Here is a 107,546-nt window from a genome sequence, read left to right as displayed (position 1 = left end):
TGTACATCTGGCTGGCACAAGATTTCCGAAAACCCTGACCACAACTCCCCATCTCTGTGTCTCTTCTACAAAGGACTCAAATGTTGGCCAGGGTCACAGAAGGGCTTCAGTGACTATTGCCTGGATGGGTGAATGGTGCCAGGAGCTGGGCACTGGGCAAGATGGGGGGGGGGGACCCAGAAGGAGCACAGGACATAAACCCTGAGTGAAGAAAGGTGAAGGCAAGCTGTGCGGTGGTGGCGCACGCCTTTAATCCCAGCACTCGGGAGGCAGAGGCAGGCGGATCTCTGTGAGTTCAAGGCCAGCCTAGGCTACCAAGTGAGTTCCAGGAAAGGTGCAAAGCTACACAGAGAAACCCTGTCTTGAAAAACCAAAAAAAAAAAAAAAAAAAAAAAAAGAAAGAAAAAGAAAGGTGAAGGCAGGAGGTTTGGGAGTTCAAGATCACCCTCAGCCCTAAGCTATACAGAGAACTTAAGCTCAAACTGAGCAAATATGGGAGTCTACCTAAAATATAAATAAAAATAAACAAAAATCCTGAAAGTGGAGAGACTATAACTATAAAATGTATGTGTGATAGCATTATGATTTACAGAGTACTTTTATGTACATTATCAAATGACCATGTCTTGGGTTGGTTTTTGTTTGGTTGGTTGTTTTGAGACAGTGTCTGTAGCCCTGGCTATCCTGAAACTGTCTCTGTAGATCAGGCTGGCCTTGAACTAAGAGATCTGCCTGCCTCTGCCTCTAGAGTGCTAGAATTAAAGGAATGGACCACTATGCCCAAGGATCATTTTTTAATAGAAACATTTTGTTTTTTATTTTATATGTAGATCTATCTTCATTTAAAGGGAAAACAAAAATCTTGAGCCCAGAGCTGCTGATCTCTGTGATCCCTCTACTTAGGAGAGTGGACCAATGACGTTGGGTTTCTTCTCTCCCTAAGGTTCCCGTATACTATTAACCACAGGCAGAGGACCAGCTCACAAACAGGAACCTTGCAGCTATTTATGCAGATCTGTCTCCCACCATACAAATGACAAGTCACTTGGCCTTCTTTGTTTGAGACAGAGTCTCACCAGATAGCCATGGCTAGCCTGGAATTCTCTGTGTAGAGCAGGCTGGACTTGAACTCAGAGATTCACTCTGCTTCCCAAGTGCTGGGATTAAAAGCATACACAACCAGGCCCCGCCCTTCTTATGATCCCTTTTGGCACAAGTCCTGTTCATAGTAGGTCCATAAATCAATATAAGGGGAAATGATGGCTGGGTTGCAGGGGTCTCTAATGTAGTACATAATAAAACCCCAGAGTGTCTGGTATGTCCTGTGAAGCAGCCATGTGGAGCGCTCTCCTGGGTGTGGCTGTGACTCACTCCCCCAATGTAGGTTCCAGGTCTGCATACAGAGCCCAGCTTTGGGCAGCCACGAGTTCTGGGTGGAACCCTGGAGCCAAAGAGCCGGGAAGGGGGAGCCAGCAGCCCTTTGCTGGAATCGAGCGGCTCCCTCTACTGGCCAACTAGGGGAGCCACCGTACTTCCGTGTGTAGCTGCATGACGAGGGATGTCACAGGTGTGCCAGTGAGTGTCCACGTCGGCTTTGGCCGGTAAAAGTGCGGCATGGATATAATCGCATGAAGGTGCCTGCTTCTGATGCCATGTCGCTGTGCCAACGCTGCCCAAGGCTGTTTCTGGAAACTCTACCCACAAGCGCATCTTGCAATAAAATTGACTTGTGGATGGTGGGAAGAGGGAGCCCAGGACTGCTTGTGATCCGAGATTAGCCTTCTTCCCGTTTCTGCAGTGATCAGAATGCACAGATAATGCTGGCACTCCTCTCCAGCGTACACTAGCCCGAGCAGGTAGGCGCCGTTCAGGGGAAATTCTGTGGAAGGGACTCTATACTCTGAAGCAACTAAGGACCCAAGAAAGGGTTAACCTCAAGCCCCACAGTGACTTCAATCATTGGCTCGGGGCACTGCCCGTCAGAGTTCTGAGGGTGGGGTTTTTGAGGCTGCAGCCAGTTTGCCCAGCGCCCCTCACTAGCCTCTGGACCCCCCCATCATTTGACCGCTAGGCTGTGCCTACACGGTGCCTATTTTGGTGGAGACACCTTTCTGGCCCCTGGAGGAGGCGCGGATCCGGGCATCCTGGCTTCCCCACTCTCTCCAGCCGCCTGGCTTCCTGATAGATGGTGATTATTATATAATAGACTTTCTGGACAGAGCCGTGCCAGCGCTGGGAACACTGCCCCTCCTCGAAGCCTGCCTTAGGGCCTGGCATCTGCCGCACCAACCTTACCGCCCAGCTGTGCCGACGTCCCCAGCACCGCCTCCTTCCGGGAGCGGGAGACCCCGAGAGCCACCTTCCCAGGTGGCCAAGAGACCGAGTCCCGGGATGGGGCGGGCCGGGGCTGGGAGTCAGGCCGGCGCCCCGCAGGTCTCAGGGTCGGCCGGCAGAGCGAGGCTTTACCAGCGCCTCCCTAAGACCGTGGAGTCCACCTGGCCCCCTCCAACCTGAACTTGGAACTTGGGAACCAGGAGAGGTGGGGCTGGGGGCGCTGGGGCCAGGGTCGGAAAGGGAAAGGAGTTTGGAAAAGCTGCGGGGGTAGGAAACTCCGGGCTGGGCGAGGGGGCCGGCAGGGGCAGGGGGGAGGGACTTTTATCCTGACAGGACTCCCGCCTTCTCCGACTGGAGGGTTTGGAAAAACTGAGCAGGCAGCCAAGGCTTGGCTGGAAATCTTGCAGCCCACCCTCCTGGGGACACAAAGCTGGAGGGCGGGGGGGTGCGGGGCAGGCAGGGCGGGGGGAGAGAGCGCGACCCCGGGGAGGGCAGGGCCCCTTTTGGGGCTGGGGGCCCAGGGGCCAGGTCCCTAGGGAGGGGGTTCCTGGCGCTGTCTCCCTGCAGTCTGCTTCCCCCACCTCCTTGCTCCCCCCCTTCCCCCCTCCTCCCCATCTCTGGCTCCAGTCTTGCAGATTGCGGGCAGACTTAACTCCTAGCGTGCCAGCCTGGTGGACTTGGAGGTGGTGACACTTGATTCGCGAAGGAGGGAGGGAGGGACTCCGAACCCCACTCCCACAGTTTTAACACGTTAAGGCCCGGAACGCAATCCCGGAACTTCGGCCGATCTGAGCCCTGAAAGGCTGCCAGTAACTGGAGGAACAACGCGCAAAGCCGGCACCTGAGAGCTGCCAAATCCGGTCCGCTCTCGAACCTGGTCTTAACTGCCTACTTCCGGCTCCCACCGTCTGTTACCTTCCCTTCACTCGTGGGCTCCCTCCCTCCCTCCCTCTAGCTGAAGTCCCTTGACAGATTGATGGCTGCAGAGAGACGGAAGTCTGGATGTTGAAGCTGCTTGAGCAGGCTCCACTAAAGCTTGTCCCCGGAGTTCCAGCGCAGGTGACCACTTCCTTTGCCTCCCTTGCGACCCGCAGGACTTTCACTGTTCTGAGAGGTCACCTACCCATCTGAGGCAGAGAACTGTAGCCTCCCCAGGCCCTAGCTAGGAGAAGACAAGGATCTGAGCTGCTGGAAACCCTGACTTTACCTCCACCCTGACCTCCCCACCCCGGGCGGGACACTTTGTCTCTGGGTCAAAATTGGCCTCCAGTTCCGCTAAGAATGACTGCTGGGGGAGGTACTTCAGACTAGGCAGGAAGGGGTTAACGGAACTCTAGGTGAGAGCCAGGTGAGGCACCGCCCATCTTGGCCTCAGGTGAGAGTAGGTGGGAGCTGGATAGATACTGACCTTAAGGGTTGCTTTTTCTGCCCCCTTGTGGTTAAATCTGGCTTAACACCCACTAGCAAAAACCGTATCCTCAATGGGGATGTCGTAGATTGGCTAGAGAGCTCCTCTGAGGTGTGGAGGGACCCACCGGCAATCTTTGCCCTGCCATCCCCACTCAGCCGGCGGTTTTAGCCGCTTCCAGATGTGCAGATGTGCATGGTAGGATCCGCCTAGTAGTACTCAAGTGCGGCGCTACGGAACTGAAGCCGGAGGCCTCTCCTCCCAAGTTCTCCATGTAACAGAAGGGGGTCAGTAGGAAGACTCCTCTTCGCTGCTTCCTCCCAGGATGCGGGCCTCCCAGGCTCAGCATCAAATGCAAACCCAGTGCCAGATTCAAAGCTCCCTGGCTTCCCTCCTTCCCCTTCGCTCCCTTCTAGCCGAGCTGTCTCTCTCCTGGATCTCTCCACTTTGAAGGCTTCTGGCAGCTCCCCGGTCACTTCTTCCTACCCTCGCAAGGCTGAGACTCTATGCAGAAGCCTCCAGGGTCAAGAAAGTCAGTGGCTGAGAGGGGCTAGCATCGCTGCCTTTTGGTTTCCTGCTTTCCCTCCCCTCTGTAGTTCCATTACCTTCCAGCTAAAATCCCTTTGTTGGAAAGGACCTCTGGGGGTGGGTTGTTTGTATTGCCTGGTACTGAACCTGGGGTCTCTCGGTGCTCAGCCACACTTTACCCCTGAACTAAGTCCCTAACCCTCTGACTCCTTTTAAAAACTTGAAAATAAGGTCTCACTAAGTTGCCCGAGCTAGCCTTGAACTCACTCTGTAGCCCAGGCAGGCCCTGAACTTGCAATTCCCTTGCTTTAGCCTACAAAGTAGGTGGGTTCGGGCCTCTAACCGGACCCAGCTCTCCTTGGGAGTTTGGATAACCGACTCAGCCTTCTCTTTCAGCACTCCTCTGACCAACTCTGCCTGCTTAGTCACTCAGGAAATACTTACTGAAGACCGACTGTGTTCCAGGCACTGGACTGGACACTAGATTCATGTGGGTGACAAGACAGATATGCCCTTGCCTTCACACAGCCAACAGTCTTGCTAGGGACAGACAATACACTGAGGATTATGACTCAGTGTGAGGAGGAGCTTAGGCTGTTCTCAGGAAAGAGCCTATTCCTGAGTTCGGCGTCACAGGGAGGTAACATCTAGACTTCTGGAATCCTGGGGAGACCGTCCACATCTTGCTAGAAGCCTAAGGAGAGTGCAGCAGGAGATTTCTTCCAGCTAACTGAAGAGATTTCTGAGCTCTCCTTCTCCATGTTCTCCGAGGAAATAATCGTCCCAAGGAAGACGACTGACAGACTATGGGACCCTGCCCTGGTCACTTTCGAGGCCTGTTTCTTCCAATGTTAAAAACCAAGAGGGCTGGTGAGACGCTCAGTGGGTACAGTAGGTGTCTGTTGGCACGCCTACCGCTGACTTCAGGCCCAGGGACCCACACTGTGAATGGAGAGAATCAAATCTCACAATCTTCTCTGACTTGCATGTGGAGACAGGTACTCCCCATGAAGAAATAATGTTGTAGTGCTCACTTTAGCACACATATACAAACAAATCAAAAGAAAAAAGGAATGATATAGAGATTAGCAAGCCCACACACACACACACACACACAAGGATGACACACAAGTTCTTAAAGCATTCCCTTTTTTCTATTCTTTTTTTTTTCCCCTTGGTTTTCCAAGACAGGGTTTCTCCGTGTAGCCCTGGCTGTCCCGGAACTCATGTTATAGACCAGGCTAGCCTCAAACTCACAAAGATCCGCCTGCCTCTGCCTCCCTCCTGAGTGTTGGGATTAAAGTTGTGTGCCAGCACATCTGGCACATTACATTAAAAAAAATCTTGTAGTAAAAGAAAAAGAACAGGGTGAAATTATTTGCAAGTGCATTTCTATTTTTTTACTTTGAAATTGTATTTGTTCTTATACATATTGGTGTTTTGCCCACATAAACCACTTTGTGTGTGGTGCCCATAGACACCCTGATCTCCTGGAACTGGAGTTCAGACAGCATGAGCTGCCATGTGGATGCTGGGAATTGAACCCAAAAGAGCAGCCACTCATTTTAACCACTGAGCCATCTCTACAGGCCCATAAGTACTTCATCACCCTGAAGAAAGCAATTCGGTTGACATGGCTATTTGTTGGTTTCATCTGTTGTTTTGGGTAAAGAGGCCTTGTTAGGTAGGCCTGACTGACCCAGTATTCACTGTGTAGCCCAGGCTGGCCTCAAGCTTTTTGCAGTCCTTCTTCATCAGCCTCCAAAGTGCTGCACATGGTGGCTCACAACCATCTGTAATGAGATCTGGCTCCCTCTTCTGTGTACATAATAAATAAATAAATCTTTTAAAAAAAAGATTCTTTTTTGAGATAAGGTCCCACTGTGTGTGTGGTTCAGGCTAATATCAAACACCTAGAGTCAAACAATTCTCCCAATTCCCAAGAGCTCAGACTACAAGGCATCCCCCCCCCCCAAGACAGAGTTTCTCTGTGCAGCCCTGGCTGTCCTTGGAACCAGGATAGCCTCAAATTTGGAGATCTACCTGCCTCTGCTTCGTGAATGCTGGGATTAAAGGGTGTGCACCATCACCACCTGGCTTCACTAGGACATTGTTTGTTTATTTGTTGAGACAGAGTTTCTCTGTGTAGTTTTGGTGCCTGTCCTGGATCTCACTCTATAGACCAGGCTGGCTTCGAACTCACAGAGTTCCGCCTGGCTCTGACTCCCCAGTGCTGGGATTAAAGGCGTTCACCACCGCCACCCGGCTACCAAGACATTCTTAAGCCAAGGAAAGGGGCTGATGGTGTGACTCAAGGGTAGAGTGCCAATCTAGCATGTTCAGGGTTCTGAGTTCAATACACAGCACAGCTAAACAAATAACTAGAGATAAATCTAAGAGATGCTGTCAGAGGCAGGGACCCAGAAAAAGCTGTAGCCACTTTCCTCCTCTCTTGGCCTGCTTCCCAACTATTCTGCCAGCACTGCGTCTTGGAGACATAATTCCTGCCATGTAATCCTTGTGTTAAGGGCTGGAGCCTTGCTGAGGTTGTACTGAGAACAGGGAGCACTCACAGAATATGCTTACATGCTGCTTAATGTGCTGTTCTATGCAGCACTATGGAACTGTCCTTTTGAAGAGAGGGTTCAGAGGGTGCTGACAGACGTACGCAAAATCACATGGCTGGCAAGTGACAGCTGGGAGGTGACCAGGCCTTCTAGATCCCCATCCAGACTCTTTCCACGACACCAAGGCGATGCTTGCTTCCAACTTTCCATTGGATTCTTTCCTGTGCCTGGCTCCCTTCCCTGTAAGGCCTTCAGAGCTGGAATGGCAGTCTTGGCCTCCTTATCTGGATCTTTCCCAGAGTGTGGGGTGCTCAGGGCTCCCAGCCCCGCCCCCATCCCTCTTGTCATGCCTCTATTTATATGTGTGTAGCTCTAGTTCATTCCATAATCACTAGATTATAAAGAAAGCCTGGGCCAGGCAGAGTCCAAATCCCAGCCAGACCCAAAGAGCTCTGGGACTTCAAACACATCTCCCCAGGCCTCCTGAAGATCTGTCAAGACCAGTAACCGGTTCTAACTCCTAGAGCATTTGTAACTAACAGTCCCAGGTTAGGAAGTGGTTCTAAAAGGCCAGGCATGGTGACACATGCCAGTAACTCCAGCATTCAGGAATAGGAGTTCAGCCAGGCGGTGGTGGCGCACGCCTTTAATCCCAGCACTTGGGAGGCAGAGCCAGGTGGATCTCTGTGAGTTTGAGGCCAGCCTGGGCTACCAAGTGAGTTCCAGGAAAGGCGCAAAGCTACACAGAGAAACCCTGCCTCGAAAAATCAAAAAAAAAAAAAAAAAAAAAGGAATAGGAGTTCAAGGCCAGCTTCAGTCAAAGCCAGCCTGGCTTATGTGACACCGTATCTTTGTTTTGTTTCTTCCTTCGTGTGTGTGTGTGTGTGTGTGTGTGTGTGTGTGTGTGTGTGTGTTGAGACAGAGTTTCTCCGTGTAGCCCTGGCTGACCTGGAAATGACACCATTTCTTTAACAACAACATCAACAAAAATATGCAGCATGATGCAAAGGAATGGGCTGTCATTCCTGTCTTTGCACAGGGTCCCAGAGCCTCAGAGTCATATGTGCCGTATCTGCAGAAACAAGGGTGCTATTTACTGGGGCACCCACACTCTGGCCTCATGCTTGGTCCTGGGAAAATTATGGGATATGTGAACTGAATTTATGTGGGGCCTCCATAATTCAAATATTAACAACAATGCAAAAAAGAATTGCAGTTTCGAAGGCTGGAGGGCTGACTGGTTATGAGCCCTGACTGCTCCAGAGGACCCTTGATGGATTCTCAGCAATCAGATGGCAGCTCACATTCACCAGTAACTGCAGTCCCAGGGTTTCTGACGCCCTCTTCTGGTGTCTAAGGGCACTACATGCAAAGTGGTGCCCAATCGTATGTGCATATGCATAAAATACACCCCCCCCCCCAAAAAAAAAAAGAATTCCAGTTGCTCTGACTGACTGGATGGTCATCTCTTCACAGCCCACAGCCACACTTGTATTGGTCCCTCTAACACTCCATTCCACGGTGCGGCCAACACCAGCGCATTCCAAAACCTAAGTCTCCCTACAACTCTTTACTAAGTAGATTGGAGAATGCCCCTCAGATTTTCTTTTTTCTTTCTTTCTTGTTTTTTGCTTTTTGAGACAGGTTTGTCTGTGTAGCCCTGACTGTCCTGGAACTCTCTTTGTAGACCAGGCTGGCCTTGAACTCAGAGATCCTCCTGCCTCTGCCTCCTGAGTGATGGGATTAAAGGGGTGTGCCACCAGAACCAGGCTAGGTTTTCTTATTTTCCTTTTTTCTTCCCCCACATTCCAGGACAAAGTTACTTTCCCCTGCCTGCCTTGTCCAAACTCTGACCTCCTTCTTCCTGCTTCTGTATTACAAAAGCCCTGAAGAGCAAGCCAAGCCAAGAGTTCCTACAACAGATGAGGGAGAAAAGCACCTTGGTAGGGAGAGAAGCATGCGGCCTGGGAGCATCAGAGACAGGTTTTGTTGTTCTGTTACAGACAGGGTCTCTCTGTGTAACCCTCATTGTCCTGGATCTCTCTACAAAGCCCAGACTGGCCTCAAATTCAGAGACCCATCCGCCTCTGCTTCTCGAGTCCTGGGATTCACGTGCCACCACACCTGGCCGTTGGTGGTTACTTTTTGAGGGTCTTGCTCTGTAGCCTTGGCCAGCCTCAGATTTGCTCCAAAGCCCAGGCTGGCCTTGAACCTGAGATCATTCTGCCTCCATTTCCAGAGTGCTAGAATTACAAGTATGCACCACTACACCTGGCCGATTTGTACCCAGTGACGGGCAACTCAGGTACCTGTCCTCAAAGTAAGATGGGACCATGACAGGACAACAGAGGACACTAGATAATGGGGAGACATGTATGCAGTAGGTGGTGCGGGATGTGTGTGTGTGTGTGTGTGTGTGTGTGTGTGTGTGTGTGTGTGGTGGGGGGGGGAGGGGGTGCGCGCGCGCGCGCGAGCGCTGTTCTCAGACCTGATGGAGAATGAGGAAACAGATCTGGGTCTGGAATGTAGCCAGGTAGGTTTAGGGAAGCACAGAGCACTGGGTGAGAGGCAGGAAGGACTAGACAGCAAAGACAGGAGCTATCACAGGTCCCCATAGGGTTGGACCTCAAAGACCAGCTACCTAGTTCAAATATTTCCTGATGCTACACTTCCTGGCAAGCAGTGTTCCAGGACCACCTTGAACAGCTCCAGCAACAGGGAGCTTATGGCCTCTAAAGCACCCTCTCCACTTGGTGTAGCTGCTTCTCCCTCCTCTGAGCTGAACTCCCAGCTCCCAGTGATCCCCCGGGACCGAGCTTCACACTTGGAGCTCTCTACCCCGTGAGTCATACAGTGCAAGTCTTTTATAGCCTTCCACATATTTGAACTTTAGCAATAACCATCCCCTCTCCCCCAACCCCCTTTGAAACAAAATCTCATGTACCCCAGGCTAGCAGCAAACTCAGTATGCAGCTAAAGATAACAAGATGAGCTTCAAGTGTGTGAGTGAGTGTGAGTGTGTGTGTGTGTGTGAGTGTGTGTGTGTGTGTGTGTGTGTGTGTGTGTATGGGAGTCTACCTTTTTAAAATGTTCATTTATTCTTGTGGTTTTTCAAGACAGGGTTTCTTTATGTAGCCCTGGCTGTCCTGGAACTCGAGATCCAGCTGCTTCTGCCTCCTGAGTGCTGGGAGTAAAGGTGTGCGCCACCATCGCCTGGCCTTAAAAATACACTTTTAAGTGTATATGAGTGTTTGCCTGTGTGCCCCATATGTGCCTGGTGCCCTCAGAGGCCAGAAGAGGGCATCAAACCCCTGGAACTGGAGTTACAGACAGCTCTAAGTCACCACGCGGGTGCTGAAAACCAAACCCAGGTCCTCTGCAGAAGCAACAACAAGTGCTCTTACCCACTGAACTCTCTCCCCAGCCCCTTGCCTTGTGTCTGGGGAGACAACCTCTCACTGGCTGGGCTGGCTGGCCAGTGAGCCCAAGGACTGCCTGTCTCAGCCCTGACACCAAAAGCATGTACCAACTGGGTGGTGACAACACACGCCTTTAAATCAAAACATTCAGGAGGCAGAGGCAGGTGGAGCTCTGAGTTCAAGCCCAGCCTGGTCTACAGAGCAGGTTCCAGGATAGCCAGGGCTACACAGAGAAACCCTGTGTGTGTGTGTGGGGGGGGGTGAAGTATGTAACACAACCGGGCTTTTTTTTTTTCCCCCCCAAGACAGGGTCTCTTTATGTAGCCCTGTCCGGCCTGGAAGTCCCTATGTCGAGCCTTTTTTTAGATTTATTTATTTTTATTTGGTATATTATATGAGTGTTTGCCTGCACGTATGTATGAGCATCACCTGTATGCAAAATTCCCACAGGGGTCAGAAGAGGACATTGGATCCTCTTGACCTTGAGTTACAGATGGTTTGGGGTCACTATGTGGGTGCTGGGAACCAAACCTGGGTCTTCTGGAAGAGCAACAAGTGCTCTTAACCACAGAATCATCTCTCCAGCCCCTGGAACTCACTCTGTAGACCAGGCTAGCTTTGAACTCACAGAGATCCACCTGCCTCTGCCTCTCAAGTGCCAAGATTAAAGGCGTGTGCCACCACAGCTAGCCAAAGGCTACTTTTTTGTTTTATTTTATTTTATTGAGATAGTTTTTCTTTGTAGCCCGAGCTGTCCTGGAACTCACTCTGTAGAGCAGGCTGGCCTCAAACTCAGAAATCTGCCTGCCTCTGCCTCTCGAGGGCTGGAATTAAAGGCATGCGCCACCAGCAGCCTGCATGTTTTTAATTTTTTAAAAAAATCTGCTTTGTGCCAGACATAGTGGCACACACCTTTTATTTCAGCACTTGGGAGGCAGAGACAGGTGGATCTCTGTGAGTTCTAGGCCATCCTGGGCTACAGAGGGAGTTCCAGGACACTCAAGACTGCACAGAGAAACCCTGTCTTGAAAAACAAAGGAACAGCCGGGTGGTGGTGGTGGTGGTGATGATGGTGGCGCACGCCTTTAATCCCAGCACTTGGGAGGCAGAGCCAGGAGGATCTCTGTGAGTTCGAGGCCAGCCTGGGCTACCAAGTGAGTCCCAGGAAAGGCACAAAGTTACACAGAGAAACCCTGACTCGAAAAACCAAAAAAAAAAAAAAAAAAAAAACCACAAAGGAACAAAATACTGGAGAACAAATGTCATGGAGTATGTGTGGAGGTCATCGGGCAGCTCTGTGGAGCTGGCTTTCTCCTCCCTTTTCTACTTAGCATGGGAGATGCCCAGCAAGGCATAAAACTGAGCAGGGTAGGCCAGCATGGGTGTTGCACACCTTTAATCTCAGTACAGGAGGCAGAGGCAGACAGATGTCTGTGTGAGTTCAAGGCTAGCCTCATCTACAGGCCAAACAAGACTACAAAGAGAGACCATTAAAAAACAAAAATCACGCCGGGCGGTGGTGGCGCACGCCTTTAATCCCAGCACTCGGGAGGCAGAGCCAGGTGGATCTCTGTGAGTTCGAGGCCAGCCTGGGCTACCAAGTGAGCTCCAGGAAAGGCGCAAAGCTACGCAGAGAAACCCTGTCTCGAAAAACCAAAAAAAAAAAAAAAAATCACAACTGAATTTGGTGGTGTTCTCAATCATCCTGGCACTAGTTGAGGCAGGAAGATCAGAGGTGCCTAGTTGGGTCACAGTAGTAGCCCTATCAGTAAAGCACTCCCTCTCAAATCTAATGACCTGAATTCAATTTCTGGAACCCAAGTAGAGGTAGGAGAGAACTAACTCTACCAAATAGTCCTTTGAGCCTCACATTCCCACAACACACACATACACACAGAATAATAACAAATACTTTGTTTTTGAGACAGGGTTTCTCTGTGTGGTTTTTGGTGCCTGTCCTGGATCTCGCTCTGTAGCCCAGGCTGGCCTCGAACTCACAGAGATCCGCCTGCCTCTGCCTCCCAGTGCTGAGATTAAAGGCATGGGCCACCACCGCCTGGCTTAAATACTTTTTTTTTTAAGTTCAAGGTCTTGGGTACACATTGAGTTTTAAGCCAGCCTGGGCTACATCAGACCCCGTCTAAATAAATAAATGGAATTTGACTTCAGCTTCCATATTATGCTGATGACGCATTCAGAACCCTGGTTCTGTTTCCCCGGACTGTGTCTATGTTGTGCCTGCCCCGCCGTGTGCCGCTCTGGGCTCTGGGGGATCTTGGGAGACTTCATCTTGTCAGGTTTCTGCCCCAGTCCACACCTGGAGGTGATGGTGGGGTCCCCACCCTGTCTCTCGGTGCTCACTGCCCCTCTAACCTTGTGTCCGAGAAACAGGAGTGTATACCATTATACTCTTGTATACCTGTTACAAGAGTATATACAACAGTGTATACCTGTTAATACTCTTGGCTAGGCTTGGCGGTGCACACATGTCGTTATGGTGCACACGTGTCGTCATGGTGCACACATGTCCTCATGGTGCACACGTGTCACGGTGCACACATGTCATGGTGTACACGTGTCATGGTGCATACGTGTCACAGTGCACACGTGTCATGGTGCACACGTGTCACGCCAGCGCTTTGGGAGGTGGACATAGGAGGATCAGGAGTTCAAGGTCATTCTCCACATGTGAGAAGTTTGAGGCCAGCCTGGGCTACGTGAGGCCCTTGACTGGGGAGGGAACAAAAAGAATCTTAGTTGATAGAGATGAAGACAGACAGGCAGCACACAAATGTTCACGTCCATAGCAGTTCATGTCACTTTGGGAAATAGCAGGATACATGGGGGTGGGGGAGACACTGTAGGTGGGCGGGACTAGGATCAGAGAAGCCTCAGCGTCTACCCAGAGAGGAAGTGTAACGCAATCTTAACAGGTCTTATTAATAACAACAAACCCAGAACCAGATATTGGGGTGAACGCTGAAAGATCAGAGAAGCAGAACAAGCCACAGCTTCCTCACCTCGACAACTCCTCAGATGACCCTGTTTCCTCAGACTGGAAGCCTCTGTGTCCTCATCCGAATGGATCTCAGCTGAACTGCTGCTAAAAGCCTAAAAGCTTAACAGGGCTCTCTAGTTCCTGGTCCTCACGCCTTATATACCTTTCTGCTTCCTGTCATCATTTCCTGGGATTAAAGACGTGTGTCACCATGCCTGGCAGTTTCCAGGATGGCTTTGAACTCACAGAGATCCTGATGGATCTCTGCCTCCCAAGTGATAGGATTAAAGGTGTGTGTGCCACCATTTTCTGGCCTCTATGTCTGTCTAGTGGCTGTTCTGTTCTCTGACCCAAGATAAGTTTATTAGAGTGCACAATATCACCACAAAGAATCAGAGAGGCTCCTTTTGAGTTGGAAGAGCCATGTGAGGACAGTGCAGTGTAGCAAAAAATTAAAAAATAAAAAATAACACACTAATTTTGGAGAGCTCCAAATGTGGATTTGAGTCCCAGCTTTTGGCTCACTAGCTTGAGTGAATTAACCACTTTGAGCTCCAGCGTCTTCTTGGAAAATGGAATAATAACTATCTGATCAAATATTCTGATGGTAAAGAGAGGTACCGTGTGTGAGGTGTCTAGAATACAGTGGCCACTGGATCAATAGTAAAGAAAACAGAGAGCTAAGGAGGAAGGGATAGAAGGTGTGTCTGAGACAGGTCTGGCTTCTCAAGTGTGTCTATAGCGTAGGCGGCCCGGGGCTCCACTGGGACCTACAGTGAGCATGCAGAATGACTGTAGGATGCTTGATCTAGGGTTACGTAGGGGGAGTTGTCACAACAAGGGTAGACATGAGAGCCCTCCCAAGGAAAATAGATAGGGAGAATAACAGGATCACAGGCAGCATCCCTCAGCCGGGCGGTGGTGGCACACACCTTTAATCTCAGCACTTGGGAGGCAGAGCCAGGCGGATCTCTGTAAATTCGAGGCCAGCCTGGGCTACAAAGTGAGTTCCAGGAAAGGCACAAAGCTACACAGAGAAACCCTGTCTCGAAAAACCAAAACAAACAAACAAACAAAAGAAACAGGTAGCATCTCTCTAACTTTATATCTGAGAAACAGGATGCTATACCCCTCCCCAGTCAGGGCTTCACATAGCCCAGGCTGGCCTCCAACTTCCCACATGTGGAGAATGACCTTGAACTCCTGATCCTCCTCCCTCCACATCCCAAGGCACTCATGTGACAAGTGTGCACCGCCATGCCTGTCCACAAACCTTTAATAACAGGTTATAGGATGATAGAGTATCCCATTTTTCATATACAAGGTTAGAGGGACAGTGGGGTTTTTACACTGGATAGTGACAGAAATCCAGAGGGATGGGCTTGGGAGGGCAGCTCATGTTTAGGGTCACCGCATTAGGACATGATAATTGGACCCACCCCCTCCTGTGGACATGACCAGGGAAGGGATGAAGAAGCTTAACTCAACTTTGAAGAGAGAGAAGTCAGAACCAGTTAAGCTTGGAGGCTGTATCCCAGGCCGGTGTTGGCTGAAAGGCATTGGCTGAGTGTCTCCAAGGGGGAACCAGGGAGGATATCCTGCTGGGTGCCCTCAAAAGAAGATTGATTTTGACCCAGTGCGGGAGCAGAAACTGTCCGGGGCTGTTGTGCTGATCCCCGTTCCCTTCCTTCTGGTCTGAGAATGCAGATCAGGGCTTAAAGTAACCCCTCTCCACCCACACGTCACTGCAGCAGACCTCCCAGAACCCACTGGGATCCCTTCTCTGCCCGGATCCCCAAAGGGACACCAGATCTTGTCTAACCAACAGCCCCCAGCTGGTGGCTACAGTTTTAGACACGGAGGGAGAGATGGGAATGAGGCCTGAGAAAGAGATCTGCACAGAGGGGCCTGTGGAAGCTGAGACGGGAAGGTGAGCAGACCCACAGAGGATGAGAAAAGAGAGACTGAATTGGGGGGGAAGAGAAAAAGATTTGCTGAGAAGCTGATGAAGTGCAACTGAGAAAACTGTTGCCATGGTGACAGGTCCAGAGGAGGGAATAGGAATATAAATCGGATTATGAATTTTAGGGGATCTTGTATGTGCTGGGGTGGGGGTCTCAGAGGCAGGCCTCCCACTACCAGGCCCTCACTACTAGACTTCATCAGCCCGTGAGGAACGGGTTTCCCAGGAGACAGACCAGGAGCAGCAGTGAGAGGACCCTGAGCTCCAGCATGGAGGGAGACAGAATACAGCTGCATTCTTACCTCCAGGGGTCCCTGGCCTCTTCCAGCACCCCTCTCCCCTCAGAGCCCCAAAGAGCAGAAAGGAGAAGAACTTGGTTTAAGCACCTACTTACTGTTTGCCAAGCGCTGTGTGGATTCCCTGAGCCTCCTGCTGGTTCACCGCTCCTGCCTGGTCTGTCAAGCAGAGATGACAGCCACCTGTCAAAGGCTGTCCCCTGAGTTCAGGTTCAGAGCTGGAAAGCAGCATCCAGAGGGCTGGACGCTCTGCTCCAGGCTCAGCCGTCCTCTTCCCAGCCCTGCTTACCTCAGGAGTCTGCTTCTCACTCTTCTGCTTGCCCTTAAGGCAGGCCGCACACTCTGGAAGGGGATCAGAGGGCACACTAGTTTGGAGGCCCTGCCTCTGTTCTTGTATGCCAGCCAGAGGCAGTGAGGCTCAGGGGTGTCTGTGCTCAGCGGGAGGCCCAGGCGTGCTTTTGAGAGCAGCCTTGGAGAAGTGGAGAGGAAGGGCTTGGGTTGAGACACTCCCGGAGCAGGATGAGGATAGTAGGAAGCTCAGAGGCCAGGCTATTTCTAGCAGTCCTGAGAACTCAGAGCCGGAACTGGGGCACGTGGAGAACTGGGAAGCAGCAGCCTCCAGTGCGTCCGTCCGTCCGTCCGTCCACATAGCAGCAGGAGTGGCTGGGGTGGGTATGTGCCTGCAGGTCCCTGCCAGTACAAATGCCAGCAGGGACGGAGGATGACAAGGGAAGGTCCTCCCTCTCCCCCCATCCCTTGGGCTTCTGTACAAACAACAGCTTTGCAAAGGGCACCAGTATCTGATGTGCATATCAAGCAAGGCCTGGGAGTGGGAGGCCAGCTTTGACGCTGTGACCTGGGCAGCGGTGCCAACACCACCCACCCCCTTCAGGAGGATAGGAAAGGATTCAAGGCATCACTGACCCTCCCCGTCAGTCTCGGTTTTTCTTTCTGGTGTCAGCCTTTGACGATCAGAGCTGTGGTCTGGCGTGGGCCATGCTTTAACTGGAAAGTCCCTCCCAGGGGTGTCAGCAGCTCAGAAATGGATAGACTTCAAGAGGGGTTAAAAGTAGCAGTTAGTTCTTGGGTCTCTTGGCCACTTGGCTGGAGATCCGGAGTCCTACACCTCCCTCCCTAGCTGTGATCTATCTCCAGGATCTGCTCCCTTCTGCTGTGTGGCATTTAAGCCTTCTCCACACTCCACCCACATCCCAGGAAGGCTCCTCAGTCTCTTTCCCTGCGTCCATCAGAGGTGCCTATCGACAACTTGATGGACTTTCTTAATCACTGTTCTATTGCTGTGAAGAGACACCATGACCACGGCAACTTATGAAAGAAAGCATTTAATTGGGGGCTTGCTTACAGTTTCACAGAGTGAGTCCAGGACCATCATGGTGGAGGTAGGGCAGCAGGCAGGCATGGTGCTGGAGCAGTAGCTAAGAGCTTACATCTGATCCACAGGCAGGAGGCAGAGAGAGAGAGAGACTGAGCCTGGCATGGGTTTTTGAAATCTCAAAGCTCACTCCCAAAGACACACCTCCTTCAATAAAGCCACGCCTTCTCCAACGAGGTCACACCTCCTAATCCTTCCCAAACAGTTCCACCAATTGAGGACCAAGCATTCAAATATATGAGCCTATGGGGATCATTATTCGGACCACCACAGAGGCCCAGAAGGAGCCCAGAAGGCCTTAGGGACTCTATGACAAGGCTTAGGAGAGAGGATCCTTCTCTGATCTTCCTCTGATCCCGTCCTCTCCTAGGCTGTCTGGCCTCTTGGTCTTTCAGGGAGCCCTAGACCCATCTCCACACAGCCATGCTGTCTTCAGCATCCTCCTGCCCATCTTCCCATTCACATGTCTCCCAGCGCCCGCTGTTGTTGTCTTGCGCTACCAGGGATCGAACACAGGGCAGTGTGCGTGCTAGGCAAACGCCCTATGGCTGCGCCACATCCTCAGCCCTAGCACCTACAGTCTGAAGAGTTCCCCAATGGTGGCTCCCTGCCAAAGCCAGGAGCAGATTTCCAATCTCTCTGCTTCCCCTGCTATTGTTGCGGCTGCTCATCTGCTCCGCAGGCTTTCTTCTTTGAGCACTGGGGAGAACAATCCCTCCTCCTCTTTTTTCTCTTAAGGAAGCGGCTCAGCCTCCTTTGCAAGCCTCACTCTTCCTTTGTTCACAGATGTCAAGGTTCCTCCGGCTCTGGCTCATCTCACCTGCACACACTCCCCCTCAAGGCTTCTGCTGGCCACCCCTGTACTGCCCGCCTGCCCCGCCTGCACCATAGACCACACATCCCCCCACCTGCCACAGTGTCTTCAGGCACCTCAACTAGCAAGTTTAAAACAGAAAGAACATTCGCCTCGGCTTCTCTGGACCAGTGAGAGCTCTGCCCTTGGTGCAGTTACCCGAGCCAGGACCGGAAGACATCCCTACCCCTGGTCCCCACTCTTCCACAGCTGCCCTAGCCTCACTGACTCCAGGCCCTTTTCTGTCATCCTCTGTCTAGAATGTGCTCTCGACAGCCTCCAAAATGTCTCCCAGATGCTCAACTGACTCAGCTGCTACACTAGAGTTATCTGTGTAAAACACAGACCTGAAGCCGGGCGGTGGTGGCGCATCCTTTAATCCCAGCACTCGGGAGGCAGAGGCAGGTGGATCTCTGTGAGTTTGAGGCCAGCCTGGGCTACAGAGTGACTTCCAGGACAGCCAGGGCTGTTACATAGAGGAAACCCTGTCTCAAAAAACACACAAACCTGATCATCACACTCTCTATTTTAAAATCCTCACCGAGGATTTTATCCTTAAGGTAGAAACTAAAACTCCTGAGCCTGGGGATGTTGCTCAGCAGCAGAGTGCTTGCCCAGCACCTGTGAAGCCCCGAGGTTCAATTCCCAGAGCTGAAGAAAAGTGGGGGGAGGAGGAGGAAGGAGGAGGGAGAGGAGGAGGAGTGGGGGAGGAGCAGAAAGAGGAGGAGGAGAAAAGGAGCAGAAGGAGAAGTAGGAGGAAAAGGAGGAAGAGGAGGAGGAGGAGGGGGAAGAGAAAGGAGGAGGAGGAAGAGAAGGACAAGAAAGAGGAGAAAAAGACAGAAAGGAGGAGGAAAGGAGAAGGAGACAACTCTTAGAGTCTTTAAACTCAGGCCTCAGCTACTTCTTCAGTGATTTTTTCCAGATTCCAGTCTCTGACTTTGAATCTGCAGATTCTCAGCCTCCAGCGATGTCTCCTCCCTCCACTCCTCTCTCCAGCTTCACTCTGCCAATCCCTACACTTTGAGCTCTCTACTTCCTTCCTGTTTCCTCCAGGAAGTCCTTCAGATTCCCCAACTCCAGTCCATTTAAATTTCCTCTTTGGCAAATTCTATTTGGCAAAATTCCTACAGAGAAGTACAGCCTTAGTCTCCTTGACAATAAAACAAGAACAAGGCTCCCTAGCTACGTGTGGTGCACATCCATGGGCCCAGCTCCCCTGGAAGCTGAGGCCACAGGGACCCCCTTTTAAAAATATATTTATATTAATTGAGATTGTCTACCCTATTGGTTCAGTTTCAGAGAGCCTAGTGTAATCAGTGCCCCTGAAGACAGCGGACTCTGGGAAAGGTGGAGTGGTCCCCACCAATCCAGCCTTCCTCGGGAGCCCCAACTCCACCAACGTCCATTTCAAATTTCTTTGGCCCCAAGCTCTTCTCTCCACTGACTTTTTCATTTCACTAAAAAAAAAACAGAGGCCTGGGGTTGGGATTTAGCTCAGTGGTAGAGCGCTTGCCTAGCAAGCACAAGGCCCTGGGTTCGGTCCTTAGCTAAAAAAAAAAAAGAAGAGGCCTTCAGGAAGGAGCCCCTCCCCCAACATCATCTTTCAGCAGGCCTGCCTCATCTTCCCTCTGCGGGGAGATGTCACTCAAAGACTAGCACTTTCACATCTCTGATCAGAGTTACACACTATCTTCCAGAAGACTTTCATCAATTTTAGTCACATCTTCCCTTTATCTTTTTTTGGCTATATTTTAATATTTCCCCTTGTTATTTACTGCTACTTATTTCTTAGTAACTTTTGTTTTGTTTTGCTTTTTTGGTTTTCCAAAACAGGGTTTCCCTGTGTAGCCCTGGCTGTCCTGGAAGTCACTTTGTAGCCCAGGCTGGCCTCGAACTCACAGAGATTCGCCTGCCTCTGCCTCCCAAGTGCTGGGATTAAAGGCGTGCACCACCAGGCTGGACTCTTCCCTATGTTTATAGAGGAGGTATAGGGGGTGGGGTAGAATGAGACGGCTCAGGAGGAGACAGCATCTACCACCAAGTCTGATGACCAGAGTTCAATCCCTGGAACTCACATAGTAGGAGGACAGAACTGACTCTCAAGTTGTCCTCCGATTGCCACACACACAACTGTGGCATGCCTATACCTACACACACACACACACACACACACACACACACACACACACACTCACACACACACACACACACACACACACACACACACACACACACACTACCCGTGTGTGTGGTATGTGCCCGGTGCCCTCAGAAGTCAGAAGAGGGCATCGGATTCCCTGGAACTGGAGTTACAGACATTTGTGAGCCACCACATGGATGCTGGGAACCAAACCTGGGTCCTCTGTAGATGTAACCATCTTTTTAAATAAGAAACACATAGCCAATTGCAGAGTTAAAAAGCCCAAGAGGTCAGAGCAATAGCTAAGAGCTAAAAAACCTTACCCTTCACTGCCGCTGTTGTCCTCCTCAGCAAGAGCCCTACTTCCTGTGTTTGTCCTTTTAATAGACTTTCTATTCTGTATTCTCATTGGTTGTAAACCCAACCACATGACCTTCTCGGCACTGCCCATTTATACAGACCTCCAGATCGTCTATGGTATTGAGATTAAAGGTGTGTGTCTCCATGCTGGTGGTATCCTTGAACACACAGAGATCTGCCTGTCATGTGATCAGGATTAAGGGCGTGTGCTACCACTGCCAGACTTCTGCTATGGCTTGCTATTAGCTCTGACCCCCAGGCAACTTTATTAACATACAAGTAAAATCACATTTCAGTACAAATAAAATACCACCATAGTCCTCTACAGAAGCAGCATACACACTTCACAGAGCTGTCTGCCCTGTTCTGACAACAGAACCTCACCTCCCAGTCACTTCACTTCTGGGTCCTGGCTATTTGGTTTCTGGCTTCCCCCACCTGTAGAAAAGCCATTTTCCCCAATGTGAGGGAGAACCTCCATAGTACCAGGCCCAGGGGATGCTTTCACTCTTTTTCTCCAATCCTGATTTTTATACCAACTTGACCTCTGCCCCGCCCACCACCACCACCACCACCACCACAGGGTTTCTCAGTGTAGCCCTGCCTATCCTGGAACTCACTCTGTAGACCAGGCTGGCCTTGAACTCAGAGATCCACCTGCCTCTGCCTCCCAAGTGCTGGGATTAAGGTGTGCACCACCACTGCCTGGCTCTGACGTCTCATTTTTAAAGAGTTTAAATCATTTTTTCAATTTATGTGTATGTGTGAGTGTGTGCCTTGAATGTGTATGATTGTCCTCAAAGGACCAAAGGAACAGTCAGAGTCCCTGAGCTGGAGCGACACATAATTGTGAGCTTCCCAGGGCTGGGACCTGGGCTCCGGAAGAGCAGCAAACACTCTCGACTGCAGAGCCGTCTCTCCAGCCCTGACACACCAGTTTGGAAACTTCCTCTACTCCCTCCTTCTGTCCTAATATTCATTTCTTCTTCAGAGTTCTCTGCTCTCTCCCCTGGCACCCCAGAAGCCTTCTTACGACTGCCTCCTTCCCTTTTACAATCTTTGCAAGGGCCTCCTTCCACAGTCAAGAGGCGAGTGCTGTCGCATGCCCGTCCTCTGCGCTGACGACTCATGTGCCCCATTATAATGCCCTCCTGGATGCTTCCCAAGGCGATTGTGTTCGTTAGCTGTTACTGGGGGGAAGCCACCACAAACATAGTAACTTGTAAATGCAAACATTTGTTCTGAGAGTCAGGCATCTGGGCGAGCCCCAGGGGCGTGCTTTCGCTTCGAGAAGGCATGGCGAGGACGTCAGGTGAGGTGCAATCATCTGGTGACTTTCTAGACTTATCTTCAAGCCTTCCCAGTCACATACTGTTGCCTGAGGCTTTAGTCCTTGCCTGGAGACCTCACCTCACCACGAAAATGCTCTGTCTCCTCCAGAGTGAACAAGGAGGAAAGTCTAATATCGTCTTCAAGTGAGTTATCGCTTCTGTCACCCTGGGGGAGGGGGTCTTTTAAGAGTGTCACATATCCTATAAGCTGGCCCTGGAACTGCTATAGTTCAGGCTGTCTTTGGCCTATAGATCCTCCTGCCACAGCCTCTTGAATGCTGGGATTATAGATGTGCCATATCATGCCTGGCTATTCTGAGCTGATTCTTTCCCTGCCTCTCTCCTACCTGTGGTGGTATTGTGTTCCCCAAAATATTGTGTACCCTAATAAATTTATCTGAGGTCAGAGAACAGAAAAGCCATTAGATACTTAGGATAGGCAGTGGTAGCACACGCCTTTAATCCTAGCATTCCAGAGGCAGAAATCCATGTGTTCAAGGATACAGCCAAGCATGGTGACTCATCACACCATTAATCCCAGAAAGCGAGCCTTTAATCCCAGGGAGTGATGGTAGAAAGCAGAAAGGTATATAAGGCGTGAGGACCAGAAACTAGAAGCATTTGGCTAGTTAAGCATTTGGCTGGTTAAGCTTTTAGGTTTTGAGCAGCACAGTTCAGCTGAGAGTCATTCGGATATGAGGACACAGAGGCTTCCAGTCTGAGGAAACAAGACCAGATGAAAAGTTGGCCAGGTGAGGTAGCTGTAGCTTGTTCTGTCTCTGTGATCTTCCAGCATTCACCCCAATACCTGGCTCAGGTTTGATTTTATTAATAAGAACTTTTTAAGATTCCTGTTACACCTACCTGCACCCCTCTCTCCTTTGTTTTTGAGACAAGGTCTCGTGTAGACCAGGGTAACTTCAAACTTCCGCTCATCCTGCCTTTAACCTCCCAATACAGCTTTGGCTGGCCTCAAACTCGTGGGTCAAGCAATCCCCCTGCCTCAGCCTCTCTAGTAGCTAGAACTACCAGTACACACCAGCATGCCTGGCTGCTTCCACTGTTATCCTATCGTCCACACAGACTAACTCTGACACAGTGGGGGGGTGGGTTCACAGGGTCACAAATGTGAGGAAACAGGAAGCAAGGGTCATTATGGGTCATCATGGAGGAAGCCTGTAGCAGGAATCTTAAAAGTTCTTATTAATAAAATCAAACCTGAGAGCCAGGTGTTGGGGTGAAGCTGGAAGATCAGAGAGACAGAACAAGCCACAGCTAATCTCACCTGCCCACCTTCTCAGCTGGTCTTCTTTCCTCAGACTGGAAGCTTCTGTATCCTCATCCCAATAGCTCTCAGCTGAACTGTGCTGCTAAAAAACCTGAAAGCTTAACCAGCCAAATGCTTCTAGTTTCTGGTCCTCACGCCTTATATACCTTTCTGCTTTCTACCACCACTCCTTGGGATTAAAGGCTCACTTTCTGGGATTAAAGGCATGAGTCACCATGCTTGGCTGTATCCTTGAACACATGGATTTCTGCCTCTGGAGTGCTAGGATTAAAGGCGTGTGCTACCACTGCCTATCCTAAGTATCTAGTGGCTTTTCTGTTCTCTGACCCCAGATAAGTTTATTAGGGTACACAATATTTTGGGGAACACAATACCACCACAGAAGCCTGCAGTCATGATACCTCAGACTTAAGGGCTCCTCCATAGGGAGCATTTTCTCCCACCCCGCCATTCAGATCTGTACTCAACCATAAACCTGGAAATTATTTGCTCTTCTCCCTTGACATATTCTGCAGTCATCAGCCATTCCAGCAATCTCCATGACAGGAATGCAGCCTGCTCCTTTCTATTCTGGTGCCCACGGCCTGGCCACACTATTTTTCTTTTTTCTCTTGGATCGTTTTGCTCCACAATCTCCTCACTTCATGTCTGACCTGCTGCCATTGTTGCCAGAGCAGTTCTTCCAGAACTGAGGTGAAGAATCTTCAAGGCAAAAATGAAAACTCTTGGCAAACACGAAGTCACTGGTGGTCCAGCTGGCAGCTGGAGCCCCCATCAGGCCCTCCTTCTGAGTCCTCCTTTTGGCCCAGATGTTTAGTTTGCAGTTTCTAGGTGAGAGAATAATTCATGTCCCTCAGCCTTTCAGCATGGAGACTATTTTTGAGACAGGCTTCTCTGTGTAGCCCTGGCTGTCCTAAAACTCACTCTGTAGCCCAGGCTGGCCTCAAACTCTGAGGTCTGCCTGCCTCTGTCTCCAGAGTGCTGAGATTAAAGGTGTGCACCACCACCGCCTAGTGATTCAGCTCTCTCTCTCTCTCTCTCTCTCTCTCTCTCTAAGTTATCTTCTTCTACTTATTCTGGGCGGACCAGCTTGGGTTCATGTTTCAAAATTCTGCAGTTGAGAGCAGGAGTTGTATCTCATTGCCTCAAACCTCAAGGCCTAGCGTGGTGCCCACCACAGAGGGATTTTTCTAGCAATGTAGAGAATGAATCAGACAAGCTGTTCTGGATGCCTGGCACCCTGTGGCCACTAACCCTTGGACAAGCTTTTCCAACCTTAACGTGTCTCTCTGTACCAATGACACTTCTGGAAGAGCAAATGCCGAGTTATTTAGACCACTTCACCCCCGTTTGCTCTGTGAACTTGGGGACGTCATCTATCACCTCAGCATCCTCATTCCTCATCTGAAATGAGGGCTAATAAAAAGGAGAGAATAGGGCTGGAGAGATGGCTCAGAGGTTAAGAGCACTGACTGCTCTTCCAGAGGTCCTGAGTTCAATTCCCAGCAACCACATGGTGGCTCACAACCATCTGTAATGAGATCTGGTGCCTTCTTCTGGCCTGCAGACTTACATGCTGTATACATAATAAATAAATAAATCTTTAAAAAAAAAGATTATTTAAAGAAAAAAAAAGGAGAGAATAAGATGGATTACTACATCAGTATTTGTTGAACCAGACACTGTCCTAGACACTCTTAAATAAGTCAGTTGGAGTGATAGTCACCATATTCCCAGGAGACAGGTTTTACTGTTTCTATAGAAGTGGAAACTATGGCAGCTGGAGAGACCGCTTAGCAGTTTAGAGCACTTGTTGCTCATACAGAGGCCCTGGGTTCAGTTCCTAGCTCCTACATGGCAGCTCACAATCATCCATAATTCCAGTTCCCAGGGATCCAATGCCCTCTTCTGGTCTCAAAACACTCATAATATAGGAAAGAAAGTAAATAAATCCACTTGAAATGGAAACCAGAACTTGAAGCAACAACTTAGCCATGGTCACAAAGCTTGAAGGTTTGGGGTAATTGGTTAGGTTGACCTTAAAAAAAAAAAAAAGTATCCAGGCCTCTTCTGAACCTGGATGATAGAGTTTTCCTTATGGCTACAGCATTTTCCTGCCTTAGATCTGCAAAAAATGGTCCTCAAACTTTCCAACAAGCTAGCATTTGGTGAGCACCACTTCTGACCTGCAGGCTCAAGCCTCAGGGTCTCCACTGTCACCTAGATTATAACTGCTCTCAATGCTCTTTCTGAATCTTTGCCCTAAATCTTTTTTTCCCCCTCTGAGACAGGGTTTCTCTATGTAGTCTTGGCTGTCCTGGAACTCACTGTGTAGACCAGGCTGGCCTTGAACTCAGAGATCTGGCTGCCTCTGCCTCCTGAGTGCCGGGATTAAAGGCGTGCGCCACCATCACCTGGCACCTTAAATCATTTTTACACTTGTCATATCTTGCTAGACCTGAGTTCAGAAGAAATGAGCCTTCCCATTTTTGTTTGTTTTATTTTGTTGGTTTGTTTGGTTTTGGTTTTTCAAGACAGGGTTTCTCTGTATAACAGCTCTGGCTAGCCTAGAACTCGCTTTGTAGAGCAGGCCAGCCTCGCACTCATGAAATCTGCCTACTTCTGCCTCCGGAGTGCTGGGATTAGAGACATGCACCTGGCTGGAGCCTTCCCATTTTCAAGTTGAAAAAAAAAAAATGAAGTTCAAAGTGGCTCACCTAGTTATAAGGCATCTCTCGTAGCCAGGAGGATGGCAGTCACCGTCATCAGTGTCTAGCATGCCCCTGGGGACAGGCGGGCATGTCTTTCTAATTGACTGGGAGGTAGAGAAGCGGCCTAGCTGAAGCAGGCCTGTGGACATGTCAGGCAGACCTGGTTTCTAACCGTGATTCTTCAGGCTGCAGAGCTACTGTAGCTCAAGAAGGGGGAGAGGGACTGTAGTCCAGGAAGAGGAGACCTGTTTTAAGAGCTGATTGAGCAGAAGAGGGGGTGGAGGAGCTATTCAAGGGCAAGAATCCATCTCACTTTTATGTCTTTACTGTCTAGTTCACCCCAGGGGCGTGCCTGGTACTCAACAACTGCCTGTTGGCTCTAGGAGGGCATTTGGGAGGAGGAAGGACTGGGAACTTGAGGGGGTTTAGATTCAAGAATCAAGGAATGGACCTCAGAGAAGAGGGCTCAGGAGAGAGACTCCAGATGTGTGACCCTGGGTCCCTTACTTGGCCATTAGGAACTCCTCCAGGGGAGCGGGGTGCTGTGGCTTTAAATGATTTCCGCTCTGTCAGTGAGACTGCTGCTGCAGAAAGAGTTACCCTCCTGCTCCTGCGCTGGGCCTCCCCCTCCTCTCCGCTCCCCAAACCCTTCTCAGCCACTGTGATGGGATAATTAGATGCGAGAGCTCAGCACAGATGATGCTCCAGTTGCTTAGCAACTAATGGTTTCCATGGAGACCGCAAAGCACAGCCTCCAGAGCAGCCAGTGAGCAGCCCGGCAGGGCAGGGAGAAGACGCAACTCTGCTCCTCCAGAAACCTGGGGCGGGTTAGGGTGGGAAATGTGGAGGGGGAGATGGGAGGGAGATGGGAGGGCTTAAAGGCACAGGACCCTCGTATCCCTTTAAAATGCGGCCAGAGATATACCCTTTCCTATCTCACTTTGTCTCACTCCTAATTTCAAATGGGGATTAAGAATGGACCAATACAATGTGCTCTGCGGTAAACCCACCCTCTTCCTGATTCCTCCTTAGCCCAAATGGGAGGAGATAGCTCCCAAGCCCATATGTAAACACCCTGCTATGTTGAGATTTTGAGGACGATCCCCCGACCCTGACATCCCACCATTTAGCCCTCTTCCCCACCTCAAGTTCTCCTTTGTGTGTGGATCTTCTTTCAGTGTGTGGAGTGAGGGTAAGATCTCATCTAAAGGGGACAAAAGCCAGGGAGCAGGAAACAGAGAAATCAGTTCTCCACCCAAAGGTAGCCTGTCCTGGCAGCGTGAGAAGAACCTCTGTCCTGCTTTCTATTAGAGGGTGTGTGTGTGTGTGTGTGTGTGTGTGTGTGTGTGTGTGTGTGAGAGAGAGAGAGAGAGAGAGAGAGAGAGAGAGAGAGAGAGAGAGAGAGAGAGAGAGAGAGAGCTGTAAGCGCCTTGGAAATGCAGTTTCAGGAAACAGACGACTCAACAGGTGAAGGCTGTCGCCACCAAGCCCGATGATCAGAATTTTGAGACCAAGAAACCACATTGTGAAGGGAGAGAACCAAGTCACACAGCTGTCCTCTGCTCTCCATATGATGTACTCTGTGGCTCACGTGGGCACCCACGTACACGAGATAATAAATGTCATTTTAAAATTTGAAAGACATGTAGTTTCAAGCTTTACCCCAAACCCACTGAATCAGAAGCTGCCTTTGAACCGATTCCCCGATAGTCCATTGCACAGTAAATTTGGAGACACTCTGGTGCGAGTCCCTGCTCTCTGCCTGGGCCCCCAGGTTCTGTCTTCTATGCCCCTCGCATCCCAGGCTTTAAGCCCACCCACCATGGGGGAAAGACAACCCTATCAGCCCTTAACTGGTCTCCACTCCTCGGCTAGGACCCTGACCCTTTCTCTGGGACTGGGGAAAATGGGTGGTTCCTGGACCAGACACTGAGGGTTCTGAGCTCAGGCTCTGTAGAGTTCTCCAGTCTGAAAAAGCCCGCCCCCCTGTGACAGGTGACAACCTGTCTTAGTCTCAGGCTCCATATCTATGAAAGGCAGTGCCACTTACCATGGCTGTTGGTCAAGAGAGTGAGGGCATGCTGAGTCCTGCCCAGCGTTCAGAGCAGGGGCGTCTAAATCCACGTCACTCTCCTCTGCCTCTGGTTGGAAAACTTCCTTTACTTCTCTTATTTAGCCTGAGGTGGGGGACACCAGGAAATAGTGTCGGTCTTGTGGTACCAGAGATTGAAACCCAGGGCCTCATGCACATGACCTGACCATTGGGCTACATCCCCAGCTCTTTCTCATCTTTTTGTTGTCGCTGGCTTATCTTGTCCTGAGGGGTTTTGCTGTTATTCTGGTTGATTTTTTGTTATGTTTTGGTTTGGGTTTTTTTTTTTTTTTTTTGAGACAGGGTTTCTCTGAGTAGCCATGGCTGTCCTGGAAATCACTCTGTAGACCAGGCTGGCCTCAAACTCACAGAGATCCTCCTGCCTCTGCCTTCCGAGTACTGGAAGGCCCCACTACACCCTGCTTGGTTTGTTTTGAGACAGGGTCTCACTGTATAGCCCAGGCTGGCCTGGGACTCAGGATGTTCCTGTCTCTTGTTTCCTAAGGTTTTTCTTCTTTATTCTCCACCAGCTGAGCAATGTTTGCGGTCCCAGTCTGTGTCTGCTCTACAGCCCGACATCCTTGCTGGGCCGAACCAGCATCTACCTCTCCGGAAGCCTTCTCTGGCCTTCCTTGTCCCCACCCTCTAGAGAAATCTGAAGGTTCACAATGACACTGGCAGCTTCTCACAGAGCTGCAGTGTCTTGGGCCTCAGTCAACACAGGAATAGAAACTCCGACTCTAGTATCCCCACCCCAAGCAGCCAATCTCCCTCTCCCCCATTCTTACTAACGGGAGTCCTTTCAACCCCTGGATTTTCCCTCCAGAGCAGGCCAACTCCAGAACTCGCAGCCCTCCCAGGAAGACTCCTACCTCCTTGGGGAGAAGCAGCCTCTATGCAAGGCTGCAGACACACGTAGAGGAACCCTGTGCTTCAGACATGGGAGTTCTCAGAGAAGGAGTCATCCTCCCCAGCAGCTAAGTAAGCTGCCAGGACCCAGCCAGGGCATCCCCCTTTGGGCCTGGGGCCTGCTCCTGGTCCTGAAAAACCTGTTTGGGGGCCCTCCCTGAGGCTACAGTGTTCAAGGGGCAAGTTGGACTGGATTCCCAGCAGCCCCTCCCACCCACCCCAAGACAAAATCAGCCACCCTGGGGCAGGGCCTCATTGGCCTCAGGAAGCCGCAGCCTGTTCTAGGATCCAGTTCCCAGAGCAGTATGACATCCACGCCGCCTGTCCAGACCTTGCCCTTGTTCCTGATTCTGCTGGCCGTCCTGGCTCCGGGGGCTGCAGGTCTCTATTTCTGGTGGGAGTGAGGAGGGTTTTAGAACTCTAGAGAGCGAGCATTGCCTCTTCCAGGCCTCTCGAAGAGGGTGTTGGTCTAGCTGGCTGGGGTTGAGGGCTAGCGATGGTAGTGGCCCGGGTGACAAATTCCTAGGCTTCTTCCTGACCCAGGAGAAGTGTGGGAAGGATTCCAGGTTTGCCGGGGTGGGGTGAGGTCGGGACTGACTGGCTTGTTAGAGTCTAGACTGTCTCCCAGGCAGCTCGGCGTATCCGCCATCTGCAGCTCAAGCCTGCCCTCTGGTGGTCAGATTCGCACGGGCCTGTCCTGACTCTGCGCCCCTTGCAATGACCCCCGGCCAGATCGGAGTTGAGAGTGAGGCTAACTCCAGCCGCGTTCCCTCCTGACTTTATTGCAGACTTCAACATCTCGAGCCTCTCTGGTCTGCTGTCTCCGGCGCTAACAGAAAGCCTGCTGATTGCCTTGCCCCCATGTCACCTCACGGGAGGGAACGCCACACTGATGGTCCGGAGAGCCAACGACAGCAAAGGTCGGCTTCCCTGTACCTGTTTATGCTTCCTTGTTAACCTCTCTTACGATACCCAAGGGCTGTCCGTCCTCCGTGGGACTGCTAGAAGTCTGACTCTGCCTCTCACTCCTATTTCCCATCAGTGGTTAGATCAGTCTTTGTGGTGCCTCCATGCCGCGGGCGCAGGGAGCTAGTGAGCGTGGTGGACAGTGGGGCTGGCTTCACCGTCACCCGGCTCAGCGCCTATCAGGTGACAGACCTAACACCAGGCACTAAATACTAGTAGGTACCGGATGGACACACGTGGGATGCGGAGGGATGCGGAGAGATGCAGAGAGAAGCTGGGGGTGGGTGGGTGCTGGTGAGCATGAGGAAGAGGGGACACCGCTGAAGGATATGGACTGTGGGCCTTCACCCCAGGAGGGCACAGCTGGGGGACAGAGCTATGAAGGTGGGGCCTGGGACCTCGCCTCCCAAGTGCCAGATACGCACTGGGGATCTCTGCTTTCTCCCAACTCCCACCTCTAAAGCATTTCCTACCGAGTGCAGAAGGGGACGTCCACCGAGTCCAGTCCAGAAACCCCGATGTCCACGCTTCCTCGTAAGTAAAATACCTACCTCTTCCCACATCTCAAGTGTCCATCCACCTCCTTGAGCTCCGGACTTTATCCCTAGAGCAAGTTAACTAAATTGCTTTCAGAGCTCTCTCCTGATGAATGTTTGCTATAACCCCCTCCTGTTCGCTATCTGCGGAACTCAAGGCTCCCGGTGTGGAGGAATGGTGTTCTGGTAAATCTCCTTGGTGACTCCCAAGTGTTGCTACGAGAAGTCCATCGTTGTTGCTGAACTGCTGGCTGGCTAGATGGCCAGGCTAAGCTGTGAGCCCTGGCTAGGGGCCCCTCCAACCCACAAAGGTTTTCTTCTTCTGCCAGGAAGGAACATGGAGTCTATCGGCTTAGGAATGGCCCGGACGGGAGGCATGGTGGTCATCACAGTGTTGCTGTCCGTTGCCATGTTCCTGTTGGTCGTGGGCCTCATCATTGCCCTGGCACTGGGTGCCCGAAAATGAGAAGGGGCCCTCCTGCATCACGGCTCCTCCAAGAAGCCCAGCCTGCTTTCTCCCAGGATCCAGTCACTGGTTTTTCTCCGTGTCTTCTCTTCCCTTCTCGCTGCGGTCCCGTGAGAACTGATTTTCCTCATCCGTGTGCTCAGTCCTCACAATAAAGTCTGGCCCGTCCGCGTGAGCGCCTCTGTAGCGGTTCCCCTCATGCACATCTTACCGCATCCATGTCAGTGACAGACGCGTGTCACTCTCTCCAGCCCCAAGCCCTGGGGTGACTTGCCCAGGAGAGAGGCCAGCAGGGACAAAGGCAGTGGCAGCCTAGGAGATGGCTCTAAGTCCCAGACCTGGGTTTCAGCAGGTCACCCAAGCAGGACTCTGGGTTGGGCTGGGAGGGGGGTGGGGGAAGCTGGGTCACCACATGAAGTCGTGGCGTAGAAGCTGACAGAGCTGGGGGAAGCAGTGGGGAGAACAGAACGACAGGGCAGGCACTGAAGCATGGGTGAAGAGCATGCCGAAGGGAGGAGATAGGACTGAGCAGGGACGGAAGGATCCGGGAGGGAGGGAGACAAGAGAAGTACAGCATGGTAAACAGGCAGGAGGATCACCCTCGCCTCGCCTCGTTCTTCTTCTTTTTTTGGGGGGAGGGGCAGTCTTGAGACAGGGTTTTTGTTTGTTTGTTTGTTTTGAGACAGGTTTTCTCTGTGTAGTTTTGGAGCCTGTCCCGGATCTCCCTCTGTAGCCCAGGCTGGCCTCGAACTCACAGAGATCCGCCTGGCTCTGCCTCCTGAGTGCTGCGATTAAAGGTGTGTGCCACCGCCTGGCTCACTGTCCCTTTTCCAAGGAAGTTTCTGACCTTCATCGACCCCTTCCTCCACCCTCTAATCTCTATCCTGTCCCACGGTGGCTCCCAACTCTGTGTGGGATTCCAGCTTTGACGTTAGGGACCTACTATACTGTGTTCCACGGTGCCTGTGACACAGTATCTACTCAGTAATCACGTGTTGATTTCAACCCTTGGGAGGTTGCTGAGGATTGCCCTAGTTCAAGGACAGTCTAGACTACATGGTGAATTCCAGAAGAGCCTGGGCTACAGAGAAAGACCCTGTCTCAAAAAACAGAACCAAAACCAAAGGGGAGTAAGATAGTTCAGCAGGTAAAGCTCTTGCCAGGCAAAGCCAAGGACCTGAGTTCAATCCCCAGAATCCACATAAAGGTGCAAAGAGAAAACCTGAACCCACAAAGATGCCCTCAAACCTCCAGCACACACTGTGGCAAGAGCCTCACCCCATCATACATGGACACACACACACATATAATAAGAAACCTTTTTTTGGTTTTTCGAGACAGGGTTTCTCTGTGTAGCTTTGCACCTTTCCTGGAACTCGCTTTGGAGACTAGGCTGGCCTCAAACTCACAAAGATCCGCCTGCCTCTGCCTCCAGAGTGCTGGGATTAAAGGCGTGAGCCACCACTGCCCGGCATAAGAAACCTTTTTAAAAAGGTTTAAAAACAGGCTGGAGAGATGGCTCAGTGGTGAAGAGTACTGACTGCTCTTTTAGAGGACCTGGTTCAATTCCTAGCACCCCACATGGCAGCTCATAACTGTCCATTACTCCAGTTCCAGAGGCTATGACGCCCTCTGCTGGCCTCTGCAGGTACTGCATGCACACACGTGCACAGGGAGCATGCACCTTTAGTGCCAGCACTTGGGAAGCAGAGGCAGGTCAGCCGGAGTTACAAAGTTCCAGGCCAGCCAGGGCTTCATAGAGAGATCCTGATTTAAAAAAGAAAAAAAAAAGCAAAATTAATAATAATAATAATAATAATAATAATGGAAGATGGAAAGATGACTCAGTGATTAAGAGCACTTGCTGCTGCTCTTACAGAAGACCCAGGTTTGGTTGTCAGGACCAACACAACTGTAACTCCAGTTATAGATCCATTGACTTCTTCTGGCCACCAGAGACACCTGAGCTTATGTGGTATGTAAACAAACAATCACACACTCACACGTATACATAAAATAAATAATACAACAAAACTTTAGCCACGCGGTGGCGGCGCACACCTTTGATCCCAGCACTCGGGAGGCAGAGTCAGGCAGAGCTCTGTGAGTTTGAGGCCAGCCTGGTCTACAAAGAGAGTTCCAGGAAAGGCTCCAAGGCTACACAAAGAAACCCTGTCTCAAAAAAAAAAAAAAAAAAAAAAAAAAAAAAAAAAAGAAAGAAAGAAAAAAAAGAAAATAATTTCATGGTTGGTGGTCACCACAACATGCAGAACTGATTTAAAGGGTCGCAGTGTTAGGAGGGTTGGGACCCTCTGAGCTAGAGTGGTCGGAGAAAAACGAACGTCAATTGAGAAAATGCCTCCATAAAATCGGACTGTAGGCAAGCCTGTAGGGCATTTTCTTAATTAATGATTGATGGGGGAGGGCCCAGCCCATGGTGGGTGGTGCCGTCCCTAAACTAGTAACCCCGGTTCTATAAGAAAGTAGGCTGAGAAAGCCCTGAGGAGCAAGCCAGTCAGCAGTATGGCCTCTTCCTCAGCTCCTGCCTGGGTTTACCTGGTTTGAGTTCCTGCTGTGGCTTCCTTCAGTGAACCATGACTCTGGATGTGTAAGCCAAACAAACCAAGTTGGTTTTGGTCATTTTTTTTTTCAAGACAGGGTTTCTCTGTGTAGCTTTGCGCCTTTGCGCCTTTCCTGGATCTCACTCTGTAGACCAGGCTGGCCTTGAACTCACAGAGATCCGCCTGGCTCTGCCTCCCGAGTGCTGGAATTAAAGGCGTGTGCCACCACCGCCTGGCCTGTCATGGTTTTTCATCACAGCAATAGTAACACTGTGACAGTTATCTCAGCTACGCAGTACAGTCCAGCCTGGGCTACATGAGACTTCATTGTAAAAAGAGGAAAAAACAGGGCTGGAGAGATGGCTCAGAGGTTAAGAGTACTGCTTGCTCTTCCAAAGGTCCTGAGTTCAATTCCCAGCAACTACATGGTGGCTCACAACCATCTGTAACGAGACCTGGTGCCCTCTTCTGGCCTGCAGGGATATATGCAGATAGAACACTATACATAATAAATAAATAAATCTTAAAAAAAAAAAAAAAAAAAAAAAAAACAGCCTGGGGATATGGGTTGGTAGGGGAGAATATTTGTCCTGCAGACATAAAGATCTGAGTTTGACAAACAAAACAAAACATGATCTCAGCACTTATGAGGCAGAGCAGGCAGATCTCTATAGGTTTAAGGCCAGACTGATCTACATAGTGAGTTCCAGGCCAGCCAGGGCTACACAGTGAGCCCCTATCTCAAAAAAAAAAAAAAAAAAAAAAAAAAAAAAAAAAAAAAAAAAGAAAAAGAAAAGAAGAAAAATGTCTGTTATGACTACATATGCCTATGGCTTCAGTGTTGGGACAGAGACAGAGAGATCCTGGGAATTGTCCTGAAGAGGTGACGTTTTTGGAGCTAGGCTTCTTGTATGGTAGGAGCACCACGTAGGGGCTCTGACTCATATACCAGGCTCAGAATGCAGAGAGCCGGCCCCAAGAGATTCCCCTGTGCACCCAACTCTGGTGACGACCAAGATTCGTGCCGTAGGATTGACTGCCGTGAGGGCTGCTGCCGTGGTTTGTTTTTCCCTCTGTGGGCTGTGTGGTGGTGGTGGCAGTGGTGGTGGTACTGGGGGTGAACTCGGAGTGTCCGAGCCCCACCCTCAGTCCTAGCTGTGTGGACCTTTGCATTGTTCCGTGACCTGGCCTGGAACCAGCCTGACAGAGATAAGGGTGTCCTCAGAGAAACTTGGGTTCCTTCTTTGTTTCTCAGACTGAGAGGCTGAAGCCCTGGGAGTAGCCAGAAGAGGAACTGGTCTTCCAGAGAAAAATCTACAATTTGTCAGACCCCCTGCAGGACACTGGAGTCCAGACAATGATGTGTCGGTGTGCACAGGACCACACCTGACCGGGGCTTCTCAGCCGGCCTTTGTGTTAGGACTCTATAGATGGACTTAAACCTCCCCTTCACAGTAGAATACTGAAGACGCACTTGGGGGAGCTCCACCAGACAGGTCTCCTTTCCCAATGTGCCTAGATTGAATAAACCTCTTTTTCTGCTTTTCACTTTTTTTTTTGAGACAGGGTTTCTCTGTGTAGCCCTGGCTGTCCTGGAACTCACTCTGTAGACCAGGCTGGCCTTGAACTCAGAGATCCACCAGCTTCCATCTCCGAGTGCTGGGATTAAAGGCGTGCGCCGACACAGCTTGGCCTCCTTTTCACTATTAATTTAGTTTTTTTAATTGGCCCATTGAAGATGGCTGACCGAGCCTGGTTTGTCTGGGCCCCCAGAGATCTGACGCCCAACTCTGATCTCACCGCTATTCATTTACAGAATTTCCCTCACCTCGTATGGATCGTGAAACGCAGAAAAAGGAGGTATGGTTGAGTTACCGTGGAACCGAGGAAGTCAAGGCCAGCCTGGGCAACAAAGAGCCTTTCTCAGGGGGGAAAAGAAATATTTTTTGTTTTTGTTTGTTTTGAGACAGGGCCTCGATTTTGTAGCTCTGGATGTCCCGAAGCTCACTATGTAGTTCAGACTGAGTGTTAAAAGTGGCGAGGAGGAGTCAAACCATACAACAGGGCCCACTCGGGAAGTTATTGAGGGGAGCGGGGTGAAGGGGTCTGAGACAGTCCGGGCAAAGAGAAAGAGGTGGGAGGTGGGCAAGGCCTGTCTTTTATGTAGTGAATGCACACAGCGGGTGCTCTTAGTGGCTGCAGCTGAGGATATCTCCTGTCAGGACCCTAAGGGCAGGCCAGTACAGATGCCTAATGCTAACACCAAGCCTAGTGTAGTGATGGGTTAGAATTCATCTTAAAAAGTAAGACTCTGAGCCGGGCAGTGGTGGTGCACACCTTTAGTCCCAGCACTCATGAGGCAGAGGCAGGCGGATCTCTGTGAGTTCGAGGCCAGCCTGGACTACAGAGTTGAGTTCCAGGAAAGGCGCAAAGCTACACAGAGAAACCCTGTCTCAAAAAACCAGAAAAAAAAAAATAAAATAAAAAAGTAAGACTCTGGCCAGGCCATGGTGGCCCACGCCTTTAATCCCAGCACTGGGGAGGCAGAGCCAGGTGGATCTCTGTGAGTTCAAGGCCAGCCTGGTCTACAGAGCCAGGACAGCTAGGGCTGTTACACAGAGAAACTCTGTCTCGAAAGACCAAAGCAAAACAAACAAAAACCACCCAGGAGGTCATAATGACTCAAGTGTTGTTGTTATTGCTTGCTTTTCTTTCTTTCTTTCTTTCTTTCTTTCTTTCTTTCTTTCTTTCTTTCTTTCTCTCTCTCTCTCTCTCTCTCTCTCTCTCTCTCTCTCTCTCTCTCTCTCTCTCTCTCTCTCTCTCTTTCTTTCTTTGTCGTTTTGAGATGGGATTTCTCTGTCCAGGAACTCGACAGCTGAGGCTACACAGTAAGACCCTGTCTCAAAAACAAAACAAAAACAAGAACATTGTTGGGGTAACTGGAGAAATTTGAGTATGATCTATAAATGAAATACCGTATTGAGTCAATGTTAAATTTTCTGATTTTTAGGGCTCACACGTAAAGAGCCCATGCTGATCAATCATGAGGACACGAGTTCAGATTTCAGTACCTGCATCCCCACAATCAGCCTGTAACTCCAGCTCCTAGGAAGAGGATGCCCTCTTCTAGCCTTCAAGGGTACCCACACACATGCATATACACTCATACAGACACATGGAAATATACATTCATAAATAAATAAAACAAATCTTTAAAAAATTCAAATCCAGCGCTTGGGAGGTGAGTTTGAGGCCAGCCTGGTCTATATACTGAGTTACAGGACAGCCAGAGCTACATAGCAAGACCCTGTCTCAAAATAAGTAAATAAATATAAAAAATTCAACTCCTGAATTTTGTCTACATAAACTAATATCTCCGTTTTTAGGAGATACTGACTGAAGTGTTGCAGGGTGAAGTGAATGCTGTCAACAAGCTATTCCTACATGATTCATTAAAAACCATATACCTTTAAGGGCTGGAGATGTAACCAGTGGCAGAGCAGCGGCCTGGCATACCTGAGGCCCTGGGTTCTATATCCAGCATCAATCAGTTCATGAGTAATAAAAAAAAATACATTATGAGGAGCTGGACCTAGTAATTGCACACCTTTAATCCCAGCACTTGGGAAGCAGAGGCAGGTGAATCTCTTCTTTGAGTTTGAGGCCAGCCTGGTCTACACTGAATTCCTCAACAGCCAGAGCTACATAGTGAGATTCTGTCTCAAATAAACAAAAATAAAAAGAAAGAAGAATACATAATGAGGACTAGTAAGACGACCCAGTGTATAGGCCCTTGGCACCAAACTTGACAATCCGAGTTCCACCCCGAGACCCAAAGGGTGGACGGAGAGAACCAACTCCCCCAGGTGTTCCCTGACCTCGATACTAGCGCCATGGATGCTCGCCTGCATATACACACACGTAAAATAAATAAAACGTAATAAAAATGTAAAAATATATATGATGAGCTGAACATGGTGATGATGCCTGTAATCCTGACACTTGACAGGCAGATGGAAGTGGGTCTGGATTTTCCAGCTAGTCAGTACCAAGTTCAAGGCCAGCCTGGTCTACAGAGTAAGTTCCAGGATAGGCTCCAAAACTATACGAGAGACCCTGTCCCAAACAAACAAACAAAACCAAGAGTGGGATCAGATTTTCAAAAAAAAAAAAAAAGAAAAAACTGTGTGTATAGAGGTATATACACACATGGGCGGAGGGTATTGCATGGTAGAGACTTGTCTAGCATGTGCAAGACCCGTCAATTCCCAGTACTGAGAGAAATAAACGATTAAATGAATACAAAGTTAATGAGGATGTAAAGAAATTTCTACAGCTTACGGAAGTTTTTTTTTGTAAATTTGAAATTAAAAATAAAATTTAAAAAAAAAATCAAATTGCTATTTAATTTAATCTCAGCTCTACCACCCGCTAAGGTTGTAATCTTAGATAAACGGTATAATGCTTTTATGAAACGTAAATATTGTTTTGGCTTTTTCGAGACAAGGTTTCTCTGTGTAGTCCTGGCTGTCCTGGAACTCCCTCTGTAGATCAGGCTGGCCTCGAACTCAGAGAGATCTGCCTGCCTCTGCCTCCTGGGATTAAAAGCCCGCTTTAAAGCCACGACGCCCTGCTTCCTTTTTTTTTCTTTTTCCTTTGGTTACAGACCTGCCCATGTAGCACCTTTCGGCCGGCACCGCCACGCCCCCGCATTTTAACTCTTCCCACCCCCTCCACTCCCTAACCCACCCACCCCGGCCCCGCCCCCTCCAGCCAGGGTCTCTGGAAACCCAGCCTAGCCCGGGTCGCCTAAAGTAACTTTTGAATGTGTGCTTTCACCGGAGAGGGAGTGTGTAGCTGTGGAGGAGCACGAACTGGTTTTAGGCGGTGCCGGGGCTTCGAACTCGCTAAATAGCTGAGCCGGTGATCGCGAGCGGGGGGCGGTCGGGGGGGGGGGGGCGCTGCACACCTGACCGCTCCCACCACCCGCTCAGTGGCCCCAGGGTGTGTGAGGAGGAGGAATCTTCCACCCAGGCGAGTCTCCGCCTCTCTCGCCCCTCGCCTGGACTCCTCTCTCCTCTACGGTGGACCTCCAACTCCAGGACCCGGGCTTCTGGGCCAGCCTCCATGGCCAGGTCCCGGGCTTGCTGGACTGGGACATGGGCAACGAGTGCTTCCTGTCCTTCACCACGTCCCACCTGCCCCTGTACACGCAGAACCGTGAGTGGGGCCGTGGGGGAGGGGCTCGCGGGGGGGGGCGGCGTCGAGTGGGCGAGCCGCCCGTGGCTTCCCAGGCTCGTCTCCTGGCTGGGCTCGCCCCACGCAGGAGAGGGAGTGGTGGCCCTTCCTGCGACTGGGTCCCCAGAGCCCGCGGGTCCCGTCCAACACCTCCCCCCGGAACATTTCTAGGCCTGTGCGGAGCTTTGGTGCTTGCGCATCAGAACCAGGCTGTATTTTTCGGTGTCGGACAGTCACAGTTTGTCCTTAGGGAAGTCTCCTTGGCTCTTTTTGCTTGGTGCGGTTGCTGTTTTTGTTTTGATGCCCTGGCTTGTCAAGTCTTAACCGTTGGTGCACCTCCTGGAGCTCTAGGCGTGGGCCACCACCCCGGGCTATCAGCCCACCTGGACTTGTGTGCTCTGTAGTACCTAATGGATTTAATAGTGCCCAGGGGATGGTGGGCCAGTATGTGCTCTGTGAATTTTAACTCCTCCTCGGACCTTAAGTTCAATTGTTTGAGGTGGTTACTCTTGCATTCGAAGTGATTTTTTTGCCACGTCCGGCACGATCGTTGGGTTAACGCTACTTTTCCCCTGTAGTCGGATCCATTTTCATATGTAATTTCATATACCTCAGAAGGTGACGCAGGAGTGATGGAACCCAGGGGTTCTAGGCCAGTCTAAAGGTGTCTTGTGCAAGGCCCTTGTTTTTGTTTCTGGGAAGATTCTGCTTTTTGTTTTGTTTTGAGACATGGCCTCCCCATGTAGCCCTGGCTGGGTCCACAACGCTAGATCAGGCAGGGGTCCCTGACTTGGAGTTATTTATCCAGGTAGGAACAGTAAGTAGACCATTAGATGTCAGGTTCTGGGGTGAGGGGTGGATTGGCAACACAAATTTTGAGGGTTTTGGTATATGGTTGGAATTTAAGGACTAAGAATAGGTGGACGAGGGCTGAACCCTTGAGACATTCCAGTGTGGAGACTGAGGAAGAGGAGATAACCACCCTCAGACACAACCAAGAATAAAAAGTGATGCTGTGGTATTCGGGAACCCTGGTGATAAGATGTTTCAGGAGTTGAGATTGGGAGATAGACGTGGGAGGGTTCGGGGCTCAAGGTCATCCTTGGCTTCTCCAGGAGTTCTTCAGGAGTTACACACACACACACACACACACACACACACACACACACACAGCCGAAAAAAAGTAGAGAGAGGAATCGAGGTGGTCAACACAGAGAGATGGGGTACCTCTGATCAAATACGCTGTGTGTGAAAATGTCATAAACTGTGGTTGGTTGGTTTTGAGACAGGGACCTGCTATATATAGCCTAGGCTGGCCTCCAACTTGAGACTCTCCCACTCAGCCTCCCTAGTGCTGGGATTACAGGTGCAAGCCACTATTCACAGCTTTCCACTGTCTTTTACAATTAGTACACACAAATCAGAAGTTTAAAGAGCTAGGCATGGTAGTGCATGCCTTTAATCTCAGCACTTGGGAGGCAGAGGTAGGCACTCAGAGAGTTCAAGGCCAGCCTGGTCTATATAGTAAGTTCCAGGCCAGCCAGGGCTAAAAAAAAAAAAAAAAAAAAAAAAAAAAGTTAGCTATGGTGGCACACACCTGTAGATGATGAGGCAAGAAAATCTCAAGTTCCAGACCAGCCTAGGCTACATAGCAGAACCCTGTCTCAAAAGAACAGGGTGGGAGTTTAACTGGAATTTAATTCCTGGAACTCAGGTGAGAAAGTGATCTTGACCTACTCACACACGGTACATAAAAGAAATAAGTAAATAAAGAAATGTGTTTTGTTTTTTTTTTTAATCACTCAATTATATTTTCCACTTAGAAAGCTTCTTGAAACGGATCTTTCAATCTAGTCCAGGCTAACTTGAACTCAGTGTGTTGCTGAATCTGGCCTGGATCCTCTGGCCCTCACCACACATAGGCCTGTGCCACATCCTTGCTTTAATATGCTCTTTTATTTTATTTTTCTATTGTTTTTTGAGACAGGGTTTCTCTGTGTAGCTTTGCACCTTTCCTGGAACTCACTTTGTAGACCAGGCTGGCCTCGAACTCACCCGAGTGCTGGGATCAAAGGCATGCGCCGCCGCCACCACCATCCGGCGCTTTACTTTTTTTTTTTGTTGTTGTTGTTTTGTTTTGTTTTGTTTTTCGAGACAGGGTTTCTCTGCGTAGCTTTGCGCCTTTCCTGGAACTCACTTGGTAGCCCAGGCTGGCCTCGAACTCACAGAGATCCGCCTGGCTCTGCCTCCCGAGTGCTGGGATTGAAGGCGTGCGCCACCACCGCCCGGCTACATTTTTTTAACATTACATTTTAAACCTGTATTTCTATCTGTGTGTGCATGTATGTGAGTGAGTGCACATGTGAGTCAGTACTTCTTGTAGCAGTCAGGTCTTTCACTCTGTTATGTGGGCCCCAGAGTTTAAACCCACAGTAGCAGGCCGCCAGCTCTTTGACACACTGAACCATCACATAGGTTCTAATATGCTTTTATACCTCACAGAGTTGCTGTATAGTTTTGCATACCCGATGTAATCCTTCACCTCAGACTCCCAAGGGCTGGGAGTATAGCCCTGTGCCTAGCCCCTGGGCTTTACCATGTTTTTATGTCTTTCAAAGTTGTCATATAGTTTTGGTGCCCCAACTTCACAATCTTCCTGCTTCAGACTCCCAAGTCCTGGGATTCCAAGTGTGCAGCATCACGGTCGTGACCCAAAGTTGTTATATTTTCCTTTTTCTAATGTGGTGTTGAACATGAGCAGTGAGAGGAAATGAGTTCCCTTCCTAACTCCTGAGCTGTCCAATAAGCACACTGTTTTCAAACAATAACCTAATGGTGTGGTGACACTCAGGAGACTGAGGCAGGAGGATCTCTGTGAGTTTGAGGCCAGCCTGGTTTACAGAGTTCCAAGACAGCCAGAGCTGTTATACAGAGAAATCCTGTATCAAAAAAGACAAAAAACCCAGAAAAAAATTTATTTTATGTGTATGAGTGCCTACATTTATATATGTGCACCACTCAAATGCCTGGTAGTGTCCAGGGAAGCCTGAAGAGGGCGCCCCAACATTTGGAGTTCTCTTAACTGCTGAGCCATCTTTCCAGCTCCTGAAACTTTTTAAACTTGTCGTTCCTTTTGACCCAAGACTTTCTGTTTGTTTTTTGTTTGTTTGTTTGTTTGTTTTTGAGACAGGATTTCTCTGTGTAACTCTGGCTGTTCTGGAACTCTCTGTAGACCAGGCTGACCTCAAACTCATGTAGATCTGTCTGCCTCTGCCTCCCAAGTGCTGGGACTAAAGGCTAACCCAAGACATTTTTATAGGATCTTAAGTATATAGGTATGTAAGCACAGAGACAGACAGATCTCTGTGAGTTCAAGGCCAGCCTGGTCTAGAGAATGAGTTCTAGAACATGCTCCAAAGCTACACAGAGAAACCCTGTCAAAGACTTTAAAAAAAAAAAAAGATGCAAACAGATTTACATACAAATTAGATGAATATGCTTATTTTTACATAGAGAATTAAATGTTGGCTGAATCTTTGATACTACAGAATTTATGTATAGTGTCTTTAACAATTTTCAGAGTTGATTGGTATTTTGATCTTCTAGTCATTAATACTGAGAATGCTGCTTTTCATAAATGTGTAGAACAAAGTGGCAGAAATTTATATTTTTGTGCCACTTAAGAAGTTGTTGGAAATTCTATGCTAATCTCAAGCCAAAACTCATTGCTTTTTTTTTTTTTTTTTTTTTTGGTTTTTCGAGACAGGGTTTCTCTGTGTAGCTTTGCGCCTTTTCCTGGAACTCACTTGGTAGCCCAGGCTGGCCTCGAACTCACAGAGATCCGCCTGCCTCTGCCTCCCGAGTGCTGGGATTAAAGGCGTGCGCCACCAACGCCCGGCTCATTGCTTTTTTTTAATGAAATGATTTTTTTTAAAAATCAAATACTCTTTGTTTTGTTTTGATTTCTTTTTTTCTAGTCAAGATTTCACTATGTATCTCTGTCTGTCCTGGAATTCACTCTGTAGACCAGGTTGCCCTTGAACTCACAGAGATCCACCTGCGTCTGTCTCCCAAATGCTGGAATCAAAGGCATGCACCACTACACTGGCTAAATCAATTTTTTTTTTTTTTGTAACAATCCTGACTGTCCTGGAACTTGATTTGTAGACCAGGTTGGCATCGAACTCATTGAGATTTGCCTGGCTCTGCCTCCCAAGTGTTGGGATCAAAGGTGTGCACCACCACTGCCCAGCTAAAGCAAATATTTTAACACAAAACAATCCAAACTTATATCAGTTGGATACTTACTGAGGAATAATGGTAGGAAAACCTTAAACCTTTAAAACTGAATGTGGTATTACACTTGGAAGTCACAGGCAGTCAGGTCTATGAGTTCAAGGCCAACCTGATGTATATAACAAGTTATAGGCCAGCCAGGACTACTTAATGAGACCCCCATCTCAAAACAATCTTTAAAAAAATATATTTTGTCTCATTTTGTAATGTTAGAGATTGAACTCAGGCTTGTGCATCTCAGGCAAGGACCTCAGTGATGAACCACAATCTCAGCCCTAAGTCTTTTGTTTTCCATAACAGAAACATGTGGTCCAGGGAGATGGCCCAGTGGCTAAGAGCGCTTAACTCTGTATGTGAGGTTCTGAGTTCAAATCTCCAGACATGCCTCAAAAGCTAGGCATGCCGGGCAGGGGTGGCATACGCCTTTAATCCCAACACTTGGGTGGCAGGCACAGGCGAATCTCTGTGAGTTCGAGGCCAGCCTGGGCTACAGAGTGAGTTCTAGGACAGGCTCCAAAGCTACAGAAAAACCCTGTCTCGAAACCAAAACACCCCCCCCCCCCGAGAAAAAGAAAAAAGCTAGGACACGGCTGTTTGTTCCTGTGCCCTAGCATTTAGGAGTGGAGACAGGTGGATCCCATGAGCTCACTAGCCAGCCTGCCTAACCCCAAAAAGTGAACTTCCGGTTCAGTGAGAGGCCTTAAAAGGAACAAGGAGCAGCTTGATGCTTAGCAGGTAAAGGTGCATGCCACCTGAGTCCCATATAGTGGAAAGAGAGACCAGCCCCTTCAAATTGACTTATGACCTACACATGCCATGACACGTGTGCCCCACACACTAATTAACATATTTTTCTTTAATATAAGGTGGAACATGATAGAGGAAGGCATTGGAAATCCTGGCCTCCACATGCATGCATACAGGGGCATGCATACCCACCCCATACAGATTCATGTACTCACACACACACACAGATGCTCCACAACACACATTCACACATATACAGGTACATGTACCCCCAATGCACCTATACATGTTCCACATCTCCCACATACACACATATACAGGTGCCCAAACACACACATGCTCTCCACTACACATATGTGCTACCCACGATAAAAAACAAAGGTAGGCGAGATGGCTTAGCAGGTGAAGGCTATCAAGCCAGATGACCTGAGTTTGGTCAGCAGAACCCACATGGGGGGAAGAAGAGAATTCTTGCAAGCTGTCTTCTGACCTCCACAGCTGCACTTTGGCATGTGCACCCCAACATCACACACACACACACACACACACACATAAATATAATAAAACATATTTAAGAACAGAAAACGTGCCAGGTGTGGTAGCTCACGCCTTTAATTCCAGCACTCGGGAAGCAGAAGCAAATAGGTCTCAGAGTTCGAGGCCAGCCTGGTCGACAGAGAGTTCTAGGACAACGAGCATTGCACCAGAAATCCTGTCTTGAAAAACCAAACAAAAAGAACAGAAAACTTGCTAGGTCTGCTAGCACACACCTTAAACACCCACCCCACCTCCGGAAGAAAGACCCGAAGCGCAGGGCGCTGAAAACTCTGCAGTTCCTAACAGAAAAGTCTCCAGTTTGAGCTGAGCGGCACCAGGCTCCTTTGCAGTGTGTTTGTTTTGGTTTCGTTGTTTTTGTTTGTTTGTTTTTTAGGTACATTGGTGTTTGCCTGCAGGTATGTCAGATCCCTGGAACTGGAGTTACAGACAGGTGTGAGCTGCCATGTAGGTGCTGGGAATTGAACCCGGGTCCTCTGGAAGAGCAGTCAGTGCTGCTCAGAGAGACCACAGAGCCATCTCTCTGGCCCCAGTTGTTTTTGTTTTTGTTTTTGTTTTTATATATGCAGGGTTTCTCTGTGTTGCTCTGGCAGTCCCGGAACTCACTCTGTAGACCAGACTGGCTTGGAACACAGAGATCCTCCTGCCTCTGCCTCCCGAGTGCTGGGATTAAAGGTGTGTGCCACCAGGCCTGGCTGTTGTCATCGTTTTACATGTAGTTCTGTAGATTGGAGTCAGCTCCAAGTGCCCGGAGCTATCTTCTCAGCCAAGGAATTTATCTTGGGGTATTATTTGCATAGGCAGAGAAGGTAAGTCACTATCTACACATCCAGGACTCTCAAATCTACCTCCAGACCAGACCTCCACTGTCTGTGACCTCCATCTTCAGTTGACCATCCCATATGAGGTTGTAACTCACACTTTAGTAAGATGGGGATGTAATGAATGATACTTGTGGGCAGGCCTAGGGGATAGGTTCTGTTCTGAACATTACCTGATACTGCCAGCCCAAGAAAGTGCAATTTAATTTTAGATATGTTAAGCTTGAAGTTGGCCATGGTTACATGTCTGTAATCCCGGGAGGCTGCGGCAGGGGGTTAGAGTGTTTGAGGCCAGCCTGTGATTTATAACAGGATCCCATGTCAGGAGGGAAAGGAGCAGAAGGGGGAGAGAAGTGGGTAGAAGGGAGAGGGGATATTTGTGTTTGAAGTACTTGTCAGTATCCCAAGTAACAACGCCCAGTGCACAGCTCTACTTTAGAGACCAGCAGGGAAGTGTGGTGTGTAGGTAGATTTGGGAGCCCTGGGTTTAAAGATGGTAACTCAAAGCTCAGTGGTAGAGCTCTGGCAAGCGCAAGGCCCTGGGTTCAGTCCTCAGCTGGGGGTGGGGGGTGGGGTTGGTAACATCAAGTTTAGCACACCTTTAATCCCAGCACTCGGAAGGCAGAGCCAGGAGGATCCCAAGTGAGTTCCAGGAAAGGCGCAAAGCTACACAGAGAAACCCTGTCTCGAAAAACCAAAAAAAAAAAAACAAAAAGATGGTAACACAGCCATGGGCATGTATGAGGCTGTCCAGGGATAGTATATGCAGAGTGAGAAAAGAATGCAGAGTGTTTGAAGGTCAGAGGTGAAGGGCACACCAGTCTCTATAGCTTCGTACTACCCAGGGCAGGCCCACACCACCCTCTTCAGGCCCCCAGACCACGGGGTAACAGTGGAAATTCTAGAATGTCTTGACTGTCTCTCTCCTCTTTGCCAGTTGCCAAATACAGACTCCAGATAGCTGAACCACCACCACTGCCTTTGGAAAAAAAACCCAAGCTTGATAAAGATGGTGAGTTGTGAGCTCTGTGGACACAGTTGTTTCCTGAGCCGGGGGTCACCTTACTCCCCAAAGCCGGTGAGCTGAGGGAAGTCTCCTTTTCCTCTGCACAGGTCCAGACATTAAGCCCAATCTGTGGATGTGGGTGAACCCAAACATTGTGTATCCTCTCGGCAAGCTGGAGGTGGAGAGACTTAAAAAGAAGGACCTGCGAAGTGTGCTACCTTCCTGCCATCCAGCCCGGAAGGAGGGAGAAGCCAGCTGCTCACAGTCATGGCTGCCTTCTTCCAGACCGCTGTCATCTGCTTGCAAGCGGAAGCAGAAGCAGAAACAGAAGCCTTCAGCCTCTTCCCCTAGCACCTGGAAGGAGGTATGGCTGAGTGGGAACAGGGTTGAGGCATCAGCAGCTGGGTTTCTGAGGGCCAGTAAAAGATAAGCTTAGAACTGATCTGTACCCTTGGGTTGGAGAGAAGCCCAGACGGTGGATTCCAGACTGCTCCCCCATCTACCAGTGTAGCCTGGAGCTGAGGCCAATGAGTCAGGACCAGATCCTACTCTGTGCCCCTCTAGCTTACAGACGAGGAGGAGGCCAAGGACCAGGATGACAGCTTCTCTGTGGCTCTCCCATCCCTTCCCACAAGGGCCCCCCTCCAGAGTCAGAGGAGGCTTCGACAAGCTGTCAGCCCAGAGGGGAGGCTCTGGTCCCGACCCCCTCTCAATTACTTCCATCTAATTGCCCTGGCACTCAGAAACAGTCCCTCCTGTGGCCTCAACGTACAGCAGATCTACAGCTTCACTCGGTATGTGCCCAGGGGGCCTGTGAGGAGGGGAAGGGAGGGTCAGGGTCTAATAATTTCCAACCTGGCCCTGGGCTGCTGACTCAGTTTCCCCATCTGGGTCTGAGGCTGTATGTGCCTCTCTGGTTTTCTCTCCCCAGGCAAATGTATGCCCATCCCATCCCATGTTCAGGAACAGAATTCCTCCCGCCCCCCTTTCACCTCTTAAAATTCAGCCTTCCCTCAGATATCCGTCCACCTGGGTCAAGGGGCCGCTTCTCCCACCGTGCCTCAAAAGATTAGCCAGAATAATATCCAATATTCCCAACAACATCTCCCACCTGCTGCTCCTTAGACTGACCTGCCTGGCACAGAGCCCTGTACCCACTGGGCTCAAGGAAGCCTCACTGAGAATTTGCATTGAGTGTGTGAGATAGTTGAAATGAGGACCTCTTGTGTGTTTTTTTTTTTTTTTTTTTTTTTTTGCTTTTTTGTTTTTTGAGACAAGGTTTCTCTCTGCAGCTTTGGAGCCTGGCCTGGAATTCACTCTATAGACCAGGCTGGCCTTGAACTCACAGAGATCTGCCTGGCTCTGCCTCTTGAGTGCTGAGATTAAAGGTGGGCGCCCCCACTGCCCAGCTAGGGCCTCATTTTTTGAGACAAGGGCTCACTCACTTTGTAGCTCTGGCTGGCCTGGATCTCACGATAGAGACTAGACTAGGCTTGACCTCTGATCCACCTGCCTCTGCCTCCTAAATGCTGAGATTAAAGGTGGGATACCATGATTGGCTGACAGTTAGCTTTGATAGTCATGTACAGTGAGTGTGGGGGAGGCATTCCCTGGTGTTAGACAAGAGCCCTCAGCACATCTGTTCTCAAGTGGTTTGATACAGTTATTGGTTCTGTTTTGTTCTTGCTGTCAAAATCCCCAGCCCTGGAGGGAGGGGCAAAAATGAGCCTGGGGTTGGTTGGCGGACAGTAAAAACTGGGCTTTAGGAGAAGAACGTTCTCAGCCTAGCATGGTGGCACAGGCCTGTAATCCCAGCACTCCGGAGGTAGAGGTCGGAGGAGAACAGGGGTTTAAGGTCATCCTCAGCTACCCAGAGAGTTCAGTATCAATCTGGGCCACATTAAGACTCATGGCTGGGCGGTGGTGGCGCAAGCCTTTAATCCCAGCACTCGGAAGGCAGAGCTAGGTGGATCTCTGTGAGTTCGAGGCCAGCCTGGTCTCCAAAGTGAGTTCCAGGAAAGGCGCAAAGCTACAGAGAGAAACCCTGTCTCGAAAAATCAAAAAAAAAAAAAAAAAAAAAGACTCTCTCAAAAAGATCAAGAGGAAAAAAAAAAAAGTGGGTCGTAAGCAATGCCCAAGATTGTGGTTCTGCTAGCAAAAGGCCATTCCAGACCAGCCTGCCCTGCTTCACCCTGCTAGGAAGTGCTGAGGCTCCTCCTGGCCTTGGGGGAGAACGAGGACAAGAGTCAGTCCTCTTCAGAGGAACCACACCCTTCCTTCTTTTCCTCCCTGTCCACAGAGAACACTTCCCCTTTTTCCGGACAGCTCCCGAAGGCTGGAAGAACACGATCCGTCACAATCTCTGTTTCCGAGACAGCTTTGAGAAAGCGCCGGCCAGTATGCAGGGTGAGGCCCGCACACCACCTCGATCCTGCCTCTGGAAGTTGACTGAGGAGGGACACCGCCGCTTTGCGGAGGAGGCCCGAACCTTGGCTTCCACACGGCTGGAAAGAATCCAGCAGTGCATGAGCCAGCCAGGTGTGAAGCCTTGTCATGGGTGGGCCCCACGGTGGGGGACCTGAGGCCCAGACCCGAGGCTGGATGTGCCTGCCAGGGTCACACTCTAGGGACATCTGTAGCAAACAGGGAGAAGAGTGGTCGAGACCCTCATTGATGTCTGCCTCAGAGACCTTTCCATGAGAGTGGGACTCTGTATACAAGGAATAGGTTGGGAAACTGTGGTTGCCGACGACTCTGCTCACAGCCCAGCATGCTGGGAAATCCCATACGAGCTGGGTGATGTACGAGGGCTCCTGTGCCAAGACGATTCTCTTCTATAGCAAGCAGAAAGGCTGCAGAAGCGGTAGCATGGGAGCCTTGAGCTCTGGGGGACAGCGTAGCAGACCCGGGAGAGAGCAGGTCGGGGTTGCAAGCTCCTCTGAACTCTCTTACAGATGTGATGCCCTTCCTCTTTGATCTTCAAGAAGAACCAGACATGCCTTATTAAATAGTTCCGTTTGGCCGCACCTGTGTGTGTGTGTGTTTGTGTGTGTGTGTGTGTGATCTCTGAGGACGAGGCCAGGCGGGGAGTGGAATTCAGCTCCAAGAATGAGAATAGGGGTTCTGCTGGGTCGTGGAGGTGCACACCTTTAATCCCAGCACTTGGAAGGCAGGGGCAGGCAGAGCCTTGGGTTTGAGGCCAGCCTGGTCTACAGAGTGAGTTCCAGGACAGCCAGGACTACACAGAGAAATCCTGTCTACAAACAAACAAACAAACAAACAGAAACAAAAAGAAAATAGGAGTGCTGGAAGCTGGCAGGTGCTCCTGAGGCAGAGGCAGTTGCCTGTCAGGCACAGAGAGGAGATGCTTCCTTTTCCTCAAAGGAGAAAAATGTTCAACTCTCCTCAGGATCCTGGAGCAAGTTTTGTTTTTCTGGGGCATAAAGATCATCTGGAGATGCTGGCTTGTAGCAGTCAGCCCTGGAAGTACCGCCCACTCCTTCAGCTGACAGTTGTCAATCAGCTGCTGGTACTAAGCTGCGGATGAGAGACAGGCCCTGCCTCAGCTGCAAGGGAAGGGTGAGCGCTCAGAGCAGATCAGCTTGCTGGTTGCACATGGGGGTCTCGCTGTGTAGACAGGCTGGCCTTAAACCAAGGCCTGCTTGCTTCAGCAGCTGGGGCTTGAGGCATACTTCACCATGGCTGGTTCATGTTTGAAAACTGGTGGCCCATGCCCTTAATTCCAGCACTCAGGAGGCAGAGGCAGGTGGATCTCTGAATTCAAGACTAGCCTGGTCTACAGAGCAAGTTCCAGGACAGCCAGAGCTGTTACACAGAGAAACCCTATCTCAAAAAACAAAAGAGAAAAATCCCTCACAGGTGAACCCAGCCACTTGGATTTTAGTTAATTCCAGATGTAGTCAACTTGACATAATCATATCTCCTTAAATTGTATTTGAGGGCAGTGGTGGCGCACGCCTTTAATCCCAGCACTCGGGAGGCAGAGCCAGGTGGATCTCTGTGAGTTCGAGGCCAGCCTGGACTTCCAAGTGAGTTCCAGGAAAGGTGCAAAGCTACACAGAGAAACCCTATCTCCAAAACAAAACAAAAAAAATCGTATTTAATTTCCAAATGAGAACAGTAACCAGGTCATAATTATGCCTGACATAACTATCCCATGTACAGTAGCAAATGCATTATATATTTAACTAGGACCCATGGATCTTGGCTATGGGAGAAACTATACCATATATTGGTCGCTGATTCAAAACATATACCACCTTCTGGAGAACCCTCCCCTAGCCCTAATTGGTGCAGTAACTGTGTCTTCAAGAGGCCATTCCATCTTTCTATTGGGCCAGCTGCTTCAGGATGATGGGGAACATGGTAAGACCAGTGGATTCCATGATGGTGGGCCTGCTGTTGAACTTCTCTGGCTGTGAAGTGAGTTCCTTTGTCAGAAGCAATATTATGTGGAATACTGTGATGGTAGATAAAACATTCTGTAAGTCCATGGAGGGTAGTTTTGATAGAAGTAGTATTTGCAGGAAAGGCAAATCCATAACCAGAATAAATATCTACTCCAGTAAGGACAAAGTGTTGTCCTTTCCACAGAGAAAGTGGTCCAGTGTACTCAACCTACCACCAGGTCACTGGCTAGTCACTCCCGGCAATGGTACTAAATCTGGGGCTTAGTGTTTGTCTCTGCTGTTGGCACATCTGGAACTCAGCAGCAGCTGTAGCAAGGTCAGCCTTGGTGAGTGTCAGTCCATGTTGTCAAGTCCCTGCATAACTCCAATCTCTCACCATGGCCACTTTGTTCATGGGCCCATTAGGCAGTGGCAGGAATGGCTGGGGGAAGTAGTGACTGGCCACAGAATGGATCATCCTATCTGCTTGATGACTGAATTCCTCCTCTGCTACAGTTGCCTTTTGATGAGTATTTACATAGGACATTTCAAGTCCCTGACCAGCCAGCCAGTCTAGTGACTATAGACCATGAATAAGTGAACAGTTGCTCAGCTGGCCATTTCTCCTTCCAGATAAAATATACTGCCCAAAGTTCTGCCCACTGGTGTCTTAAGGGTTGTCCCAGAAAGGGGTTGTAATGCTGTAGCTGTCCACTTCTGGGTCGTTCCTGCAGAACTATCAGTAAACCAGGCAGAAAGAAAGCCATAGTCTTCTTTTTCTCAGTCTTCTGATCACAGGGCACCACCCCACGAGGTTATGGCTGCATGCCTGGCAGCAGATGGCATTATAACAGGTATAGAAACCAGCCATTGGGGCAGTTTCTTCATATAACTTGCTTGTGTCTTCAGGACCTACTTGGGCCTGATATCTTTTTTGTTGTTTTATTTTTATTTTTTTTTATTTTATTTTATTTGGTTTTTCCGAGACAGGGTTTCTCTGTGTAGCTTTGCGTCTTTCCTGGATATTGCTCTTTAGACCAGGCTGGCCTTGAACTCACAAAGATCTGCCTGCCTCTGCCTCCCGAGTGCTGGGATTAAAGGTGTGCACCACCACCACCACCACCACCACCACCACCACCACCACCACCACCACCACCACCACCACCACCACCACCACCACCACCACTGCCTGGCTGTTTTTTTATTTTTATTTTTATTTATTTATTTATTTTTAATTTTTTCTGAGACAGGGTTTCTTTGTGTAGTTTTGGTGCCTGTCCTGGATCTCACTCTGTTGACCAGGCTGGCCTTGAACTCACAGAGATCCACCTGCCTATGCCTCTTGAGTGCTGGGATTGAAGGCGTGCACCACCACCGCCTGGCTGGGCCTGATCGCTTATATACCGTCTCCATTTGATAATCCATCTCCATTTGATAATAGGTTGCTGCTGTGCATGTCCAACCTTATGACTTGGAGGGGTAGAGAACGCCCAGCTCATGATGGGCAGCACAGATTGCATGGTAACTTCTTGTCCCATTGTCAAACTAAGGCCTAATAACAGGTCAAGAGCTGTCTCTCAAAAGGAGAATAGTTGTCTGCAGATGATGGTAGAGCCTTGCTCCAAAATCCCAAAGGCCTCTTCTGTGATTCACCCATATGGGCCTGCCAAAGGCTCCACACAACATCTATCTGCCACTGATACCTCAAGTACCATCAGGTCTGCTGGATCACACAATCCAAGTGGTAGAGCAGCCTGGACCTGGTGAAGAGCCTCTCTTGTTCCAGGCCCCACTCAAAGCTAGCAGCTTTCTGAGTCACTTGGTGTATGGATTGAAACAACACTCCCAAGTAAGGAATGCACTGTCTCCAGAATCTAAGTAGACCCACTAAACATTGTGTGTCTTTCTTGGTGGTGGGAGGGGCCATGTACAACATTTATCCTTTATCGTAGAATATCTCTGCATGCCCCACACCACTGGGCTCCTAAGAATTTCACTGAGGTAGAAGGTCCTTCAGTTTTGATTGGTTTGGTTTTCCATCCTCTAATGCAAATATGTGTTACCAACAAGTCCAAATGGTTGCTACCCCCTGCTCATTTGGTCCAATCAGCATAATGTCATAGAGAGAACCAATGTGATATTCTGTGGAGGACACAAATGATCAAGATCCCTTCAAACTAAGTTACGACACAGGGCTGGAAAGTCCATATAGTCAGCTGTCATTCTCCCATGATCCATCTGTCTTCACTGAACAGATAGGAGAGTTAAAGAGAGATGTAGTGTGGGAACTACCACCCCTTCATCTTTCATGTCCTTGATAGTGACACTAATTTCTGCAATTCCTCTGCCTCCTGAATGCTGAGATTCAAGGCATGCACCACCACCACCACCACCCCCAGCAAAATATTGTTTTTGATTCACTGTTTCCTTTGGCAGAGAATATTCTAAAGGCTTCCATTTAGCTTTTCCAGCTTAATAGCCCTTACTTCACAGGTCAGGGAACCAATATTAGAATTCTGCCAACTTCTTTTTTTTTTTTCTTTTCTTTTCTTTTTTTTTTTTTTTTTTTTGGTTTTTTGAGACAGGGTTTCCCTGTGTAGCTTTGCGCTTTTCCTGGGACTCACTTGGCAGCCCAGGCTGGCCTGGAACTCACAGAGATCTGCCTGGCTCTGCCTCCCCAGTGCTGGGATAAAAGGCGTGCGCCACCACCGCCCGGCTGAATTCTGCCAACTTCTAAGTATATCTGTCCCAACTATACATTTTAGGACTGAGCAAATAACCCCAGGAGGAGTTTGGGGGGCCCACTGGACCTACTGTGAGTAGGACTAAAGCCAAAACTCCATTAATCCTCTGACCTCCATAAGCCCCTACATTAACTGAAGGGCCACAAGGCTTCTTGGGATCTCTGGGAATCAGCATCAATTCAGAACCAGTACCCACTAGATCCTGGAAAGTCTGATTGTTTCCTTTCCTCTAGTGTACAGTTACCCTCCTAAAAGGCTGTAGGTCCCTCTGGGGAAGAACTGGAGAAAGGCTAACAGTAAAACTTTAGGTATTAATATTTATTAAGATCCTTCCTCAGGGGAACCTGGTCATCCATTCTTCAAGGGGTTCTGGGTCTACAAAGTGGCTCAAGTCTGGAAATTGGTTCAGGGGTCAAAATTCCCTTTTGCCACAACCCAATGTAGCCTTTCATTTGTTTGAGAAATTTCCTGCTTGTACAGATGGAACAAAAATGCAATGGACTTCCTATCTACTTCATGCTTGGAAACACCATGATTGATGAGCCAGTACCAAAGGTCCGTATGGGTCATGCCGCCGTAAAAATCCCTTTGCATGTGTTGCCAATTATGGACATGGCTTTGTGGTGCCCACTACGATAACTATGATCACCTCACCTTTGGCCGGTCAGTACAGCCACCCGGCCCCTGCTACTTCAGGACCCAGTTAAACCCCTTGCATTTAGTTTATCCAGCTGAGCATCATCGTTGTCGTCGAAGGTCTGGCACAAAGGGGGTGGCAGCCCCAAAGCCCCCAGATGTGCTGGTGCCCCCTCACCGTTCGCATCTTCTAGGATCAGTGAAGAGCGTGTCTCCTGGTCCTTCTCATGGTGGACGATTAGGTTTGACACAGCTTTAGTTTTACACTCCGGCACTGCAGTTTCCTGAACCTTCCCATCCCCTCATCAACACTAAGCCAGGGGATATCAGCATCTCCAACTACTTCTCAGTAGGCCATATTTTGACAAATGCTCTAGCTAACCATTCTGACAAAATGTTGACACTTTTTAAAAAACTGTGCAGGCTTCCATACTAAACCTAGATTCTTCACACAATGGGCTCATATCAATAAATTCAGCCTGATCCAGTTTTATGTTCCATCTTCTCCCACATCCTTAAAATTCATTCCCACATATATTCCCTAGATTTCTGATTGAATGAATTAGTAAACTTACTAAGCTCTTCACCGGTGTAGCAACCTTCTCAAGGACTATACTTTTTCTTTTCCCTCTAGAAGCCTGCTTAGCCTTCGGTCTGGTTATAGATCTAGAGGCAACTATCAGTGATGTGGCCCTGGGGGACCTCAGTGTTGTCTTTTGTAGAGACCCTCAGAGGTTTCCTAGTGAGACCTTACTCAGGGTCCGAGAATCTGAGCTTGCTTTACCCAGCAGGGCTGCATAAGGGGATGATTTGACCATGGGCGTGGTTACCAGGTCTTTAGAAGGGTCTACACTTGGCTGTTCAGTGTGCTTTAGTCTAGCAAGGGGGAGGTCTTTTGCATTGTTACAAAAAACCCTTTTAAAGAGAAAAAAAGGGCCATTGGGTTTTGATCCAGGTCCTCTGGAAGCTATCCTGTGTTTCTTCCTTTCTCCTCTTCACTGTCTTTCTATCTAAAGGTTTCTTATCCCTCTCTCCTCATAGGAAACCCTTTAACAGGTGGGAGCTGGCCTTCCGCGGTCTTGTCGTGCTTCTCCTTCAGGGAAAGTCACTGCTGCTTTAGCAGATAATGAAGGATTAATTTCCTCTGTCAAGGGTAGAAAGGTGGTATTTTAAGAGGTGAGCATAGAGAGACTATTTCCTCAGGTGAGGTAAACCCTTGAGAATCTAAGGATTTGAAGTTCTCAGCCTGAATAGAGTCCTCTGACACATCTCCATTCCCATTTACAGGTCTCATTCTTGACTAGTCAATCCTTTAATTTCACCACCACCACCCTCCAAGGCTGGGACTTGACTTTTTGCTGTAATTCAGCCAACCTTATAATGAGGGCTTCATTTGATTTTCCACAACCTGAGCTCTGTGGCTGCCAGAGAAAAGATTCTCTTCCAGGACACACTTAGAAAACTTTAGACTGTCTATGCACATCTGGAGCCGGTCTGTTTTATCACTTAGTTCATTGTTCTCCTTCACTGTATTCTGAGATGCTAGAAATTGGTTAATTTTGTCACAGAGCATATTCTTTTCCTGTGTCAATTTATCCAGAGATGTTAAGAGCAAGCAACTAGCATCATCATTTTCCTTATTTCTTCTACAAATTGTCAAAAGTTTTTATATACAGAGTCACCAAATTCATTGCCTCTCACAACTGGTGAATCAGAATAATTGAATGGAAAAAAAAGAAATAAAAAGGGAGACATGACTGCTCCTAGGTATGGTGGAGGAGAATGTTTATTGTAGATATGAGGGAGAGCATAGACAAAGGCAGAGAGACATCTGGGAGAGTCCAGAGTGAACATGACCCAGAGCCAGGCTGTGAGGAGAGGGGAGAGAGGAGAGTCAGGAGATCAAGAAACCAAAAGGAGCCGGGCGGTGGTGGCGCACGCCTTTAATCCCAGCACTTGGGAGGCAGAGCCAGGCAGATCTCTGTGAGTTCGAGGCCAGCCTGGGCTACCAAGTGAGTCCCAGGAAAGGCGCAAAGCTACACAGAGAAACCCTGTCTCGAAAAAACAACAACAACAACAACAACAACAACAAAAAAAAGAAACCAAAAGGAAAGGGAGGTAAAAAGGGCCAGGCATAGCCAAAATGACTAGATAATAAGAGCCACTGGGGGAAAGGTACCCCAGCCTCTGGGCTGGGTAGGGGGTGGGGTATGCCAATCATACTCTCTAGCTGGTAGGGACTGAGGGATGCTGGGAGAACCTGGCTGTCAGGTCCACTTTGATATGTTAAATAAGTACCTCAGTTTGTGCTTTGAGACCTAATGATAATCAAATACATTTGTCTCTCTAAGTTTGTGAAATAGTCCTGCATGGTGGTGCAGGCCTTTAATCTCAGCTCCTATAGGGAGAGGCAGGCCAATCTCTGTGAGTTCGAGGCCAGCCTGGTCTGCAGAGTGAGTTCCAGGACAGCCAAGGCTACACAGAAAAACCCTGTCTCAAAAAAACCAAAAAAAGAAAAAAATCCCTCATACGTGAACCCAGCCACTTGGGTTTTAGTTAATTCCAGATGTAGTCAGGATGACAACCAAGAACAGCCATCACGGTAGTGTGGGGTGCAGACAGAACACACACAGCAGTGTTATTTGGTGCTTACTGGATTTGAAATCTCCAACACCATCTTGCCACAGTAAGCAGTTAAAAGAGTCCAGAGCACAGGTCCTGGAGTGGGGTAGATGTAGGACAAATGGAACTTGCAGCTGGGACTAAGGAGGGACCTCTTTTTTGTATTCATGGGCCAGTTGAAGGATTCTTCTCCAAGACCAGGAAGGGACTGTAAGAGATGGAGGACAGAATGTCTTGAGAAACCCACAGGTTCAAACCTTACGTGGTGCTGACGTTTGATCTCTTCTCCAAATGCCAAATCAAAATGTGCTCATCCTGATTAACAAGACAGGAGGCGGCGAGCCAATGGGGAAGGAGTGAGAATTCGGAACCAGAGGCCGCTCGGCTCCTGCTGTAGCACCTCAGTGAATGTGAAGGGAAGGCAGAGCACCTCAGTGTAACAGTCCTGGAAGCTGCACGTCTCAGATGGCCTGTGCCCTTCCTAGCTGCCTAAGGCAGTCTTTAGGGTAGAGCAAATTGCCCCTACCCTCAAGTCTGAGGGGAATAGGTAGAAGCCAGGGGATGAGGAAAAAGAATAGGGCCCGAGAGTAGCTCAGTGGGCAAGCTTGATCCCCCAATCGAAGATGAGGCGACTCTCTCCAAAGTTGGCCCCAGCTCCACCCACATGCTGTGGCCTGTGTGCACGGAACACAAACAGTAAATGAAGTGTTTTTAGTTTTAACTTAGGTGTATGTGTGTGCACATCAGTGCAAGTGCCCACAGAGGCCAAAGGTGTTGACTCCCCCTGGAGCTAAAGTTACAGGAAGTAGTGAGTCACTCAAGGTGGCTGCTAGGACTCAGTTCTGGTCCTCTGGAAGAGCAGTAAGTGCTCTTAACAACTGAGCTGTTTCTCCAGCCCAATCAAAATGTTTTTAAAAGGTTCCAGGCCAGGTGTTGTGGTTCATGCCTGCAGTCATGGTACCTGAGAGGCTAAGTCAGGCAGACTGCTAAAAGTTCTGGTTGTAGCCAGTGTGGGCTACAGAGTAAGACTTTTGTCTCAAAAGAAAAAAAAAGGGAGTTGGGAGGTACAGGATGTGGCTCGGTTGGTGAGCCAGGAGCAGAGTCCTGAGCTTGATCTGCAGTACCATGTAAATGGTTGTCCATACCTGTAACCTCAGCCTTCTGGAGGTGGAGGCAGGAGCATCAGAAGTTCAAAGTCATCTGCTGAGGAGTGAGTCTGAGGCCAGCCAAGGTATAAGACTCTGTCTGTAAAATACATAAATAATAATAAAAGGAATGTGTGGAGTTTAAGGCTTCTCAGGCTCCCAAATACTCGGTGTGCATTCAAAAGTTCTGTCTCCCCTGAACTGATTTGACTGTCTTGTCCTGAAGTTCCCCACCCTCGAGATGACATGCCTACCCAAGGCAGTGTCCTCAGAAGGACACAGTGTCCTCTCCAGAGACTCTCATGGGTGTGACTGCCTCCAGAGAATGGGTCCACGACAGGGCTCCCCGGTCCTGCAGCTGGCTACATAAGGTGGTCTCACTTCATCTTTCCATCGCCCTCCTTTCCTGGGTGTTCACTCTGCAGTAGATCTACCCCCTCATCCTAGAGCCTGCCTTGGAAATGAGGCCTCTTTCTCAGACTGGGAAAGGAATTGGATGAGGTGCTGTGCCTAGTACAAAGCCTGGTTCTTAGTGGGAGCTAATAAATGGGAGCGGTTTACTGTTCACTGTGACATCACTATTCCAGAAGGCTGATGGACTCATCATGGTCTGGATCTACTTTTAGTCCTGGATGACTCCTACTGATAGCCTGGACCTACATGTTGTTAGCAACATTTTTATTTTGTCTTTGACACCCCTCTTGGCTGTCTCAGAAGATAACCTGTCCTGAATTGAGCTATGCTTTGGGCATAAGTTTTCTGAACATTTCTAAGCTTGTTTCCTCAATATGTAAAATGAGGATAATGAAATAAAGTGGAGATTTGATTTGAGAACTAAATAAGATCATGGAAAGGTCATAGTCTGGTGCACTAATGAGTGGGATGCTGAATCAGATGAGATGTCATTGTATGTGTACTTTTGGATTTAATACACACCAATACCTTACGGAGTACTGTCTCTTTTTGCTGGGTTTGTTTGTGTATGTGTTTAGTTGACTGGTTTTGTTTTGTATGTTTTTGTTTTTGTTTTTTTTGAGACAGGGTTTCACTGTGTGGCTCTGGCTGTCCTGGAACTCACTCTGTAGACCAGGCTGGCCTCAAACTCACAGAGATCCGCCTGGCTCTACCTCCCGAGTGCTGGGATTAAAGGCATGTGCCTCCACTGCCTGGCTTAGTTGATTGGGTTTTTTACATTTGTTTTTTTAGTGTGTGTGAGAAAGAGTGTGAGCAAGTGCATATGCATGTGAGTGTGCACACATACTATAGCACAGTGTGCATGTGGGTGTGCACACATACTATAGCACAGTGTGCATGTGAGTGTGCACATGTACCATAGCACAGTGTGCATGTGAGTGTGCACACGTGCCATAGCACAGTATGTATATGGGTGTGCACACATACCATAGCATAGTGTGCATGTGAGTGTGCACACGTGCCATAGCACAGTGTGCATGTGGAAGCTAGAGGACAACTTTTAGGGGTGGACACTCTCCTTCCACCTTGTTTCAGAGATTGATCACAGGTCTTCAGGCTTGTCGGCAAGTGCTTTTATCCACTGAGCCATCTCAGCAATCCAGATGGTTAAATTTTTTGGGAACAGGGTATCATGTATCCCAGACTGGCCTCAAACTCAGTAAGTAGCTGAGGAGGACTTTGACCTTCCAATCATCTTGCCTATGCCTCTGAGTCTAGGGTTATAGGTGTAATGCCACTTTGACATTTTTTTTATTGTTGCTTTGTTTTTTTAAGACAGGCTCTTCCTATGAAGTCCAGATTGTCCTCTGACCTGTACACGTGCACACATATGCATAACACACACACACACACACACACACACACACACACACATACACACACAATAATGATAAAGTTTTAAGAAGTGAAAGCGTGTCTGGAGAGATAGCTCAGCAACTAAGAATACTGACTGATGTTCTAGAGAACTTGGGTTCAATTCCCTGTACCCACAAAAACCTGTACTCACAGCCCCTTGTAACTCCAGTCCAGGGAATTTAGCATCCTCTTCTGGCCTCTAAGGACACTACACAGGCATGGTGCACAGACATTTGTTCAGACAAAAATATATAAAAATAAAGAAGTAAATTTCAAAAATGCAAATGAAAGTCTGGTTTAAATGTTATTGTTGTGGAATATTAGTTGAAGATGTATTACATTCGTTTATGCTGTGAATATTTATTTGTTTAATGATGCAAAGATGTGTTGCATTCTTTATTTATGTGCATTGGTGTGAAGGTGTCAGATCCCCTGGAACTGGAGTTACAGACAGGTGTGAGCTGCCATGTGGCTGCTGGGAATTGAACCAGGGTCCTCTGGAAGAACAGCCAGTGCTCTTAACCACTGAGCCATCTCTCCAGCCCCATGCTGCATTCTTTTATGTTGCATTTGTTTAACTCTGTGAAGCTGTGTTACTTTGCCTGTCTAAAACACTTGATAGTCTGATAAAGAGCTGAATGGCCAATAGCGAGGCAAGAAAGATAGGTGGGGCAGGCAGAGAGAATAAATAGGAGAAATCTGGGCTTAAGAGGAGCTAAGAGTGAGGAGAGGAGAGGAGGATGCCAGGGGCCTGCCACACAGCCAGCCACAGAGTAAGAAGAAAAGAAAGATATATAAAATAAGAAAGGTTAAAAATCCCAGAGGCAAAATGTAGTTAAAGAGAAACAGGAAATTTAAGTTAGAAAAGCTGGCTAGAAACAAGCCAAGCTAAGGTCGGACATTCATAAGTAAGAATAAGTCTCCATGTATTTATTTGGGAGCTGGGTGGCGGGCCCCCAAAAAGTAAAAAAACAAAAACAAAAACAAAAACACAAAACTACATTTTATAATCAAATTTCTTTATTTTATTATTTTATTTTTAATTATGTAGGTGGGAGTGTGCACATTCATACAGATGCCAGTTAGAGCTAGAGTTACAGGCAGTTGTGAGCCATATATGTGATGTAGGTGTTGGGAACAAAACTTGGGTTCTCTCAGAGAGCAACAAATACTCTTAACCACTGAGCCATCTCTCCAGCCTTGAAGTAAAAATTTAAAAGTCAGTATTGGGAACATAGATGAGAAAAATAAGTTAGTTAATACAACAAACAGCATTTCTGTTCATTTGAATACCATCTTTTAGTCTATTTACATGCAAATGTCTAACCATCACATATTTTCAAGCTCGGTTGTTCATGTCAATATCTTTTATTAATTTTCTCCCTTTGTTTTTCTGAGTTAACCCAACTAGTAAATTACAGTGAGAGTTGTTTTTATTTCCTCTTATTGAGACGTGGTCTCGTGTAGCCCAGGCTGACTTTGGACTCCTTATATTGTTGATAATCACCTTCAACTGCTGGTCCTCTAGCCTACACCTCCCAAGTGCTAGTGTTACAGGTATGAAGCACCGTTCCTGCCTCTATCATAGACTTTTAAAAGTTCCACATGTGGGGCTGGGCCATGGTGGCACACGCCTTTAATCTTAGCCCTCGGGAGGCAGAGACAGGTGAACCTCTGAGTTCGAGGCCAGCCTGGTCTACAGAGCGAGTTCCAGGACAGCCTGGGCTGTTATGCAAAGAAACTGTGTCTCGAAAATCCAAAAAAAAAAAAAAAAAAAATAGTCCCCTGTGTGGTAGGTTGTTGCCAGTATGATTCATTTCAGAGAAGGAAAGTGTTTGCTCCCCCCCCCCCCCCCGGGGTAAGGCTGATGAGGTAGAGCCACTAAGCTGAGCAGGCTAGAGTACACAGCCCCCACCCCACAGGGGCTCCTTTTTCAGTGCTCCTGGCAGCCAGGGGGAATAACACAAAGGCACAAGTGATGCTCCTGTCCAAATCCCCAGAGCGTAGCATGGGGTCTGTTAGGTTGTAAGGCCTCACTGCTGGCTAGGAACAGTCACTTCTGCAGCAAGCAGATTCCGTCTATGCCCAGGAAGCACAGAGAAAGGAATTAATTAGCTCTGGCTGCAGGGGCTGGAGAAGGCTTCTCACAGGAGGAGATACTTGGCACTGAGTGTTTTCCAGATCTGGAAAATAGTTAATTCATTTACCCAAGTGCCCCAAGCTAACCCTGCTCAGTAGGATCAGCTCACGTTCCAAGGAAGCATAGGTAAAGGCTGAGGAAGGGAAGAGCAGAGACGGGAAACATGGGTTATAGATGTGCATGGACGATGTCAAGATAAAAGGATCCCCCACTGTAAATTGGAAATGTACTAAATGTATCTAACGCGGGGACCTTCCTCATCCACCAACATAGTGTACCTGAGATGATGGGTTGTTTATCTTTTTTTTTTTTTTTTTTTTTTTGGTTTTCCAAAACCACTGCCTGGCAGTGGTTTATCTCATGAGCTGTGGTTTATGCTGCTGCCCAGTATCAAAAGAAAAGAAGCTGGGGGGATGGAGAAAGCTCTCTGTGCTTAAGAGTGTGAGAGTGCTACTGGTGAGCCGGGCGGTGGTGGAACACGCTTTTAATCCCAGCACTCGGGAGGCAGAGCCAGGTGGATCTCTGTGAGTTTGAGGCCAGCCTGGTCTACAGAGTGAGTTCCAGGACAGGCTCCAAAGTTACACAGAGAAACCCTGTCTCGAAAAACAAAACAAAACAAACAAACAAACAAACAAACAAAAAAAGCTGAGCATGGTAGCTTACACTTAGAATTCCGGCACTCAAAGTCTGAAGCAGGAGGATCACTGAGTTAAGAGGCCAGCCTAGGTTACATAGCAAGATCTCAGTGAAAAGGGAGGGAGTGAGACAGAGACAGAGAAAAGGCGAGAGAATGAGAACACACTTGTGCTGGACAGATGGTTCAGTGGTTAAGCACAGTTGCTGTTGTTGCAGGAGACCCAGGTTCAGTTCTCAGAACCTTCTTGGTGGCTCGCAACCCTCTGTAACTCCAGTTCCAGAGGATCCAACATCCTTTTCCGGCCTCTGAGGGCACTGGCAGACCTGTGGCACATATCTATGCATGCAGACAAAACACTCATATACCTAAAAAACAACAAATATTTTTAGGAGCGAGAGAAGCGAGACACAGGAGCACATGCCTATAATTCTAGGAGGAAGCTGAGGTAATCGGATCACTGAATTTGAGGCCATGCTGGTTGTCTTTAAGGGGGGAAGGGGTAGTGAATGTGGGCAGTGAATGTGACAAGGCTTTTCCTGGGGGACACACACACTCCTCTCCAGATAGGGAGTCCACCACAGACCAAAGTCCAACTTGGTGAACCAATGAGTTTTATTGGGGTTACTACAGGAATACGGGTGAAGGGTTACTTTGTTTTTGGTTGTTTTTTTTTTTAAATTTTTGTTTTGTGCCGGGCGGTGGTGGCACACGCCTTTAATCCTAGCACTCGGGAGGCAGAGCCAGGCGGATCTCTGTGAGTTCGAGGCCAGCCTGGGCTACCAAGTGAGATCCAGGAAAGGCGCAAAGCTACACAAGAGAAACCCTGTCTCGGAAAACCAAAAAAAAAAAAAAAAAAAAAAAAAAATTTGTTTTGTTTTTCCAGATGGGGATTTCTCTGTGTAGCTCTGGCTGTCCTGGAACTCACTCTGTAGACCAGGCTGGCCTCAAACTCACAGAGATCTGCCTGCCTCTGCCTCCTGAATGTTGGAATTAATGGTGTGTTCCACCATGCCTGGCAAGGGTGAAGGGCTACTTCCAGGAGCAGAAATGACTCAAAGGCATCTGTCTTTCCAAAGCCCACCTCAGCATGGGAGACAGATCACAAAAGCTAGGAACCTGGAGCGTGCTGCACAGCCTGCTGGGAGGAAGGGAGAGAAAAGAAAATTAATTCTGGGCTTGGCGACGTATTTCAGTGGTGGAGTACTGGCATAGCTTATGTGAGGCCCCTGGTTCCAGTCCCAGCACCACGAGTGAATGAACACAGACACAACTATGGAAGGTCCACAAAACGATTACCTTTCATTCGATAAACACCGAGAGCTCACTGTGTGCCACATAAAGCCCCTTCATGGCAATTGCATTCCAGCTCAGACCTCAGAGCCTTGTAGAATAGAGAGACTATATGACGTGGGAATGGAAAGATGTCAGTCCCAGGCATAGGAAATCGAGGGACAGACATGCTAAAGTGCATTGGAGCAACAGGACGATTGAATATTGCCTGGAAGAAAGACAGAGGCCGGAGAGGGGAAGGGGATGAATCAAGAGAGTTGAGAATCCCCTGGTAGGAAGCTTTGAATGAGGTGCAGGGGAGGTCGGGGGTTACTCTGAAGGCAATTTAGTTGTTAGTTACTAAACTAATCAGGAAAGTTGTTTTGGAGACTTTCTAAGGGTGATTGCCGAGGGTAAATGAATGAAGCAGGAAGAGATCAAATACTTGGAACCCAGTTAGATCTCACATGGCTGGTGGATCAGGGATGCAAGGCTACAATCCCAGCATCTGAGAGTGGAGGCAGAAAGGTCAGGATTGAAGGTCATTGTCAGCAACACAGCAAGAGTTAGACCAGCCTATGCTATGACCAGATCCTCTCTCAAAAAATAAATACAAAACAGAACAGATTTGACATGACTCTGAGCAAGAAAAGGATGTGAAAGAGGTCTGCTGTGGTTTTAAAACATCTCAGGAGTCCAATGAATAAGACAGTTTACTCACTGGGTGGCCATGGGACTGAGTAAGAGAGAGTGCCTTCTGACTTTAGCTTGGTGGTTTCATTCTCTGGGAGATAAGTCACCGTTAAGTGTTATAGCTCTAAGAGGAAAGATTTCACGAGTGAACGTGTTGGAGCTCTGTAGGAAAAGGTAATCTGGCAGTCGGGATCCAAGGAATATCATCAAGTCACACCACACAACAAACCTCACGCAAGAGATTTATTGGGAAAGATACAAGAGGATGGAAGACGGCTGCCTCTGCTCTGTGAGAAGAGAAGCAGTCAAGAACTGAGCGGGAGGCAGGCTTTATGGGGGGGTGCTTTTCTCGGTGCCCTGATCTTGTGGCAAGCTCCGGAACTGGTGGGATTCTGTGGCCTGATCTTGTTTTTTGTTTGTTTGTTGTTTTTGTTGTTGTTTTTCTGTAGGGTGGAGCTTGGCTGCCTACTTCTTCCAGGGCTGGAAACAGCCATTTCAGCCTCACAGAGTAGTCTGAGGTTGGGGTTTACAGTCATAAAGAGAAAGATGTTGGATTCTGTTTCACAAGCCAAGTTCAAGGGGGAAATGGACACTTGGTGGTGGAGAATAGCATAATAATTTCATGATTTCATAAACCAAATTGCAGAGGCCAGGAAGTTCATAGTAATTGGGGCAGACTGTGTAAACTACTTTGAGCAACTTTGGAACAAATGAGGAAACACATTCCTTGGGTGACATATGACGTAAGAGAAATCCCCCCCCCTCTTTTTATTTGATGTTCATTGGTATTTTGCCTGCATGTATGTTTGTGTGAGGGTGTCAGAGCCCTGGAACTGGAGTTTCAGACAGGTGTGAGCGGCCATGTGGATGCTTGGAATTGAACCAGGATCCTCTAGAAGAGTAATCAGTGCTCTCAGCCGCTGAGCCATCTCTCCAGCCATCTCTCCAGCGACATACAAGAATTCTTGCAAGGTCATTAGAGCAGGATTCACTTTAAGCATTAAAGTTTAAGGAATTAGACTACCAATCCAATGCTGGCTTACAAAGAATATTCTACTTCGGAGCATTTTTAAAGATTAAGGATTATCACCAACAAGTCAACACTCCTGTGGGGTGACTGTAACTAGATCACAATCACTTAGACCACGTGTTCCCCTGCAGTCTTCGGGGAAGCTGGAGGTGCTGGCTCCGCTGCTTAACATCTCTGTAGCCTTCCTCAGAGGACCTCATTTCTGCCAAGCCGAATCTTTCTCTCGTGTAAAATGCCAATAATGCCAAACCACAAAACGTCAATATGAGGATTCAGTAAAGTTGTTAACACAGAGCTCGGGGACACAGTGTGCGCCCTGTAATGACCAGTTCTGATTTGTTACGCTGTCTAACTGGGGTCTTTGTCAACGCCTAGCGAGTGTGTAGTCTGAGGTCCTGACTGGCGTGGACCCTGTCTCCTGTACACTCACGGAATCCTTGCACACGCCGCAGAACATCTAGGATGCTACCGATTCCACCGGGTTTTCTGCGGGCGCGTGGGAGGGGCGAGGGAGTGAACAGTCTGCGCAGCCGCAGAACTGATTGCAGTAGCGCCTACGGCCTCTAGAGGAGCCCGAGAGCTCCCGGGCTCGCCCCGCCCCGTCCCGCCCCGGGTGCGTCAGGGGTCAGTGGGTGGTGACAAACCGGCTGGTGGTGGAGGTGATCGCGGGTCCTGGGTCTATGGCGCCACCGCAGCGATGTCCTCTGTGTCGCCAAACTTTCTTCTGTGGTCGCGGACACGTCTACAGCCGCAAGCACCAGCGGCAGTTGAAGGGGGCCTTGGAGCGGCTTTTACCGCAGGTGCCGACGCGAGGCTGGGGGAGGCCGGGGATGCGAGCAGGGTAGCCAGGGCCCTCGGGCTGTGGTTTCAGGGTCCTAGCTGGCTTCTGCCCTGCAGGTGGAAGCTGCCCGCAAGGCCGTCCGTGCCGCCCAGGTAGAGCGCTATGTCCCCGAGCATGATCGGTGCTGCTGGTGTCCGTGCTGTGGCTGCGAAGTGCGAAAACACCTGAGCCACGGAAACCTGACAGTGCTGCACGGGGGTCTGCTGGAACATCTGGCCAGGTGACAGCTGGGGAACACCCGCCTCCCCCCCCCCCCCCACACGCAGAGATGTACCCACGTGTGGGGTGGAAAGTTAGAACCGAGGAGAGGAAGGTCGCTTTTGTGATTTAATTGGGGTGGATGGATTGAATTATCTTGTCAACCTTGGAACGTAGGGGGATCTTAGCATTCAATACCGTCGTCTTGTTAGCAAAGCCAACTTGCCCTCTTCCCACCATCTCACACTTTATTGAAGGAAAGGAATCCTGAGATTGAGATCTTGAAGAGGCTGATAATAAATAATATTCTTCTCTCTGCCTTGTCCAAGGAAGCAACCCAGATGCTGGTCTGCGTTACTCACCTCATGCTCTGATACCCAGTACTGTCTTAGTGTCTAGCTAAGATTACTGTTCCTCTTCATTCTCAGCCCAGAGCATAAGAAAGCCACCAATAAATTCTGGTGGGAGAACAAGGCCAACGCCCAGATGAAAGAGAAGTTTCTGATCTCCCCCCAGGATTATGCACGGTAAGTCACCTGTTAGAAGAGATGAAGTAGCAAAGTGAATTCTCCAGATCTTTGTCAGGCACAAAACCTTCTTCAAATTGCAAAGTCCCAAGGGAGTGTGATGGTTCACATCTGTATCCAGGACTAGGGAGGCTGAGAGTGGATTCTTGAGAGTTTAAAGCCAGCCTGGGACAGACCTTATCTCAAAACAAGAACAAATTTGGGAAGTTCAGAGTCAAGTATGTTGGTGCAGACTCATAGTTCCAGTACCCAGCTGAATCAGGAGGATCTCAAGTTCCAGGACAGCCCAATCTACATGTCTCAACACACCCAAAATAGGGAGATGTACTGGGAAGTCCAGTAAGGATTTCATTGTTATCTGTTTTCACAGCACTTTTTATTAATATGCCCCCTGAGAAGTTCACATAAAGATGTGATGACTGGGTGTGGTGCCTTAGGCCTCGAGTCCCTGCTGTTTGGAAGGCTGAGACAAGAGGATTGCTGGCCTCAGAGGTCAGAAGAGGGCCTCTGGTCCTCTGGAACTGGAGTCACAGATAGTTGTGAGCTGCCATGTGGCACTTTAAACCTGGGTCTCTGAGGAGCAGCTAGTGCTTTTAACCTCTGAGCTGTCTCTCCAGCCTCCTGGATAGGATCTTTGATTAGTGAATGAAGATATATAGAAACTTACTATAGAGGGTAATGATGAATTCTTTTGCTTTCAGGAGACGGGGTTTCTTTTCTTCTTTTTTTTTTTTTTATTTAAATTTATTTTATGTGCATTGGTGTGAAGGTGTCAGATCCCCTGGAATTGGAGTTACAGGCAGTTGTGAGCTGCCATGTGGGTGCTGGGAATTGAACCCAGGTCCTCTGAAAGAGCAGCCAGTTCTCTTAACCACTGAGCCATCTCTCCAGCACCAGAGACAAGGTTTCTTTTTTTCTTTTTTTTTTTTTTTTTTTTGGTTTTTTTTTTCGAGACAGGGTTTCTCTGCGTAGCTTTGCGCCTTTCCTGGAACTCACTTGGTAGACCAGGCTGGCCTCGAACTCACAGAGATCTGCCTGGCTCTGCCTCCCGAGTGCTGGGATTAAAGGCGTGCGCCACCACCGCCCGGCGAGACAAGGTTTCTTTATGTAGTCCTGGAATTCACTATGTAGATCAGATTGGCTTTGAACTCACAGAGATCTGCCTGCCTTTGCCACCCAAGTGCTGGGACTAAAGGCGTGTGCTACCACATTTGACTTACTCTTCTAAGTAAGAGAAAAAAAAAGCAAGGTGTAAAAGAGCACCCAAATGCAGATTATAGGTGCACACAGGAGGATTGCCCAGCCTTGCTTGTTTTGAGACAGGATCTCACTATATAATCCATGCTGGCCTCAAACTCAAGATCTTCTTGTCTTCACTTTCTCAATGCTGGTATTAGTTAAGACTTTTATTTTATGTGTAGGGGGTATTTGGCTGTATTGTATGTATGTATGCTATGAACATGCAGTGCCTACAGAGACCAGAAGACAATGTCCGATGCCCTAGAACTGGAGTTACACAGTTGTGAGCCACCATGTGGGTACGAAAAACCAAAACCAGATCCTCCCCAAGAACATCAAGTGTTCTTAACCTCTGAGCCATCTCTCCAGCCCTTATTTTTAATAATGTTGGGGAGGGAAGAGATGGTGTGTGAATGCAGGTGTCCTTGGAGGCCAGAGAGACGGTTTCCTGGAGCTGGAGTTATAGGCAGTTGTGAGCAGTCCCACATGTGTGTTAGAAACTGAACTTGTGCTGTTGTAAGAATGGTATGTGCTCTTAACTTCCAAGAGCCAACTCTCCAAGCCAATAGTGGTACTATTTAGAAAAAAAAAAGTCTGTGCAGTGGTAGCACACTCCTTTAATCCCAGCACTTGGGAGGCAGAGGCAGGCAGATCTATGTGAGTTCGAGGCCAGCCTGGTTGGTCTACAGAGTTTCAGGACAGGCTCCAAAGCTACATACACAGAGAAACCCTGTCCTGTCTTGAAAAACCACACACAGAAAAAGGATTATTATTTTGTGTTTGTGTATATATGTGTGTCTATGTTTGTTGGGTATGTGCACGTACGTGCTACTGCACAAGGAGGTCAGAGAGTCAAATCCCCCTAGGTCTGGTGGTTGCCAGCTGCCCAGCACAGATGCTGAGAACTAAGAGCCTACTGGTAGACAGCATGTGCTTTTTACAACAGTTATGTGTGCTGGTTTTTACTAGCATGTGTATCTGTTTACCATTTGTGTGCCTGATGCTCTCTAAAGCTGGAAGCCGGCATTAGCTCCCCTGGAACTGGAGTTAGAGTCTCCGTGAGCCACTATGTGGGTGCTGGGAATCAAACCTGAGTTCTATAGAAGAGCAGCCACTCTTAACCACTGAGGCATCTCCCTCACTTTTTAAGTATTGTAGTATAAGACACATACAAATATGTTGTTGGGGACCAGAGTTTTCACTGTGGCATGTAAAAAGTGGAGGGATTTAACTAGGAAAGTATCCTGTGAACTCTTTAGGCATAAAGGCTAAGTGGTCAAGAGTAGCATTGGTAACAGGCTAAGTACTGGCAGTTCATGTGCCTTCTGATAAACAATGGAGGTGAGCAGTGTAATATTCCTGTCAGAAACTGTTAGCCTGAATCCACCACAGGACAACTGCAGGGCCTGGAGAGGATGGCTCAGCGCTTAAGAGAACTTGCCAATCTTGCAGAAGACTTGAGCTCAGTTTTCAGCACCCACTACTTGTGAAACTCACAACCACCTAGAACTCTAGCTCCAAGAGATCCAACACTCTCTTTTGGTCTCCAAGGAAACTAGACATGCATGTGGTGTACAGATATATATGCAGGCAAAACACACACACTCATAAAAATAAAAAATCTGCGGGGCACTGGTGGTGCATGCCTTTAATCCTAATACCCGGGAGGCAGAGGCAGGCAGATCCCTGAGTTCAAGGCCAGCCTGGTCTACAGAGTGAGTTCCAGGACAGGCAGGGCTACACAGAGAAACCTTGTCTTGAACAACCAAAATAAATAAATAAATAAATAAATAAATAAATAAATAAATAAACTAAAAGTCTTTAAAAAGAAAATAAATGAAGGGTGAATCGTGGAGCATAGCAGTGTTACCAGCGTACCCAGGGGAGAGGTGCAGGTGCTCAGCTGGCATGCAGTGTTACCAGCGGTGAGAGGTGCAGGTGCTCAGCTGGCATGCAGTGTTACCAGCAGTGAGAGGTGCAGGTGCTCATTTGACAAGTTGTGTAAACTGAGCATGGTGGTTCCTCTCTGTAATCTCAGCACATAACTGGCTGAGGTGGGAGTTCTGTGCTAGTCTAAGCTATATAATCAGACTGTCTCAATTTTTTTTCCTCAGAATTAAAACCTCTACTGTAGTATACTTTACAACTAGTGGGGCTGGAGTTCTAGGCTAATTTATCTCTTTCCAGTTTTGTTTTGTTTTGTTTTGTTCCTCCTCCCTGAGACAGGGTTTCTCTGTGTAATAGCCCTGGCTGTCTTGAAATTCACTTTGTAGACCAGGCTGACTTCAAACCCACAGAGATCAGCCTGCCTCTGCTTCCCAAGTGCTGGGATCAAAGGCATGCGCCACCGCCGCCGCCCAGCCTCCAGTATTTTTATAATTCTTTTATTTTTAGGTTTAAGAAATCCATGGTGAAGGGCTTGGATTCTTACGAAGAAAAAGAGGACGAGGTGATTAAAGAGGTAAGAGGTAGGAAGAAAGGCCTCTGAAAAGGGCCTCTCCCCGTGATCCTGAACCACCTTAAGCATTCTTTCTTCCACAGATGGCCGCTCAGATCCGTGAGGTAGAACAGAGTCGGCAGGAAGTGGTCCGATCTGTCTTAGAGGTTGGTTTCCCTCCGAGGACCCAGAGCAGTATCCAAATCCACTGATGCCTGGCTTCCCCGGGTCCAGCATTTCGACTGTCAGCTCTTCTCCGAGAATGGGTCACAAGTCCATACGCCTCAATTCCCTTCCCTGTCCACTGGGGCAGGGTACCTCAGTGGAGATGTGGGCAGGGCTGGGAGTTGGCAAAATGGGCAATATCCTCCATAAGGTACCAGGGTCTGGAGTGTGGGGGCATGGCCCAGGCAGGCTCTTAAGCACCTTAGACACATTTATTTTTCCTGAATCAAACTCAGCCTCAGGCAGAGCCAGATCCAGAAGAGGGCTCTTCGGCATCTGGAGGCTGGAAAGCAACCAACGGGTAAGTTGTCAGGGAACCTCTTGAGTTGGATGCCGGAAAACGGGAACAGCTCTGACCTTTGCCGTCCTCCCTGTTCAAGGACCTCATCTGCCAGCCTGGCTCCCCTGTCTTTCAGCCATGTAGCCTCCAGCTCACAGCAGGTATCACACCTGGACCTGCAACGTGTTCCAGAGCTCGACTGGATGGAGACAGGACAGCACCTGACATTCATTGGCCATCAGGTACAGGTGCAATGGACAAGCAAGCCGGAAGTGGTCACTGACCGCTCAGGTCCCCTCAGCTGTTTTGGCTTTTCTACCGGTTCTAGCCATCTGCAGCTCCTCTTGGTTTTCCCTCACTATACCCTTCTGTGGGAGTGTCCCTGGACTCCATTGCAACCTTCCAGGGTGATCATAACAGCCTAACAACATGCTCTTGATATAGGGTCCCCTGCAGGCATCTGAAATTATGTCCTCCCACCCTGCTGTTAAATCCTAGCACCCCCTTCTATTTCCCATATTGCTGTGTGACTTTATTGACCGATTTGACCTCCTGTCTACCTCAGTCCCACCTTGGGACTGTTTCCAGTGACTGGAGTCACTGAAGTAGCTTGTCAGAAGTTGCGTTCCCTTCCATCAAGTTTGCTGTCTCTAGCTTTGAGTACTGTACCTCACAGTTTTCTCATCTCATATCTTATTTTCACCACAGGATACACCTGGAGTTGGTAACATTCACTCAGGTAAGTTTCTGAGCACTATTTCTATGTCTGCAAGATAATTTTAGGGGTTTTTGTTGTTGAGACAGGGTCTCAGTTTGTAGCCATGACTGGGGGTGGCCTGGAACTCCAGAGATCTGTGTGACTCTGCCTCCTGAGTGCTGGGGTTGAAGGTGTGCACCACCAAGCCCAGCTGTTTGGATACAGGTTAACCCTTAGCTCCTGCTGGCCCTGAGCTCCTGCCACAACTTCTCAAGTGCTGGAATTAGACATAGGCCCTGTCTGACCTGTCTGCTATTTGCTTTTTAGATAAAGCCTTAAAAAAAAAAAAGCCTATTTTGCCAGGGTGGTGGTGGCCCACACCTTTAATCCCAGCACTCGGGATGCAGAGGCTGGCAGATCTTAGAGTTCGGGGCCAGCCTGGTCTACAGAGTTCCAGGACAGCCAAGAATTTGTATCCAGAATAGATCAAAACTTGCAAGAGCTAAGGAAATGGTTCAGTAAACATATTGCTGTGCAAGCCTGAGGACCCAGCCTCCAATCCCCAGCACCTATACAAAAGCCAGGCATGACCCTAGCACTGTCTTAAGGGCTCACAGACTAGCCACACTAGCTGAAATCAAGCTTATTTCAATGGCTTTTGTTTGTTTTCTCTGGGTAGCTTTGGAGCCTGTCCTGGAGCTCAGAGATCTGCCTGCTGCCTCCCCAGTGCTGTAATTAAAGGTGTTTGACACCACAGCCAAACAAACAGCAACAGAGAAACCTGTAACTCCAGCACTTTGGAAGCTGAGGCAGCAAGGTCTTGATTTGAAGTCAGCTTGAACTATATAGTGAAACCAGCTCCAAAAGGAATAAAGTCAACCAAAACTACTATTAGCCAAATGAAAATGAGCTACTGCTACACGAAGTGACTAAAATATTAACTGCACCAAGTGCTTAGCTGTTGTGAGGTGGAACTTCTGTAATCCTTCGAGGAGTGTAATAACACTAACCTTGAGAGTTCAGCATACACTTACAAATACCTTTACACTCTTAAGAGGTCCTTCTGAAAGCATGTGCCACCACCAGCTTGTCTCTCTTTAAACAGGATCGTAATGCCAAGGCTGTCCTGGAACCTGCTCTATAGACCAGGCTAGCCGCTCCTCTCAAGATAGAATTTAGGACCTAGGTTCAATAGCCAGTACCTCACATAGCAGACCAAGGAATCTGCCACAGATGCTACCTACAGAGCTTTGGGAAAGTGTCCTTTGGCCATTCCTCGCGGCTCCAGCCCTGCTGCAAGCCATCCTATCCTGCCTGGCTCTGCAGCTCTCATTCGTCCTGACACGCAGTTTTCTTGCCACCGAAGTGGGAGGGATGGGGTAGGTAGTAAGGAAATGATATGAAAATGTAAGCATGGGTACTGTGCATAAGGACAATCTATTTATAAAATGTATATGCTATTTATTTTATATATTTATTTCAAAATAATTTTATTTTTAATGAGATGCTATGACTGGATTTTCATCAGAAATAAGGTCCTACTGAAACAGGAAAAATGAGTTATTAAAGGCTTTTATCGGCAATAAAATTGTCTTTTTATATTAAAAAAAAAAAAAAACCGGGTGGTGGTGGTGGTGGTGGTGGTGGTGGTGGTGGTGGTGGTGGTGCACACCTTTAATCCCAGCACTCAGGAGGCAGAGCCAGGCAGATCTCTGTTGAGTTCGAGGCCAGCCTGGGCTACCAAGTGAGTTCCAGGAAAGGCGCAAAGCTACACAGAGAAACTCTGTCTCGAAAAAAACCAAACAAACACCCAGAACCCCAATTCCAGGGAATCCAACCCCTCTTGGGATCTCTGCAGACACCAGGCATGCACATGGTACAGATATAACCACAGGAAAATACTGATACACATAAAATGGAGAGGAAACAAGGCACCAGAAAATATGGTTTTAATTAATTACTCCCAGGCCTCTGACTCCAGAAACCCAGGTTTTTATTTTTGAGCACTCCTGGCTGAAGCATGCTCCATAGTAAAGGGCTTTGCTTATTCTAGGTGCTGTGCCTCCGTGGATGATTCAAGAGGAGGAACACAGCTCTGGGAACCTACCAATAGGTCCTTCCTATGAAGAATTTCTTAAAGAAAGTAAGCACACTACCTTCCTATTCCATGCCATTTCCTAAGCTGGCTACAGTACAGTAGCGTGTGTCAAGAGATCCACCTACTGAGCAGAGATCAGCCAGGTCAACACATTTCCCGTTTGCAGAGGAAAAACAGAAACTGAAGAAACTCCCCCCAGAGCGAGTTGGGGCCAACTTTGACCACAGCTCCAACACCAGTGCAGGCTGGCTGCCCTCTTTTGGCAGAGTCTGGAATAATGGAAGACGCTGGCAGTCCAGGTATGTGTCCAGACTCCAATCAGCCACCTCCTAGTATTTTCTATTAATTTTGCTGAGTCTTTATTTCTTTTTAGGCATCAATTCAAAACGGAAGCCGCAACAAGAAACAAGCAGTCACGGAAAGGAAAAAGCTGAAGGTGCCCAATCCAATTCTCTTTCAATCTCATGGCCAACAAACCCATTCCAACTATTATTCCTAAAACCAATCCTTTCCAGTTGCCTTTCTTAAGAAACAGAAACACCCACTCATTTGATTTAATAAAGTTTTATTTTTCCAAATGTACAGCTGATTGAACCTGAAAACGAGAGAGAGGAGAATTCAAGTCAATTCAGGGTATCACAAAGGGGGAGTACCCAATATTTGAACACCCAGAGACCTCGGGTTCTCACCTGTTCAAGCATCTTCGCCAGCAGCTGGGGCATCTCCACCCTTTGTGTTTCTGGTGTAAATTACTTGGGCTCTGTGCTTTGAAACCAGTTTGATAAGTCCTAGGGAGAAAGGGTAAGGTTTTTAAATTTTGTTCTTGAAGGTTTGCCTGCATGAATGTGTGTGCAAGTGTGTGCCCGATATCTGAGAAGGCCACCTGGAACTGCTTTAACAGGGTTTTGAGCCATCTCCCCAGCCCCAAGGCCATGATTTTTATAGCAGATCCTTTCCTGTTTCTTTCCCAACTTAGCAATTGGACCTTAAGTTCTTAGGGTGGTATTTGAAAGAGGGTCTTTCTCTGTAGCCCAAGCTGGCCTGGGAATTGGGATCCTCTGAACCTTCAATGTGCTGGGATCACAAATGTGAACTGCTTTTAGGATTCACTATGAATTTAGTGTGTCTGAGTGCAAGCAAAATACCAGTGTGTGGGAAGTCAACTATCAGCAATCAATTTCCTCCTTCCACCCTGTTGAGGCAGGAGCTCTCCTGCGACTGCACAGCACTACACTAGGCTAGCTGGCCTGCGAGCTCCCGGTCGATTCTCCTGTCTCTGCCTAAGAAGTGTTGGGATTAAGTCACCGCATCAGGCTCTCTAGGACATGTACTTCTATACCAATGTAATCTTCCAGACCCTTAGTATGAATGTAATGGGCTACTACCTCCGTGGTACATGGACCACAGTTCACTTTATATTTGTGATTTAACTAAAACTACAACACCCAGCCCCACCACTTCAGTCGGTGTATATAATAAAAATTACTATAACCAAAACATAAGGTGGGAGGATCATTTTCCTGAGCTACACAGTGACATCATATCCCTAACGGCATATTGGTGCTTGCCTTTAATCCCAATACCTGAGAAGCAGAAAAGGTCAGGAATTCAAGGCCAACCTTGACACCTAAGACCCTGTCAATAAAGGCAGGCGGTGGTGGCACATGGCCATTAATCCCAGCCCTCGGGAGGCAGAGGCAGGCAGATCTCTGTGAGTTTGAGGCCAGCCTAGTCTACAGATCGAGTTCCAGAACAGGCTCCAAAGCTACACAGAAAAATTCTATCAATAACCCAGCAGCAGCAGGGCATGGTGGTGCAAGCCTTTAATTACAGCACTGGGGGGCAGAGGCAGGCAGATCTCTGAGTTTGAGGCCAGCCTGATTTACAAAGGCATTCCAGGAGAGCCAACACAGAGAAACTCTATCTCAAAAAATATGTATATTTAGCTGGGCGGTGGTGGCACACGCCTTTCATCCCAGCACTCGGGAGGCAGAGCCAGGCGGATCTCTGTGAGTTCAAGGCCAGCCTGGGCTACCAAGTGAGTCCCAGGAAAGGCACAAAGCTACACAGAGAAACCCTGTCTCAAAAAACAAAACAAAACAAAAAATGTATATTTAAAAAGCTTTCCTGGTAATGCTACCAACAAGAAAACCCACTCCACAGAACATAGGCCATTATCTTTTACCTTTACTAAGTAGCTCCTGAAGGGCTGCCCTGGCCAAAGAACCTCGAATCTTCAGTCTCTCAGAGACCACAGCTGGAGTGATGAGCTTGTAGTTGGGAACCTCCTTACAGAGTTTGTCGTATGTAGCTTTGTCAAACAGGACCAGATTGTTGAGCTTGTCCCGAACTTTGCCTTTGGACCACTTCTGCTCGTTAGAACAAGTGTAAGAAAAGAGCACTAGTCAGGAATTCTGGCAGAACTATCCTTTCCCAAATACCACGAATCTGAGAAACCCCTCGTTATCATCTCAGGTAAGTTAAAGACTTCAAACTAAGTAACACAGCCTGGCAACAAAAAAAATTCGACAGCACCTGTTAGAATGTTGTAGTTTGAAACGAAGACTTTATACTCATCCCACCGTTTAAAGAAGTGGTTCTCAACTTAGGGTTCACATAGCAAAAACTTACATTATGGGTTTTTTTTTTTTTTTTGGGGGGGGGGCATTTTTCGAGACAGGGTTTCTCTACATTTTTATTCTTAACAATAGCAAAATTACGCCGGGCAGAGGCGGCCCACGTCTCTAATCCCAGCACTCGGGAGGCAGGAGGCATAAGGATCGGAGTTCCACGCCAGCCTGGTCTACAGATCAAGTTCTAGGACAGCCAGGGCTGTTACACAAAACCCTCAATTATGAAGTAGCAACGAAATTATTTTATGGTTGGGGGATCACCACAACATGCGGAATTGTATTAAAGGGTTGCTGCATTGGGAAAGTCGAGGACCACTGTTTTGAAGGAATATATACAACCGCATTCTTGAAATAACGACAAGATAGGAACAAAATCAACAGTATGATTCTAGGATTCACGATCTGAAGGAGAAAAAAAAAAACCAACCACAGCACAGGTTCCCGAAAGGTCCCCCAGAATCCTCCTTTATTACAAATGGCTACCCCCTTCCTACCTTCTTCTTGGCCTTGCCACCAGACTTATTTACTGGGTCCTTGTCTTTTTTGGCCGACTTTCCGGCATCCTTCTTCTTCTTGTCATCCTTGGGCGGCTAGGGGAAGAGAGCGGAGTGCAGGCGGGTCATGGGGTGGCCCCCGTCTCCCCGATTGGTGTATCCCTCCCACCCATGGCGGCGGCGCCCGAGCACATGGAGGCAGTGCCCGCGGCAGCCCGGGACGCAGCCCCGCACGAACCGCTCCGGGCAGCGTCCCCTTCCCCGGCCCCCAGCACCGCTCGGCCCTCTGAACCCTGCTGCTCAACACTCGCGAGCCTCACCATGATGAAGCTCGGAGAGAGGCGACGACCACGGCAGCCTCCCTAAGATGTCGGGACAAAAAAGGAAGCGCGGCTCGCCAACAGTCCCAGAAACCTCAGCCTCGAGAAAGTACTTCCGGGGCAAGAGGTGGGGCCACGCTCAAACTCCGCCTCGCCCGCCGGCGAGAGACGGAATGGGGGGAGTGGCTTCCAGTCTGCGAGCCACGCCCCCTAGGCGCTGGTTGTGAGTGGCTGGACCCCGCTGCCAATCACCCGACAGCCACTCAGGCTCTTCTCCGGCTCTGAGAAACAACACAGTCGACCAGTTCCCAGAAATTCGTTTCTTCGAAGTCTGTGGGCTTGGTCTGCGCGTGCGCCTCAGGCGGGGAGGGGGCGGAGCAGAGGCGGGGCTATGACACCAGTTCCGGGGCTGGGACGACCGGAAGAGGCCGTGTTATAGCGCCTGCAGCCGGGGCGGCGCAGCGATGGCGATTTTTAGTGTGTACGTGGTTAACAAAGCCGGCGGCCTGATCTACCAGTGGGACAGCTACTCGCCGCGGGCTGAGGCCGAGAAAACTTTCAGTTACCCTCTGGACCTGTTGCTGAAACTGCACGACGAGCGGGTGCTGGTCGCTTTCGGCCAGCGCGACGGCATCCGGGGTGGGCTGGGCTCGAGGGCGGGGCAGGCTCTGCGGAAGTGGGGCTGGTGGGAAGGTGCGGGACTGGGAATGGCTGGGTGGAAAGCGGGAGCGGCCCGTGGACCGGAGCGTCTCTGATCCTTAGCCTCTCTTCTGTAGTGGGCCACGCAGTGCTGGCCATCAATGGCATGGATGTGAACGGCAAGTACACGGCAGACGGGAAGGAAGTGCTGGAGTATCTCGGTAACCCTGCAAATTACCCGGTGTCCATCCGATTCGGCCGGCCCCGCCTTACCTCTAACGAGAAGCTTATGCTGGCATCCATGTTCCACTCGTAAGTCCGCTCCCCCCGCCCCCTTTAAACTTTTACTCCCCAGCATCTACCATAGGATGGCTAAAGTGTTTTCTGTGTACTGACAATCATTTTGTACCTCTTAAGGCCGAGTTCTGGTGTCATGGGGAGATAACTCATAGACTATATCTAGGTTTGAAGTAGTTTAATCTTGCCTAACTCAGTTTCTCTCCTGTTAGCTCTAGTTTCTTTAACATAAGGTAACTTTTTTTTTTTCCGGGACGAGGTTTTTCTGTGTAGCCCTGGCTACCCCTAGAACTTGCTCTGTAGACCAGTCTGGCCTCCAACTCAGAAATCCGCCTGTCTCTGCCACCCAGGTGTGTGTGTGGAATAAAGGCGTGCACCACCACTGCCCGGCTAGGTAGTTGAGTTAAATAGACATTAAAAGACTTCTTGTGGTGCGAGGTGTGTTGACATAGGCATAGCCATGGACTAAGAAGGTATGCACTATTCCCTAACATGTTGGCTTTCGCTAACATTTTTCATGTAAAATGTTTCAGATTGGGGCTGGAGAGATGACCCAGTGCTTGCTGCTCTCCCAGAGAACCAGCATCCACATGGTGGCTCACAACTGTAACTCCAGTTCCAAGGGACTTGATGCCTTTTTCTGGCCTCTCTGGGTACCAGGCACACACGTGGTACACACACATGCCTAAACATACACAGACCAAAACACTCAACCACCATAAGCCCATCTTTATTTTGTCCTTATTGCTACATAAAGCAGCCTATAGGGGAGGCTAGAGATGAAGTGATTTCACTGTCATCAGATAACTTGAGTGACAAGACGGGAGATCATAAATAAAATTTAAAAAATTAAATAAATCTTAGGGGAGTGTACAGTGTATTCAGAAGGCTCATGAATGTGAAAGAAATTTTGACACTGCTGCTAGGTAGTGCCCAGTATTTCTCCTGACTGTCCCAGGCTGTAGAGTGAACTCAGATTAGGTACTTGAGTGGAAAAGTTTGAGGAGCACTTTTTCCTCACATCGTCTGGTACATTCCCAACTTTACCTCTCGTGTATACAGGCTCTTTGCCATTGGTTCCCAGCTGTCTCCGGAACAGGGAAGTTCAGGCATTGAGATGCTGGAGACAGACACATTCAAACTGCACTGCTTCCAAACACTGACAGGTATGTGCCTGCAGAGGTCATAGGGATAGATGGGGTAGATTGGACCAAGGGATTGACTAGAGAAAGCTTTGGTAAATAAGGACAGGGATGGTGTCAGGTTTTCCAGGGACAGTTGTACAAACACATCCATTTGTTCTGCGAATCCAAAGCCAATATTTAATCAGAGGCTGATTTTGTTTATGTCACAATGTGCTCAACCCTGGTTATCTTGGGTTTGGATAAAATCCACATTAATGTTAGGTTTCACACATTTTGGAATGTGCTGTTCCAAATAAAATTTGAAAGCCAAATAGACATGGCCTTTGGATCCTGCTTATCATCTCTTCACTCCTTGATGCTGATAACTGAACTGCCAGAGTTTTGTCTTCTGCTTGTCCTGTTTCTGCTGAGGGATTCCAAGACTACAAATGGCATTTAGACCCCCAGTCCGGTCATTCAGTCACCTGGTGACAGTGAAGTCACTTCATGTCTAGCCTGCTCTGTTAGCTGCTTGATGGGGCAATAGGGACAGAGTAAAGATGGGCTTATGGTAGTACTTCACAAAACTGAAGGGCACCAGAAAAACAGGACGGTCCGTTTCTGCTGCGTTCTCTGTCCTTGGGTAACCAACCATTCCTGGCCTTTCTCCAGGGATCAAGTTTGTGGTCCTGGCAGATCCTAGGCAAGCTGGAATAGATTCTCTTCTCCGAAAAATTTATGAGATTTACTCAGACTTTGCCCTCAAGAATCCATTCTACTCCTTGGAAATGCCTATCAGGTAGGTATCCTCTCTCCCCGACGCGGTCAGAACCTTGTTTCCCAAGTCACTTGAGGTACGGACAACAGTCACCAGCTCTGTTTATCTTGAGAACACAGGGCTTCCTGGTGCTTCATGTTCTTCAAATAGTTTCCACTGATTCTCCCTCTACCCTTTGTGGCAGGAGGCTCAGACCTCACAATTTTTTATCTTCTGGGTCTGGCCTAGATGTGAGCTGTTTGACCAGAACCTGAAGCTAGCTCTAGAGGTGGCAGAGAAGGCTGGCACTTTTGGACCTGGGTCCTAGGCTGAACCTGGAATGAACCCCCTGAGACATGCTGCAGAGGGCTTTGCTGTTTCCACTCCAGTGAGGACCCCATGGCAGTAGCCTTGTTAATGTACTTGAAAATGGGAGAGCACTGAGCCTGGAGATGGGGATGGATCCTGGGCTAGAACGCCATGTTCTCTGCCCTTCTGTATATATCACAGTCCTACTTTGTACAGATTTATTTATGGAGGAAGCTGGCTTAGCAATGCTATAATAAACATTCCTTTGTTCTAGTGTTTGCTGTCCTAGCTCGTGGTTTGGGGGGAAGGCATGGGAGGGGAAGGCAGAAATGGTAAGGGCGGTCTGCAAAGGTGAGGTACCGTCTGCTAGTAGAAAACAGAACAAATTGATGTTCATTAGCTAACATCATAGTTTGACTCTTGAGCCCTACATGCAGTCCCAGAATTGCTGGTTTCCTGGGAGCTTCATGTGTGGTGGTGGTGGTGGTGGTGGTGGTGGTGGTGGTGGTGGAGGATGGAGCACTTATTAGCACTTAGAATCAAACTAAGTGTTATCTCAGTATGCACTCTACCCTAGGATGGGCATCCTATTACAGACAGAATTTAGCAAATTACCAAATACTTGTGCTTCAAAGCCCTCAAGCCAGTTACTGATGGCCTGAGTTTGGATCCATGCTTTCTGACCTCCCTCCATCAAGTCATTTAACCTGCCTGTAACCCAAAAGTGTACAGTGTTCAGCTGAATGTTGAGCTTGTACTCAACATTTATACTTCTCCTGTCTCACTTCAGAGAAAAAAATCTTTCCCTTTGTGGATGGAAAGAGCAGTTACTGATAAGAATACTTTTCCTGGTGGCTGGAGAGATGGCTCAGAGGTTAAGAGCACTGGCTGCTCTTCCAGAGGTCAATTCCTAGCAACCACATGGCGGCTCACATCTATAATGAGAGCTGGTGCCCTCTTCTGGCCTGCAGACATACATGCAGGCAGAACACTGTGTACATAATAGATAAATCTTAAATATAAATAAATTAATTAGTTAAACTTTCTCAAGGAAAGCTGTGTCTAGCTTACATCTCCTTTTGAAAGGATAAACCAGCCGAGCGGTGGTGGCACACACCTTTAATCCCAGCACTGGGGAGGCAGAGCCGGGCGGATCTTTGTAAGTTCGAGGCCAACCTGGTCTACAGAGCGAGATCCAGGAAAAGCGCAAAGCTACACAAAAACCCTGTCTCAAAAAACCAAAAAGAGAAGAGAAAAAAAGAAAGGATAAGCCACTGACTGTTTAGTATCAAATCTAGTTTTATTAATCTGTAACAAGTCGGCTTGCCTGCTATATTCCCCCGTTTTGTCCCAGGGTATTGGTGAGAATGGTGGCTTCCTTTTCCCCTTGGGGACTGAGGTATTGGCAATAACTTTGCCCCTGCCAAGAAGCCTTGGGCTACAACAGAAAGCACAGGCATTAATGTTCTGCAGCTGCAGAGACAGGTTCATCTCGCTAGGAGATGGGCACAGGGCAGAACCTAGGAAAGGAAGGACAGAGGAGACACCCTGAATGCAGGAGTTGTCTGTCTGCTAGAAGGTAGAAAGAGAAGCTGGTGGAGTCTAAAAACAAAACATCATTTAAATAGAGCATAGGATGGGGAGTTGCGATCTTATTAGCCACTGACAACTTGCAGCACCAGGGAGGTCTCAGGAGACAGTGTAGACACAGAAAGGTTCTATGCTAACCAGAGCAGCTTCTCCCTTTCTATGCCCTGCCGAGGAGGCTGAGGTTGGGGATGTTCCATAGTGAGTACTCTCTTTACTCTGCCTTCTTGGGTACTCGGCCCATCTTGGTGCGGATATTTCGAAGCAAGAAGAAGACAACTGTGCTGGCTATACAAACCACTTCCGCCACCCAGAAGGCTGTGCTCCAGCTGTAGTGCTTGGCGATGGTGCTGAAGGGTAACCCAGCCAGAAATCCGCCCACTGTTGGGAAGAGAAGAACCTGAGCCACATGTAAGGCTAAAACAGGTAGGCAGTTCTGTCTCTAGCAAGCCTGAGCAAGGCAGTGCCAGGAGGCAGCTATTCCAGAAAGTACCACTTACCATTTGCCATGAGTCCCACAATGGCATGAGAGGTGCCACACAAGTTAGGAGGTGCACTCTCATTGGCTATGACTCCAAACAAGGCAATGGGGCCGTAAGAAGAGAAACCAAACACAGCTCCCAACACCAGGATCCAGATCTGCAAGGGCAGGGAGAGGTGGCATTGAGAATTAGTGCCCACAATTGCCTAAGGAGAAAAGAGTGCCTAGCCCTTAGTCAAGCCATGGTCAGCAGCCACCCTCACCCCACTCCCAATACAGCTGGTGATACAGAGGGTAGTGAACCAGCCCCAGGGGCCCAGGTGGACGGGGCAGGGGAGGTAAGAGCCATCCCTCCTGAGTTGGATGTTGGCTGTTTCAGAATTTGTACAAGCTGGGCTGGTTAGGGGCAAGACAGGGGTGAGACAAAAGTGAGACAGACCAGGAGGAAAACCAGAGATATCTTTAAGGCACCTCGTGCTCCGTAAAGCCCGTGAGCTCAGCCAGAGGATGGAGAGCAGGAGTCCAGAAAGCAACGTCCTAGAGAGCAGAGGAAAGAGAAGAAAACCAGGCCCAGAGTGGAGGGGGACACAAAGTGCCAGAGAGAAAGTAAGGTATAAGCAAACTGCACAGGGAGGAGGAGCTGGCCAGGGGAGAGAGTCCTACTTTCTCTCCTTGTACCTTGCAGCTTGCCAGGTTCTTTATATTTACCTTGGGTGAGTCACTGGTCACCGTTACCCGGAAGAGGAACATGGATGCTGCCATGCCAGCCATCATGAACAGCAACAGGCCATGACGAGGGTTCCCATACATAGACAGCCCTGCCTACGGGTACAGTGCCAGCCATATCAGGCCCTCCGAGCAAGGCAAAACACCCCCACCCCTGGACTCTGACACAGCAGGGCTATTGCTGACAGGTCTTTGGCAATCTGTCACAGTTCTTGGCCTCAGACAGCCCTGGGAGGCCCTGGGAGCTGCTTGGTGATCTGAGGCCAAATTCCACAACATCCCTTCCTCCACCTTGGGGCAGGCATGGGACACGTGCTAGGGAGCTGCGCCTAGTCCACTGCACCCCTAGTTTTCTTGGGGCAGAGAAGCCTACTGAGAGATTCTAGTTGTCTTTGCCATCAGTTAAAACTTTTCCCACCCGTCTTATCTCCACATCTCAAGCAGATAAGAGAAGCCTGGGGTCATTCCTGTCTCACACAACTTCTGTGCCAACCAGCCCACACGCCAGGACTCCCATCCCTCCATTAGGTAGTCCAGCCATGCAAGGGAGATGGAAAGGGCCTCTCTTCTGCTGACTCACCTTGGCCATGGCCCGGTCTGACAGATAGCCGGCTGCAATGCTGCCCACGAGGCCGCCAACCTCCAGGGCACTCATGTAGGAACTACCTGCATGGAGAATTGTGGGGAGACAGAGGGCAAGAGAATGAGAAGATGTTTCCCTACTGAGGTTATCCCAAGATACAGAGACACACCTCCAAGGGTGCCCAGCCTCAGGGAAGGAGTCAGCGGATAAACAAAAGCAGAACCTGGATAGATATCCCATCTGCATTGGCTCCTGCTCTTCATCCCCTTCCCTGTCCAGACACTCATCTTACCCACAAGGGCGGACTGCCCTCTCTCCTGGATAAGGAAGAACTGGCCCCAGTCTGTACAGCAGGTCTTTACTCCAAAGACTACAAGGTAGCCAGTGGAGAGCACCCAGAGATAGGGGGACAGCAGCAGATCCTGTAGGGTGCTGTCCTCCTTGGATGAACCTGGAGGTAGGAAGAGGCCAAACAGGATTTAGGCTCTGCTCCTGCTGGCCTGCCGCTCCCGGATCACCACCACCACCATTTTAACCAGCTGCATGGCTACAGTCTGGGCGCCACCGGGACGGACGTGACGGGTAACCCTTCAAACCCCTCTACCCTGCTGCGAAGGCCTCAGCAAATGATAGAGAAACTGAGGACTAGCACGGAGAGAAGAAGACACCCAAACCACTTAAGGTGTCATCCAGAACAGAGAGGTCTGTGCTGCCAGAGAAGGCCCAGGATGTGCTGGCTTTGACTTAAGGATGGAATTTTCCTTCCCCACACTCCATTGCCATTCCTTCGCCTACGTCCTTTGAAAAGCACAGTGCAAGGCTTAAGCTAATCGGAACAAAATTGTGCCAAGTAAAGGGTGAATGAAGGTGCCTTAAGGGTCAGCTTGGCAGAGGCTCACCCTTTTTGCCCTTGGAGGGGGTAGGGTCCAGATTTCGGAGTCCAACATCAGCAGGTTCATTGTGGATGAGCAGCAGGCAGAGGACAGAGACAACCACGCAGAGTGCCCCAGACAGGGCCAGGGTGCTGCGCCAGCTGTAGCTCTGGGCAAGAATCGTGGCCAAGATAGGTCCCAAACCTCCAGCCAGGTTCATGCTGGTCGACAACACAGCCCACCAAGTGCCGAACTGGGATGGCTCAAACCACTGTGACAGAAGCAGGCAGAATAGGTAGCTGGCTTACAGTCCACATTGAGAGAATAGCTCAAATGCACAGACCCAGAGACTCCAATTACAGGGATGAGGGGTAGAGTGCTTCTACTTGGCAGAGCCGATTCCCCCATCTGCCACCCGATCCCACCACTCTCAGTCTCCTAAAATATCCTGACAAGCAGCAGGAGCTGGCAGAGACATCCTAAGAAACCTGCTATGGGTTGGGGTGAACGGGGTGTGTAAAGAAAGGGTGTTCCCAAGTTCTCATTAGGTACCCTCTGCCGCTCCAGACAGGCTTGTGGGATGCACTCACCTTCCTCAGGATCTTCCCACAGGGGGGCCAGCCCAGCCCCTGTGCCAGGCCATTAAGAAACCAGAGAGCAGCAAAGACTGGCACTGTGGAGCTCCACGAGAAGACGACGTTGACCAGACCGACGAGGAGCAGCCCAGAGGAGAAGAGCCAGCGAGCGCTCATCTGATCAGACAGCACCCCACTCACAAACTTGCTGATGGCATAGGCTGCCGACTGGCTGCTGGTGATGAGCCCTGCAGCGAAGGGGAGCAGGGGACAGGCCACCTGAGCGGTTAGGGACAGGGTGAAAGGGGTTCCTTCCCGGAGCAACAGCAGGACCCGTGCTGCACATTTGACACTGTCCTGCCTGCTGAGCCATGTGTCACAGGCCCAGGCTGACTTGGGACTTCTCAGCCTCTCGGATAATTCTATCTGCAGCTGTCTGAACTAGAAGGGTGATGTTTGCCTCCCTGGAATTTGCATTTCCCACCTCCCCTGAGTGCCAACTGAAGGCCCCAAGAAGTGCTTTTGCCCCACCATGTCTGAAACGTGGAGGGAAGGGCTCTAGAGTGAAAGATCTTATTCCTCCTGGAGGGAGCATGGCAGGCCACATCAAATCACGGGTGCTGCCTTCCCAGCGCTCGCTAACCTGCAGGTATAGCATGCACCCACAGAGCCCCCCTAAATGTGCCTCCCCCGGTACATGTGGGTCACAGGCATACACACCAGATAACCAGCTAGCCTCAGTCCTTCTTCACCCACACCCATGCACATGGAGCTCAGCCTCTGTACGTGGCACATGCTTGACTGACTTCATGCTTGTACACACCACACTCCAAACAGTGTATCCCACGGCCCACTACCCTGCCCTCCCAAGGTAGGCTTACCCAAATCGTCCTTGTCCAGAGCAATCTCTTCCACCAAGGATGGCATGACGAAGGAGAAGGTCTTGCGGTTAAAGTAGTACAGGCTGTAGCCCCCAAACATGGCTGCGAAGATGACAGCGCGATAATAGCCATAGCCCTGGGCCGCCATGGTAGAAGCAGCGGGCCCAGCAGGCCAGGTCACAGTGCTTCTGAGCCCAGCCTCTTGACTGCTCCTGCTTGCAGCTCTCTTGGTGCCCAGATCTGCTGAGCTCTGTTTTTCTGCTCCCTCCTCCACCCAGGCTCTTTATAGCCGCCTTCTGGACAATCATTAAGCCTGGGGCAGCAACTTGGGAACCCAGTGTCCTGAGAGAGACCAGAAAAGAGTGGATTACTGAAAGCCAAACTGGGGGAGGAGAGGGTCCCCGAGGGAGGCGTGCCTGTCCCCACAACTTCTGCCTTTCCCTCCTCTCCCATGTCTTCTTGCCTGTGAAACCAGCGGTGATTAAAGGTTCAGCCTAATTAGTTTTGTCTGCCTGAGCCCAGGGGAGGCAGGGGTAGGATGAGAGAGCGGAGCCCAGTACACCCCTGCTCCCTTCCTTAGTCAATGAACTTTCTCATTCACTCAGGTTCAATGAGGGTTCCAGGTTGCCAGGCATCATGAAAGGAGCTAGATTGGTTTTACACCCAGTCTCTTTCAATCAGGACCCTAAAAACCCCACTTCTGAGCCTTCTAGAGCTGACTGACCCCAATGCTTAGCACACAATGGGCTATAACTTTGCTAATAGGTATCCCCTTTATCGTGGGAAACATTCTATGACCCCCTCGTGGTGGTCATAGTGAACAGTGTATACACTTTCCTTATACACACAATGATAAAACTTAAATATATAAATTAGGCCTGGTAAGAAATTAATAAAACAAGTATAGCAATACACCATAATAAAAGTTTCTTAAAGTCTATTAATGGTTTATTTATGGAATTTCCCATTTCATTTTCCCACTGCGGCTCGCCTCGGTCACTGAAATGTGCAAAGCACAGCAGTGGATAAGAGGTAGCTAAGCTGGATGCAGTAGTTGCAGAATTTTAGCGGCGGGCAAACCCCTCAGTTCACTGTGACATGGAGAAGGCGAGCTAAGGGTTCAGGGTGAGAGCCCTCGGAACTGCCTCTGGGTCCCTATTACCCTGCGACATCAGTCAGGCTTCGGTCCCGCGGGGGTGTGAGCACAGCAGCATGTCACCGCGGCTTTCCGCTCGGCTGCGAGAGCGCTGGAGCAGAAGGAGTGGGCGCGAGGGAGCCGCACGCAGCCTCGGGAGGCCCCTCGCTTTGGCGGTCCAGGGTTGGCCTGTCAGGATGGGCAGGCGGCGCTGATCAGCACCTGCCCTGCACCCAGTGTCCTCAAGCCACCCGGGACACCCGACTCCAGCCTGGGAACTGCGGGTCCCAGGGACAGGAGCAGGAGAGCCGCGGTAACAGAGCGCTGCAGGCACGAGGGCGCGGCGTCTGCACGACCCGCTGTCCCTGGCCTGTGGAACTGTCGCCATGCCGGAAGGGCAGTTACAGGGACAGCCTCCTCCGCAGTCGGAAGTCAGGGGAGCCCCAAGGCCCCAGGATTGCCCTCCGGTCCCGCCCTCACTGGCGCCCCTCCCTCGCATGCCACCCCTACCTGGACGGAGGCGGTAACCACACTAGGACGGGGGCGGGGCCTGAGGGAGGCTGGTGCGCACGCACAGAGGTGGGCGGGGCTCGGCTTAGCCTTGCGGCTGATGGCTGTCGCCCTGGGGTTGAAGGCGTCACCCTGCCTGTTACGCAGCTCCCTGCGTAAGGACAGTGACGCTTATAGGCTGAGCACCACATGTCCCCTTACGTTCCACCGACTATAGCGTGCCTCCAGTTACCCGTGCACATTCAGAAAACTAAAATAATCCCTGCTTGTAGGGACTTGGTATTTTCAATAAGAAAGAAATGCAGTCTACAGCACAATTGGTCATTTTACGTCGTGGTCAAGCTAATGGGAATAGAGACAAAACAATATAGCCCTAGCACTTAAAAGACACAGCCCTGGCTAAACTTTGGGTTCTTTTAAAATCTTTTTAATGGTCATGTATGCATATTCGGGGCGGGAGTTTGCGAGCATGGGGAGAGGCCAGAGGGCAGCCACGGTGTCATCCTCCTCCAGGATACCGTAACTTCCTCTGAGACCAGTCTCTCATTGATTAGGGTGGGCAGCACACCTGGCTGTTTCTTTTCCATTTGAGAGCTAGGGATGGAATGTAGGTCTGCTCAAACTCGTTACCATCGGAGACATCCCCAACCTCACATTCTAATCCTTGAGCCACGACTTTATGGAGACACGGTTACAGCCCAGGCGGGCCTGGAACTCTGGGTGATCCTCCTGCCTCTGCCTCCAAGTATCTAGGGTTACTGACATGCCTGTAACCTGACTTGGACCCAGCAGACTAATAGTGGCCTTGGGCAACTGTTCACTGTCAGCTGCCAACCTCAGCCCCTTTGGAGGCTCCACAGATGATTTGCATGAGAGAGCAGGAAAGTTAAGCCTGACCTTGACCAACTGCAGTCTCAACTACTCAGGATGAGACAGGAAGTTCACAAATTCAAGGCCTACCTGACCTACAGAATGAGTTCAAGATTGAAAATGAGTACTTTGGCAAGACCCTATTAAGAAAAAAAAAAAAAGGAGGGTGGAGGGCTGGAGAGATGGCTCAGCAGTTAAGAGCACTGGCTGCTCTTCCAGAGGTCCTGAGTTCAATTCCCAGCAACCACATGGTGGCTCACAACCATCTGTAATGGGATCAGATTCCTTCTTCTGGTGTACATGAAGACAGCCCTCATATACATAAAATACATGAATAAATAAATAAATCTTTTTTAAAAAAAAAACAAAGTACAGTGAATGTATATCAGTTTAAGAAAAATGATATACTTGTGTGTTCGTTCAACTGGTGGACAAAGGCAGGTTAAATAAGTGCAAAGTAAATCCTCTTTGGAAACCCAGAACTCACTGTGCTACCAGCCTTGGGATTAATTTTTTTTTTATTTTATAATTTAATTTGATTTTACATATGAGCCACGGATTCCCCTTTCTTCCCCCTCCCGGGCTTAATTTTTTTTAAATTAAGAATCCTCACCCTGCTGGGCAGTGGTGGTACATGCCTTTAATCCTAGCACTTGGGAGGCAGAGACAGGTGGATCTCTGAGTTTGAGGCCCAGCCTGGTCTACAGAGTAAGTTCCAGAACAGCCAGAGCTGTTACAAGAGAGAGGGGGGGGTGGGAGGGAGGGAAGGAGGGGAAGGGGGGGAGAGGGGAAGAGGGGGAGGGGGAAGGAGAGGAGAGGGGGAGGAGAGGGAGAGGAGAGAGATTCCCATCCAGCTGAGAGAGAGAGAGAGAGAGAGAGAGAGAGAGAGAGAGAGAGAGAGAGAGAGAGAGAGAGAGAGAGAGAGAGAGAGATTCCCATCCAGCTGTGGAGGGGCCCCAAAACAGCTTAACCACACAGCAGCTATGACAGGCTTAGGAGCCCAGACACCGTTTCTGTGGCAGGCTTATTGGCAGGCCACACACTCAGATCCAGGAAAAGCCATAAGCTGACACCACGCAGGAATCCAGCCAGGGATGGGGAAGTACCTAACATCCCCCAAATTCCAACCATTAGATAGTCCAGTCTAGCACACACCTCTTTTTGCTTTACAGACACCCTTAGACAAATGTCAGCCAATCAGGGTCCTGGATGCTGGAAATCCCTTCACCCCAAGCTCTGCTATGGTAAAAGCCCTACCCTGCCTGGGCTCAGGGCTCTCTGCTCTCACCGCTGTGTGGGACGGACAGACCGAGCCCTGGAGCTTGAAAAAAGGCTCTTTGCTTTTACATTCAGGATTCGGTCTCCATGGTAGTCTTTTGGGGGTCCCTGAGATTTGGGCATAACACCAAGTACAGGAGCCTGTGCGTGCGTGCATGTGTGTGTGTGTGTATGTGTGTGTGTGTGTGTGTGTGTGTGTGTGTGTGTGTGTATGTGTGTGATGGAATGGGAGATTCCCTTAGTTAGGCATAGATGTGTAATCCCAGCACTTGGAAGACAGATGGTTCAGCAATTAAGAGAACATACTCCAGAGTACCTTAGTTTGGTTTCTAGCACCCACGAGGTGGCTCCTAACCACCTGTACCCAGACCCTTTGGGTTCATCAGGCATCTGCACATAGGTATACATACTCACACATATACATATTAAAAGCAATTTTTAATTGGGGGTAGAGGGATGACTCAGTGGTAGGAGTACTTTCTTCCAACAACCTGAGTTTGGATCACTGTCCCTAGGCTAGGTGGCTTACAATCATCTAACGTCAGCTCCAGGGGATCTAGTATCCTCTTCTGGCTTCTACAAGCACCTGCATGAACACATGATATGCAGAGACATGCACACCTATGTATATGTGCACATAAAATAAAAATTTGGCTTTTATTCCATATGTTAAAATTTAAAAAATAAGAGGGTTGGGGATTTAGCTCAGTAGTAGAGCGCTTGCCTAGCAAGCACAAGGCCCTGGGTTTGATCCTCAGCTCAAAAAAATTTTTTTAAAAAATAAAAAACAAGGGGGCTGGAGAGATGGCTCAAAGGTTAAGAGCACTGAATGTTCTTCCAGAGGTCCTGAGTTCATTTCCTAGCAACCACATGGTGGCTCACAACCATCTATAATGAGATCTGATTCTCTCTTCTGGTGTACAGGCAAACTTGCAGAAAGAAACCTGTTTACATAATAAATAAAATAAATCTTTAAAAAAAAAACTTCTCTTATTTAACAGATGTAAGATGTGGGGACAATTAAGTGTATGTATTCCCTCCCCTTGTATGTATCACCCCTGTAATTACCACTCAGATGAAGGGATCTCTTTATTTATTTGGGGAAGTCTCAAACCTACTCCACAAAGTTTTAAGAATAATATTGACTTCTCAACAAATGTTAACATTGTAAAGTTTACCTAATTTCTCTGCATAAATATTAATAAATACGCCCATTCCCAAGGCATATGAAAGCTGCTGGCATCATTAAACACTAATTTCAATTTGGGGCCCGAATATTACTGTAAAAACAAGGCTATTCTCCTATATAGCCACAACACCATTGTCACACTCAACACAAGTCATGAGTGTGTCAGAAATGTAAGCATGTTGCCAGGTGGTGATGTATACCTTTAATCCCAGGACTCAGGAGGCTGAGGCAGGTGGATCTCTGAGTCCGAGGCCAGCCTGGTCTACAGAGCAAGTTCTTTAGATGGTCAGGGTTACATAAGAAGCCCTGTCTTGGGGAAAAGAAAAGAGGGTGGAGAGGAAGCAAAACACATAATCTATAGAAAAGAATATTTTATTGAAACAGTTTCTCAATTAACAATGGAACAAAGTACAATTTGATTCAAACCTGTCCAACCAGCCTGAACTGCTAATGAAAGAACTCAAACACACAGGAGGGGACTGACTGCAGGACCTTTAGGTCCCTCTGCCAATGTGGCAAAAACAGGGAGGTGGGGTTGTTGGGGGGGGGGGATGGACAAAATGACTGACATCCCAGGTTTGCTTTGCCCCAAAAATTGAGTAGCCCAGCTCCTGCTCCAGCTGCAACACTGGAGGACAGGCACTCTAGACGTGGGCATAACGGGAAGGGGCTTTCCCTCCTAGCAGGGTGCACTGGGAAGTTGAACCCTTACCCCTCTTCCTGACCCACAAGCCTGCCTGAGAGTGAGGTGGCATTTTTACATTCATACCATGGTCTCTCTGTCCCTCAGTCTTGGGAAGGGGGCTCACAGTAGATAGCACGTTTTTTTGGTCAGCCCAGGGGGGAAGAGGGAAAAAGCATGAGAAAAGGGATAGGGGTCCCAGGAACTGGGATAAGGATTACAAGTGCCTGCAGGATACTTGCATCCTTGCCAACCACTCTACATACTTTCCTGGGCCCAACAACCCACAGCAGGGGCTACAGGGCTTTCACATTCTCTCTCCTTCCATTGGGCAGTGGATGCCCTTCTCACTTGCTCCCTGCTTGCTCTGGCCACCAGGGGTCGCAGGAAGCATGAGAGCATGTTTACACAGTTCTGATGATGAAAGGCTGGGGGCTAAAGACCACAGCCCAGTGTATACTGGGAAGGCAAGAACAAAAGAAGAGGTGAGGAGGAAAGGCAAGGGAAGAGAAGACAGAGGAGAGGAAAGAGGCACTCAGGAACCGAGGGCGGTGACTGAGGCTCTGTAGACACTGGCCCAAATCGGACACTGATTCTGTGGAACAGGAAAGGATGTCAGGATGCTCAGAGAAGACTGAGTACTCTCTAGTGTCGCAAAACACCCTTCCCACTACCAGGTCTCCAACAGCCACTGGCAGCCATTCTCTCACTTACCCACAGGCAAACGATTAAGACATAATAGTGATTTTTCCCAAACACAGGGCCAGAGAGTAGGAGACCAGAGGGCAGAGCTGGGGACAGAACTAGATCCGGTTTCACCCATGGGGCTACTCCAGAGGGACTGCTGAGCAGCCGCGTCCTGTCCCAGCTGAGAGGAGGAACTTGAACCTCTAACGGCAGGACCAACCCCAGCCCCAACCCTGACGTGTAATAAATAGAGGTGGCAGGAGAAGGGGCTGGAGGCAAGTGGGGGGACAGGAGGTGGGGTTATAGTTCGTCGTTCTTCAAAGGCCGCTTCTGTCCTGCCGTCTGCTCTTCCTGTTCCGATTCTGCGGGACGGTGGAAAGAAAGAGGAGAAGGCTGTTCTTCTCTCCCTCTGCAACCCTAGCAGGCTGCCCAGACCCTGTGCTTCTCTTACCTGCTCCAGGACCTCCTATTTCCAGAGGCTCAGAGTCGGCTGCTTCCGTAGCTGCATTTTAGAAGGAAAATGTTATTCACTAAAGAAGTAAAACGCAGCCGGGCGGTGGTGGCGCACGCCTTTAATCCCAGCACTCGGGAGGCAGAGGCAGGCGGATCTCTGTGAGTTCGAGGCCAGCCTGGGCTACCAAGTGAGTCCCAGGAAAAAGGCGCAAAGCTACACAGAGAAACCCTGTCTCGAAAAATCAAAAAAAAAAAAAAAAAAAAAAAAAGAAGTAAAACGCTAATATTGAGTATACAAATCCAGATGGTAAATATTACAAGATGTGTGAGACACACTTAGGATCTCTGCCTCCTTTTTCTAATTTGTTTTTGTTTTTCGAGACAGGGTTTCTCTGTGTAGTTTTGGTGCCAGTCCTAGATCCTGCTTTGTAGATCAGGCTGGCCTTGAACTCACAGAGATCTGCCTGGCTCTGCCTCCTGACTGCTGGGATTAAAGGCATGCGCCACCACTGCCTGGCTCCTTTTTTAAATTTTCATTAAATATTTATGGGTGTTTTGCCTACATATGTACTACATATGTGCCTCCGAGGCTAGAAGAGGGCCTGGCTCCTCTGGACCTGGGGTTAAGACAGCTGTGAGCCATCCTGTAGGTGCTGGAAATACAAACTGGATTCTCTGCAAGAGCAGCCAGAACTCTTAAGCATTGAGCCACCTCTCCAGCCCCTTCCCCCGCACATTTGTGAATTTTAAGTTAGATAAATTCATTTTATGTACGAGTATTTTGCCTGCAAATATGCATGTATGTGCACCACATCTGTGCTTGAGTGCTTGATGCCTGCAGAAGACAGAAGAGAGCACTGGACCCCCGGCACTGGAGTTACAGAGGGTTATGAACCCGGGTCCTCTGCAAGGGCAGGAAGTGTTCTAACAGCTCAACCATCTCTCAGCAGCTTTGGCTGTCCTGGAACTCAGACTGGCCTCCGACTCAGAGATCTGCCTCTCCTGTGCTGGGATTAAGTCAAGTGCCACCATGCCCAGAAAATCTTTGCTTAAAAAACCAACAACATGGGACAGCCCGTGGTGGTGGTGGTGGTGGTGGTGCACGCATTTAATCCCAGCACTCGGGAGGCAGAGCCAGGTGGATCTCTGTGAGTTTGAGGCTAGCCTGGTCTACAGAGTGAGATCCAGGAAAGGTGCAAAGCTACACAGAGAAACCCTGTCTCCAAAAAACAAAACAAAACAAAACAAAACAAAAAACAAACCCCAAAACCCAGGATGTGTATGTTTTGCCTGTGCATGTGGAGGCCGGAGGCTGATGCAGGGTTTCTCCCTCACTGCTTTCTACCTTATACGTTGAAGGAAGGTCTCTCACTTGAATCCAGAGCTGCGATCCATCTAGATTAGCTAGCCACCCAGCTCTAGACAACTGTCTCCTCAACATTCTGGGATAAGTGGGCAGTATGCCTACCTGGCATTTATATAGGTGCTGAGGATTTGAACTCTGATCCTCACTGTGCAATTAAACACTTTAAACACTTTACCTATTGTCTCCCTAGGCTGTCTGTGCCTTTTTTCCTTCCAAAGAAAACTACTCTTAAAACTTAAAAGACCACCCACAATTCACGGGCTGAGCAGAAATAGACCACACTTGACATTCGCCTGCCCCCAGAGATTAACGAAATGTCCCAATCCAGCTCCCCCACTCACCAGTCTCTTCTTTGTTAGGCTCTAAAATGGGCTTTGCCTCTTCAGTCTGACCTGGAGGGAACCAAGAGTTAGCCGCAGCTCGGGAGAGATGGGGAGCTTTTCTTTGCCCAGTGACTGGAGCCAAGCACCCTCTCCCTCACCTGCAGGTGGAATGACCTTCTCCCCTTGGTCACCAGCACTGGCATTGACGGGAGGTTCTATCCGGGTGCCATTCTTGTCCTTGGGCCGTGGCCGGGGTTTGGTGAACTTGGCCTTATTGAGGAGATACTGTACCTCCCGGTCCAGGGCCATCATCTTGGCCTCAATGTCTTTCGAAAGCAGCACAGGCTTCTCTGTGGCAGGAAGCTTGGCCTGCTCGGCCAGAGTTGCATTCTTCCAGGCCTGTGGGTGAGGCCAGGGAAGACTCAGAACTAGCCACAGATTTGGCAGGTGTCACTTTCAACCAGTTAAGGCAACTTCTGTTGACTAGTAATCACCCTGCCATCCTTAGCACCCCGGGGTACCAGTCACATGGTCAAAGTGATTACCCAGGTGTCATTGATGACTTTCTCTAACGTTGTCATTTCCACCTCAGTGAAGATCTGGTCCATCTCCGGGATGAGCCGGGCACCCCTAGAAGCCAAAGAGGAGAAGATCAGCCTAGGGCAGAGGGCCTGGCCAGAGGAGCAGGAAGCTGACAGAGGGGGACGAATCATGGGCTCAGCAGGACCACACAAAGAAGAAAGGAAGCAGGGAGTACTCACTTGAGGAAAATGCTAGAGTGGTTGAGGAGATTATCCAGAGCTGAAAGCCGTTCTGGCCATTTTTTACGCTCTTCCACCCGAAAAAACAGCCCTTGGCATAGCTTTCTCAGCTCAGCCAGCTTCTCCTTCAACATCTGATGGACAGAGGAGGAGGAGGAGGGTTGAAGTGGGAACAGGAGCACCCTGGACCCAGTCCTGCATCTATCTTGCTTCATGGCCTGACACCTCAGCTCTTCTTGCTCTGGCCCTAGAAGGGGAGGCCAGCCCTCCCCATTTGCCTGCCACACCCCAGGGGACCCCTTACCACAGTGGTGGCCCCAAATCCCTCATCTTCCAGCCAGTTAGACGCGGCGCTGAGTTTGCCCGAGATCTCCTCCCGCTGTTCCTCAGTGGACACTTCCTGGTACTCAGGTTGGTAGAGCTTGTCCTGGTAAAGGACACAAATGCAGTGAGCTTTGGGGCAAGGATCGGAGCCCACGCCCCTAAGGGTAAGGTACGGGGTAGGGAGTGCTGCTGCTGCCCGGCCCACTAACCTGGGTCTCAAAGATGAACGCTTCCAGGCTGTTGGCAGCTTTCTCCCTTTCCTGCTTCTCTAGGTCTCGGAGGGTCAAGTCCTCAAGTCTGCAGAATGAACAAAAGGCGGGGGTGGGTGTGTGTGGGGTGTGTGTGTGTGTGTGTGGGTGTGTTGGGGGGGGTGTTAAGGTGGGGCTGGAACCTGGAGCCCTTCCAGGGTCGCCTTTCCACACCCACCCTGCTCACCTTACACTTACACACACACACACACACACACACACACACACACACGGCACTTACTTCTGCACAGAACGAGCCAGCTCATCCTCTGGCAAGTCTGGCAGGTCCAAGACAGCCAGCTCCACACCTATCTCCTCCACCATTTTCTGCTTCCGGGCAGGTTTCTGTTTTTTTTCTTCCTCGGGAGCTGGAGGGGCACCCTCAGGCCCCGCCTGCCCCTTCTCATCTGGCTTCTGAGTGGAAAGAGCGGTGACGTCAGAACAAACATTAGCTGCCCGCCTCCTCCAGGGGGCACAAACAAAGGGACTCCCGTTTACTCTCAGCCCCTGGACCCCCCGGGCTTCCTCTGCACCAGCTCACCTGGGCCCCAGACCTGTCTCCACTTTCTTTCTCTTCAGGTTTTTCTCCCTCAGGGGCCGCATCACCCTTCGGCTCAGCGGGTGGAGGCTGAGAGGTATCTTCCACAGGGGCTTCAGTTTCCTCCTTAGGCTCCCCCTGCTCTCCAGGTTCATCCTTGCTCCCCTCGGTAGGGCTCTCCTCTTCCTCCTGGGAGACATTTCAGAAACCCCAGAGGTTATATACACCACTAGCCGAGCCCATGGCCATGTGTAGCCTTGACCATATCTGCTCCTCTGTTTGGAAAGGAAACACGGCTCATGATGAAACCTGGGGACAAGCAGATGATACCGTGGACAAACAGTCAGGGGCTGTTGGAATTTGCAGAAATACAGGTTAACAAAGGGTAGGTAGGCGAGAATGAGAACAATAAGCCTTAGGCTCTGGTAATGGCTCCATCTAATGGAGCAGGAGGAGAGCAACCTGTCACAGGCTGAGGAGAGGCAAGATGAGGACCACTGAGGTCCAGGGAGTCCAGGCAGCTGGGATGCCCCCCAGACTCTGCTTCTGTCTACATTACCCAACCTCCTGCTATTCACCATGCTTTTCTGCCCTTACCTGTACAGAATCAGTACCATTCTCTTTGGCATCTGATGAGGAACCACCTCCAAACAGGCTGGAAATGGTGTTGCCAAGTTCTAGGAAGAAGGAAGCCCAGAGGTTCAAGAGGAAATCAAGCAGTGAACCCACTTCCTACCCCAACACCAATGCCATTACCTCCCCCAAGCACACTTGTATGTTCACTCTCGCTTGCTCACACACACTTGCACACGCACAGGAGCCCATCTGCATCTTACTGGTAAGAGTTGATTCTTCCTCTGGGTTGTCCTCCACCAGGGTCTCAAATACAGACTCCACCTATTTTGAAATAGGTTCAAATAGAGTTGCATAGTAACCCACACTGTTCCGTAAGCATGCTGCTTAGGCACACACTAGGAATATAAAATGACTTGCAGCCCTGGGGACTACTTTCTCACCTTCCTTTTCTAGGACTCCTGGATGGCCACACCCCTTTAAGTGCAGCCCTCTCAGGACGGCTCTCTCTCCTCTCCTTACAGCCCTCCATGTCACCACTTGGAAATGGACCACAGTTTCCCAGTGTGCCAGAAGATATTAACTCAAAATTACTCTTTAGAAATGGGCTTATCTGCTGGGCGATGGTGGCGCACGCCTTTAATCCCAGCACTTGGGAGGCAAAGCCAGGTGGATCTCTGTGAGTTCAAGGCCAGCCTAGTCTATAGAGAGGTCCAGGAAAGGCACCAAAACTACACAGAGAAATGCTGTCTCAAAAAACCAAAAAGAAATGGGCTTATCTGGAGGCTGAAGAAATGGCCCAGCAGCTAACAGCATAGGCTGATTTTCCAGAGAACTCAGGTATATTCCCAGCACTGACATGGTGGCTCTAACTCCAGTTCCAGAGGATCTGACACCCTCTTCTGGTCTCCTTGAGCACCAGACACACGTATGATGCAGACATATGTGCAGGCAAAATACCTATATACATTTTATTTTAAATTAAATTTAAAAAGGGTTTTCTCGGCAGGGCAGTGGTGGCGCCCACCTTTACTCCCAGCACTTGGGAGGCAGAGGCAGGTGGATCTCTGAGTCAGAGCCCAGCCTCGTCTACAGAGTGAGTTCCAGGAGAGTCAGAGAAACCTCATCTCAAAAAACATCAAAAATAAAATTTTAAGGTGTTAGGGATTTAGCTCGGTGGTAGAGCGCTTGCCTAGCAAGCACAAGGCTCTGGGTTCGACCCTTAGCTCCAAAAATAAATAAATAAATAAAATAAAATTTTAAAAAAGGGGGTGGGGAGGTCCTCTGGGCTGGTAAAGTGGCTTAGCAGGTAAAGGGTGCTTACTCTCACCAAAGGTAAAAGGAGAAAAAGCAACTCACTTTCTCTGGCCTCCACACGTACTGTGGCATGCCTGCACCCCACCCTCCATCATATACATACATACTCGAAAAGGGTTAAGGGTTGGAGAGACGGCTCAGCAGTTAAGAGCACTAGCACATGCAGGCAAAACACACAAGTTACAAAAAAATCTCTATTTCTCTCTAATAAAGTTACAATGATCGCCAGGCGGTGGTGGCGCACGCCTTTAATCCCAGAACTCGGGAGGCAGAGCCAGGCAGATCTCTGTGAGTTCGAGGCCAGCCTGGACTACAGAGTGAGTTCCAGAAAAAGGCGCAAAGCTACACAGAGAAACCTTGTCTCGAAATCCCCTCACTCCCTCACCCCCAAAAAAGTTACAGTGATCATCAACACGTTCTGGCCACGAAGAGCCCCACTGTGTTTAAGGCCAAGATTCATTAGATCTGCTCCCAAAATGCTTTGTGCTTATCCTATGAAACCCACTCTGGGAGGGCGGTGGGACCAAGGTTCACCAGCCCTACCCTGATAAGGGTCCCCGTTTGCTCTTACCCTATCTAAACTGAGCACCCCACTCTCATCCAGGTTGAAGTGGGCCTTGATGCCTTTGGACTCATAGTCGGGATATTTCTTGAAGCTCTCTCCCACACCTTTTAGCTTCACTGTGGTCAGATTCTGAGAGCCAAATACCCTGGTTAAGAAGGAAAAGAAGGGTTTGAGGAGACCCATTTGCCTCAACTCCAACTCCAGACCACGTGGCCTACTGGCACGAGATGTCAGGAGCCCTACACAGGACACTCAGAAGGATGAACCCTTTCTCCAAGACAGGCTGTTCACACCTTGACCCTAGCCCACTCTCAGCCCCGTAAGCCCCACACTGCCCTCCCCATCCTTAGGTCATCCAAACAGCAGGCACACCTCCCACGCTCCCTGGAGGTGCCATCCTGCCCCCGCCCCTCACCGAAGATCCTCAGGCCCCAGGAAGCCCAGGTCACCGTAGTTGATGTGGAAGTTGAAATCATGGCTGTAGCGGTTAAAGGTGATGACTTTGCGCTGAGGGTAGGGCCCCATTCTGGAGAAGAGCACACGTTTGTTGTGCTTCAGGCTTCGAACCCCAGGCTCCTCCTCCACCTCCCTTGTGAACTCCACCTACACAGGAGGCAAAGAGAAGGTGCCGTGGAGGACCAGGGAAGGTTCTGGGAGGAGGGGTGAGGGCACGGGATCTCTCTCGGGACAGGCTGAGGTGAACAGAGCTCTCACCAGGAGAAGCAGAAGGAGCACGTCACCTGCTCCGGCTTACCAGGATGGGGTAGATAACAGCATCCCGCACAACAAACGGCTTCACCTTGAAGGCTTTGCTGAGGGCCGCTGCCTGGTACACAGCGCCCATGGCGGCTGCTTCATCTGCATTGATGTTCTTTCCTAGCTCCTCCCTAGGAGACGCAAGCTTCAGCATCACCCACTGGGGAGCGGGTTCTCTCCCCTCATTCCTGCAGCTGCCCAGCCTACAGCGAGGCGGACCTAGACTCCGGGCCTAGCTGCCACACCATACTCACTTGCCCACAGCCTTCAGCAGCACCTCTTGAACTTTGGGAACGCGGGTGGCCCCGCCCACCAGGATCACCTGCTCAATCTCATCCTGCAGAAGGGGAAGGTGAGATGCAGGAGTTAACGCCCTTTCTCAGAACTGGCCTTTCCCTGACCCCTGGTGGGCATCGTCGGCACTCCGGCAGGCAGGCCTGCCTCGCGCATGCCCTCACCAAGCTCATCTCCGCACTCTGAAGGGCCTGCTGCACAGGCCCAGGCACTCTCTCAAACAAGTCTGCGCACAATTCCTCGAACTCCCCTCGGGTCACTTTTGCCTTGAAGTCCACATCGTCCATCAAGCCCTCAATCTGTGGGAAGAGGAATCTGTTCAGAGGTTCCGACCAGATCCTGCTCTCTGGGCCAGAGCAGAAAGAACTCAAGAAGGAAGACTCTCCACCCTTGTGGACTGGAGCCACTAGCCTGCCCTCCCACCAAGCTCCTATGTGGGCACCTGTGCCATGTGATCAGCATTGGCACTCAGGACCGTTTTCAGACGATTGGCTTCCCGAAGCAGTTTGGCCATGGCACGTGGGTTTTCCCGAACATCCTTGGCTTTCTGGCCCTTGCGCTGCTCATTGAAGAGCTTGGCCAGGTGTTCCCGCAGCCGAAGCTCCATCTCTAAGCCACCCAGGGTGCGGTCAAACCTGTTCAGGGAAGGGAGCAGGTAAAGTGTTAAGAACACAGTCGAGGGCACTCCCACTGGCACAAGAGACAACAGTACTGTGCCTGCAGCTCTCCACAACACAAACAGCAACTCAGAGTAGCAGCTCATCTCCCCAGCCACTCAGCAGGCTGACTGAGGAGCCACTATTGGGGTGTGAGCGGCAAGAGAAGCGGGGAGGTAGAAGGGACAGATTCCAAATGCCAAGGAGTTTACAATCTAAAAGACCACTGACACCCCAAATGTGAAACCACATACACGTTTTGAAAAAGCAGCACTCAGGCTGGGTGGTGGTGGTGGCGGCGGCGGCGGCGGCGGCGGCGGCGGCAGCAGCAGCGCACGCCTTTAATCCCAGCACTCAGGAGGCAGAGCCAGGTGGATCTTTGTGAGTTCGAGGCCAGCCTGGTCTACAGAGCGAGATCCAGGACAGGCACCAAAGCTACACAGAGAAACCCTTTCTCGAAAAAATCTAAGAGGGGGGGAAAAAGGAAGCACTCAGCATTAGGGAGACAGAGGCAGGTAGGTTTCTTTGAGTTGGAGGCTAGTCTGCTCTACAGACAAACTCCCAGGCCAGCAAGGGCTACACAGTGAGACCCTGTCTCAAAATGAATGAAGAAAAGTAGAGGAGGTTAGTGGAACACACACAGGAAGTCTGCACTACTCAGAGCAGCCAGAGAAACCTCCCCTGAAGCAGCACACTGGAACTGAAACCTCAAGAAGAGTTGGAGCTGACTAGATACGAGGAGAGTGAAGAGGCTGGCCAGGCAGTGGGGGCGCAGGCCTTTAATCCCAGCACCCGGTAGGCAGAGGCAGGAGGATCTGTGAGTTCGAGCCTGGTCTACAAAGTGACTTCCAAGATAGCCAGGACTGTTAAACAGAGAAAACCTATCTTGGGGGTGGGGGGAAAGAGTGAAGAACATTCTAGACAGAAGAGTTTTGCTGAAGACCCTGCAACAGGAAGTAGAATGCATGGCAAGCGCTAAAGAACGACAAATATATTCTTGAAGCATAAGAGGAGCCAGGCATCATGACTCATGTCTTTAACCCCAGCACTTGGGAGGCAGAGGCAGGCAGATATTTTTGAGTTCAAGGCCAGCCTGATCTACACAGAGAGTTCCAAACAGCTAGAGCTGTGTAGTAAGACCATCTCCAAAATAGAATAAAGAGCTCAGCCATAGTTACAGGAGGCAGGGATCAAACAGGCCCAGCAAGATCACTGAAGAAATGGATTACCAGCATAGCGGTATTTCATTTTCTCTTTAGTGGTACAGTGGATGAGACTAGGGCCCATGAACTGTAAGTCAGCCCCCAATGCTGAGCTATTGTCCCGACACCAGTATCTTAAGAGAACTTCCTACCTGAACAGTGAGGAGCTCAAAAAGGAGGTTCTAGAATTAGAGAGGCTTTGTTTTTTCATAGGGGGTGTCTCATGTATTCCAGGTTGGCCAAGGATTCCATAAATAGCTGAAGATGAGTTTGAATTTCTGATCCTTCTGCCTCTACCTCACAAGTACCAGGATTATACCTCCTTGCCTTATTTAGGAAGGCTTGTTTTTTAAATTTTGTAGGTCAGGAGACAGAGGCAGGACTGCCAGAAGTTTTTGACAAACCTGGTCAACACAGTATATTACAGAAACAGATAGTTCAGTAGCAGAATGCTTATGTCGTGTGTGTGTGTGTGTGTGTGTGTGTGTGTGTGTGTGTGTGTGTGTGTGAGAGAGAGAGAGAGAGAGAGAGAGAGAGAGAGAGAGAGAGAGAGAGACACCCTAAGTTCAACCTCAGTAAAAGGACACGGGCAGAAAGAGAAATAACGACAGTGAAAGGCATAACCTCAGTATGTCAGGAGAGCCAGAAGCGACTGCACCTGACACTCAACCTGTCTGTACTCCCGTGGACTTCCTTAGAACATGTTCAGGAAGTTACCTGCTTCGCAAACTCCCTAAACTGTCCCCCTCTCTCTCCCCGGCTCTCACTTCCTGTTTGGGAGCAGCCTCCCACAGGAAGTGATACTGTGTCCAGGAAGTGTGTTCCTTCAGGGATCATTAAAAAGGCACCTGAAATCCGGGAAGAAAGCCCCTCCTGAAGTCTTAGGAACTCACCCCACGCCGCGGATCTGCAGCTGTGGCTGCATCCCAGCCTCCTTGGTCTTCACGGTTTGGTAGGTCACAATGGTGCACACGGTGCTGCCCGATCCCATGTCATAGAACATGACATTCTGTGGAAGACACCAAGGGCACTGTCACAGAAACCTTATCAAATAAATGCAGGATGCCTGTCCCCTGCCTTCCTGGAAACAAAGAGCTGTCGTCTTTTACCATAAAGCTGACCAACTCCAATGGAGACTGAAGGGAAGCGACTGCCACACTTTGCCAAGGGATGGCCATGCAAACAGGATGCAAAGCGGGCCAAGGACCCTGCAACCTCAGACTGAGCAACTGTGCATTCGGCCGCCCGTCCGGAGGGGAGGCCTCCTCGGCTCACCTGTGCAGTGGAGTTGATATCTTTCCGGCGGAAGACGCCGTAGCTGAGGGCAGTGGCCGTGTTGTCGTTGATGAGCTGCAGCACCTTGAGGCCGGCCATCCGGGCAGCCTGCAGCACGGCTCGGCGCTCGGCCTGGTTGAAAAAGGCTGGCACGGTGATGACTGCATCTTTAATGGGTTGTTCTGCGGAGCACAAAAGAGCAGGATGGCACCAACTGCAAGCCTCAGACCAGCATTTCCAGACTCAGTACGACTGACTGAGGCAGGGAATTCTCTGGCTGGGGCCTATCGCATAGACTACAAGGTGTTGACTGGCCTTCCCTGCCCTCTCCTCACTAAATGCCAATAGCTCCAGTCTGTGACATTCAAATGTATCTTCTGGCACAGTCCAATTGTCACCAAGAAATAAAAGTGCCCCTGCTCGAGAGTCACTGCGATTTTCGGGGGCTCCCGGCCCCTGGCCCCATCTTGATACTCACCAGCAAAATCTTCAGCCAAGGAACGGGAGTAATTCAGAACCATGCCCAGCACCTCCTCAGGGGAGAATTGCAGCTGCCTGAGAAGAGGAGGAGGTTGAGACAAAGGGAGCCAAACACCAAGACCAATAATCATGAACACGTGCCAACGTGGAGCCCAGAGGGCTACTGAGACCACCTCCCCCCGCTGGACACTGGACACTCACGGACTGATCTGGAAGCGCACCGTCTGCCTCTGTGGGTCAATGTTTAGCTCATGTTCTGGGAAACGTTTCCGATACAGAGCCACGTGAGGATTATCTGCCTGCTTTCCTAGGAGGTGCTGGAAATAACGGAGCGTAGCCTTTGGGTTCTTGATGGCCTGAGAGGAGAAGGTCCAGTGGGTTCTTAGGTCCAAACCCACCTTAGCTCGCCTCTTGACATCACCACGGTGGACAAGAAGAGACCAGCCTCTGGAGGACAGTCAGGCTGTGGAGCTCCTACTCACCATGCCTGCTGCGCTGTCACCCAGAAACCTTTCGTTTTCTTTCAAGGTCACGGTCACTGGCGTTTTCCTCCGAGATTCCCTAAGGGAAAAAAACCAGCATTTGCCTAGCTTCCTGCAGCACGGTATGAACCTAGGAGCCTCCCCATCTCACAACGGGCTCAGCCACCCAAGTCTGCTTTGGACACCACAAATTAGATACACACCCTTGACACCGATCTAGCCTTACTTGTTCAAGACAATCTCCATGGGCACGCCAGGCTTGACAATGGCCACCTTCATGGATTCACTGCCCAGGTCCACAGACATCACAGCCAACGTGTCTGAAGGGAAAGGAGACAGTATGCTTGTCTGTTAGTTCTCTGCTTCCCACACCGTCCTGGGTTAAATCAAATAAAGCAGCCTACGTTCTATGGAGAAACATGGCAAAGACAAAGACAAAAGCCTAGATCCAGCAGCCCCACACACCCGAAAAGGCGCCTCTTCTTACGACTAATTTACTCTTCTTTGGATCCCTCTGCCAGGTACGTACCGCTCAGTGCCAACAGGTCTGCCAAGAGGATAGCCACCAAGGCCCAACAGAGCAGTCTCCTTGGCCTCTGTCTTCTTACTGTGGCTGCCATTATGACCCTGGCAGAGAAGGAAAAAACACTTGTAACTGGATGCTCTGTGTGAAGAAGGAAAGAGAACCACATCCCAGAACAGACACGCTCAAAGATTGCTATCTGTTGCACTTTTTGGCTAACGGCAGAGCGGCTTGCTCTCCTTCCCTTCTCTCCTGGGGAGTTTCAGTCATTCTCAACATCCCCCCACGTGTCCCACATTTGGGTCTGGTCCTTAGCTCCACCACATCTTTAGACAGACAAATAGGAAGGAGACTTGACCTTCTTTGCGTCCATGCAAAGGCAAGTAACTGGCGCACCACAGCACTGTGCGCGCTGTCAGACCCCTGGAGCTGGGCCAGGGACCCCTCGATACCTGCTCAATTACCTCCCACCTGGAGCTCCCCTGGTGGTGAGGAAAGCCAGGATGAGCCTGGACAGGAACTGGGAGGTGATGACGTTGGGGATGGCTGGCATGGAAGGGCCTGTCCCCTCCTCTGCATCCCTTAGAGTATTGCCCGACCCACCCTCCTTGCCCATCCCACTGCTGGGTCCTGCTGCCCACGCAGACGCGGTGCGGGCTAAGGTTACTGGCCGGGAGAGTGTTCACCTAAACCTCACCTGACGAAGGTGGAAGATCCCACTCCCGGAAATGGATTCGGCCCACCCCGAGCAGCGAGGGGGCAGCCCAGCGACTGAATTGTAAGGGCCGAAGGCACCGGTATCCGTGCGGCCCTCGTTCCCGCTACCGGCCCGCCCCCGAAGCTAGCACGCTGCCTCCCCTAGGAGCCGCGGCCCGGCTGCTGCTCCATCCTCACCCCCGCTCGCTCTGGCCTTCAGCTCCTGAGGCCCTGGCTCCAGGATCAATGCGGCGCGGACGTACCCACACGGCCAGCAGCACGACCCCAACCCCAGGCCCTTCACAACTCCCCCTCCGTTTGCAAACTGTTACAGTAGCCACCAACCTCTCCGCGGCGTCTCGCGCACCAGCCGGCCCCGGACGCGGCGCACGCTCATTGGCGCCTCCGCTGCCCGGCCCTGCGCCGCACACCTGGCCCCACCCCTGCGGCCCGGCGCGCGTTGCCATTGGGCCACGTAGTAGGCCCGCCCCCCTCTCCGGCTCCGCCCCCGAGGCGGCCGCGGGGCCCCAGCACCAGTTGGAACAAAACCGCCGGCGCCGGCTGCGGATTGGGCCACGTCACGGTTCGCGGCCGGGCTGCTCCTCGCGGGACTTGTGCCAGCCTTAGAGCTAGAAGCTTCGTTGCGGAGACCCAGTGGGACCCCGCGTGCGAGCAGGTGCAGTCGGGTGTTCGGAGCTCTCCAAGTCGTCTGGACGTCCGCGCGAAGGAATGGAACTGCGCTGCCTTCGCTGCGGCGTCGCGGAAGAGGCGCGTGCGTTTGGCAGCGCTAAACTGCCCTGGGCTTTGGCCAGACACCAGAGGAACGCTGCATTACTCCAACCTTCCTGTCCCATTGAGGAAACCTAAGCCACAAAAATGATGTTCGCTGATGGGCCGGAGATAACCGTGTTTGTGACAGAACTTGGCTTTAACTCTGAACTCCATTAGTAGGAGAGATGATGTTCCAAACTGAAAACAAGGCTTCATTTGACTATAATGTACATTATTCGTGTATTTCTGTTGCGTTAAGTCTTGTGTTTTCCTTTCTGTGTAACTGTTTGGGTCACAGAACTAAAGTTCTAATACACCCATCTCCCCAACTATTTTTCAGTCCTCTCTCCCCTTTCTATTAAGTTTTGGTCCGGTGGAAATACGGTCCTAGGAAAGTGCACATACTTTACAGCACCGTTCCAAAAAAAAAAAAAAAAATCAGTATTCAAGTGATATATAAATTAGAAATACAGGGGTTGGAGAGATCGCTCAGCGGTTAAGAGCACTGATAGCTCTTCCACAGGACCTGGGTTCAATTCCCAGCATCCACGCGGCAGCTAACAACTGCCTGTAACTCCAAGATCTGACACCCTCACACAAACAGGCAAAACATGCAGTCAAACCACCAATGCACATAAAATGAAAATAAATAAATTATTTAAAAAATAAATAGAAGCCAGGTGGTGGTAAACATCTTTCATCCCATCAATCCAGGAGGCAGAGGCAGATGGATCTCACTTTGTAGACCAACCAGGCTGGCCTTGAACTCACCGAGGTCCGCCTGCCTCTGCCTCCCAAGTGCTGTGATTAAAGGCATTAAAGGTGTGTGCCACCACCGCCAGGCCATTTGTTTTTTTTTAAAACAAGGTCCTGCTATGCAGTGCTAGTCTGTATTGGACAGGTACTCAATGTTATGCCCAGATTGCGGGTACCCCCAAAAGACTGCCGCAGTGACCGAATCTCGTATGTAAAAGCAAAGAGCCTTTATTTCAAGCATGAAGCTGGGTTTCTCTGTCCAACACAGCAGTGAGAGCAGAGAGCCCCTAGCCCAGGCAGGGTAGGGTTTTTTTTTTTATCATATTAGAGGTTGGAGTGAAGGGATTTCCAAGGTTCAGGACATTGTCTGGGGGTAACAGCAAAAAGGAGAAATAGGTGTGTGCTAGACTCAAGGATGTCTGGCTCTTTTATCTAACCTTATCTAATGGTTGGAATGTTTGGGATGTCAGGTACACTTCCCCATCCCTGGGTGGCTTTTCCTGGATCTGGATGTTGCCTACTTAGTGTCTGGGCCACTAAGCTTGTCAAGACAGCTGTGTAGTCAAGCTGTTTTGTGCCCCGTCCTGTCTTGTGTCGTACACACACACACACACACACACACACACACACACACACCGCTCATGTAGATGAGTCTGGCTACTGACCATGAATTTGAGGAAACCTACCTGCCTAAGATTCTGCCTCTTGAGTGCTGGGATTATGAGTATGTGCCACTATGCCTAGCTTCTGTTTTTGTTTTGATTCTATTTTGTTTTTCAGTTTTGAGGCAGGGTCTCATGTAGGCTCACCTTGGATTCGGTCCTCTTGGCTCCACCCCTCCATTGCTTAATTGCATGGAAAAATATTTTGTTTCTCAATAGTAACTCCACTTTTGGTCAAAGAGGCAATACATTACTTCCATCCTTATTTCTTTGCCCCTGGAGAAACTACAGTGAACTATGTCCAGTGGTTCCATGCACTATTAAACCTATCAGTTGATTGCTCATCTAGAGGCTGTTTCCTGTTCCTAGGAGAACTATTACCCCCAGAATACCCTTGATGGGGACAGTGCTATTGCC

General features: G+C 49.6%; 7 protein-coding genes and 1 long non-coding RNA gene across 17 annotated transcripts; 5 read left to right on the top strand and 3 right to left on the bottom strand.

Annotated features, from left to right (window-relative positions):
- The first annotated feature begins 28,853 nt into the window (after positions 1 to 28,853).
- Positions 28,854 to 30,728, top strand: Upk2 (uroplakin 2). The gene is made up of 5 exons (XM_076575586.1): positions 28,854 to 28,971; positions 29,379 to 29,510; positions 29,633 to 29,771; positions 30,020 to 30,090; positions 30,422 to 30,728. Exons 1-5 carry the CDS (start codon positions 28,896 to 28,898, stop codon positions 30,556 to 30,558), a joined length of 555 nt encoding a protein of 184 aa, XP_076431701.1. The 5' UTR covers positions 28,854 to 28,895; the 3' UTR covers positions 30,559 to 30,728.
- Positions 30,729 to 38,094: 7,366 nt separating this feature from the next.
- Positions 38,095 to 48,808, top strand: Foxr1 (forkhead box R1). The gene is made up of 6 exons (XM_006993377.4): positions 38,095 to 38,339; positions 45,714 to 45,788; positions 45,890 to 46,146; positions 46,347 to 46,576; positions 48,082 to 48,320; positions 48,737 to 48,808. The coding sequence occupies exons 1-6, from the start codon at positions 38,279 to 38,281 to the stop codon at positions 48,787 to 48,789; spliced, it is 915 nt and encodes a 304-aa protein (XP_006993439.2). The 5' UTR covers positions 38,095 to 38,278; the 3' UTR covers positions 48,790 to 48,808.
- Positions 48,809 to 65,544: 16,736 nt separating this feature from the next.
- Cenatac (centrosomal AT-AC splicing factor) lies at positions 65,545 to 74,061 on the top strand. Of its 2 annotated transcripts, none has more exons than XM_042280769.2 (11): positions 65,545 to 65,737; positions 65,835 to 65,998; positions 66,405 to 66,503; positions 70,137 to 70,203; positions 70,284 to 70,346; positions 70,641 to 70,705; positions 70,785 to 70,926; positions 71,393 to 71,423; positions 73,435 to 73,524; positions 73,646 to 73,778; positions 73,853 to 74,061. In XM_042280769.2, exons 1-11 carry the CDS (start codon positions 65,618 to 65,620, stop codon positions 73,911 to 73,913), a joined length of 1,035 nt encoding a protein of 344 aa, XP_042136703.1. In that variant the 5' UTR covers positions 65,545 to 65,617; the 3' UTR covers positions 73,914 to 74,061. The 2 variants fall into 2 exon arrangements, with proteins under 2 accessions (XP_042136703.1, XP_042136704.1); XM_042280770.2 differs by having other exon boundaries at positions 65,548 to 65,737; positions 70,821 to 70,926.
- Positions 74,028 to 77,085, bottom strand: Rps25 (ribosomal protein S25). Its single transcript, XM_006992786.4, has 5 exons — positions 76,927 to 77,085; positions 76,607 to 76,702; positions 75,665 to 75,848; positions 74,169 to 74,267; positions 74,028 to 74,074 (listed from the first exon to the last, which is right to left on the bottom strand). Exons 1-4 carry the CDS (start codon positions 76,927 to 76,929, stop codon positions 74,173 to 74,175), a joined length of 378 nt encoding a protein of 125 aa, XP_006992848.1. The 5' UTR covers positions 76,930 to 77,085; the 3' UTR covers positions 74,028 to 74,074; positions 74,169 to 74,172.
- Positions 77,086 to 77,319: 234 nt separating this feature from the next.
- Positions 77,320 to 80,325, top strand: Trappc4 (trafficking protein particle complex subunit 4). Its single transcript, XM_006992787.4, has 5 exons — positions 77,320 to 77,565; positions 77,703 to 77,877; positions 78,925 to 79,028; positions 79,659 to 79,785; positions 79,993 to 80,325. Exons 1-5 carry the CDS (start codon positions 77,391 to 77,393, stop codon positions 80,069 to 80,071), a joined length of 660 nt encoding a protein of 219 aa, XP_006992849.1. The 5' UTR covers positions 77,320 to 77,390; the 3' UTR covers positions 80,072 to 80,325.
- Positions 80,326 to 81,333: 1,008 nt separating this feature from the next.
- On the bottom strand, positions 81,334 to 87,547 carry Slc37a4 (solute carrier family 37 member 4). Of its 6 annotated transcripts, XM_042280767.2 has the most exons (11): positions 87,403 to 87,547; positions 86,920 to 87,081; positions 85,758 to 86,099; positions 84,892 to 85,124; positions 84,329 to 84,572; positions 83,722 to 83,880; positions 83,427 to 83,512; positions 82,829 to 82,942; positions 82,592 to 82,657; positions 82,140 to 82,278; positions 81,334 to 82,020 (listed from the first exon to the last, which is right to left on the bottom strand). In XM_042280767.2, the coding sequence occupies exons 3-11, from the start codon at positions 85,903 to 85,905 to the stop codon at positions 81,854 to 81,856; spliced, it is 1,356 nt and encodes a 451-aa protein (XP_042136701.1). In that variant the 5' UTR covers positions 85,906 to 86,099; positions 86,920 to 87,081; positions 87,403 to 87,547; the 3' UTR covers positions 81,334 to 81,853. The 6 variants fall into 6 exon arrangements, with proteins under 6 accessions (XP_042136701.1, XP_076432206.1, XP_042136702.1 ...); XM_076576091.1 differs by lacking the exon at positions 82,592 to 82,657 and having other exon boundaries at positions 87,403 to 87,523; XM_042280768.2 differs by lacking the exon at positions 86,920 to 87,081 and having other exon boundaries at positions 87,403 to 87,517.
- Positions 81,905 to 83,879, top strand: LOC143274237 (uncharacterized). The gene is made up of 2 exons (XR_013052721.1): positions 81,905 to 82,065; positions 83,291 to 83,879. It is a non-coding gene; the product is annotated as an uncharacterized LOC143274237 (long non-coding RNA).
- A 3,548-nt stretch (positions 87,548 to 91,095) lies between the features above and the next one.
- Positions 91,096 to 105,439, bottom strand: Hyou1 (hypoxia up-regulated 1). 4 transcript variants are annotated; one of them, XM_006992782.4, is made up of 26 exons: positions 105,286 to 105,439; positions 104,251 to 104,348; positions 103,948 to 104,041; positions 103,722 to 103,800; positions 103,441 to 103,595; positions 103,238 to 103,314; positions 102,760 to 102,941; positions 102,378 to 102,493; positions 100,069 to 100,261; positions 99,791 to 99,925; positions 99,587 to 99,669; positions 99,331 to 99,463; positions 98,992 to 99,179; positions 98,583 to 98,721; positions 96,958 to 97,018; positions 96,719 to 96,798; positions 96,125 to 96,310; positions 95,825 to 95,997; positions 95,545 to 95,632; positions 95,316 to 95,438; positions 95,012 to 95,145; positions 94,796 to 94,880; positions 94,409 to 94,649; positions 94,269 to 94,319; positions 92,560 to 92,610; positions 91,096 to 92,470 (listed from the first exon to the last, which is right to left on the bottom strand). In XM_006992782.4, exons 1-26 carry the CDS (start codon positions 105,405 to 105,407, stop codon positions 92,409 to 92,411), a joined length of 3,129 nt encoding a protein of 1,042 aa, XP_006992844.2. In that variant the 5' UTR covers positions 105,408 to 105,439; the 3' UTR covers positions 91,096 to 92,408. The 4 variants fall into 4 exon arrangements, with proteins under 4 accessions (XP_006992844.2, XP_006992845.2, XP_006992846.2 ...); XM_006992783.4 differs by having other exon boundaries at positions 105,139 to 105,303; XM_006992784.4 differs by having other exon boundaries at positions 104,942 to 105,301.
- Between the last annotated feature and the right edge of the window lie 2,107 nt (positions 105,440 to 107,546).

Source organism: Peromyscus maniculatus, chromosome 7 (genome assembly GCF_049852395.1).
Source record: "Peromyscus maniculatus bairdii isolate BWxNUB_F1_BW_parent chromosome 7, HU_Pman_BW_mat_3.1, whole genome shotgun sequence".
Classification (NCBI taxonomy): Eukaryota; Metazoa; Chordata; class Mammalia; order Rodentia; family Cricetidae; genus Peromyscus; species Peromyscus maniculatus.
The sequence above is the reverse complement of the archived record's forward strand: the minus strand, read 5'-3'. Positions and strand labels throughout refer to the sequence as shown.

Excerpts from the sequence above, each read along its gene's own strand:
- Upk2 (XM_076575586.1), top strand. The coding sequence starts at position 28,896 with ATGACATCCACGCCGCCTGTCCAGACCTTGCCCTTGTTCCTGATTCTG. Across the intron at positions 28,972-29,378 it reads CCTGGCTCCGGGGGCTGCAG|ACTTCAACATCTCGAGCCTC; the intron begins GTCTCTATTTCT and ends ACTTTATTGCAG. Across the intron at positions 30,091-30,421 it reads CCCGATGTCCACGCTTCCTC|GAAGGAACATGGAGTCTATC; the intron begins GTAAGTAAAATA and ends TTCTTCTGCCAG.
- Foxr1 (XM_006993377.4), top strand. The coding sequence starts at position 38,279 with ATGGGCAACGAGTGCTTCCTGTCCTTCACCACGTCCCACCTGCCCCTG. Across the intron at positions 38,340-45,713 it reads GCCCCTGTACACGCAGAACC|TTGCCAAATACAGACTCCAG; the intron begins GTGAGTGGGGCC and ends CCTCTTTGCCAG. Across the intron at positions 45,789-45,889 it reads ACCCAAGCTTGATAAAGATG|GTCCAGACATTAAGCCCAAT; the intron begins GTGAGTTGTGAG and ends TCCTCTGCACAG.
- Cenatac (XM_042280769.2), top strand. The coding sequence starts at position 65,618 with ATGGCGCCACCGCAGCGATGTCCTCTGTGTCGCCAAACTTTCTTCTGT. Across the intron at positions 65,999-66,404 it reads CTGCTGGAACATCTGGCCAG|CCCAGAGCATAAGAAAGCCA; the intron begins GTGACAGCTGGG and ends CTTCATTCTCAG. Across the intron at positions 73,525-73,645 it reads TGAAGAATTTCTTAAAGAAA|AGGAAAAACAGAAACTGAAG; the intron begins GTAAGCACACTA and ends TCCCGTTTGCAG.
- Hyou1 (XM_006992782.4), bottom strand. The coding sequence starts at position 105,407 with ATGGCAACGCGCGCCGGGCCGCAGGGGTGGGGCCAGGTGTGCGGCGCA. Across the intron at positions 104,042-104,250 it reads AGACCTGTTGGCACTGAGCG|ACACGTTGGCTGTGATGTCT; the intron begins GTACGTACCTGG and ends CTTTCCCTTCAG. Across the intron at positions 102,494-102,759 it reads ATATCAACTCCACTGCACAG|AATGTCATGTTCTATGACAT; the intron begins GTGAGCCGAGGA and ends TGTCTTCCACAG.
- Trappc4 (XM_006992787.4), top strand. The coding sequence starts at position 77,391 with ATGGCGATTTTTAGTGTGTACGTGGTTAACAAAGCCGGCGGCCTGATC. Across the intron at positions 77,566-77,702 it reads CCAGCGCGACGGCATCCGGG|TGGGCCACGCAGTGCTGGCC; the intron begins GTGGGCTGGGCT and ends TCTCTTCTGTAG. Across the intron at positions 77,878-78,924 it reads CTGGCATCCATGTTCCACTC|GCTCTTTGCCATTGGTTCCC; the intron begins GTAAGTCCGCTC and ends TCGTGTATACAG.
- Slc37a4 (XM_042280767.2), bottom strand. The coding sequence starts at position 85,905 with ATGGCGGCCCAGGGCTATGGCTATTATCGCGCTGTCATCTTCGCAGCC. Across the intron at positions 83,881-84,328 it reads CCCCTCCAAGGGCAAAAAGG|GTTCATCCAAGGAGGACAGC; the intron begins GTGAGCCTCTGC and ends TCCTACCTCCAG. Across the intron at positions 82,021-82,139 it reads TGTGGGACTCATGGCAAATG|TGGGCGGATTTCTGGCTGGG; the intron begins GTAAGTGGTACT and ends TCTTCCCAACAG.
- Rps25 (XM_006992786.4), bottom strand. Across the intron at positions 75,849-76,606 it reads GTGGCAAGGCCAAGAAGAAG|AAGTGGTCCAAAGGCAAAGT; the intron begins GTAGGAAGGGGG and ends TCTAACGAGCAG. Across the intron at positions 74,268-75,664 it reads TCAGGAGCTACTTAGTAAAG|GACTTATCAAACTGGTTTCA; the intron begins GTAAAAGATAAT and ends CTTTCTCCCTAG.